Below are 143,657 nucleotides of genomic sequence, written 5' to 3' on the forward strand. Positions count from 1 at the left end.
GTAAATATTAACAACTCATCTCTTCCTGATTATTTTACTCTTATCTGTGCTCTTGAATTTACTTCCACTGCATCTGGATATTCCACTCTTTTTTCATTCATTTTTCTCTTTGCTTTTCAGTTTGGGAAGTTTCCTATTGACATATTTTCAAGCTCACTGATTTTCTTCCTTTGGCAGGTTCAGTCTACTGATGAGCCCACCAAAGGCATTCTTCATTTCTGTTACAGTATTTTTTTATTTCTAGCATTTCCTTTTGATTCTTTAGAATTTTCATCTCTTTGCTTACATTACCCTTTGTTCTTGAATGTTGTCCTCTTTTTCCATTAGTGTCCTTAACATATTAATAGTTATTTAAAAATCTCAGTCTGATAATTCCAAAATTTCTGCCATATGTGAGTCTGGTTCTGATGCTTGATTTGTCTTTTTTGAGATGGAGTCTCACTCTGTCACCCACGCTGGAGTGTAGGGGCACGATCTCAGCTCACTGCAACCTCCGCCTCCTGGGTTCAAGCAATTCTTTTGCCTCAGCCCCCTGAGTAGCTGGGATTACAGGTGCCCACCACCTTGCCTAGCAAATTTTTGTATTTTTAGTAGAGACGGGGTTTTGCCATGTTGGCCAGGCTGGTCTCAAACTCCTGACCTCAGGTGATCCGCCCACCTCAGCCTCCCAAAATACTGGGATTATAGGCGTAAGCCATTGCTCCTGGCTTGCTTTGTCTTTCTAGATTACATATATATATATATATACACACACACACACACGTGTGTGTATATATATGTATATGTGGGTATATAAATGTGTGTGTGTATATATATATTTTGTTTACATTTTAGCATGCCATATAATTAAGTTGGACATTATGTATTGGGTAAGGGTAAGGTTTTGTGTTTATATGGCTAGGAATTAGGTTGTGTTTACTGTTTGCTATGGCTGTAGGTGTTAGATGCTAAAATTTCCTCTGGTGTCCTTGTTTTTGCCTCCCTTGCTCTTCAACTTTCCTTAGAGACTCTTCCTGAAATAGGCTCTGGGCCTTGCAGTTTTTTCCATTGTAATCCCATTATTAAACAGGAACCCTATTAAAGTGGATGGGGGAAAGCATTCCGTAATTCTATTATTAGGTCTGTCTTTTATTGCACGTGTGACCTTCACAACTGTCTCATTTTTAGAGGAGGCTTCTGTTGGGTATATATCCCTTCTCCCACATTGGTTAGGCTCTGTTCAACAGTTTCCCTTGAAGGCAGGCCTTTGTTAAGGAGCATAGAATGTTCTGGGTGTATTTCAAAATGGCTAACTTCTCTCTCTCCCTGTTGGAAGCAAAACTCACAAAAATGTGGGGGACTCCTTAACACTGGGTCCCTAGGAGTTAAAAAAAAAATCTCAAGCTAGTCCATGTTCAGTCTCCAGCAATTAATCACTTGCCCTATAAGTATTTCTACCAGTTGCTGGTTCCAGTAGTAGTTTTTCCTCCAAGTAAGTCATGATTCTCTATTCCACCTATTTTAAGTCCAAATGTCTCTCCAGATTTTGGGGTGATGGTTTGCCCTGGGACCTCGATTCTCTGAAGGGTCTAAGAAGGGTTGTTAAGTTTCAGTTTGTTTGGCTTTTTCCTTCTTGTGAAAATGGGAGTGATGACTTCCAAGCTCTTTACCTGTCAGACTGAAAACTGGAACGCCCTATCTATTTTATCTGTCTGGAGAAAATACTATGTGATGGTATGTGCCTCTTTTCCCAATTTTATGATCAGTGATGTCATATGGGCATATTGAAATCAAGCATGGTGGGAGGATTTATATCACAAAAATTGGCAAATGGTACAAACAAAGCTTGATTTATTCATTTAGTTGATTGTCTGAAGTTAAGAAAGTGATAGAGAAAATGTTAATAATTCAGATTAAGTTTTAAAGCCTGTATCATGTCTGGCTGAGCATGGCTGCTTACGCCTGTAATCCCTGCATTTTGGGAGGCCAAGGTGGTTGGATTACCTGAGGCTAGGAATTCAAGACCACCCTGGGCAACATGGTGAAACTCCATCTCTACTAAAAACACAAAAATTGGCCGGGTGTGTTGGTATAGGCCTGTAATCCCAGCTACTCAGAAGGCTGAGACAGGAGAATCGCTTGAGTCTAGGAAGTGAGGTTGCAGGGAACCGAGATTGTGCCACTACACTGCAGCCTGGGTGACAGAGCAAGAGTCTGTCTCAGGAAAAAAAAAAAAAAAAAGTATATCATGTCTAAAGCCATTACATTGTTACATTGTTGCTAGCACAAAAATTTGACATATTGTTCCACTATTTAAAAGTTATTATCTAGTTGGGTGTGGTGGCATGTGCCTGTTGTCCTAGATATTTGGGAGGCTGAGGTTGGAGGACCACTTGAGCCCTAGGAGTTTGAATCCAGCCTGGGCAACATAGCAAGCTCCCATCTCTAAAAACAAAAAGAGGGGCACAAATTCTTAGGACCTTCTGAAGCTGTTTCACAGAAAAAATAAAAATTTAAAAATAATAAAAACAAAACCCTGGCCAGGCATGGTGGCTCACACCTGTAATCCCAGCACTTTGGGAGGCTGAGGCGGGTGGATCACCTAAGGTGGGGAGTTTGAGACCAGCCTGACCAACATGGATAAACCCTGTCTCTACTAAAAATACAAAATTAGCTGAGCATGGTGGCACATGCCTGTAATCCCAGCTACTCAGGAGTCTGAGGCAGGATAATCACTTGAACCCGGGAGGCGGAGGTTGCAGTGAGCCAAGATGGCACCATTGCACTCCAGCCTGGGCAACAAGAGCAAAACTCTGTCCAACAACAACAAAACAAACAAACAAACAAACCCAAAACGCCGTGAAATATGGTAGAATCCTATACCCAGAACAAGACTAGTCTCTAGTAAATAGGAGGAGTAGCCCTATAGGTATGGCTTATAAGAAATGGAGTAATATTTACATTTTGTAAAAAAGGAAAATTCCTCTAGTTTAAGATTTTGTCAATTGTTCTTTAAGGGTAATGTATGCCCTAAAGAGTGGCATACTTAACCAAGATAGCTAACTCAATATGGAGTCATTAATCCAACAGATTAAGTGGAGAACCAAGCACAGGTCAGAAAATTAGACAAGAGGAATCTGTAAGAAATGATCTTGGTTGTTGATATGGTTTGGTTCTGTGTCCCCACCCAAATCTCATCTTGAATTGTAACTCCCACAATTCCCACGTGTCGTGGGAGGAATCTGGTGGAAGGGGATTGAATTATGGGGCAGGTCTTTCCTGCACTGCTATCATGATAGTTAATGAATCTTATGAGATCTGATGGTTTTAAAAAAATGGGAGTTTGCCTGCACAAGCTCTCTCTTTGCCTGCCACCATCCATTTAAGATGTGACTTGCTCCTCCTTGCCTTCTGCCACGGTTGTGAGGCTTCCCACTCACGTGGAATTGTGAGTTCTCCATTAAACTTCTTTCCTTTGTAAATTGCCCAGCCTCGGGTGTGTCTTATCAGCAGTGTGAAAATGGACTAATACAGTCAATTGGTACCAGGAGTGGGGTGTTGCTGAAAAGATACCACAAAATGTGGAAGCAACTTTGGAACTGGGTAACAGGCAGAAGTTGGAACAGTTTAGAGGGCTCAGAAGAAGACAGGAAAATGTGGGAAACTTTCAGACTTCCTAGAGAATTGCTGAAAGGCTTTGACCAAAAGCCTGATAGTGATATAGACAATAAGGTCCAGGCTGAGGTGGTATCAGATGGATATGAGGAACTTGCTGGGAACTGGAGCAAAGGTGACTCTTGTTATATTTTAGCAAGCAGACTGGCAGCATTTTGCCCATCCTAGAGATTTGTGGAATTTTGAACTTTAGATAGCTGATTTAGGGTATCTGGCAGAAGAAATGTCTAACCAGCAAAGCATTCAAGAGGTGACTTGGGTGCTGTTAAAGGCATTCAGTTCTATAAGGGAAGCAGAACATAAATGTTTGAAAAATTTGCAGCCTGATGTGATAGAAAAGAAAAACCCATTTTCTGAGGAAATCTGCATAACTAAAGAGGAGCTGAATGTTAATACCCAAGACAATGGGGAAAATGTCTCCAGGGCATGTCAGAGGACTTCATGGCAGCCCCTCCCATCACAGGCCCAGAGGTCTAGGAGAAAATGGTTTTGTGGGCCAGGCCCAGGGTCCCCGTGTGTGCTGCATGCAGCCTAGGGAGTTGGTGCCCTGCATCCCAGCCATTCCAGCCATGGCTGAAAGGGGCCAACACAGAGCTTGGGCTGTGATTTCAGAGATGCAAGCCCCAAGCCTTGGCAGCTTCCACATGGTGTTGAGCCTGTGAGTGCACAGAAGTCAAGAACTGGTGTTTGGGAACCTCTGCCTAGATTTCAGAGGATGTATGGAAACACCTGGATGTCCAGGCAGAAGTTTGCTGCAGGTGCAGGGCACTCATGGAGAACCTCTGCTAGGGCAGTGTGGAAGGGAAATGTAGTGTTGGAGCCCCCACACAGAATCCCTACTGGGCCACTGCCTCATGGAACTGTGAGAAGAGGGCCATGGTCCTCCAGACCCCAGCATGGTAGCTCCATTAACAGCTTGCACCATTTACCTGGAAAAGCCACAGACAGTCAATACCAGCCTGGAAAGGGAGATGGGAGGGAGGCTGTACCCTGCAAAGCCACAGGGGTGGAGATGCCCAAGACCATGAGAACCCACCTCTTGGATCAGTGTGACCTGGATGTGAGACATGGAGTCAAAGGAGATCATCTTGGAGCTTTAAGATTTGACTGCCCTGCTGGATTTTGGACTTGCATGGGGCCTGTAGCCCCTTCGTTTTGGCCAATTTCTCCCATTTGGAATGGCTGTATTTACCCAATGCCTGTACCGCCATTGTATCTAGGAAGTAACTAACTTGCTTTTGATTTTACAGGCTAATAGTAGAAGGGACTTGCTTGTCTCAGATGAGACTTTGGACTGTGGACTTCTGAGTTAATGCTGAAATGAGTTGAGGCTTTGGGGGACTGTGGAGAAGGCATGACTGTATTTTGAAATGTGAGGACATGAGATTTGGGAGGGGCCGGGGCAGAATGATATGGTTTGGCACTGTGTCGCTACCCAAATCTCATCTTGAATTGTAACTCCCACAATTTCCACATATGGTAGGAGGAACCCGGTGGGAGGTGATTGAATTATGGGGCAGGTCTTTCCTGCACTGTTATCACGATAGTGAATGAGTCTCCTGAGATCTGACGGTTTTTTAAAAAATGGGAATTTGCCTGCACAAGCTCTCTCTTTGCCTGCCGTCATCCAGGTAAGATGTGACTTGCTCCTTGCCTTTTGCCATGATTGTGAGGCTTCCCCAGCCACATGGAACTGTGAGATCTCCATTAAACTTCTTTCCTTTGTAAATTGCCCAGTCTCGGGTATGTCTTTATCAGCAGCATGAAAATGGACTAACACAGCTGTTTAAAAGAAAACATACATGACTACATAACTGAAAAAGTGCTTATTCTACTAAAAAATCTATTTTATAAGTGCTTATTCTGTTAATAGTAAAGAGTCTGTGAGGGAAGAAGTTTGAAATCCTAAGTTATTTTCCCTTATAACCAGAAGTAAGTCATTTAAATCTTCCTGAACCTCAATTTCTCCAGGGTAAAATGGAGTTAGTACTAACTACAGGCAGTATATGGCAGAGGTGACCTGAAATGGAAACACTTCTGAAAATGAATGACAATCAAACATAGTAAGATCACCTATGCCTAGAAATGACAAAACCCAAAATATTATCAAAGCAAGACACAGGATTCTAATATTATCCAAATCTATCTAAAATTACCCAAATTTAATCAAGGTAAACTGAACGTGGTTCCAGAAAAGCAGGAAGTGAATGGGAATTGCGTGAATGGGAAGACCAACGGAATTAGATTTAAGATCTACGCTTATTAGTGGTGTAGTGAGGGCAAACTCCCAGAGCCTCAGTTTCTGTGTTGTGGGTGTTTTGCACATTTATCTGACAAAGATTTAGGGACTATTTACTACGGCCAGGACTTCACTAGGTAGGTGCCATACAAAAATGAAGGCATTGCTCTTGCCTTCAATTTCAATACAATGTAACAAATATTATAACATTAAGGGCTACTGAATATTTTCTAAGTATTGGGTACTATTATAAATACTTTTTACTCATTAAATCTTTACTCCCTTTCACAATCTAAAACATAGGTATTATCACAGAAAAGAGGCATAGAGAGGTTAACTATCTTGCCAGCACCAAACAGTTATCAGACGCTGGAGCTGGGATATATCCGGTTTTTTTTTTTTTTTTTTTTTGAGAAGGAGTCTTGCACTGTCGCCTAGGCTGGAGTGCAGTGGTGAGATTTAGGCTCACTGCAACCTTCGCCTCCCGGGTTCAAATCATTCTCCAGCCTCAGCCTCCCGAGTAGCTGGGATTACAGGCGTGCGCCACCACACTTGGCTAATTTTTGTATTTTCAGTAGAGACGAGGTTTCACCATGTTGGCCAGGCTGGTCTCCAACTCCGGACTTCAGGTGATCCGCCCGCCTTGGCCTCCCAAACTGCTGGGATTACAGGCGTGAGCCACCGCGCCGGCAAAGGAGCTGGGAAATATCTTGACAGAGGGCAGGAATTTGCTAATCTCTGCAAGTGAGGGGTAGTGGTGGAGGCTTTTCACACTCAAGGGGCAGTATTAGTTCACCCATTAGCAAACGTACTTAAAAATTACCTCTTTAGAGTTCCGCTGAATAAATTAAACAGTATATTTAAGTCAGTATTGTGCATGGGACATGTAAGCTCTTAATGTTATTAATTTCATTTTATTCCTTTAAGTTGGATCACTGCGGCGAAACGTGAGAATGTTTTCATGAATTTGGCTACACATTAAAGCGACCTCTCCAAATGGGTTGTCGTATTTTACATTGCTACCAACAATGTAACAGCCTTCTAGTTGCTTTATGTTCCCATATACGAAAGAGCCCCACCATTTGATTCTGTTTTTCAGTTTCTGACAGCCTCACCTACTTTCTCTTTCAAGTTCATCTGCCCCATTTTTATTTTATTTATTTTTTAGACGGAGTCTCGCTTTGTCACCCAGGCTGGAGGCTGGGGTGCAGTGGCGCGATCTCGGCTCACTGCGACCTCCGTCTCCCGGGTTCAAGCGATTCTCCTGCCTCAGCTTCCCGAGTAGCTGGGACTACAGGCGCACGCACCACGCCCGGCTAATTTTGTATTTTTAGTAGAGACCGGGGGTTCGCCATATTGACCAGGTGGTCTCGAACTCCTGACCTCGTGATCCGCCTGCTTCGGGCTCCCAAAGTGCTGAGATTACCGACGTGAACTACCGCGCGCGGTCCATCTGCCCCATTTTATATCACCACTGCAGTCACAAACTAAGTTCTCCTAAGAACCACCAAGCGGCGCGTGGGCGGGCGCCTCATACCACTACAATTGCGACCTCACAACCTAACCCCGGGCGCCAACGCTCAATCCGGTTCTCGCGGGAAGATTCATGCTTTTTAAGCGAGAACTTCTAAGCCCACGCCACCTCCCAAGGGTCACGTGACGCGCCTGCGTCCTCGCCTCAAGGTTTTTTTCTCGTCGCATATTGGCTGTTAACTCGGCTACGGGGTGTCGCGAGGTGCATTCCGGAAGTAGGTCCTTTGACTTTTGCTTTCTTTACGGAAGAGAGTCACAACCCGGCGGTCGACGCTTAGCGGAAGTTCGTCAAGTCGCAGTTGCCCCCGCACAGCGGATGTGGGTCGCCTCTTAGGTGACGCTGGGAAGTGTTTGCAGCCTCCGCCGCTGCCTTCTGGTTGAAGCATTATGGAGGGAGACAGGAAGAACAACAACAAACGGTGGTATTTCACTCGAGAACAGCTGGAAAATAGCCCATCCCGTCGATTTGGTGTGGACCCAGATAAAGAACTTTCTTATCGCCAGCAGGCGGCCAATCTGCTCCAGGACATGGGGCAGCGTCTTAACGTGTATCCTTGCGGCCTAGGCCTTCGGCCTTTGAGTTGGTCCCGCCATGCTCTGGCGTCTAGGTCTCAGGCTCTGGTGGGGGACGAAAGTGGGGAAGAAGGTGGGCAGAAGCTGGATGTCTAGTTGGGAGAGCCCACGATGGGGCGGGCTGAAACTCAGTTCGCGCTAGGGAAGCGAGGCGGAGTTGATTTCCCGCTCGCTCACCCGTGCCACCAACCTTGCTGGGCATTCGTATCCTTCCCGGCTTCGTGTTTTAACCAGCCCTTCCAACTCTCTCTTCATTGTGTTCTGATCGGCTCTAGTGACGTTAAGTTTCTCATTTTCCGCTGTGCCCTAGGGGTTTGGGTCTGGCAGAGGTTTCTCTGTTGAGGGCTGCTTCTGAAACCTAGTGTGTAAATTTCGAGAAATTCAGTACCTGAAAGTCTTATAAAGGGTGGTCTAGAATTAATGCCTCAGCCTTGGTCCAAAATCCATTCCTCATCTGCTAGCTGTTTAAGTGACCTGTCAAATTCTTGGTCGTCTTGTCTATAAAATGGGATGATACCTCTTGTGTTTGATTCTGTGTCCATCACAATGCTTTGCATTAAGATGCTCAATTAGTAGCTGCTGTTTTATAGAATTTCAGAGGAAAGATGTTAGTTTACGTTTGTAGGGGTTACCCACGAATCTAATGTTTTAAATCGTTTACAAAATACTGGGTCCTTAAGTTACTTAGAGTGGTGGTGTGTATTTCATTTTCTTTCTATTTCAAAAATGAGGTAACGGCCGGGTGCGGTGGCTCACACCTGTAATCTCTGCACTTCTGGGAGGCCGAGGCGGGTGGATCACCTGAGGTCAGGAGTTCGAGACCAGCCTGGCCAACATAATTAAACCCCTGTCTACTAAAAATACAAAAAATTACCCCGGCTTAGTGGCGGGCAGCTGTAATCCCAGCTAGTCAGGAGGCTGAGGCAGGAGAATCGCTTGAACCCGGGAGGCGGAGGTTGCAGTGAGCCGAGATCGCGCCACTACACTCCAGCTTGGGCAACAATAGTGAAACTCCGTCTCAGAAAAAAAAATTTAAAAAAAAAATGAGGTATCCTCTCCCACATATTTTTGTCAGGAAATACACTTATTTTGTGGTGGAGAAAACTTGTATAGTTTTAAAGTTCTTTCCACTCTGTGTGTGAAAATTTTCTTGGGTGCAGCTTCTATTTAAATGTGTGGCTGACAGTAATGTTTGTATCTTAAGGGTGTGTGCATCTCAAAATGGGTGTCTTTTTTATCGCCAGTTTGTTTCCTGCTGATGTCCAGATGTGTTTCCTAAGCATCCTATCAGTACGGAGTAAATCTTTTTGTTCGAAATTCTATTTCAGTGTATCCTTAAAACGCTTTCCTTTTTGTATGTGTGTTGTCATTAAGGTTGTCAGCCAGGCGCGGTGGCTCGCACCTGTAATACCAGCACTTTGGGAGGCCCAGGCGGGTCGATCACTTGAGGCCAGGAGTTCAAGACCAGCCTGGCCAAAATGGTGAAACCCCGTCCCTACTAAAAATACAAAAATTAGCCATGTTTGGTGGCAAGTGCCTATAATCTCAGCTACTGGGGAAGCTGAGGCAGGAGAATCGCTCGAATTTGGGAGGCAGAGGTTTCAGTGAGCCAAGATGGTACCAGTACACTCCAGCCTGGGCGACAGAGCGAGACTCTGCCCCCTCAAAAAAAGGCTGTTGTAATTTGGGACTGCATCATCTCTCTACCCCATATTGTCTGCTGAAGTTTTTAGAAGTAAGGCATTTACAAGTTTTTTCTTCTTCTTCAGTTAATGAATTATCAGATCATTTCAGATGTTTCCTGTCCCGTGGATCACCACATGAGAAGGCTTGGTTGCCAGAGAGAAGTGGAACTGAAAATAATTTAGGCCGGGTGTGGTGGCTCATGCCTGTAATCCCAGCACTTTGGGAGACTGAGGCGGGCGGATCACTTGAGGTCAGGAGTTCGACACCAGCCTGGCCAACAAGGTGAAACCCCATCTCTACTAAAAATACAAAAATTAGCCAGGCGTGGTGGCCCAGCCGGTAGTCCCAGCTACTTGGGAGGCTGAGGCAGGAGAATTGCTTGATCCCAGGAGGTGAAGGTTTCAGTGAGCTGAGGTTGTGCCACTGCACTCAGCCTGGGTGACAGAACGAGACTCTGTCTGAAAAAAAAAAAAAAGAAAGTAATTTAGTTGATGGAGTTTAGCAGGTGAGAGAGGTAGTGGAGACATACCTATGGGCCAGATCAGGGTGGGCGCTGTAAATCATATTAGATTATAGATACCTGCCACCATGCCTGGCTAATTTTTGTGTTTTTAGTCAAGGAGGGGTTTCGCCATGTTGCCCAAACTGGTCTCAAACTCCTGACCTCAGGTGATCCACCTGCCTCTGCCTCTACCCAAAGTCCTGGGATTACAGGTGTGAACCACCGTGCCCAGCCAGGCCTTATAAATTGGTTTTTTTTTTTTTTTGGAGATGGAGTTTTGTTCTTGTTGCCCAGGCTGGAGTGCAATGGCGTGATCTTGGCTCTCCGCAACCTCCGCCTCCCGTTTCAAGCGATTCTCCTGCCTCAACCTCCCGAGTAGCTGGGATTACAGGCATGCCCCACCACGCCCAGCTAATTTTCTATTTTTAGTAGAGACGGGGTTTCTCCGTGTTGGTCAGGCTGGTCTCGAACTCCTGACCTCAGGTGATCTGCACCCCCTTCGGCTTCCCAAAGTGTTGAGATTACAGGAGTGAGCCACCGCACCCGGCCGCCTTATATAGTTTTTTTAAAACTCTGTCTAGATCCATGCATCCTGATATGTTTGTTTATTCATTCAGTACATTTATATTAAATATTTGTTATGTGTAAGCCATTGTAATAAGTGTCAGTTGGTGATTAGTAATTTGGTGAAAGAAAACAGACATATTCTTTGATTTGGAGAGATAAGTATGATTTTCATTTAGTAGCATCTACTTGCTTGGCCATTTCATCCTTTTGGGAGGGAGATAGAGGTTATCTTTTCCAGAATTATACCTGCCTGTTTTTGGATCTTAACTTGAACTCTTCAGCTCGCAATTGACTATCAACACTGCTATAGTATACATGCATCGATTCTACATGATTCAGTCCTTCACACAGTTTCCTGGAAATGTAAGTATAATTTTTTTTTTCTTTTTATGGTGTAATCCTTTTGTGATTGATTCCAACTACCTATTCCATTTGTGGTTGGTCTTTGCTACTGAACTGTGACTTCAACTTTAGAATTTAGGGTTGATCAGTTTCATTATGCGCTCTGTTGCTGTTCTGAATCCAGCTTTTCATTTTTCCTGTTAAGTGCTTGTCTAGTGGATTTATAGTACATCCATGTCAATTCTCTAAAGTAGATTAGGCCGGGTGCAGTGGCTCACAACTGTAATCCCACACTTTGAGAGACGGAGATGGGAGGATCACTTGAGCCCAGGAGTTCAAAACCAGCCTGGGCAACATAATGAGACCTAATTTCTACAAAATATCAAAACAAAAACAAAAACCAAGTAGCTGGGTGTGGTGGTATGCATCTGTGGTCTCAGCTACTCCTCAGAGGCTGGCAAGAGGATTGCTTGAACTCAGGGAGTTGAGGATGCAGTGAGCCAAGATCGAGTCACTGCACTCCAGCCTGGGCATCAGAGTGAGACCCTGTCCCCAAAAAAACCCCCAAAAACAGATTATCAGACATCTAAAGTCAACATTTTGAGATTGGAGGAGTAACATTAAAGGGGAACTCATGTGTAATTTAGGTATAGCTTTATTTTTCTTGCTGGGGCAGGGAGACAGGCAGGGTCTTGCCCTGTTGTCCATGGTGGAGTGCAGTGGTTTGATTATAGTTCATTGCAGCCTTAACCTTCTGGTCTCAAGCAGTCCTCCTGCCTTAGCCTCCCAAGTGACTGGGACCACAGGCCTGCCACCATCCCTGGCAATTAAAAAAATTTTTTTGTGGAGATAGGGTCTCCCTATGTTGCCCAGCCTGGTCTCAAACTCCAGGGCTCAAGGGATCCTTCCGCCTCCACCTTCTAAAATGTTGGGATTACAGGCATAAGCCGCCATTTGTGGTGTTAATTTTGAAGTAGTTTATAAAATATGGTCACAGCAAAAGAAGTAAATGTAAGTTACTTAGATTTTCCAAAAGCCTTTGATAAAATTCCAGTCAGCAGTTGGAGGGGAAGGTACATTATGTAATAATAACTGGGAAAATGACTTTTAAGAACATGAAAAATAGGTTATGCGTGGTGTCTCATTCTTATGTATAATCACAGCACTTTGGGAGGTCCAAGTGGGAGGATTGATTGAGCCCAGGAGTTTGAGACCAGCCTGGGCAACATGGTAAGACCCCGTTTTTACAAAAAAAAGAAAAAGGTAAAAAAAATTTTTAAAAGAACATGAAGAATAAAATAATACTAATAAAGAAATTGTATTTTTTTGTACGGAATTATAAATAGTGATCTTTTCATTGTTGCTATTTGAAATGGTCCTATTTAACATTATTATAAATGACTTGGAAGTGAATGCATAGTGATATCCCAATTTTAGGAACGACTATATTTACTTAATAGAATGCTAGGGTAATAGGGATAAATTTGAGTACTTCATATGCATTGATTTTTTTTTTTTTTGAGATGGAGTTTCGCTCTTGTTGACCAGGATGGAGTGCAATGGCATGATCTCAGCTCATTGTAACATCCGCCTTGCAGATTCAAGCAGTCCTCTTTCCTCAGCCTCCCAAGTAGCTGGGATTACAGGCATGTGCCACCATACCTGGCTAATTTTTGTATTTTTAATAGAGACAAGGTTTCACCATGTTGGTCAGGCTGGTTTTCAACTCCTGACCTCAGGTGATCTGCCTGCCTCGGCCTCCCAAAGTGTTGGGGTTCCAGGTGTGAGCCACCGTACCGGCTATATAGTTTATATGGATTTGTGAGTCAAATATTTCACTCCTTTTTTTTTTTTTTTGAGACAGAGTCTTGCTCAGTCACCCAGGCTGGAGTGCAGTGGTGCGATCTCATCTCACTGCAAGCCCCGCCTCCCGGGTTCACGCCATTCTCCTGCCTCAGCCTCCTAAGTAGCTGGGACTACAGGCGCCCGCCATTACGCCCAGCTAATTTTTTTGTATTTTTAGTAGAGACGGGGTTTCACCGTGTTCGCCAGGATGGTCTCAATCTCCTGACCTCGTGATCCGCCCGTCTCGGCCTCCCAAGTGCTGGGATTACAGGCGTGAGCCACCGCGTCCGGCCGCTTTTTTTTTTAAGACAAAGTTATCCTGCTGGGTGCGGTGGCTTACACCTATAATCCCAGAACTTTGGGAGGCCGAGGCGGGCGGATCACCTGAGGTCGGGAGTTTGAGACCAGCCTGAGCAACATGGAGAAACCCCATCTCTGCTAAAACAAAAATTAGCCAGACATGGTGTCTCATGCCTGTAATCCCAGCTACTCAGGAGGCTGAGGCAATCACTTGAACTGGGGAGGCCGAGGTTGTGGTGAGCCGAGATTGCTATTGCACTCCAGCCTAGGCGACAAGAGCAAACCTCTGTCTCAAAAAGAAAAAGGTTATGCCTTTGAGGATGCTTATTTCATATCCTTAGAATGGTGGGTTTTCAGATTTTTTGTAATTTTTTTAATGCTGTAGAAAGAGAGTCTATGAAGCTGGACATAGCTCCTGAAATGTAAGAAACTGGCAGAAAAAGTATTGGGAGTAACTGCACAGGAAACTTTTTGGATTTGTGAACTAAGATTTTTGCTAATGATCCACCCTGGCTGGCCGCCTTCTGCCCTTAGCCCCTGTACCTCTAGTTATGTCCTGGAGCCGTGCTCTGGCTTTGATTGCAGGGAGTATACCCTTCTTATTAAGAGAGAGAGAAGCCTGTTAGCATTTAACGAGGCTATCTGATAACACCAGAGTAGAAGGTAGTGAGTAGTTACAAAGAAATTTGAAGAGGAAATTCCTAGCTGTTTTGCCAGTTCTGAAAGTTTTCTATACTTCCCTTTTATTATGATAAAGACTTGAAATCTGGGGTGAAGTAAATATTAAATCAAAAAAAGAAAATCTCAAATCATTTTGTCCACTCTTCATGTATAGGTTAATATATATTTTCCCCTGCTTTTATCTTTTATTTATTTATTTATTTATTTATTTATTTATTTATTTATTTATTTTTGAGACAGAGTCTTGCTCTGTCACCCAGGCTGGAGTGCAGTGGCGTTATCTCAGCTCACTGCAACCTCCACCTGCCAGGTTCAAGCGATTCTCCTGTCTCAACCTCCTAAGTAACTAGGACTACAGATACCCGCCACCACACCTGGCTAATTTTTGTATTTTTAGTAGACAGGGTTTCGCTCTGTTGGCCAGGCTTGTCTCAAACTGCTGACCTTGTAATCCGCCCGCCTCATCCTCCCAGAGTGCTGGGATTACAGATGTGAGCCACTGTGCCTAGCCTTGTATCTTAAATTATATATTTTTTTTTTTGAGACCCGGAGTCTTGCTCTTTCCCCCAGGCTGGATTGCAATGGCATGATCTCAGCTCACTGCAACTTCTGACTCCTGGGTTCAAGCAATTCTCCTGCCTCAGCCTCCCAAGTAGCTGGGATTACAGGCGCCCGCCCCCACACCCGGCTAATTTTTGTGTTTTTAGTAGAGACGGGGTTTCACCATCTTGGCCAGCGTGGTCTTGAATTCCTGACCTCATAATCCACCCGCCTCGGCTACCAAGTGCTGGAATTATAGCCATGAGCCACCGTGCCAGGCCGTATCTTTTTATTTCTTTTTTTTTTTTTTTTTTTTTTTGAGACGGGGTCTAGCTCTGTCCCCAGGCTGGAGTGCAGTGGCCCGATCTCGGCTCACTGCAAGCTCCACCTCCCGGGTTCACGTCATTCTCCTGCCTTGGCCTCCCGAATAGCTGGGACTACAGGCGCCTGCTACCATGCCTGGCTAATTTTTTTTGTATTTTTAGTAGAGATGGGGTTTCACCATGTTAGCCAGGATGGTCTTGATATCCTGACCTTGTGATCCTCCTGCCTCGGCCTCCCAAAGTGCTAGGATTACATGTGTTAAGCTTAACAAGGACAGAAATTCCCTTTTTTGTATATTCTCTAAAGCAACTTCAGTAAACTTATTGAATGAATGGATGATCTGGTAATTATCCAATATAGAGAGATTCTTTAAAACATTTTTTTTTTTTTTTTTGAGACGGAGTCTCACTCTGTTGCCCAGACTGGAGTGCAGTGGCGCAATCTCGGCTCACTGCAAGCTCTGCCCCCTGGGTTCACGCCATTCTCCTGCCTCAGCCTCCTGAGTGGCTGGGACTACAGGCGCCTGCCACTGCACCTGACTCATTTTTTGTATTTTTAGTAAAGACAGGGTTTCACCATATTAGCCAGGATGGTCTCGATCTCCTGACCTCATGATCCTCCCATCTCGGCCTCCCAAAGTGCTGGGATTATAGGCCTGAGCCACTGCCCCCAGCCTCAAACATTTTATATATATTTATTTTTTAGAGACAGGAGATCTCGCTCTGTTGCCCAGTCTGGTCTCAAATTCCTGGCCTCAAGCTGTCCTCCCACCTCAGTCTCCCAAAGTGCTAGGATTGCAGGCATGGGCCACTGCACCTGGCTAGTATAGGGATATTCTTTTGAATGTCATGACCTTTTTCAGAATCCATTGATTAATATGAAGTTGTGGATCCTTTTTAGAGGATTGATTTTAGGCACATTTTGGAATCAACAGATTCTAGATTTAATATCATCTTTTAACATGTTAATTCTAAATTTAGCTGTGATGAATCCAAATTTAAATGTGAGAGGACTTAATACATTAAGTGTGGTCTAATAATAAATGTGGCATTGATATGTTATATATCCTGTCAAGTTGTCAGGCATTTGTGTGTGTATGTGTGTGTGTGTGTTTCTTGTTACAAAGGTATAGGCTGGGTGTGGTGACTCAGGCCTGTAATCCTAGCACTTTGGGAGGCCGAGTTGGGTGGATCATTTGAGGTCAGGAGTCAAGACCATCCTGGCCAACATGGTGAAACCCCGTCTTTATTAAAAACGCAAAAATCAGCTGGGCATGGTGGCATACACCTGTAGTCCCAGCTACTCACTCGGAAGGCTGAGGCAGGAGAATCGCTTGAACCCGGGTGGTGAAGGTTGCAGTGAGCTGAGATCACATCATTGCACTCCAGCTTGGGCGACACAGTGAGACTCCATCTCAAAAAAAAAAAAAAAACAGAAAACCCCAAAAGTGGCCGGGCGCGGTGGCTCAAGCCTGTAATCCCAGCACTTTGGGAGGCCGAGGCGGGCGGATCACTAGGTCAGGAGATCGAGACCACAGTGAAACCCCGTCTCTACTAAAAATACAAAAAATTAGCCGGGCGCAGTGGCGGGCGCCTGTAGTCCCAGCTACTCAGGAGGCTGAGGCAGGAGAATGGCGGGAACCCGGGAGGCGGAGCTTGCAGTGAGCCGAGATTGCGCCACTGCACTCCAGCCTGGGCAACAGCGTGAGACTCCGTCTCAAAAAAAAAAAAACCCCAAAGTATTATAATAAATTCCCATGGTAAAAATTAAGACAGTACAGAAATATATGTGGAAAGTGAAAACTACTCTGTAATCCCACCCAGAGATAACCATTGATAAAGGTTTTGTATATAGTGGCCCAGATATTTTTCTGTGCACATAAACTAGCATTTATGTATTTCTATTAAAAAATCACATCTTGCTATGCTACTGTTGCACAGCTTGCCTTTATCATGTAACAGTGTGTATCGGACATCTTTCCATATTTCTCATTATTATTATTTTTTGGATTTCTTACTATTTTAAATTGCCAGATGGTATCTGTGTAGTTACTGTAGGTTATTTAAGCAGCTCTTTGTTGATAGCTATTTGGGTTGTTCTAGTTTATTATATTGTATGTTATGTTTCATGGGATAGTCTTGTGTGTATATATATAGTGCACTTATATAAGCATTTTAATATAAGTTCCTATAGGTGGAATTGCTGTGCCCCAAGTATATATAAAAATTTTTGTAGTGTCAGTTTGCCCTATGAAAGATTATACATTATACGTTGTTTCCAGCACTATAGGTGAGGGTCCTTTTCTTTCCACCCTAACAAACAACACATATTCATTACTTTAAGAAAAATTTATTGAATTCTTTTTTTTTTCTTTTTCTTTTTTTTTTTTGAGACAGAGTCTCCTCTGTTGCCCAGGAGTGCAGTGGTGCCATAATTGAGTTTAGTTTTATTTTGGTTTTATTAGTTTATGCCTACTAGGAACTTTTAGTTCCTAGTAGACTTAAAACCTTAGTATAGTCTTTGACTTGTCCTTTTCCCCTTTGTTCAGTTAGTTATAGTCCCCCCTCCCCAAGATAGGGTTTTACTCTGTCACCTAGGCCAGGCTGGAGTGCAGTGGTGCAATCGTATCTCACTGCAGCCTCCATCTGCTGGGCTCAAGTGATCCTCCTGCCTTACCAGGACTATAGTGCCACCAGGCCCAGTGAATTTTCCTTTTGATTTTTTGTAGAGATGAGGTCTTGCTATGTTGCTTAGGCTTGAGCTCAAGGGATCCTCCTGTCTTGGCCTCCCAAAGTGCTAGGATTACAGGCAAGAGTCTGCTCCCAGCCTATAAAGTCTTGCTAATTTTATAATGTTACCATTTTTTTTCCTCTCCTTATAAATATATACTTTTGTTTTGTTTTGTTTTTTTTGAGATGGAGTCTCGCTCTGTCACCCAGGCTGGAGTGTAGTGGTGTGACCTTGGCTCACTGCAAGCTCTGCTTCCCGGGTTCGTGCCATTCTCCTGCCTCAGCCTCCCAACTAGCTGGGACTACAGGCACCCGCCACCACGCCCGGCTAATTTTTTGTATTTTTAGTAGAGACAGGGTTTCACCATGTTAGCAAGGATGGTCTCGATCTCCTGACCTCGTGATCTGCCTGCCTTGGCCTCCTAAAGTGCTGGGATTACAGGTGTGAGCCACTGAGCCCAGCCTAAATATATACTTTTTAAATTATCATAAAATTGGAAGAGGACAGGAAATAAAGAGATAATCCTGTTAACATTTTAGAATATATCCCATTAGAATTTTTTCTTTGTGTGCAAATACATGTACATATATTTAGTGCAGCTCTATTAGCTTTACAAAGTGATGCCTGTGTTTCTTTTTTCCTTTGTTTCTACTGCTAGTGTCTACTCTAAACTTTTTTTTTTTTTTGAGATAGAGTCTTGCTGTGTGGCCCAGGTTGGAGTGCAATGGCATGATCTTGGCTCATTGCAACCTCTGCCTCCTGGGTTCAAGCTATTCTCCTGCCTCAGCCTCCCAAGTAGCTGGGACCACAGGCGTGCACCACCGCTCCTGGCTAATTTTTGTAATTTTAGTAGAGATGGGCTTTTACCATGTTGGCCAGCCTGTTCTTGAACTCCTGACCTCAGGTGATCTGCCCACCTCGGCCTCCCAAAGTGCTGGGATTACAGGCATCAGCCGCCATGCCCGGCCTACTCTAAACTTTTTAGAATCATTTTTTCTATATTTTAAAATAATTTTTAAAAAACAGAGACAGGGTCTCACTGTGTTACCCAGGCTGATCTCGAACTTTGAGCTCAAGTGATTCTCCTGCTTTGGCCTCCCAAAGTACTCTAAACTTTATGTCCTAATGCCTAAATTATTATTTAAGTTAACTTTCATTTTATTTTATTTATTTTTTTTTTTTGAGACGGAGTCTCGCTCTGTCGCCCAGGCTGGAGTGCAATGGCCGGATCTCAGCTCACTGCAAGCTCCGCCTCCCGGGTTCGGGCCATTCTCCTGTCTCAGCCTCCTGAGTAGCTGGAACTACAGGCGCCCGCCACCTCGCCCGGCTAGTTTTTTTGTATTTTTTAGTAGAGACGGGGTTTCACCGTGTTAGCCAGGATGGTCTCGATCTCCTGACCTAGTGATCCGCCCGTCTCGGCCTCCCAAAGTGCTGGGATTACAGGCTTGAGCCACCGCGCCCGGCCTCTCATTTTATTTTTTGAGACAGTATTGCTCTGTTGCCCAGGCTGGTGTACAATGGCATGATATTGGCTCACTTGAACCCCTGCCTCCTGGGTTCGGGCAGTTATTCTTCAGTAAGTGGGACTACCCTACTAGAAGACTCCCTAGTGGTGGTGTGTGTCACCATGCCTGGCTAATTTTTGTGTTTTTAGTAGAGATGGGGTTTCACCATGTTGGCCAGGCTGGTCTTGAATTCCTGACTTCAAGTGATCCGCCGCCTCAGCCTCCCAAAATGCTGGGATTACAGGCGTGAGCCACGACACGCAGCCTGAATTAACTTTTAATGTATCCCATCCTTTTCTCCTAGTTCTACCTACCACCAGATTACTCCTTCTAAATATTACTTTGTTTTAAAAATTTATTTTTATTAATTATCATATGTACATAATAGTTACATACATTTGTCATAAACGTTTTTTAAACTGTTTTTCAAAATCTTTAGTGTCACTCTTGTTAAGAATCTTGGCTGGGTGAGGTGACTCACACCTGTAATCCTAGGAGTTTGGGAGGCAGAGACAGGAGAATCACTTGAGCCCAGGAGTTTGAGCAGCCTGGACAATGTAGGGCGACCCCATCTCTATTAAAAATAAAAATAAATTTAACTGGGTGTGGTAGCGTGTGCCTGTGATCCCAGCTACTTCAAAGGCTGAGATGGGAATATATCAGCCTTCCACAGGTTGAGTGAAACTGTGATTATGACACCACTGCACTGCAGTTGGGTGACAGAGTGAGATGCTGTCTCAAAAAAAAAAAAAAAGAAAAAAAAATTTGTGTTCCACATCCGATTATCTAATTTATTTAACTCCTCAGTTTAGTGTTGAAAATGTGCTTTATTCCCCGATCAAAATATCTTTGTTCATACCCATTTTTCTCTGATCCTGTTTTGTTTATCCTAAAGTCTGAGGAATATATATGTAGTATGCTTCATATTCATCTGAAACAAATGTGAAGGAAATGAATCACTATGTTTACTTAAAACAATTCTTTTTAATGTGTGTGTGGAGATGGAGTCTCTCACTGTGTTGCCCAGGCTGGTCTCGGACTTCTGGGCTCAAGTGATCGCCCGCCTCTGCTTCCCAAAGTGCTGAGATTATAGACTTTGAACCACTGTACCTGGCCTAAAAAAATTGTTTTAAATTATTTTTGTCTCCTATGGTCTTGTCTGAAATGATTACTATGAGTTGAATTTGTGGAGAAAAACTTATTCTAGAAAAGTATGGCATAGATGACATCAGAGTTACAAATAAGTATTAGAATATCAGTTCTAGTCAGTAAAATGAAATATATGTTTAAATTCTGTAAAATTATTTATGTATTTCTTTGACTCCTGGTGAATTATAGCTCTTAACATTACCATCTTTGATTCATTGAAATATTCTTAATATTCAAGAAAAGTTCTACTTCCTGAAGTTTCCAAGATCACCAGGCTACATTTATGTCATATTGCTCTAATCTTTTATAAAGTTTGTTATCTACTTGTGTATTGACTTCAATTTTTCCCTCTTAATGCTTTTTATAAATAATGCCTTGCATATAATGCCATGCTTTGTATTTTTGAAAGATTTGATATGTATAAGTAATTGAGATGCAATTCACATACAATTAAATTCATTTGTTTAAATTATATAGTTCGGCCGGGCACGGTGGCTCAAGCCTGTAATCCCAGCACTTTGGGAGGCCGAGACGGGCGGATCACGAGGTCAGGAGATCGAGACCATCCTGGCTGACACCGTGAAACCCCATTTCTACTTTAAAAATACAAAAAAAAACTAGCCGGGCGAGGTGGCGGGCGCCTGTAGTCCCAGCTACTCGGGAGGCTGAGGCAGGAGAATGGCGTGAACCCGGGAGGCGGAGCTTGCAGTGAGCCCAGATCGCGCCACTGCACTCCAGCCTGGGCGGCAGAGCGAGACTCCGTCTCAAAAAAAAAAAAAAAAAAAAAAAAAAAAAAATTATATAGTTCACTGGTTTTTAGTATATGCACAAAATTGTGCAACTGTCAACACAATCTAATTCCAGAACATTTACATCACCCCTCACCTATTAGCAGTTATTCCTATACTCCCCTCTCCCCAGCTCCTGGCAACCACTAAACTTTTTCTCTATATGGATTTGTGTATTCTGGACGTTTCAGTTTACTCCTTAAAAGACGTATTGAGTGATTTGATACAAACTTAATAAAGAATCTCATTTTAAATAGAAAACTGTCTGTTTACATCTAGTAGCTTCTCCCATAGATAGCTTTTAATGAGAGTTTGTCAAATAATTGGTGTTTAGAAGTGACATGGATTAATGGGTAGGAGAGGGGAAGATGCTAGAAGCTGGGGGGAAAGGGTAAAGAGGTGACAAAGTCGAGGCAAGTACATAACTTGATTTGAGACTTAGCTCCTCTTTGGATCTATCTTGATCTATAAATGAATACATTGGTAATAAATATGATTTATTTTCTCTTCATTCAGTCTGTGGCTCCAGCAGCCTTGTTTCTAGCAGCTAAAGTGGAGGAGCAGCCCAAAAAATTGGAACATGTCATCAAAGTAGCACATACTTGTCTCCATCCTCAGGAATCCCTTCCTGATACTAGAAGTGAGGTAGGAGATTAATTACCCATCTGTTTTTCTTAATCTTTTTCTTTCTTTTTTTTTACCGTACTCCCAAGCATGCCAGGATCTTTATATATTTCGATGCAACTTAATTTTATAACTTTGATTTATTGAAGTTTGGATTGGGGTTATTAAAAGAACCTTTTAGTGTTTGTGTTTTCCTTAACAATAAAAATTCAGGCTGGGTATGGTGGTGGCTCACACCTGTAATCCTAGCACTTTGGGAGGGTAAGGTGGGAGAATCACTTTAGGCCAGAAGTTCAAGACCAGCCTGGACAACATAGCAAGACCCTGTCTCTATGGAAAAAAAAAAAAAAAAAAAAGCCAGATGTAGTGGCTCATGCCTGTAATCCCAACACTTTGGGAGGCTGAGGCAGGACAATTGCTTGAGTCCAGTTCAAGACCAGCTCTGGCAACAAAGTGAAACATCCTTTTTACAAAAAAAGAAAAAAAAAAAAACCTGGACATGCTGGCTCACATCTTTAGTCCCAGCTACTTGGGAGACTGAGGTGGGAGGGTTGCTTGAGCATGGGATGTTGAGGCTGCAGTGAGCCATGATCATACCACTGCAGGCAACAGTGCCAGGACCCTGTCTGAAAAACAAAACGAAACATAAATTTTATGGCAAAAGTTGTGTATTTGTTGCAGTAAAATTTGAAAATACAGAAAAATGAAGAAGAAAGTATCTCTCAGATAAATTCTAGACCAATGGTCCCAGACGTTTTTTGGCACCCGGGACTGGTTTCATGGGAGACAGTTTTTACATGGACAGAGAGAGGGTGGGATTGGAGATGGTTTTGGGATGATTCAAGCACATTACATTTATTGTTCATTTTATTTGTTATTATTATATTGTTATACATAATGAAATAATTATATAACTCACCATAATGTAGAATCAGTGGGAGCCCTGAGCGTCTCTCTCTCTTTTTTTTTTTTGAGACGGAGTCTCGCTTTTGTCACCAGGCTGGAGTGCAGTGGCGCGATCTTGGCTCACTGCAACCTCCGCCTCCCGGGTTTAAGTGATTCTGCTGCCTCAGCCTCCCGAGTAGGTGGGACTACAGGTGCACGCCACCACACCTAGCTTATTTTTGTATTTTTAGTAGAGACAGGGTTTCACCATGTTGGCAGGATGATCTTGATCTCTTGACCTTGTGATCTGCCTGCCTCAGCCTCCCAAAGTGCTGGAATTACAGGCGTGAGCCACTGCCCCTGGCCACCCTGAGCTTCCTTTCCTGCAACTAGATGGTCCCGCCTGGGGGTGATGGGAGACAGTGACAGATCATCAGGCATTAGATTCTCATAAAAAGCAGCAAATTAGATCCCTTGCGTGGGCAGTTCACCACAGGGTTCAAGCACTCCTATAAGAATCTAATGCCATGGCTGATCAGACAAGAGGCGGAGCTCAGGTTGGGCAATGTGAATGATGGGAAGCGGCTGTAAATACAGATGAAGCTTCACTCACTCGTCTGCCGCTCAACTCCTGCTGTGCGGCTTAGTTCATAACAGGCCATGGACCCCCTGTTAGAGAGACAACTGAAGCACAGGTATACTAATGAACCACTGTTATTTGTGGTTTCTTTTGTATAAATAGCTATGTGTGCATGTATTTTGTCTCTGGTTTTGTTTTTGTTTGCTTCCTATATCCCAAATATTTTCCCATCTGATGGATTCTCTACTTTTTAAAAATGTCTGGCTAGTATTTGATGACATATATGTGAATGTATGTAGTTTTAACCATTCTCCATGAAGAAGTCTAGACAATTTTAGCTTTTCATCACTATAAATGTTATGAAAAATATTCCTTTTTTTTTTTTTTTTGAGACAAGGTCTCGCTCTGTTGCCCTGGCTGGAGTCCAGTAATGTGATCATGGCTCATTGTGGCCTCGACCTCCCGGGCTCAGTGATCCCGCCGACCTCAGCTTCCTGAGTGGCTGGGACTAGGTGTGTGCCACCATGCCCAGCTAGTTTTTGTAGAGATGGGGTTTCACCATGTTGCCCAGGCTGTTCTCGACGTCCTGAGCTCAAGTAATCCACCCCGTTGGCCTCCCAAGTGCTGGGATTACAGGCGTGAGCCACTGCACCTGGCTGAAAAGTATTGTTATAAATTTTTGTTATGGATTCTTAAATTAGTAGTGTTACTAGTTATTTTTTTAACTTTTTTTTTTTTTTTTTTTTTTTTTCCCCGAGTTGGGAGTTTCGCTCTTGTTGCCCAGGCTGGAGTGCAGTGGCGTGATCTTGGCTCACCACAACCTCTTCTTCGCAGATTCAAGCGATTCTCCTGCCTCAGCCTCCCTAGTAGCTGGGATTACAGGCATGTGCTACCACGCCTGGCTAATTTTGTATTTTTAGTAGAGATGGGGTTTCTCCATGTTGGTCAGACTGGTCTTGAACTCCCGACCTCAGGTGATTCGCCCGCCCCAGCCTCCCAAAGTGCTGGGATTACAGGTGTGAGCCACTGCTCCTGGTCTATTTTTTTTAACTTAAAGAAAATTATAAAAATTACTTATGCTTATGATAAAAGAATTCAAACACTTAAGAAACATTTAAAGTTAAAGTTGGCCTTTTCTCCTAGGAAGATAGTGCCAATTACTGTTTGATATGTATTCTTTCAGATCTTTATCCTGCACATGTACACAGGGCTTTTTTTGTTTTCTTCCATCCTTTTTTGACTTTATTAAAGAAGGAAAAGGCTGGACATGGTGGCTCATGCCTGTAATCCCAGCGCATTGGGAGGCTGAGATGGGAGGATTGCTTGAGCCCAGGAGTTCAAGACCAGCTTGGGCAACATGGTAAAACCCCTTCTCTACCAAAAATACAGAAATTAGCTGGGCATGGTGGTGCATGACTGTGGTCCCAGTTACTCGGGAGGCTGAGGTGGGAGGATTGCTTGAGCCTGGGAGGCAGTGGTTGCAGTAAGCTGAGATGGCACCATTACACTCTAGCCTTGGTGACAGAGCCAAACTCTAAAAATAAAATAAGATGTAAATAAAATATATAAAATAAAATAGAAGGAAAACTCTCTCCTGCTTTTAGAAGCCAGTGATTGGGGAGTGATGATAAATTGAGAGGTCTGACACTTGTAAGCGATTGGAGAAAAATAATGTATTTGTGGTGAGACTACATTATTTAAGTCTCTTACAATGAATGTGCGGCTTGTGCTTTATGAAATAAATAAATGGAATTGTGTGTTTTCTTCTGATCATGTTGTAGAAAGATTTTTTGGGTGGCAGGGGAGATTTTTGTTTGTTTTTAGTAATAGTCCTTCCTAATAATGTTTGCATAGCAGTGTCTTCATTCGTTTTTCTGTTTAAGCCATACCAGTAGCTCTTGTGGAAAGAGTGATTGCTCTGGACTTTGTTTAGGTTTGAGACTAGTAAATGCCATTGGTCTATAGAATTGAGTTAACAAAATTAAACAAAAATAAAATAATCCACACTTTTTTCTTCTCGAAAGTGTATTTATGTAACTTCTCACCTGAGTTTGCAGTTCTTGTGAGTTGGTTAGGGAGATGTTTTCTCCTCTGTATGGAAAGGAGAAACTAGTATAGTTTTAAGTCCTTATTGACATATTCAAATCATAAAGTTATGAAAAGGGGGATCTTGATCCAGACCCCAAGAGAAGGTTCTTGGATTTCATGCAGGAAGGAGTTCAAGTTGCGTCACAGAGTGCAGTGAGAAGATAGTCGATTGAAAGCTATGCAGTTACAGAGTAGGGAGTCCTCAGAAAGCAGGAGAAGGAATGTTTCATCTTTGTTTTAAGCATTTCTTTTTTTTTTTTTTTTTTAATTAAATTTTAGTTTTTGAGACAAAATCGTACTCTTGTTGATCAGACTGGAGTACAGTGGCACGATGGTGGCTCAGTGTATCCTTGACCTGCCTGGGCTCAGTTGCTCCTCACACTTCAGCATGCCAAATAGTTGGGACTACAGGCACACACCACCATACCCCGCTAATTTTTCTATTTTTTTGTAGAGACAAGATTTTGCCATGTTGCCCAGACTGGTCTCTACTCATGGGTTCAAGCTACCAGCCTGCCTCAGCCTCTCAAAGTGCTGAGATTACAGGTGTGAGCCACTGTGCCCAGCCTCTTAAGCATTTCTTATATAGGCATCTTCTCTGTGTAAAAGCTAAGCTATGTCTACATGCAAGTGGGTTGACATTGTGACAAAATGTATTATTTTGTTGATTTAAAGAAAACGATCTTTGGCATTTTAGTGTGTAAGCACATCAAAGCATAACTATATTTAAAAAGCATATATTTTGTGCTTTCAAGATATCCGGACATTTTGTTGTTGTTGTAGTTTGTTCTTGCAGGCATTATTAAGCTACTTCCTTAGCTGCAAATGTCTTATGACCATGGGTCATGACTTGCAAGGAATGTGCCTTGGTAGTTGTAAGATGAAGGTGATTTTTAAAATGATGTTACCATGGCTATCCTGGGTTCCTGTTTCCTTAAGAGAAAGCGAACTGTAATTTAGGTCTTTTAACTACTGACCCAGGTCTCATTTTCTTAGAGCTCTAGACCAGTACTGTCCAATAGAAATATAGTGGGAGCCACATATTTAATTTAAAATTTTTAACTTTTCATTAAATTTCATTAAAATCCTAGTTTTTAAAAAAGAAAACTATATATATAATATACAATAAAATGATTATATATAAAGTATATATTTAACATATAAATGTATAATGCAATAGATATTTGACATAAATACATATATATAACCCAGTATGTCTAATACATGGGCATTTTAGCATATAATCAATGTTAAAAATTTATTAGTGGGTTATTTTACTTTTTTTTTTTTGAGAGACTCGTGTTGTGCAGGCTGGAGTGCAGTGGTGTGATCTCGGCTTATGGCAACCTCGGCCTCCCAGGTTCAAGTGATACTCGTGCCTCAGCTCCCAAAGTAGTTAGGACTATAGGTGTGCACCACCATGCCCAGCTAATTTTTTTTTTTTTTTAAGATGGAGTCTTGCTTTGTCACCCAGGCTGGAGTGCAGTGGCGCAATCTTGGCTCACTGCAACCTCCACCTTCTGGGTTCAAGTGATTCTTCTCCCTCAGTCTCCTGAGTAGCTGGGACTACAGGCATCTACCACCATGCCCGGCTAATTTTTTTTGTATTTTTAGTAGAGACGGGGTTTCACCATGTTGGTCAAGCTGGTCTTGAACTCCTGACCTCGTGATCTGCCCACCTTGGCCTCCCAAAGTGCTTGGATTACAGGTGTGAGCCACTGCGCCTGGCCTAATTTTTGTATTTTAGATAGAGACAGGGTCTCGCTATGTTGCCCAGACTGGTCTTGATCTCCTGGACTCAAGTGATCTGCCAACCTCGGCCTCCCAAAGGCTGGGATTATAGGCATGAGCCACCCTGCCCAGCTCTACTTTTTAAAATTTTTTAGATGGAGTTTCTCTCTTATTGCCTAGGCTGGAGTGCAATGGCGCAATTTTGGCTTACCACAACCTCCCCCTCCCAGGTTCAAGCGATTCGCCTGCCTCAGCCTCCCGAATAGCTGGGATTACAGGCATGCGCCACAATGCCTGGCTAATTTTTTGTATTTTTAGTTGAGATGGGGTCTCTCCATGTCGGTCAGGCTGGTCTTGAACTGCCGACCTGAGGTGATCCACCGGCCTCAGCCTCCCAAAGTGCTGGGATTATAGGCGTGAGCCACTGCGTCCAGCCAGCTCTGTTTTTTTTGAGACAGAATCTCATTTTGTTGCCCAGGATAGAGTGCAGTGGCAAGATTATAGCCTCCTGCAGCCTCATACACCTGGGCTCAGGTGATCATTTCACCTCAGCCTTCGAAGTAGCTAGGACTATAGCTGCATGTGACCACTCCCAGCTAATTTTTATTTTTTTGTAGAGATGGGGGTCTTACCATGTTGCCCGGGCTGGTCTTGAACTCTTGACGTTCAAAGAATCCTCCCACACTGGCCTCCCTAAGTGTTAGAATTCCAGATGTGAGCAACCATGCCTCGCTACTTCTTTTATTTTTTCTTTTTTTGAGATGGAGTCTCGCTCTGTCACCCAGGCTGGAGTGCAGTGGCATGATCTCAGCTCACTGCAACCTCTACCTCCCGGGTTTAGGCAATTCTCTGCCTCAGCCTCCTGAATAGCTGGGATTACTACCTGCATTCACTCTATGGAACAGGCCAAGGTTCACACCCAGCATCACGCCCAGCTAGTTTTTTTTTTAATTTTTATTTTTAGTAGAGACAGGGTTTCACCATATTGGCCAGGCTGGTCTTGAACTCCTAACCTCATGATATAGCCGCTTCAGCCTCCCTAAGTTCTGGGATTACAGGCATGAGCCACCGCACCTGGCCCATTCTTTATTTTTTAACTGTCTAAAAAATCCACTTTATTTTATGGTTATAGCACGTTTCAATTTAGACTAGCTACATTTCAAGTGATGAATGGCTACATGGGGCTAGTGGCTGTAGCTTTGTCTGGCAGAAATCTGAGCGAATTTTCTTATTACCTTTTCCTTTGAACTCTTCTGCTACTTTTTAGAAACCTAGCATGGACCCAAAGGGGAAGGTCTAATAGGAGTCAAATGTTTGATATCAATTAAATGCTTACAGTATTGTAGGAAGGTTCTGCAAATGTATTTTGGTGATGTTGAAAAATATATACTTTATGGCCTGGTGCGGTGGCTCACGCCTGTAATCCTAGCACTTTGGAAGGCTGAGGCGGTTGGATCACCTGAGGTCAGGGGTTCAAGACCAGCTTTGCCAATATGGTGAAACCCCGTCTCTACTAAGTATACAAAAATTAGCCGGGTGTGGTGGTGGGCGTCTGTAATCCCACCTACTCGGGAGACTGAGGCAGGAGAATTGCTTGAACCTGGGAGGCAGAGTTTGCAGTGAGCCGAGGTCATGCCACTGCACTCCAGCCTGAGCGGCAGAGTGAGACTTCCTCTCAAAAAAAAGGCTGGGTTCAGTGGCTCACGCCTGTAATCCCAGCACTTTGGGAGGCCAAGGTGGGCGGATCACCTGAGGTTGGGAGTTTGAGACCAGCCTGACCCACATGGAGAAACCCTGTCTCTACTAAAAATACAAAATTAGCCAGGCGTGGTGGTGCATGCCTGTAATCCCAGCTACTCGGGAGGCTGAGGCAGGAGAATTGCTTGAACCCGGGAGGTGGAGGTTGCGGTGAGCCAAGATTGTCCCATTGCACTCCAGCCTGGGCAACAAGAGCAAAACTCCAACTCCAATATTGTCCCATTGCACTCCAACCTGGGCAACAAGAGCGAAACTACAACTCCAAAAAAAAAAAAAAAAAAAAAGAAAAGAAAAAAATACATATTTTGAATTTTCTTATGTCTAAATCACAGAAACCATAAAACCTTAAATATTAGCCTGAAAATAAACCAAATATATGGTGCTTTTTCTGTAGCCATATCTAAAGTGTTATCTCTCAGCATACTACTTATTTATTTTATTTTATTTTTTATTTTATTTTATTTTTTTTTTTGAGACGGAGTCTCGCTCTGTTGCCCAGGCTGGAGTGCAGTGGCCGGATCTCAGCTCACTGCAAGCTCCGCCTCCCGGGTTCACGCCATTCTCCTGCCTCAGCCTCCCGAGCAGCTGGGACTACAGGCGCCCGCCACCTCGCCCGGCTAGTTTTTTTTTTTTGTATTTTTTTAGTAGAGACGGGGTTTCACTGGGTTAGCCAGGATGGTCTCGATCTCCTGACCTCGTGATCCGCCCGCCTCGGCCTCCCAAAGTGCTGGGATTACAGGCTTGAGCCACCGCGCCCGGCCACTACTTACTTATTTATTTTTTAAAGAAAATCTGTACTGAATGGGCATAAGGGATAAAAATTGTGTTTCACAAAAAAATTAGCCGGCCTAGTGGTGTGCTCCTGGAATCCCAGCTACTTGGGAGGCTGAGGCAGGGGAATTGCTTGACCCAGGGAGGTGGAGGTTGCAGTTAGCCAAGATCACGCCACTGCACTCTAGCCTGGGTGACAGAGGGAGACTGTCTCAGTAAATAAATAAATAAATAAAAGATTGTACTTCAGTTCTTAACTCTACCTACTAACTCCACCCATGCCTTTTATTGTTTTGGTTTCCCTGGAAGGGATTGTTAGAATTGTTTATACTTTATATATTGTGCCTTTGTAGGGGATAATTTCTGTCTTCTCACTTTTAGGCTTATTTGCAACAAGTTCAAGATCTGGTCATTTTAGAAAGCATAATTTTGCAGACTTTAGGTAAGCTTATCTTCCTTTGAAACTTTTTTTAAAATTATGCAATAAAATGATTTGATTTTAAATATTTGCTCAATAGGAAGAATATTTATTGGGAAAGTTCTCGTAGTGTCCCTCTGTTTCCAGATTATAGAGGTTGTAGAGCTGAGTTTAACTTTGGCCTGTTCCGTAGGGTGAATGCAGGTAATACAGCTGACCTTTGAAACAGCAGTCAGTGGGTTATTATTTTTTTCATTCTAGGGTTCATTATTTGCTTTTTAAGTTTTGGTGACTTTTACCCTGAAAAATTATGAAAACTATCTAAAGGATGTTTTTCCTTCCATGGATCGTTATGGGCTGTAACAACATTTGTTTTTAAAATGGTAACTAGTGTTTAGAACAGCAGAGTGAAAGTGGGGGGACTTAAGCTTTAGTGGTTGCATGGGCAACTCTGATGATACTGTGTTATTATCTGTTATTTTCATCACATAGGCTGCCTTTAAAAGTTTAGAAAATATGAAAATACAGATTTTGTTTTTCCTTGTTCTTTTGGGCTATCATTTTTCTCTTAGGTAGGGTAAGGTTTCATGAGTTGTATGTCAAAGTTATTGGTGTAGGTACAATTTTTTTTGCACATATATATACATGATGAGTTCTTCAAAGTTTATTTCTCAAGTTAATTCTAGTTAACTTTTTTCTTAAAATACCTTCAAGTTATATTTATTTCATGGGACAATGATATTTTTCTGGTGGAATAAATTTCTATTAATATTTTAATGTGGAAACCAGTAAGGTATAATTCACAATCAGTTATCCTTGTAGCATAATTTGTAAAATGTAAACTTCTTAATAGTTTTTTAACCAATTACTTTTTCTTTTAAGGCTTTGAACTAACAATTGATCACCCACATACTCATGTAGTAAAGTGCACTCAACTTGTTCGAGGTAAGGAATCCCAACTTATGAAGACTATCTCAAATTGTTTTCTCATTTAGAGGTTGTGGTTTGTGGCGGACAATACATAACAGTTCTGCTTTGGCCAAATTTAAAGGCCTACTTGGCTTAAATCACAATGAGTTGTTCTGATTTGATGTTTTTCTGTTGGGTTCTTACAAGTAATGTTTTTAGATGGTCTCTAGTTAAAGAGAGCTAACCTCTTGAGAATGTTTGTCAAAGTTGGGCAGGTTTTGAAGAGTTATTTAACAGCAATTTTAAGAAAGTCATGAGGAGTGGGTGATCTTATTTTAATTCTGGGGTTGATTAAAGGCCCCCTAGAGGATCATATAGAATTTATTTGGACTTTCGGTGATTTACAATCCCTTGAGAACTTTTCTTTTTAATTCTGATTTAACAATATTAGGTATAATTGAAAGAAACTCTCTTATTTAGTTTAAGTAGTATCAAGAATATCTGAACACTATTGTGCGTTTAAGTCCTTTTATGATTTTGTAGGCCAAACTGATAATTGGTCTTACTTTACATTTTACTAATATGTGTTTCATGTGAAAATCCCCAAATTTTCCCGAGTTCTTTATATTTGAAAGTATTTAAATGTTATATTGAACAAGGATAAGATTAGAGATGGATGTATGTTAATATTGAGAAGACTGTGTCCTAAAGAAGATAAAAATTTGCTTTGTCACCCAGAACGGTTTGTTTTGGAAGAAGTTAAATTTTTTCATTGTAATATATTACATTATTAGATGATTTGGGGATTAAATCACAGGCTACTTAATTAAAAACTTTTTTTTTTGAGAGGGAGTTTTGCTCTTGTTGCCCACGCTGGAGTGCAGTGGGACAATCGCAGCTCACTTCAACCTCTGCCTCCCGGGTTCAAGCAATTCTCCTGCCTCAGCCTCCCGAGTAACTGGGATTACAGGCATGTGCCACCACACCCGGCTAATTTTGTATTTTTAGTAGAGACGGGGTTTCTCCATGTTTGTCAGGCTGGTCGTAAACTCCCAACCTCAGGTGATCCACCCGCCTCAGCCTCTCAAAGTGCTGGGATTCCAGGTGTGAGCCACCGCGCCTGGCCTTAATTAAAAGCGTTCTTAACAGCAAAAGTCACTTTTCTGAAATATGTCAGTCTTCTAGGTTCTAATCTTCTTTCTAGATCATCTTAGTTCATCCTGTAGTTTAGTGTTTCTCAGTGAATCCTTACATCAGAATCTCTGGGTTACTTGTTAAAAAAATGCTTGCACCCTTCTCCAAACATTTAATGAAATTTTAGGGAGCGTGTCCAAGAATTGCATTTTAAACAAGTACCTCACATATGTGGTATGCAGAATAAAGCTTGAGTACCTAGATCTGGAAACAGCATAATTATTAATGTTAAAATAAGAAATCACTGATCTGTCTACTTTGGCAGAATGTAAACATCAGGTTTACAGGGACCATGTCTGCTGTCTCATTTGCCATTATATTCACAGTACCTTGCAAATACTAAATGCTTACTAAATATTTGTTGAGAATGAATGGAACTAATAAGTTTTTTCCTCCCCCACCCCTGACTTTTTTTTTTTTTCTTTAGCAAGCAAGGACTTAGCACAGACTTCTTACTTCATGGCAACCAACAGGTTTATATTTTAATTTTTTTCTCTTCTATTTTTGGTATAGGACTTTACTTGGGTTTGATACAGTGTGCTATAGACAATTCTCTGGTGAATATTGATTTTTCTGCACAGTTTTCATGTTGTACTTTAAATTTCCATGTTACTTTTTAATTTTCTAAAGTTATGTAATTATTTAGTACTGATTTTTTTGATAACCTACTCAATTCTGCATGATAGTGACTGAAAATCTAATTTGGAGGATTCTGCAATAATAATAATAATTTATATATATATATATATATTTCTTTTTTATTTTTTTTTGAGACGGAGTCTTGCTCAGGCTGGAGTGCAGTGCCGGGATCTCAGCTCACTGCAAGCTCCACCTCCCAGGTTCATGACATTCTCCTGCCTCAGTCTCCTGAGTAGCTGGGACTACAGGCGCCCGCCACCATGCCCGGCTAATTTTTGTGTTTTTAGTAGAGGTGGGGTTTTACTGTGTTAGCCAGGATGGTCTCGATTTCCTGACCTCGTGATCTGCCCACCTCAGCCTCCCAAAGTGCTGGGATTACAGGCGTGAGCCACTGCGCCCAGCCTATATATATATATGTGTGTGTGTGTGTGTGTGTGTGTATATATATATATATATATTTTTTTTTTTTTTTTTTTTTTTTTTCTTTTAAAGACAGAGTCTTACTCTGTCTGCCAGGCTGGACTGCAGTGGTGTGATCTTGGCTCACTGCAACCTCTGTCTCCCGGGTTCAAGTGATTCTCCGACCTCAGCCTCTTGAGTAAGCTGGAATTACAGGCTGGCACCACCATGCCTGGCTAATTTTTTTGTATTTTTAGTAGAGATGGGGTTTGGCTATGTTGGCTAGGCTGGTTTCAAACTCCTGGCCTCAAGTGATCCTGCCTGTCTTGACTTTCCAGAGTGCTGGGATTACAGGGGTAAGCCACTGCACCCGGCCAATAATTATATTTTAAAATGTTCCTTTTTCTTCCCCCTCTGTCAATCAACGGGCACTTATGGATGTAAAGCGTTTCAGTCCTTTTCCTTCTTCCCTTTTAAAGAAAAGTAAATGAGACTGTGGGCGCAGTGGCTCACACCTGTAATCCCAGCACATTGGGAGGCCAAAGCTGGTGAATCACTTGAGTCTAGGAGTTCGAGACCAGCCTGGCCAACATGGTGAAACCACATCTTTACTAAAAAATACAAAAATTAGCAGGGCGTGGTGGCACATGCATGTAGTACCAGCTACTTGGGAGGCTGAGGCACTAGAATTGCTTGAATCCAGGAGGCAGAGGTTGCTGTGAGCCGAGATTGCCCCACTGCACTGCAGCCTGGGTGACAGAGAGAGAGAGACTCTGTCTAAAAAAAAGTAACTGATTAGTACATAACTTATATTACCAAATGACTTGCCCAACATTGTTAGTTAATGGAAACCAAAGATATCCCTAATAACTGTCAGGGCTAAGAAGTTCATTTTTATAGCCTGTTATGAGAAAGTTTTGAAATAAACCAACGTATTTATACTTGAGAGAGTAGTTGTCTATTCATTATTTTAAATAGACCAGAACTATGATTGGTGAGAAACAAATTATTTTTAAGATATTTTCTTAAGTATTTGATTTATGGATTACACAGACCAAAAAGCTTACAATTTTCCTTAGGATCTGAGCTTAGTCTCAGGATAATAGGTAATAAATATTGACTTCTAGGCTTGAATACTGGCCCAGAAGTCAATGTTTTAAAGAACTTGAATTCCCAGCCTTTTTACTTTTTTCATTTTTTTTGGCTCTGGTCAATGTGTAGATTAAGTGATGTGTATTCAAGAGGTGAAAAATGATGTTACCTGAACAGGTGGGTTAATAGGAAATTATATTGAGTGCTAGATCAGAGCATTGCAGATTTCTTACCCTTCTTACTCTCCTGTGTATTTTTAAGCCTTTTTTTTTTTTTTTTTTTTTTTTAAATAATGGAGAGTTTTAGCTTTGGGTTGAGAATTGAGAGCTCATGACACTCTCTGTTTTCTTCCCTCTGATGTCAGCCTGCATTTGACCACATTTAGCCTGCAGTACACACCTCCTGTGGTGGCCTGTGTCTGCATTCATCTGGCTTGCAAGTGGTCCAATTGGGAGATCCCAGTCTCAACTGACGGGAAGCACTGGTGGGAGTATGTTGACGCCACTGTGACCTTGGAACTTTTAGATGGTAAGTTTTAGAGTAAGGGACCTTGAAAAGCACTTGCTGTTGATCTGTCACATAGCTGGCCAAAGGTGACTTGATTCAGATGAAAATAGTTAGTTAGTAGTTGAGGTTATTCTTGTTTCATTACTTCTGTTTCTCTCAGTCTTTCTTGAATGTTCTGTTTTATTTGTAGAACTGACACATGAGTTTCTACAGATTTTGGAGAAAACTCCCAACAGGCTCAAACGCATTTGGAATTGGAGGGTAAGAATCATTACTGTCAGCTTGTGGACAAAATCAATTTCTTTTGACTGCAACAGTGAATATACCAGTATTGAATATTGACCTTAGGTTTGGAATTTCCCTTTTTATAGTTACACAGTAATCATGACTTCCACTTCATACCTTGGATACTGTTGTAGAAGTCAGTGTCTCTATGGGATAGCAGGATTTGCTTTTCATTGTGTAACTCCTGTGATATGATCATTTGGGCAGTAACACTGGTTGAGTATTTTCTGTGTGGAAACTGGTAGGGAAAAAACATGGCTTCTCTGAGTCATGGCTTCTCTGGGTATTGGCTTCTGGTAGAGGCAAGATAGAGAATTACAAGGTTAGAGCTGGTATCATAATACCTACTTATAAAATGGATTTTAGAATTTTGTTTTTATATAGGTTGTAGTCTAAAGTTGTATATCAAATATTTGGCAAAGTCTTAGGAATAATGGAATCATTCCTTTTTTTGTTCAGATATAAAGCTTGTTTTCAGATGTTTCCATTATTTTCTCATAAATCCAGACAGATAAAGTTAATTTCATTCTCCTGAGTTGAGTGAGTGGCAGAGAGTGAGTTTGCCTCTTAGAAGCCTGAGATTAGAAGTAGGCTTGAGAGGCCGGGCATGGTGGCTCATGCCTATAGTCCCAGCACTTTGGTAGGCCAAGGCAGGCAGATCAACTGAGGTCAGGAGTTCGAGACCAGCCTGGCCAACATGGTGAAACCTCGTCTCTATTAAAAATACAAAAATTAGCCAGGCATGGTGATGCATGCCTGTAGTTCCAGCTACTTGGGAGGCTGAGACAGGAGAATTGCTTGAACTCGGGATGTTGAGGTTGCAGTGAGCCGAGATTGTGCCACTGCACTCCAGCCTGTGACAGAGTGAGACTGTCTCAAACAAACAAACAAACAAAAAACAACAGCAACAACAAAAAAGTAGGCTTGAGAGCACATAGCTCATCTTTTACTTTAGCATAAAACCTCACCAAAATTTCTAGAATTCAGTTATGGACTAACTATAATCATAAGCAGAAGGCATGGATGTTCATTATGAATTTTAGATAAGCATAGATTCTTTGTTGTTGTTACTTTGTAACATTTGGATAGATTGCTGTGATTCTTTTTTTTTTTTTTTTTTGAGACGGAGTCTCACTCTGTCGCCCAGGCTAGAGTGCAGTGGCCGGATCTCAGCTCACTGCAAGCTCTGCCTCCCGGGTTCACGCCATTCTCCTGCCTCAGCCTCCCGAGTAGCTGGGACTACAGGCGCCCGCCACCTCGCCCGGCTAGTTTTTTGTATTTTTTAGTAGAGACGGGGTTTCACCGTGTTAGCCAGGATGGTCTCGATCTCCTGACCTCGTGATCCGCCCGTCTCGGCCTCCCAAAGTGCTGGGATTACAGGCTTGAGCCACCGCGCCCGGCCGATTGCTGTGATTCTTAATTGAAGGTTTTAAAATCTTCTCTTGATGGTAATATTTATTGGATTTCATGTGAGGATAGCGTCCTGCCTGTGGCCTATCCAGAACTTCCAGTGTTGCTGCAAGTACAATCTACTCATCTCAATGTTTTTTTATTTAGTAAATTACCTAAGTAAAGAGATGCTATTTGCTTCATTCCAGGCATGCGAGGCTGCCAAGAAAACAAAAGCAGATGACCGAGGAACAGATGAAAAGACTTCAGAGCAGACAATCCTCAATATGATTTCTCAGAGCTCTTCAGACACAACCATTGCAGGTTTAATGAGCATGTCAACCTCTTCTACCACAAATGCAGTGCCTTCCCTCCCAGTCTCCGAAGAGTCATCCAGCAACTTAACCAGTGTGGAGATGTTGCCGGGCAAGCGTTGGCTGTCCTCTCAACCTTCTTTCAAACTAGAACCTACTCAGGGTCATCGGACTAGTGAGAATTTAGCACTTACAGGAGTTGATCATTCCTTACCACAGGATGGTTCAAATACATTTATTTCCCAGAAGCAGAGTAGTAAGAGTGTGCCGTCAGCTAAAGTGTCACTGAAAGAATACCGTGCAAAGCATGCAGAAGAGTTGGCTGCCCAGAAGAGGCAACTGGAGAATATGGAAGCCAATGTGAAGTCACAATATGCATATGCTGCCCAGAATCTCCTTTCTCATCATGATAGCCATTCTTCAGTCATTCTAAAAATGCCCATAGAGGGTTCAGAAAACCCTGAGCGGCCTTTTCTGGAAAAGGCTGACAAAACAGCTTTCAAAATGAGAATCCCAGTGGCAGGTGGAGATAAAGCTGCCTCTTCAAAACCAGAGGAGATAAAAATGCGCATAAAAGTCCATGCTGCAGCTGATAAGCACAATTCTGTAGAGGACAGTGTTACAAAGAGCCGAGAGTACAAAGAAAAGCACAAGACTCACCCATCTAATCATCATCATCATCATAATCATCACTCACACAAGCACTCTCATTCCCAACTTCCAGTTGGTACTGGGAACAAACGTCCAGGTGATCCAAAACATAGTAGCCAGACAAGCAACTTAGCACATAAAACCTATAGCTTGTCTAGTTCTTTTTCCTCTTCCAGTTCTACTCGTAAAAGGGGACCCTCTGAAGAGACTGGAGGGGCTGTGTTTGATCATCCAGCCAAGATTGCCAAGAGTACTAAATCCTCTTCCCTAAATTTCTCCTTCCCTTCACTTCCTACAATGGCTCAGATGCCTGGGCATAGCTCAGACACAAGCGGGCTTTCCTTTTCACAGCCCAGCTGTAAAACTCGAGTCCCTCATTCGAAACTGGATAAAGGGCCCACTGGGGCCAATGGTCACAACACGACCCAGACCATAGACTATCAAGATACTGTGAATATGCTTCACTCCCTGCTCAGTGCCCAGGGTGTTCAGCCCACTCAGCCCACTGCATTTGAATTTGTTCGTCCTTATAGTGAATATCTGAATCCTCGGGCTGGTGGAATCTCCTCAAGATCCGGCAATACAGACAAACCCCGGCCACCACCACCTCTGCCATCAGAACCTCCACCACCACTTCCACCTCTTCCTAAGTGAAAAAAGAAAAAGAAGAGGAGAAAAAAACTTCTTTAAAAAACCACGTACTTTTTCGTTTTTTTTTGAACTAAGAAAATTACTTATGAAATATGTCATCCTTCTTGGACTAGGGAATAAATTGATATTGAGACATAGGAGGGTGGTAGAAGGCGTTGGCTATTATATCTGCTGTCTCATGCATTTAACTATTTTCTTACAGTTTTTACTGGTATTAGGTGTTGAAGCTGTGAAGGATTAAGGACACTTTCTGAATTCTTGGCCTCTCCACCATCTAATTAGGTTGATTGGAGTTGATATCTTCCCTCTTCTTGCCAGAGCCGAAAAATGGAGGGTTTGTTGTATCAGACAATTGTGGATCCTTTTGGTGTTTAATATATCAGAAGAGAGGAAGTATTTAAACGTCAAAATCTTTTAATAGACTTAAAAAAAATAATTTAAAGAAAGTAAGTTATCTGTTTAGTTTTTTTATATGATCGGGAAGGGGATAGGGATTTTGCTGTGTGTATGTGATACATAGCAGTGACTCCTGGTGGGTGGGATTGGAGGGTGGGAATGTGTGAGGGTGGGTGGGAGGGTAGGTTTTTGGCTAGGAGTTCTGAAATAGGCTCAGGCCACTCCAAGTGTTCAGATTTTTAAGTGTGTATGTAAGTGTGGATATGTGTGTTCTTAAGTGTGTGTGTTTAAAAATCATGTTTTATCTTTCCCTCCCTGTTCCTTACCATTTTCATTTTCCAGCAGTCTACTAGAGAAAAACATGGTTGGCCTTGAGAACATAAAGGAAGAGGCATGTATTTGACATGGTTTTTTTCCCTTTCTTTATGTTATAATTGAGTAGTAGCCCTCTAATTTATAGTTTGGGCAAGTACAGCCAATACCCTGACTTTTAACTTCATTATGAGAACTTCCTTTTTACCCGCTTTTTTGTTTTTGTGCAAAACAGAGATGGGGTTGAGGAAGGAGGGTTGGTGAGCAAGGCCAGCTTCTGCCCTACAGAATTGGGTGTGTCTTTTTTTCAAGTGAGGCTTTGGGAAAGTATTCAAATGAGAGCAGTCTTAAGGTCTGTAAGAGATGGGGAATGTACTATGTATATCCTGCCTGTGAAAGCCTAAACCATATGGGAGAAGCTAGAGGATACTAAAAACAATGAAATTGTGATTTGGAAGTTTTAGAACATTGTTTTAAAAATTACATTATAAATGTAAGACATGCTTTTATCTGTATATCTGAAGGGAAACAGCTGCATCCTCAAGTTTTTGCAGCCTATATGACTTGAGTTTGGAGCTTGTGAATTTAACAGTACTGGTGCCATGAGAATGAGCAAAGCCTAGCCAATGGATACTATTATATTTAGATTGTTTATCTTTGGTAGCTTTAGATTCTTGATAGGTTCTTAAGATTTCTGAGTCCTTTATAAAAATAGGTCAAGAGTCCTGTTGTTATGGAGGCTTGATTATCCCAGATATTAGGAGTGAACATTTTTGATAAAGAAATCTTTCAGAAAATCTTGGCTAGAAAGAATTCTAAGTTAGCTGTCTAAGTACTAAAAACTACCTAGCCAGAGATCATTTAATGAGATATTCTTTGATCTTCATTGCATTTTTTTGCTCTGGAAAGGATGGTGCAATTTGAGTTTGTCTTTGTGATTTGATTGCAGCTTCCTTCATGCCAAGTATTTTTTAGGGAGAGGTTGAATTAGTTTTCATTTGGAAGTCATAGGGAGACAGGAGTTGTACTTGTGCTGCTACTTGCCAGGAACAGGTTAGGAAGAAAATTGTGGCTGTTGGAATTGATGATGTACTGGCCTAATATAGAAAGGAATTTGTAGGCAGGAGTAAACATTAACTGGCGGTGGGTTAGTGCCCTGCATCTTGCATATTTGAACTGTCTAGAGTTCCTGCCATTGCTGGGTATAAAATGAGGAGCTCTCTGTCGACCTGTAAATCATTAATATTTCTTGACTTGGAGTGTCACTTCACTTTATAGATGACATTTTCCTCTTTCCCCTTGATATTTTCTGTGTTGTGTTAGATAATTGGTAGATACATAGTTGTGGTTTAGTACATTTAGGGCTTCTATTTATTTAGATTTTGTTTGGTGGAGTCTGTTTCCAAAAGGGAATGTGCCGTTTAGTCTGCATCTGTATCTTTGTGGAATTGATGATCACTGGTTTGATTTTGAAAAATGTCTTTTCCAGCTTTTAGTTACTTTCATCAAATGTCACATATTTTCTAATCACATGCACTCCTTTACTACAGAGGCACATACTCATTTGGCCTCATAGCAGTTCTCCATGGCCATACTGTAGTAAAGTTCCTTAGAACTTTGTCAGGAGTGAACTAGAAAAAAGTGCTTACTAGGGCCTAAGAGTTGCTTTGTGCTGTGTAGTCTGGCCTTTGCACTAGTAGATCATTGCTGACATAGGTCAGTTTAGAGACCTTTCTGTGTTAATGCCTCCTGGTACTGTCTTAAGATACATACAATGTCTGTTTTTAGACCTATGCATATGTCATGAAGCTCCTTGTGGGCTCTGCATGAAGCTGCTGCTTTGTTTTTGGGTTAACAGATGTGCCTGTCAACTAGCATGTGTATTGTCCAAATTCCATAAACTTAAGTTTTTTAAGGGCTGTGTGGTTTCTGAGCTCTATGTGTCTTTCCTATCCTTATACCTTCAAAGGGTGAGAAATGAGATGTATACATCTGGTAAAGTTAGTCTGGTAAACGTGGCTTTTCGTTTCTTCATTTAACCTAGACTGTCAAAAATAAGTGATGGTGATAAGTAGGCCTGGAGCCTCAGCTTCTGTAAATCTCATTTCTAAAATTTTGCTAGACTCGTGTTGGCAAAAACAAATACCTGTGGATTGTCCTTAAGGCTTTTAATCAGATACCTGTGTTGCTGTTAGCTGAACTGTAGTGAAGCATCGATCTAAATTGGTCTTCTGAAGTATCAGTTATGCTTTTGAGTTTAGAAAATGCTTAGGTGTTAGTCTAGTCTTGCCATTCATGAATCAGTGTGTGTCCATATCAGACAGCCTCAACTTCTTTTTTCTTCCTTTTTAAAAATGATTTTAGTGTTTTGATTTAGTGTATATTACATAGTTCAGTATTAATGGCTTTACCAGTGTTGACAGAACAATTTTAAATCTCCAGTTGCAAACAGCAATGGATTAGGATATGGAAATAAAATCATGGTGACATCACTGCTGAGTTATCTTAAACCTCTGCTACTTAATTCTCCATATTGAAATGCATACTCCTCCACATACATGGCTTCTAGGTAAAGGCAATTGTAGAGGGGCCCTGTCTGTCCCAGTATGGTTGGATTTTAAACATATCTGTGTTTCCGTTATTTTGGGAACTGATTAATATTTACAATTTTTTTTGTTTGTGAGTTATTTTGATACTAATACTAGGAAAAGAGAGAATCTAGAACATCTTGAAGTTGGAATACAAATTTTATTCTTTTGGTCTTGGGAGAATTTAAGCAGTCTATGCAACTCATCAAATGATGAGAAATAGCCCTCCGAGGTTCCAGTAAGCTTTCAGTGACTTTGATACCTCCCCAAGTTTCTTGAGTTGCTGCTTGTTAACACCCAGCTTTTAACTGAGTGTTTGCTCCTGATGGTTTAGGAGATTTTCATATTGTATCACACTGTCAGGTTTTATTTTGTCTTTTTATCCCTCCGTGGATGTGAGTTTCAAACAAGCATAGTACAGTAATCCTGCCTGATCAAGAGTAGTCTGGAATGAGACTTATTTTTTGAGTGGGAGAGTTCTCCATTTTAATGTTTCTAAAGTTTTTCATATGAACTTGGCATTGGAAAAGGGAGGTAAAGAAAAAGGACGTTTACTAAAAGCAGTGTCTACTCTTCCCCTTTATGAGTGTGTATTCATGGCTAATAAAAAGAGGAGGACTTTCCGGTTTTGTGTTGCCATGTTAAGCATGGAGAGGGATGCTTGACAGCATGCTAATTGAAGCCAGAGCAAGTATGTCCTTCATCAGGTAATCAGGAACTCTTCAGCTGAAGCTGAGGAACTAACTGATTAGTTGTTGATTGATCATAATGTAATTGGTTACAAAGTGGAAGTGCTGGCTGGCTTAAGTACCCAAAGAAAAGAATGTAGCAGCCTAACTTAGTGTTACCATGTGTTTCTGAATTTGAAACTGACCTTTTTTCCCACCCTACTTCACACACCTAAAACTGTTTTCTTGTCAGACCAAAGAGCAAAAAGAAAAAAAAAAAGTAAAACACTTTACCAATCTATGTCACTCAGGTACAATTTTGTGGTGAGATTTTTGTCTGTTCTCTTTGTATTGCTCTTAAGAGTCCTTTCTCAGCATATTATTCTGCCATTGCCTCTGTCTTCCTTGGGGCACCTCAGCTCTGGATGCTACCCCTGGGATATCTACTGCTGTTATGTGAATGATAGGATGTAAATGACCATTATAGTAAGGGCTCTTTGTAAAAAATTCAAAAAATTTAAAAAGGATGTATACATTTTATAGTCTGGCTATCAGTTTGATATCTTGCTGTCAAGTATGTTTCTCAAGCTGTATTTATCCATCCCCTCAATAAATGTTAATGGTAAAACACTCATTTGATTGTTTATGTGTACTGTCCTCAAATTAGTCCTTAGTCTTTTTGTTTGTTTGTTTTTGAGACAGAGTCTAGCTCTGTCGCCCAGGCTAGAGAGTACAGTGGCGTGATCTCGGCTCACTGCAACCTCTGCTTCCCGAGTTCAAGCGATTCTCCTGCCTCAGCCTCCTGAGTTGCTGGAATTACAGGCGCCTACCACTACGCCCAGCTAATTTTTGTATTTTTAGTAGAGACGGGGTTTCACTGTGTTGGCCAGGCTGGTCTTGAACTCTTGACCTCAGGTGATCTGCCCACCTCGGCCTCCCAAAGTGCTGGGATTACAGGCGTGAGCCACTGCGCCCAGCCTAGTCCTTAGTTTATAACTGTAATTTTATTGATATGTTTACAATTTTGTTTCAGTTTTTATATTAGTATGTTTTCTTATTGTGCAAGATCCTGTGGGAATTGAGTCCATTGGAAAGACCCAAGATTTGTCGATCAGTAAACCCAGTAGTATGAAGTATGTTGTAGTCAAAGGGAAGAAAAAAACCCTCACTCTATATTGTTACACGAATACCTGGAAGAGTAACTTGTACACAAAAAAATTATAGCACTAACAGATGATGGCAGCATGTACGCATGTACTGCTTATCTTGCAAGCATTATCAACATGATTCATAATTGTATACATGGTTCTTTGAAAAGCCTGACATGTTAGTACAGACATAGCATTGTATCTGGAAGAAAATAAACTTTGAAGAAAAAACCATTCTTGGTAGTGCCTGGAAAAATTGATAGTGAATACTCATCCTGAGACATAATAAGACCACATTTACAAGGTAAGTCTTGTAAATTACACACTGAAAATAAAGAACTTTTATGCTAAAGTACTCCATACTTACTACACAAAGTTAGTAATAGATATAGTTTGAAAGCTTTAAAAGGAAAAAAATAAATAATTATACTTCTGAAAAGTCACTTGAGTCGTTTCTTCTCCAATTTTCTAAAATAAAGTAGCTAATTTTACAAACAGTATGTATACCTCTCCTGAAAAAACTATGAAATCAGAAATCTTTGCAGAATTTGCTGACAGTTTAGGAAGATGCCAACAGTTTAGGAATTCTGGTGTGGTTTGAAGCACTCCCCTGCTTTTCATTCATTCCTGTAGAAAATACTACCTACTTCCCAGCACTTTGGAGGCTGAGGTGGGAGGATTGCTTGAGGCCAGGAGTTCAAGACCAACCTGAGCAACAAAGTGAGACCTCATCTCTGCACACACAAATTAGCCAGGCACAGTAGTGTATAGTCCCAGCTACTAGGGAGGCTGAGGAGGGAAGATTGAGCCCAGCAGTTGAAGGCTGCAGTGTTTGAGCCCAGCAGTTGAAGGCTGCAGTGAGCCATGATTGCACCATTGCACTCCTGTGGGGCTATAGATCTATACCCAGTCTCGGGAAAAAAAGAAAAAAAAAAACTTCCTACTAACTGCTGTGGACTGTTTACTAATGGGAATATGGCAGTAAGCAGACATTCTGCCGTCAAAGAATTTACAAATAAGTAAAACAGTATGTCAGGTGGTGATAAGCCCTTAAAATTTTTTTTTCTTTTTGAAACAGTCTCACTGTCTCCCAGGCCAGAGTGCAGTGGCAAGATAACGGCTCACTGCATCCTTGACCTCCCTAGGCTCAAGTGATCCTCCCATCTCAGCCTCCGGAGTAACTAAGACTACAGGTGTGCACCACCACATCTGGCTATTTTTTTAAGAGATGGGGTCATCCAATGTTGCCCAGGCTGGTCTTGAACTCCTGAGCTTAAATGATCTGCCCACCTGGGCCTCCTTCACTCTTGTTGGGATTTTAGGTGTGAGCCACTACACCTGGCCATAATAAGCACTTTGGGACTAAAGCAGAAAATAGGACCTAGGGATGTGTGTGTGCATGTGTGTGTGTAGGTAAGTAGGGCTGTTGGAATTGGAAAAAAGGTGGCTAGGGAAGGCTTCATGACCAGAAGCCTCATGACCTTTAGAGAAGACCTGAAGGAGGTGACAGCAAGTCATGGGAATAACTAGGATAAGATCATTCCAGGAAATGTGAGGCATCAAAGGTTCTGAGGTGAGAATATGCTGATATGTTTGAGAAATAGCAAGGAAGCCAGTGTAGCTGGTATAGGAATGAGTAGGGAGGGGGTATTGGAGAGGGGAGAGTAGCAGGATATGAGGTTAGAGAGGCAATAGAAAGCCAAATACAATAGGACCTTGTATGAAGACTGAGTGAATGGAACAGACACTATTGGAAAGTTTTGAGAAGGGAAGTGACATCCAACTTAGGTTTTAAAATGTTCATTTGGGCTGCTGTGTTGAAAATAGATTATAGGAGTCAAGGGCAAGGAGCTCTCACAACAATTTAAGAGATGAGGGTGGCTTGGACAGGTTAGAAGTACCCAAGGTAATGAGAAGTGATACATCTTTTTTTTTTTTCTTTGAGATTTTGAGATGGAGTTTTGCTCTTGTTGCCCAGGCTGGAATGGAATGGCGCGATCTCGGCTCACTGCAACCTCTGCCTCCCAGATTCAAGCGATTCTCCTGCCTCAGCCTCCCAAGTAGCTGGGATTACAGGCATGCACCACCACACCCAGCTAATTTTGTATTTTTAGTAGACACAGGGTTTCACCATGTTGGCCAGGCTGATCCTGAGCTCCTGACCTCAGGTGATCCACTCGCCGCAGCCTCCCAAAGTACTGGGATTACAGGTGTGAGCCACCTCACTCGGCCGAGAAGTGATATATCTTGAAGATGGAGCTAATAGGATTTGCTATTAGATAGAAGAGAAAGAAGTCAAGGATAACTCCCAGTGTTTGTCCTGACCAATGGGAAGGTTGGGGTTGTCATATACTGAGGTAGAGATGACTACAGGAGTAGCGGGAGGTTGGCTTTAACATTAAATTTGAAATGCCAATTAGACATCCAAGTGGAGATGCCTACTGGACAGATGACTAGAGAGTCAAGTTCAAAGGAGGGGTCCAGGCTGGATATACACATTTGGGAGATATCAGCTTATGAATGGGATGAAACAGAGTGAGATAAGTAAAGGAGTAGTAGTAGAAAATAGAAATGTTCAGTGTTTAGAATTGGGGAAAAGAGAGAAACAAGAGACAGAGAGTGGGTGACTATGATGTAGATGGGAAACTAGGAAGAGTATGGAGATCTAGAAAGAGTATGGAGTTCTAAGGAGGAGGAGTGGCCAAGTGTGTTAAATATTGCAAAGTGGTCTAATAAGATGAGGCCTGAAAACTTCATTAGAATTAGCAAGGAGAGGGTCTTTGATAACTTTTTTTTTTGGGACAGTCTTGCTCTGTCACCTAGACTGGAGTGCAGTGGCACGATCTTGGCTCACTGCACCCTCTGCCTCCTGGGTTCAAGCGATTCTCCTGCTCAGCCTCCCAAGTAGCTGGGATTAAGGCACGTGCCACCACACCTGGCTAGTTTTTGTACTTTTAGCAGAGATGGGGTTTCACCATGTTGGCCAGGCTGGTCTTGAACTCCTGGCCTCAGGTGATCCACCCGCCTCGGACTCTCAAAGTGCTGTGATTATAGGCGTGAGCCACTGTGCCCAGCCGCTTTCATCTTTTTTTTTTTTTTTTTTCTCACTTTTCTCTAGGATTAGTCCCCCAAACTCGTTTCCTAATCCGTATTTATAAATAGCTTCTGGTCTACTTTCACCTCTTCAATAGCTACAAAGTGTTCGGTGAATTAAAAATAACCATCTACCTCCAGCCTGGGCCACAGAGGAGACTCCATCTCAAAAAGAAGAAGAAAAGCCATCTACTTTGTTAAACAGAACAAAGAATTTGCTGACATCTTGAGCTTTTAATATCTGCTCCCTCCTTTCACTTAGAAGTGGTTCTAGGCCGGGCGTGGTGGCTCACGCCTGTAATCCCAGCACTTTGGGAGCCCGAGGTGGGCAGATCACGAGGTCAGGAGTTCAAGACCAGCCTGACCAATATGGTGAAACCCCGTCTCCACTAAAAATATAAAAAAATTAGCCGAGCACGGTGGCGCACACCTGTTGTCCCAGTTACTGGGGGGAGGCTGAGGAAGAAGAATCACTTGAACCCGGGAGGCGGAGGTTGCAGCGAGCGGAGATTATGCCACTGCACCCCAGCCTGGGCGACAGAGCAAGACTCGGTCGCAAGAAAAAAAGAAAAAAAAAAAAAAAAAAAGGAAGTGGTTCTAAATAGTAATATTTTGTCTGTCTTGGACTTACAAGAAGGATTCTTTTTTCAACTAAGACCTTCAGTAAATTCATTAAAAGAAAGTCTTTGTTTCTTCCCCATCTATTCCTGTGTCTCTTCATATTGTTCACTACGGTAGTTTTAATGTTGCTTTTTGATATTACTACATTTGGTTGCAGATTCGGATTCCCAAGTTTTCTGTGACATGATTGCCTCTGGCTATTTTTTAATTATAGGGTGTTTGTAACAAAACATCTTTTTTGTACTCCTGAGGGTTGGTCTGTTTGCTTATGTATATAAATCATTGTTGTTAATATTATGTTTGTATTGCATCCATAATCCCAAACTATCCTAGAATGTTCACTCCAAGAGAGCAGGGTTATCTTCCTTGTTCTCTCCTGGCACTTAGGTGCTCAATAAATATTTGTTGAATGAATGAATTTCAGGCCTTCTGAGATCGAACTCCTGAGCTCAGGCGATCTTCCCACCTCAGCTTCTCGAAGTGCTGGGATTACAGGGGTGAACCATGACGCTCAGCCTGAGTGTTTTTCTTGAGGGCTGTAGAATCTTTATGCTCACTTCCACTGTGACTTATGCTCACTTGCTTATTAGGCATGGATAAAACATCTTTCTTAAACTGACAGCAGATAAGGGATGCTGGAAGGCAAAAAATGTCTAGAAGGGTTATGGGAAGAAAGCGAGGAATCATTTCTACAAGTGGCAGAGATGACAGAAAGATGCTTTGAAACTAAAAATCCTTAAAGGATGGTATGATTGGTATTGTGTCTGTCGTTATGATACCTGCATTATTTAGCATGGAATTTTAAAGACAGGGTACACAGTTATGAGAAGCAGCCCTAAACTAGAACAAATATTTCCTTATTCTCAGTCCAATGCTCTTTACTATATAAGCGGCAATAAGGGATGAAGGATGTTGAGTTCAAATTCGTCTTCTTTTCCCATTTACTAGCTATGTCCCATTCTGTTCCTCAGTCCTCTTATCTGTAAAATTGACATAATACTAACCTCTACCTCTTAGGGTTGCTTTGAAAAATTCAATGAATTTATATATGTAATTCCCAGAATCAGTAAACACCCAAAAAATGTTTCTCAGGGTTCTCGACACCAAATGTTCAGTACATGTATTGAACTGTTCACAAAAGAAAACTAAAGACGTTTTATGTGCAAACAGTGATCCTGGCCGGGCGCGGTGGCTCACGCCTGTAATTCCAGCACTTTGGGAGGCCGAGGCGGGCGGATCACCTGAGGTCGGGAGTTCGAGACCAGCCTGACCAACATGGAGAAACCCCGTCTCTACTAAAAAATACAAAATTAGCCGGACGTGGTGGCACATGCCTATAATCCCAGCCACTAGGGAGGCTGAGGCAGGAGAATCGCTTGAACCTGGGAGGCAGAGGTTGCAGTGAGCCGAGATTGTGCCATTGCACTCCAGCCTGGGCAAAAAGGGTGAAACTCCATCTCAAAAACAAAACAAAAACCAAAAAACAAAAACAGTGATCCTCCAGCCTCTGTCTATGTCTGATTTAAAAAAAAAATTTTTATTTTTTTCGAGACGGAGTTTCGCTCTTGTTGCCCACGCTGGAGTGCAATGGCGCGATCTCGGCTCACCGCAATCTCCGCCTCCCGGATTCAAGCGATTCTCCTGCCTCAGCCTCCCGAGTAGCTGGGATTACAGGCATGCACCACCACGCCCTGCTAATTTCGTATTTTTAGTAGAGACGGGGTTTCTCCATGTTGGTCAGGCTGGTCTCGAGCTCCCGACCTCCGGTGATCCGCCCGCCTCAGCCTCCCAAAGTGCTGGGATTACAGGCGTGAGCCACCGCGCCCGGCTTGTCTGATTTTATGCTAGCTGTGTACAGTGGTGAGGGAACAGCAGCCTAGGACCACAGACTGAGGGTTCAAAAGTAGCCGGAAAACGAGCCACGCTGCAAGTTGGAAAAATACGACTAGCTGGCAACCCGCCCCGCAGCCCGCTCTCCGCCCCCTTCCCCAGCTCACTCTCCTCGGGGCGGAGTTGCTGACAGTCATAGCCACCCCAACCGCGCATTTTCTCAGCGCTCCGCCCTTCCAGACACGATAGGTAGTGGGCCTCGGCCAATGGCGACACCCCGTCATAGGCGCGGTAGCCAATCAGTAGCCAGGAGTCCGAAAAGGAGCGAGGCCAATCTAGGAGCCGCGGCCGCCACCAGAGTAGGGCTAGCGGCGCGGCAGAGCGCGGCGCAGCGCGGCGCAGCGCCTGAGGTAAGATGGCGGCGTTCCTTGCTCTAAGCTCTTGCAGTTGGGCTGCTATTTCGCCCTTTTTGTCAACTCAGAGCTGCTGTTTCGCCTCAAAGCAGTGTCAGAGTCAGTCTTCTTCCTACAGGCTTCAAGGAGCCAGGATCTCTGGTGACCGGAGTAGGACAAAATGGCGCTCGCATGGACTTCCGAGGCCGGGCCCAGTCGTGTGCTCTGAGGCAGGCCGGGACAAAGGCGGCGTGCAGGGAGGCAGCGTGGCCGTCGCGTGGGCCTGGCGTTGTCGCTTCCCTTCATGCTGCAGCTGTGCGAGTCCTGAAGATACATTCAGCGTGGTGGGGTTCGGGGTGGGGCCGGGCATGGAGGGACAAGCTAAAGAGAGGGAAAGCCACAAATGCCTGTGGAGACCTGGGGAGGGCGGCGGGCAGTTAGGGAGCGTACCTTACGGGGCCGACTTCTGCCTCTCTTTTGGAAACTGCCCGCGCCATCTGTCCAGATACGGTGGAGCAGGAATTTTCGGGAAGGGTAAAGGCTTTCTGATTTTTATTTTGACCCCGCAGGTTTTGGTTATGAACAGGATTCGGATTCACGTCCTGCCAACCAATCGGGGGAGGATCACTCCAGTGCCCAGGTCTCAGGAACCTCTGTCTTGTGCATTCACTCATCGTCCATGCTCTCAGCCTCGTCTGGAGGGGCAGGAGTTTTGCATTAAGCATATCCTTGAAGACAAGAATGCACCCTTCAAGCAGTGTAGTTATATATCGACGAAGAATGGAAAAAGATGTCCCAGTGCTGCCCCAAAGCCAGAGAAGAAAGATGGGTATGTATGTATAGATATATATGTCGTTTGTCTTAAAGCGAGGGGGTGTGTGATATGATGTGGGCTTCAGCATAGCTGCCGCGTTTGAGATCACGTCCTTGTAAATTTGGGGTTATGGTTGTATCCTTGGAAAATTGAAAAAACGGTGAAGACTGGAAGGACCCTTGAATTGGATTACTTAGTTCACCTCTTTGGTTCTTTTCCCTTATCTGTAGTAAAATAAAGGCATATTCTAAATTACTTTTTTTTTTTTTTTTTTTTTTTTTTTTAAGAGAGATGGAGTCTTGCTGTTTTAACCAGGCTGGTCTCAAACTCCTGGCCTCAAGGTGTCCTCCCATCTCGGTCTCCCAGAGTGCTGGGATTACAGGCGTGAACCACCGTGCCCGACCCTAAAATTAATCTTTTTTTCTTTCTTTTTTTTTTTTTTTTTTTTGAGACAGAGTCTCCCTTTATTCCCCAGGCTGGACTGCGGTGGTGATCTCGGCTCACTGCAACCTCCACCTCCCAGGTTCAAGCGATTCTCCTGCCTCCCAAGTAGCTGGGACTTAAGGCGTGCGCCACCACGCCTGGCTAATTTTTGTACTTTTTAGTAGAGACGGGTTTTCACCATGTTGGCCAGGCTGATTTTGAACTCCTGACCTCAGGTGATCCATCCGCTTCGGCCCTCCAGAGTGTTGGGATTACTGGCGTGAGCCACGGCACCCAGCCCCTAAAATTATTCTTAATGGAGGGATGTGTGGCTCTATTTGGCTGTCCATGAATTTTGTTAAATAACATGCAAAGTTGTATATGTGTGAATTCTTCTGTAAGAGGGTTCATAGTTTTCATCATGTATGCAAAGGTATCTATGCAAAAACATAACCTGACTAGATAATTTTGTACATATCTTGTAGTTTTAAAATTGTGTCCCTGGCTGGTCGCAGTGGCTCATGCCTGTAGTCCCAGTACTTTGGGAGGCCACAGCAGGAGGATCACTTGAGGCCAGGAGTTGGAGACCAACCCGAGCAATATAGTGAGACCACGTCTCTACAAAAGATTAGAAAATTCGCTGGGCATAATGTCTTGGGCATGTAGTCCCAGCTTCTTGGGTGTATCAAGAGATGGGAGGATCACTTGAGCCTGCGAGTTCCAGACCAGACTTGGCAACATAGACTTTGTTTCTACAAAAAACTAAAAAAAATTTGCCGGTACAGTGGTGCATGCCTATAGTTCTAGCTATTTTGAAGCTGAGGCAGGAGGATCACTTGAACCAAGCAGTTTAAGGCTACAGTGAGCTATGATTGCATGACTGCACTTTAGTCTGGGCAACAGAGCAAGACCCAATCCCTTGCCTCAGCCTCCTAAAGTGCTGGGATTACAGGGGTGAACCGCTTCATCCGGCCTGTTACTTTCCTTTAATAAAAAGTCAATGAGTTGACCTTGGGCCAGTTAAATTCCTCTGACTTGCATTTTTAGAAATGAATGTAGTAATCATTTTAATTCCCTGAAAATGATTTAAAGATTAGGGACTATGAAAATTATTGAATGCTTTCAAGAAGGGACTTATAAAATATTAATGTTTTGTCTCTTTAGGGTGTCCTTCTGTGCTGAACATGTCCGTAGGAATGCCCTGGCACTTCATGCTCAAATGAAGAAGACCAACCCAGGGCCTATGGGTGAAACACTCCTGTGCCAGCTCAGCTCATATGCTAAGACAGAGCTGGGGTCTCAGACTCCAGAAAGTAGTCGCAGTGAAGCCAGCCGAATACTAGGTAAGGATCTTCTCTCCTGGAATGAAAAAGGAGGAAGAAAGTTAAGGGGGAACTGTTTTGGGTTAGCACAATGCCTTGAACTATTTGGCAATATTGTTAATTCATCAGGAATTTGTTGAGAATTCCGGGATTGCTTTGTTGTTTACCAATTCTTTTGAATTTGAAGTAGTGTTTGCCTAGGTTTACTCTCCTGAGTTGGTGACCATTTCTTTCATTGCTTTTTTAATGCTCAGCAGCTTTGTTAGGTAATTTCAGGAAACAATAATTTTAAGTTGATTTTTCTGTTTAAGAGGGCATGGTGTACTCATTTGTGTTGTAAGTAATCATACTGGGTTGTATTTTGTTAAAGCATTTTTATTTCCCAGTGCCTTTGTACAAAGTTTTTTTTTTTTTTTTTTTTTTTTTTTTTTTTTAAATTTCAAGGTTTGGGTTGATAAGTAATCTAGTTTTGTGTGGTGGAGTTACAGAGGTGGGAAGTCTTAATGGCTGCTCTCCCTTCCTTGCCTCAGATGAAGACAGCTGGAGTGATGGGGAGCAGGAACCCATTACTGTGGATCAGACATGGAGAGGTGACCCTGACAGTGAAGCTGATAGCATAGACAGTGATCAAGAAGATCCCTTAAAGTAAGTTGTAACTCCACACAAGGCATTTGAAATGTAGTTAGTATGTGGAATGTGGCGCTGCATGCTGTTAATAAATTAATAACCTAGGAGGGTTGAAGACAGCCATTTGTCAGCAGTAAGAGATTCTGTATATAAAAGTGGCATGGTTCGTTGTCATCTTGCTTCAAGGCAGGATGATTCTTTTTTAGAAGTCTTGTAATTTAGAAAAAGTTTGAACACCACATTCTACATATGAGAAAGTATAGGGGAGAAAACAGGAAATTTAGACATGGGAGTGTGGGAGGTGGATTGAGAAACGGTCACACCAGTTTAGAGAAGAGAAAATGGTTGTGAATGGGTACTTGGCCTAAAACTCAGAAATAATGTGATTGTAGTTGAATACTTCTGTAAAATGTCGTATTTATGGATTTACAAGTTTTTAAAAGTTTTATATTGTTTTAAATAGACAATTTTACATATTTATGGGGTACAGTGTGATGTTTGGATACTTGTAAACCTTGTGTCATGATCAAATCAGGGTAATTAGCATATTCATCACCTCAAACATTTAGTGTTTTTAGTGTGTGGATTTTTTTTAAAAAGAAGAAGGAAAAGGTATTCAAGAGTTTGGTTTTGTGCCTAAGAAAGAGAAACCGATTTAGAAACCCAAAAGTGATTATGTCTTAGTCAGTTTTATATCTTAGTAAGCTTCTGCTCTTTTCTTAACCCATCATCACCGTAGGAGTTATAGAAGCATAAAAACATTACCACTCTGAAGTCTCTTATTTCTGTGTCTCAAGGTCTGGGTTTAGTGTTTTAAAATTTTTGCCTGCTGACTTCTGTGTCTTAACACTTAGTACTGATAGTTTATGTAGAGGGACTGTAAATAGTGGAAGGGGTAATTTCTAGGTTGACTATTGGGCTTTTGTTCTTGGAATAGTATTTTCTTTTTTTTTTTTTTTTTTTTTTTTTTTTGAGACGGAGTCTCGCTGTGTCGCCCAGGCTGGAATGCAGTGGCCGGATCTCAGCTCACTGCAAGCTCTGCCTCCCGGGTTTTTACGCCATTCTCCTGCCTCAGCCTCCCGAGTAGCTGGGACTACAGGCGCCCGCCACCTCGCCCGGCTAGTTTTTTGTATTTTTTAGTAGAGACGGGGTTTCACCGTGTTAGCCAGGATGGTCTCGAACTCCTGACCTCGTGATCCGCCCGTCTCGGCCTCCCAAAGTGCTGGGATTACAGGCTTGAGCCACCGCGCCCGGCCGGAATAGTATTTTCTTCATTACTTTAGATTCTTTGGTTTATAAGAAGTCATTTAGGGTTACATTTTGTCCTGTCCAACTACTAACCAGGCCTGACCCTGCTTAGCTTCTGATATCAGAGGAGGTTGGGCATATTCAGGATAGTATGGCCATATATTAAGTTTTCTGAGTAGAATAATTTCATCCGTTTCTATTGAGTAATCTCACTGTGGTCAACTATTCAGGAAGTACTAGTTTAGAAAGCCCATCTAAGTAGTTTGAAAGGGAATGTCTGTTCTCTTGCAGGATTCTCTCACAAATAGTAACCTAAACCAACATATTCATTTTTTTTTTTTTTTTTTTTTGAGATGGAGCCTTGCACTGTCACCCAGGCTGGAGTGCAGTGGCACGATCTCAGCTCACTACAACTTCTGCCTTCCAGGTTCAAGTGATTCTCCTGCCTCAGCCTCCCAAGTAGCTGGAATTATAGGCACCCACCACCACACTCAGCTCATTTTTTGTAATTTTAGTAGAGATGGGGTTTCACATGTTGGCCAGGCTGGTCTTGAACCCCTGACCTCGTGATTCACCTGCCTCAGCCTCCCAAAGTGCTGGGATTACAGGCATGAGCCATCAGGCCCAGCTTCATTCCTTTTTTTTCCATTGTGGTTCTAGATGATCAAACTTGCTGCTTTGAAGAGATGTATGCTCTCTAGGGTTACAAAGGGAGTGTCATTTGGTGTGGTAAACACTCAGCTTAAGGTCGAGAAACTTGATTTTGTTGGTAATAATCTAGAGTGGATCAGTCTCTAGGAGGCACATCCATGCTGATTTAATGTGCAAGAGACTGCTGTATAAACCAAAATACCAGGTAATTTTATGAGAAATATAAATGTGGAAAGGACTAGGCAGTTGATGTCACTCTCTCCTAGAAGAAACATGTTCAGAAGAGAAAATAAAGCCCCAAATATGGCCAACTATTAGGCAACTAAGTATAAGGCTTTTGTTAATTTTCCCAATGAGATTATTTTTTAAAAATAATTTAGGCCCACTAAATTTATGCATTTTTAGGCGTGTAAATAGAGATGTTCAATGTTTTCTTATAATATGATTACATATTACTATCTTGTTATATTTAATAATATAGTAATTTAGTAGTATGTCCACTGAGTGAAATGCTTTTCATTAAGAATTTTCATCTTAGGGCACCGGTGTCTTTGTCATTCATAGTATCACTTTTTGAATCATCTAATAATTTAACCACATTTATCTTGAATTGCTTGTTACAGAAAAGACACCTTTTGTATTGTTTATGATGTTGCTAGAGACTTTATTCTAACTAGAATATTCTTGGCATAGATTTTTTAAACTTCCTGTTAGTATATATGTGATTTCTCTCAAAAGTAACCACTTACTTAATTGTTTTGTTAAAAGTAATCTTTAAAAGCTTGTTTATGGCCAGGCACAGTGACTTACGCATGTAATCCCGGCACTTTTTTTTTTTTTTTTTTGATATAAGAGTTTCACTCTTGTCGCCCAGGCTGGAGTGCAATGGTGCGTTCTCAGCTCACTGCAACCTCTGCCTCCCGGGTTCAAATTATTTTCCTGCCTCAGCCTCCTGAGTAGCTGGGATTTCAGGTGCCTGCCACTATGCCCAGCTGATTTTTGTGTTTTTTAGTAGAGACAGGGTTTCTCCATGTTGGCAGGCTGGTCTCGAACTCCTGACCTGAGGTGATCCGCCCACTTTGGGAGGTCGAGGTGGTAGGATTGCCTGAGCCCAGGAGTTCGAGATCAGCCTCGACAACATAGGGAGACCCCGTCTCTACAAAATATTTAAAAATTAGCCATACATGGTAGTGCACGTGGTCTGTAGTCTTAGCTACTCAAGAGGCTCAGGTGGGAGGATCACTTGAGCCTGGGAGGTCGAGGCTCTGTGATCGTGCCACTGCATTCCAGCCTGGGCAGCAGAGGGAGACCCTATCTCACGCACACAGAAAAAATAAATAAAAGCTTATCTACAACATCTAATACTTAGCGAAGTTTTATCCTAAAGGTAATTGTTAAGTCTTCATTTCCCTTTTTTAATAATAATTGTATCATATGACCTCTATAAACATCCAAAACTTGTTTGGCTGAAGGTTATTTCACATTATTGAATCTTCATCATTGTTTTCCAAATAAAGAAATTCGGAAAATGCCCTTTATAAGAGAGACTGTTTGGTAGAATGTAAGGTGAGACCCTGTTTTTTGAAGATGAATTTTAATAATAAAACCTTGACTTTCATTTGCACATACCAGAGCAAGGGGAATTAGTACATAATTTTAATGTCCAGCTCTGAAAGTCTGGCGCATTCATCTTTAAGTAAATGAGCCATCTGTTACATGAACCAGCAGGCATTCATTTAGTAGGTTGTTTACTGCCCCCACCAAATGATTTCTAATAGTAATGACTTCAGATTAATACATTTCAGTCGCAGGCTATTGGTTAAATTCTCTTCTGACAGGGTGCAGTGAAATTAATTTTTTAAAACAATTTTTATTTTTCTCATTTTCAGTATTCAAAAAGTGAATTTCATTTTAACAAACTCTACATTAAGTTAAGGCCTCAGTATTTTAGGTTAGAGACAGGTTAATGCAGGCATAACCCATTTTTCTGAAGATATAACTTAGTCACATTGTGAAACTGTTACGTATTTATTCTTGAGACGGATTCTTGCTCTGTTGCCAGGCTGGAGCACAGTGGCACGATCTCAGCTCACTGCAACCTCTGCCTCCTGGGTTCAAGCAATTCTTCTGCCTCAGCCTCCCTAGTAGCTGGGACTACAGGCACATGCCGCCACGCCCAGCTGATTTTTTTTTTTTTTTTTGTATTTTAGTAGAGACGGGATTTCACCATGTTTCCCAGGCTGGTCTCAAACTCCTGAGCTCAGGCAGTATGCCCGCCTCGGTCTCCCAAAGTGCTAGAATTACAGGCTTGAGCCACCACGCCCAGCCAACCGTTATGTATTTTTAAAGCCTTTTCACATTTTCTGATAGTCTGTTAGCTTTTGTCATTTCTGTTATTTGCTGGTTTAATTTATTTTTTATTTTATTTTATTTTTAATTTTTAATGTATTATTTTTATTTATTTAATTTGTTTATTTATCTTATTTATTTAATTTTTTAATTTTGGAGACAGAGTCTTGTTCTGTCGCCCAGGCTGGAGTGCAGCGATCTTGGCTCACTGTAATCTCCGCCTTCCAGGTTTAAGTGATTCTCATGCCTCAGCCTCCTGAGTAGCTGGGATTATAGGCGCTTGCCGCCATACCCGATTAATTTTTGTATTTTTAGTAGAGAGGGGGTTTCGCCCTCTTGGCCAGGCTGGTCTCGAACTCCTGACCTCAAGTGATCTACCCACCTTGGCCTCGTAAAGTGCTGGGATTACAGGCGTGAGCTTCCACTCCCGGCCCTTTGCTGGTTTTATTAACCATGTTTTGATTTTTCTTAATTTCTGTTCACTTTTACTTCAGAATATAGTTAAGTACCTCTTACACACAGGTAATATTGGCTCTTGTTTATATTTAGAAGAAATTTTGGCAGAAATTACTTGCTTTCAGTCCTAAGGTTAATTTTATATGTTTATTCTATGTTTTTCAGTGACTTAACAAGCTAGTTTTTAAAAATAAAGCATAGGCTGGTCACAGTGGCTCACACCTGTAATCCTAGCACTTTGGGAGGCCTTGTCAGGTGGATTGCCTGAACTCAGGAGGAGTTTGAGACCAGCCTGCGCAACATGGTGAAACCCCATCTCTACTAAAAATACAAAAAATAAAAAAATTAGCCGAGCGTGGCAGCACACGCCTGCAATCCCAACCAACTACTGCGGAGGCTGAGGCACGAGAGTTGCTTGAACCTGGGAGGTGGAGGTTGCAGTGAGCCAACATTGTGCCACTTCAGTGAAGCCTGGGAAACAGAGCAAGACTCTTTCTTAAAAAAAAAAATAAATAAAAGTAATAAAATATAATTTTAGACTTAAAATTAGTGTATGTGTTTTGCCTTTTCAATAAAATTTTTACTCAAAGTATGAAACTTAAGGTATGTAGCTTGTTCTTTGTATTTATGTAATGATCAGACAAGATGAATGAAACAAAATTTTTAAAATTCAAAGTTATTCTCTTATTTATTTATTTTTTGAGACATGGTCTTGCTCTGTCACCCAGGTTGGAGTGCAGTGGCGCGATTTCAGCTCACTGCAGCCTCCCACTCCCAAGCTCAAATGATTCTTTCACCTCAGCCTCCAGAGTATCTGGGATTACAGCTATACGCCACGGTGCCAAGCTAACTTTTATATTTTTTGTATTGTCAGGGTTTTACCATATTACAGCCCAGGCTGGTCTTGAACCCCCAGGCTCAAGCAATCTGCCTGCCTCAGCCTCCCAAAGTGCTATGATTACAGGCGTGAGCTACCACACCTGCCCTCATCTCTTAATTTTGGTTGCATAAATCAGAGCCAGGGAACAGTGTTCCACACATTAATCACTAGCATAATTTTTAGAAGTTTTTTTGTTTTTTTTTTTTTTTCCTTTTTTTGAGATGGAGTCTCACTGTCAACCAGGCAGGAATGCAGTGGCGCAATCCGAAAGTTCTTTTAGTTTATAATTGACAGCAAAGCTTAATCAAGTTGACATGGATACGTGCCAGATCTTTGGCAATTAAGGGTTAACCTAGGGTACTGAATTTTGAGAATATTGTCAAGAAAATTAGCTGAAGACAGTGTGTAGCCCATTTTGACTAGTTATTTGAGGGTCCATATGAGCTCCAATATAGGACTATATTTTTTAAAAAATCACAAGTTTTGGCCGTGCACAGTGGCTCATGCCTGTAATCCCAGCGCTTTGGAAGGCTGAGGCTGGAAGATCGATCTGAGGTCAGGAGTTAAGACCAGCCTGACCAACATGGAGAAACCCTGTCTCTACTTAAAATACAAAAATTAGCTGGGTGTGGTGGTAGGTGCCTGTAATGCCACCTACTTGGGAGGCTGAGACAGGAGAATTGCTTGAACCTGGGAAGCGGAGATTGCAGTGAGCTAAGGTTGTTTTTTTTTTTTTTTTTTTTTTTGAGACGGAGTCTCGCTCTGTCGCCCAGGCTGGAGTGCAGTGGCGCGATCTCGGCTCACTGCAAGCTCCGCCTCCCGGGTTCACGCCATTCTTCTGCCTCAGCCTCCCGAGTAGCTGGGACTACAGGCGCCCACAACCGTGCTCGGCTAATTTTTTGTATTTTTAGTAGAGACGGGGTTTCACCGTGGTCTCGATCTCCTGACCTTGTGATCCACCCACCTCGGCCTCCCAAAGTGCTGGGATTACAGGCGTGAGCCACCGCACCCGGCCAAGCTAAGGTTGTTGTGCCACTGCACTGCAGCCTGGGAGACACAGCAAGACTCTGTCTCAAAAAAAAAAAAATTATTTGATGTTGGTATCTTTAGTGTTTTAATTAAAATATATTGCCAGATGCAGTAGCTTATGCCTTTAATTCCAGCACTTTGTGAGGCTGAGGTGGGAGGTTCGCTTAAACCCAGGGGTTCAAGCCTGGACAACATGGTGTAATCCCATCTCTACAGAAAATACAAAAATTAGCCAAGTGGGGTGGTGCACACCTGTAATCCCAGCTACTTGGCAGGCTGACATGGGAGGATCGCTTGAGCCCAGCAAGCAGAGGTTGTAGTGAGCTGTGATCGATTGTACCACTGCACTCCACCCTGGATGACAAGAGTGAGACCCTATCTCGAAAAAAAAAAAAAAAATATGTGTGTGTGTGTGTGTGTATATATATATATATATATATATATGAGAATATGTATATGTGAGAGATACACGTTAATGAATTTAACACTTTAAAGCTGTCCTGACTGGTTAAGTGATTTCATATCAAAACATTAAGAATGTAGGTTAATAAAAGTTTAAAGTGTTCCACATGTTCACTTTCTTTTCAATGTAATGCAAATAGCTGGAAAAAAATAAGACATTTCTCCTTCCCCCATTTTGGGAAATCACAGATTAGTGTTCTTTCTTGGAGATTTTCTCTCTTGTTTTATTTAGGAACAACTTGAATGGTACGATGTTTTGTGAAAACATTACTATTAAGGTGATTATCTCACCACTTGTTAAATAACAAACTTAGTCTGACATCTCTACTACTCTTTTAAACTTGGGTTTTATTATTATTGTTTTCTTATGCTTTGCTGAATTCTGTTTTATTCCAGACATGCTGGTGTCTACACGGCAGAAGAAGTGGCCCTGATTATGCGTGAGAAGCTAATTCGTTTGCAGTCTTTGTATATTGATCAGTTTAAACGACTTCAGCATCTGCTCAAGGAGAAGAAGCGCCGGTACTTACATAATCGCAAAGTGGAACATGAAGCTCTAGGCAAGTTTTATGCCAGTTCCAATAAGCTGTTGTGGGTTTAACTTGTGAATTTGGTAGTACAGTCATGTGTCGCTTAATGACGGGGATACATACGTTGTTAGGCGATTTTTGTCATTCAAACTTCATAGAGTAACGCTAACATAGGTGGTATAGCCTACAATGTACCTAGGCTGCAAACCTGTACAAGCATGTTACTGTACTGAATACTGTGAGCAGTTGTAATAGTGGTATTTGTGTACCTAAACACATCTAAACATAGAAAAGGTACAGTTAAATTATGGCATAAAAGATTTTAAAAATGGGAACTTAGCATGAATGGAGCTTGTGGGACTGGAAGTTATTTTGGGCGAGTGAGTGGTGAGTCGTGAGTCAATGGGAAGGCCTAGCACATTATTATTTACTACTGTAGACGTTGTAAGTCCTGTACACTTAAGATGTACTAAATTTATAAAAAAATTTTTTTCTTCAATAATAAATTAACCTTAGCTTATTGTAACTTTTTTAGTTTATAAACTCTTTTTTTTTTTTTTTTTTAAATTGAGACAGATGCGGAGTCTTACTCTGTTGCCCAGGCTGGAGTGCAAGTGGTATGATCTCAGCTCACTGCAACCTCTGCCTCCTAGGTTCAAGCAATTCTCCCACCTCAGCCTCCCGAGTAGCTGGGATTACAGGCACATTCCACCATGCCCGGCTAATTTTTTTATTTTTAGTAGAGATTGGGTTTTGCCATGTTGGCCAGGCTAGTCTCAGAACTCCTGACCTCAAGTGATCCGCCTACCTTGGCCTCCCAGAGTGCTAGGATTACAGGCATGAGCCACCGCGCCTGGCCTATAAGCTTTTTTTTTTTTTTTTTTTTTTTTTTTTTTGAGACGGAGTCTTGCTCTGTCACCCAGGCTGGAGTGCAGTGGCCGGATCTCAGCTCACTGCAAGCTCCGCCTCCCGGGTTCACGCCATTCTCCTGCCTCAGCCTCCCGAGTAGCTGGGACTACAGGCGCCTGCCACCTCGCCCGGCTAATTTTTTGTATTTTTAGTAGAGACGGGGTTTCACTGTGTTAGCCAGGATGGTCTCGATCTCCTGACCTCGTGATCCGCCCGTCTCAGCCTCCCAAAGTGCTGGGATTACAGGCTTGAGCCACCTCGCCCGGCCGCTTTTTTTTTTTTTTTTGAAGAGACAGAATCTTGCTGTGTCACTCAGGCTGGAGTGCAGTAGCGTGGTCCTTACTCACTGCAGCCTTCAACTCCTGGACTCAAGCTATCCTGCCTCAGCCTCTTGAGTAGCTAGGACTACAGATGCACCAGCACACTCAGCTAATTTTTAAATTTTTGTAGAGACAGGGTCTCGCTATGTTGCCCAGGTTAGTCTTGAACTCCTGGGCTCAAGTGATCTTCCTACCTCGGTTTTCCAAAGTGCTGGGATTGATTACAGGCATGAACCACTGCACCTGGCCTTTATAAACTTAAAAATTTTTTTTAGAAAAACTTCTGGACTCTGTAATAACACTTAGCTTAAAACACAAACACACTGTATAGCTGTACGAAAATATTTTTTTATATCCCCATAAGCTTTTCTAGTTTAATTAAAAAAAAAAAAACCTTTTAAACTTTTGTTAAAAACTAAGATGCAAACACGTACATTAGCCTAGGCCTACACGGGCCTAGTGTCACTGTCTTTTGCTTCCACATCTTGTCCCAGCGAAAGGTCTTCAGGGACAGTCTCATGCAGCGAGCTGTCATCTCATGATAACAGCGTCTTCTGCAATACTTTCTGAGAGACCTGCCTGAGGCTGTTTTACATTTAAATTTTTTTTAAAAAAATAAATAGAGTGGAGTACATTCTAAGGATAAATACAGTAAATACATAAACCAGTAACATAGTTGTTTATTATCAAGTATTATGTACTGTGTATAATTATATGTGCTAGATTTTTTTTTGTGTGTGTGATGTAGTCTTACTGTGTCACGGGGCTGGAGTGCAGTGGTGTGATCTCAGCTCACTGCAACCTCCACTTCCTGGGTTCAAGCAATTCTCCTACCTCAGCCTTCCGAGTAACTGGGACTACAGGCTTATGCCACCACGCCCAGCTAATTTTTGTGTTTTTAATAGAGATGGGGTTTCACCATGTTGGCCAGGATAGTCTCAATCTCCTCATCTGGTGATCCACCCGCCTTGGGCTCCCAAAGTGCTGGGATTACAGGTGTGAGCCACCATGTCCAAACTGTGCTAGACTTTTATACAACTGGCAGTACAGTAGGTTTGGCTACCAGCATCACCACAAATGTGTGGGTTGAACTATGATGTCACTAGGCAATAAGAATTTTTCAGTTTTGTTATAATCTTATGGGACCACTGTAGTATATATAGTCCATGATTGATTAAAAAGTGGTTTATGTAGTACATGACTATAATTAGATTTATTTCTGTCTTGGTACCTGGGGTGGGGGCTAATTTGCTTTTGAAACTGCCTATCTTATGCCCAAAGATTTTCCTGTTTACTTGTTTACTTGGAGAAGTAAATTTGATGGATTGCTTGGCAAATAACATCTTGACTCTTGTAACTCTAGGCAGTAGTCTCCTGACTGGCCCAGAGGGACTTTTGGCCAAAGAACGAGAGAACTTAAAGCGATTAAAATGTCTGCGTCGATACCGCCAGCGCTATGGAGTGGAAGCCTTACTGCATAGGCAGTTGAAGGAACGGAGAATGCTGGCCACAGATGGTGCCGCCCAACAGGTAATTTGTGTGTATACCTTTAAGGTATATATGTTCACTTTATTTATTGTTTTTATGTTTTTGAGACGGAGTCTCGCACTGTCACCTGAACTGGAGTGCAGTGGTGCAATCTCGGCTCACCGCAACCTCTACCTCCCAGTTTCAAGCGATTCTCCTGCCTCAGCCTCCCGAGCAGCTGGGATTACAGGTGCCCACCACCACACGCCTGGCTAATTTTTTGTATTTTTAGTAGAGACAGGGTTTCACTATGTTGGCCAGGCTGGTCTCCTAATCCTTGATCTCGTGATCTACCCACCTTGGCCTCCCAAAGTGTTGGAATTGCAGACATGAGCCACTGTGCCTGGCCACGTTCGCTTTATTTACAAAGTTAGCGTAATTGTCAAAACATTATGTCCAGTTTTTTTTTTTTTTTTTTTTTTGAGACAGAGTTTCACTCTTGTTGCCCAGGCTGGAGTGCAGTGGCGAGATCTTGGCTCACCGCAGCATCCACCTCCCGGGTTCAAGTGATTCTGCTGCCTCAGCTTCCCGAGTAGCTGGGATTACAGGCAGGCGCCACCATGTCTGGCAATTTTGTATTTTTAGTAGATACGAGGTTTCTCCATGTTTGTCAGGCTGGTCTCGAATTCCCTATGTCCAGTCCTGGATCTGAAATCTGACTTTTTGCACTTGGGTTGTAGTAAAAGCACTTAGCTTGAAGTCAGGAGACATGGATTCTAGTCTTGAGTCCCCACTGACCAGCTCTGTGTCTGCACAGTTAACTTTTATGGGCCTCAGTATTCTCATTTGCATATTGAGTAGTTGGGAAGAGTTTCTAAGTCCTTTGGTTCAGATATTCTTCAGTTCAGAAATAAGCACAGGTTAAGCCTAAATTGCTTGGGAATCTTGTTTTAAAAGGTGGGAAGGTAGAGTAGGAGCAATTGAATGTAGGAAGTAAGGTTAATAGGAAGAAGGGTTAAGTGATCATTCTTAAATTTGTTTTTCAAACCCTTGGTCTCCGTTTCAGTAAGAGTAATTTTATTTGTTTCATTTGTTGAGATTCCACTTAAGGCTACAATTTCAAAGAGTTCTGTTGGTAAAAGACAAAATTTATCTTAATTAGGCTGTATCACACTTTTAGAATATGGAGAGGTGTATTTGGTATTAAGGTTGACTCCTTCTTTATACACTAGGTTTTAAAGTTTTTTGTCTTTTGCATAATATTGGTAAAACTGTTTTTGTTAAATGTTGAATTTTCTAGCCTTTAGGATGCGCTTTTCTTAATATAACTATTTTCATCATAGTTTTATGTTCTTTCGTGGGTGTATTTTATCTGTCTTTTTCCATTTTAGGCCCATACCACTCGTTCCAGTCAGAGGTGCTTGGCCTTTGTGGATGATGTTCGTTGTTCCAATCAGTCTCTTCCAATGACCAGACACTGCCTTACCCGTATCTTTTTACTCTGCCTGTTAAGGCTGTGATTTGCTAGTTTGAAGACTAGTGGGAATCTCTGCTACTTTGCTTAATTGAAGGATTTTGTTTTCCTTTGGCCCTGAATCAAGGCCAGCAGTTTGCTGAAGCTGTTGGTTTCAAGCAGGAGCCTAAAGAATTGTCTTTCTGTGGTCTGTTGGCCATTTCATAAGTTCGGAAATGTAATGGTCAATTCATTAGAAAGAAACATGAGTCATTTTTCATAGATGTGGGCTAATATTTATTTATAGTCTTAATACTTGGGTTCCAAAATATCTGTAAAATATTTATAATTATCTTAAGGTTTCTGATTTAACTTGCTTATTAGAATCGTAATACTGTTAAATCTAATTATAAACTTAAAAAATTTGTGTGGGTTTTCCACCCCAATTGAAAGGATGATTTTGCACTGTGAACTTCTAGTATTATCCTTTTGTGTGGTTAGGGCCCTCACTTCTATATTTTATTTTATTTTTTATTTTTTGGAGATGGAGTTTTGCTCTTGTCTCCCAGGCTGGAGTACAATGGCGTGATCTCGGCTCACTGCAACCTCTGCCTCACTGCAACTTCTGCCTCCCAAGTTCAAGTGATTCTCCTGCCTCAGTGTCCCGAGTAGCTGGGATTACAGACACGTGCCACCGCAACCAGCTGATTTTTGTATTATTAGTAGAGTTGGGGTTTCACCATGTTGGCCAGGCTGGTTTCGAACTCCTGACCTCAGTCAGTCCACCAGCCTTGGCTTCCCAAAATGCTGGGATTACAGCAGTGAGCCACTGTGTCCAGCTTTTATCTTTTTATTTTTGTTTTTTTGAGACAGGATTTTGCACTCTTACCCAGATTGGAGTGCAGTGGCTCAGTCCTAGCTCACTGCAGCCTTGAACTCCTAGGTCAAGCAATTCTCTCACCTCAGCCTTCTGAATAGCTAGGACTATGTATGTGTGCCACCATGCCTGGCTAATTATTTATTTTATTTTATTATTAATTATATTTTTTTGAGACAGAGTCTCACTCTGTTGCCCAGGCTGTAGTGCAGTGGTGTGATCTCGGCTCGCTGCAGCCTCCGCCTCCCAGGTTCAAGCAATTCTTGTGCGTCAGCCTCCTGAGTAGCTGGGATTACAGGTGTGTGCCACCGTGCCCAGCTGATTTTTGTATTTTTAGTAGAGATGGGGTTTCACCATGTTGGCCAGGTTGATCTCAAATTCTTGACCTCAAGTGATCTGCCTTCTTTGGCCTCCCAAAGTGTTGGGATTACAGGCGTGAGCCACTGCACCTGGCCTATTTTTTAAAAAAATTTTTTGTAGAGACAATTTTATGTTGCCCAGGCTGGGCTTAAGCAATCCTCCAGTCTTGTCCTCCCCAAATGCTGGGCTTACAGGCATAAGCCACTGTTCCTGGCCTTTAGAAACTTAAAAAAAAATACCTGACACTTTAAAAAATTAAAAAAAAAATTTTTTTTGAGACAGATTCTCAGTCTGTTTCCTTGGTTGGGGTGCAGTGGCATGATGATGGCTCACTGCCATGATCTGCTGGACTTAAGCAATCTTCCCACGAACTCATTCACCAGAGTAGCTGGGATTATGGGCATGTGCTACTATGTCCAGCTAATTTTGTTTAATTTTTGTAGAGGGGATGTGTCACTATGTTGCCCAGGCGGGTCTCGAACTTCTGAGCTCATGTGATCTTCCCGCCTCAGCCTCCCAAAGTGCTAGGATTACAGGTGTGAGCCACCATGCCCAGTCTCTTGACTCTTTTGTAATAACACTTAGTCACTGTGCCTGGCCTCTAACTTGCATACTTCAAATTAGAAGTTTACTATTTCCAAAAATGAGATGCTTTTTTTTCTTTTTTCAATTAATTTGCCTTTGAACCATCGTAAATGTCTCTTGATTCTGTTAAAGGACTACATTTGGCATTGGGCCTTCAAACCTTTTTGAGTTGTTGATTGATTTGTGAAAATGCTTGTTATTGACATTGAGAAAAATTTCACAGTAAAAGCACTTGTTAATTAAATAGGATTGCTGGATTTCATTTGCTTGGCAAGAAATGCCAAATATTTGGAAATTAAAACTTATTTTCTTTAATAGGAAGAGGAGAAGGAGAACCTCCTCTTAGTCTTTTGACAGGAAGCTGAGTTTTTATTTTGCTTATTAAATATTTTACTAATTTATTAATTACAACAGATGTCTGATAAGATATTATTGTTCTTAATATATAGAATGCTTGTGCAAAGTAATGAAAAACTCTAAAGATAAATACTTACATCCTGGACAACACAGTGAGACCTCATCTCTAAAGATAAAAAGGAAGAAAGAAAAATTATCTGGGCATGATGGCATGTATCTGTAGTTCTGGCTACTTGGGAGGATTTTTTGAGCCTAGGAGTTTGAAGCTGCAGTGAGTTAGGATCATGCCACTGCATTCTACCCTGGGTGACAGAGCAAGACCCTGTCTCTTAAAAAAAGAAAAAAAAGGCTGGGCGAGGTGACTCATGCCTGTAATTCCAGCACTTTGGGAGGCCGAGACGGGTGGATCACCGATGTCAGGAGTTCAAGACCAGCCTGGCCAAGATGGTGAAACCCCATCTCTACTAAAAATACAAAACAAAATTAGCCAGGCATGGTGACAGGTGCCTGTAATCCCAGCTACTTGGGAGGCTGAGGCAGAGAATTGCTTGAACCCAGGAGGCGGAGGTTGCAGTGAGTGGAGATCGCGCCACTGCACTCGTCTGGGCGACAGAGTGAGACTCTGTCTCAAAAAATAGGCTGGGTACAGTGGCTCACGCCTGTAATCCCAGCACTTTGGGAGGCTGAGGTGGGCAGATCATGAGGTCAGGAGGTCGAGACCATCCTGGCTAACATGGTGAAACCCCGCCTCTACGGAGAATACAAAAATTAGCCGGATGTGGTGGCGGGCGCCTGTAGTCCCAGCTACTCAGGAGGCTGAGGCAGGAGAATGACATGAACCCGGGAGGTGGAGCTTGCAGTGAGCTGAGATTTTGCGCCACTGCACTCCAGCCTGGGCGACAGAGTGAGACTGTGTTTCAAAAAAAAAATTTTGCCTAAAACATAATTGGGCAAATGCTATGGACAGATTTAAAAGAAGATAGAAAAGGCTAATAGGGCTGGGCAGAGTGGCTCTCACCTGTAATCCCAGCACTTTGGGAGGCTGAGGCGGGTGGATCACCTGAGGTCAGGGGTTTGAGACCAGCTTTGCCAATATGGTGAAACCCTGTCTCTACTAAATATACAAAAATTAGCTAGGCGTGGTGATGGGCGCCTGTAATTCCAGCTACTCGGGAGGCTGAGGCAGGGGAATCCCTTGAACCTGGGAGGCAGAAGTTGTGGTGAGCCGAGTTTGCGCCATTGCACTCCAGCCTGGGCGACAGAGCGAGACTCCGTCTCACGCAAAAAAACAAAAACAAAAAAAAACACTAATAGTTGACAAGTGTGTATCTTCACTATAAATACAGCTGGCCTTTGAACAATTCAGAGGGTTGGGGTGCTGACCCCCTACACAGTTGAAAATTTGTGTATAATTTTTGATTCCTCCAAAATTTAACTGCTGTTAGCCTTATGGCTTACTGTTGATCAGAAGCCTTAACAACATAGCTGCCTAAGACATATTTTATATGTCTTATATATTGTATTCTTAAAATAATCTAGGAAAAAGTGTTACTAAGAAAATCATAAGGAAGAGAAAATACATTTACTGTTTATTAAATGGAAGTGGATTATCATAGAGGTCCTTATTCTTGTGGTCTTTTTGTTAAATGGAGGGGGAAGTGTTATTGTCTGGGATGGCAGAGGCAGAAGAAAATGCACGTGGAAGTGGACCCATGCAATTCAAACTTGTGTTGTTCAAAGGTTAACTCTAAATAGGAAATAAAACAAGGAAAATTTAAAATCTATAAAATTGTTATTTGTACATATATTTGTTTTAAAATTAAAAATATGCAGTTTTTCAAAAATGAGTTGGTGAATTTCAAAAGTAGGTGAGAGTATGGTGAAATGGATGGACCTTTCTAAATATTGCTAGTGGGAATATAAATTGATATAAGCTTTTTGGAAAGCAATTTGACAATAATTCATATTTCCTCATATGAAGATTTTTACTTCTGGGAATTTATTTTAAGGAGATAATCAAATGCAGACCAATATTTTTACATGAAATATTCTTCCAACTTGAGACAGCCTTAACATTTTTAGAGCCGGAGAATAGGGAGATAAATTATGGCACAACATAGTGTGGAATATTTTCAGGCATTAAATATATTTAACAAAATTTGTGAATGACAGCAAAATGATAGTGACATTCCAGGATATGGAATTCTGTACTGTGTCTAAATTGCATGAAACCAAATACTGGGAGGGAACAATACAGAAATGTGATGGTTTGTGCATGGTGTGGTTATGAATGCCCTTTTTTCACTGTTCTTTTATTTTTTGGTTTTTTAAAGCGAGCTTGAATTACTTTTATAAGGGAAAAAACTCAGTTTACAGATACTAAGGACTATTTTAGATATTTCTTATACTGTACTCAAATAGCTTATTAAAATATAAATATAAAGCAAAATTGAAAATGTATTTGAAAAGAGAAGGGAAGTATTTTCTTTTCCTTTTATGCTCTTTCCTTTCCACTCCATAGTTGCCTAAGTCACTTACCCTTCCTTAAGTCCTTATCCCAGAGAAAGATGCGACTGCCATTGGTGACCTGTTAACTCTTTACTGTGGTCTAATGGAGACAGCACTCGACTGAAAGTGAAGGACCCAGACTCTAGTTGTAGGTTAACCATTCCCTTCTTTTTACCTCTTTTGCCCCATGTGAAAGGAAAGCGGGTGGAAGATGACGGGGGGAGTCCTTTTTAAGGATATTGTGGTATTAAATACATAAGAGACTTGTGAAAGTCCTTTGAATTCAAATGAAAAAAAGTTCTTGGCTGGTCATGATAGCTTACGCCTGTAATCCTAGCACTTTGGGAGGCTGAGGCAGGCGGATCACCTGAGGTCAGGAGTTCGAGACGAGCCTGGCCAACATGGCAAAACCCTGTCTCTACTAGAAGTATAAAAATTAGCTGGGTGCCTGTAATCCCAGCTACTTGGGAGTCTGCAGCAGGAGAATCTCGAACCCAGGAGGCAGAGGTTGCAGTGAGCCAAGATCGCGCCACTGCATTCTAGCCTGGGTGACAGAGCGAGACTTCTAAAAAAAGTTTGGTTGAAATATTTAATGGTAACATTTAAAATATTAATAATTTAAATAAGAGTGGGCTTCTTAAGCACATTAGATATTGCTTAGATTTTCTTAAGCGCATAGTGCAGATCTGATGATTCCCATTAGATTCATGTGTTTATTCATTTGATCATTCAATAAATACTCGTTTGCCTTGTACTATCTTCTGTTTCTTTAGAGTAGTGGTTTTCAGCTGGGGGCCATTTTTTTTTTTTTTTTTTTTTTTTTGAGACGGAGTCTCACGCTGTTGCCCAGGCTGGAGTGCAGTGGCGCGATCTCGGCTCACTGCAAGCTCCGCCTCCCGGGTTCCCGCCATTCTCCTGCCTCAGCCTCCTGAGTAGCTGGGACTACAGGCGCCCGCCACCGCGCCCGGCTAATTTTTTGTATTTTTAGTAGAGACGGGGTTTCACTGTGGTCTCGATCTCCTGACCTTGTGATCCGCCCGCCTCGGCCTCCCAAAGTGCTGGGATTACAGGCTTGAGCCACCGCGCCCGGCCATGGGGGCCATTTTGTTTTCCAGTTGGCAATGTGTGGAGAAATTTTTGGTTGTTATAATTCAGAGATGGAGGTGCTGCTGACAGCTAGTGGTTAGAGGCCAGGAATGCTGCTATACATCCTCGTCCAACAAAGATGTACCTGGCCCACAATGTTGGTAGTGCCACAGTTGTCACACCCTGCTTGAGAGTTTAGTTATTTCCAAGTATGCATTGAAAGAAATAGCTTTATTCTTTTTTTTTTTTTTTTTTTTTTTTTTTGAGACGGAGTCTCGCTCTGTCGCCCAGGCTGGAGTGCAGTGGCCGGATCTCAGCTCACTGCAAGCTCCGCCTCCCGGGTTCACGCCATTCTCCTGCCTCAGCCTCCTGAGTAGCTGGGACTACAGGCGCCCGCCACCTCGCCCGGCTAGTTTTTTGTATTTTTTAGTGGAGATGATGGGGTTTCACCATGTTAGCCCATGTTGGGATGGTCTTGATCTCCTGACCTCGTGATCCGCCCGTCTTGGCCTCCCAAAGTGCTGGGATTACAGGCTTGAGCCACCGCGCCCGGCCTAGAAATAGCTTTATTCAAGGAAGTTTATATGGTTTAAAAAATTACAAAGTATGTTAGATTTTTTTTTTAATTTAAAAAATTACCATAAAAGTTTTGAGTTGAAAATTATAATTCCATAATTCAGGTACTATCAGTTTATAGAAAAATTGTGTTTTCTGGTTAAAAATAAGTCAAATTTTAAAATAACATTTATTAATCTAGGAAAATAACCAGGTAGTTAAGATTTCAAGAAATGGTAGCACTTGCATAAAATGTGTTTTATAGAGTAACTTGAATTTTATTGTATCTAATCATCTCGATTTTGATTCATTCTACAGTGCTTCTTTGCTAACTTGGAAATATAGCCCTTCTACCTTTAACAAAAGTTGTTAATAGAGTCCTTGGAGTGTTTCTGGAATACTTTTTTTTTGTTTTTTTCAATGGGCCTTCATAAGCAACATTTTCTTCTTTAGGATCATAAAAGGATTCTTCTGTACTACCACACTCCCCTAAAAAAAAAAAAAGCGTGAATATTTAATTTCTTGTCAGAATATGATACCTAGTGACTTTTACTAGAGCTCTGTTTCCCCCTATTCCAGTGGTGCTTTAAATGAATTTATCATGTAATCATCTTTGGAAACAAGGTCCAAGAAATTGTTGCAAACTTTGCCGGTCTGCTAAGGGAGCAGACACATTGTATCTCCTGGAAGGGCTGTTTAGGGGCATTTTCAAGGCTATTTGCATTTGCCACTACATGTTTCTTCTGAATAGGTATGTGTTCCTGGGAGTGTTACTGCTACTTACTTAAGGGAGAATGGGATTAGTGTCTAGTTTAAATGACCAGGATCCTGAAAAGGAGGTTGGGGACAAGTTTTAAATTACTGGTAGAGCTAGAATTTGATGCTAGTAAATGACATTTATTTTGAGAAGTAACTTTAAAAATTGCTAACTGCATTTGATATTCTGTATCAAATGTAATTGTAATTTATCTTGTATAGTCCAGACCTTGAGTTTTATGTGGCAGACAATGTTATTTGTATTTTATGCTTTCGATAGATTGTGTTTTATTTCCCTTGACCATTTTTCTACAGATATTTGTCAGGATACGAATCAGGTTCTCTTCAAGTGCTGCCAGGGATCTGAAGAGGTACCCTGCAACAAACCTGTTCCTGTAAGCCTCTCTGAGGATCCCTGCTGCCCACTGCATTTCCAGTTGCCTCCTCAGATGTATAAGCCCGAGCAGGTACTGTCTGTGCCAGACGATCTGGAAGCCGGCCCCATGGATCTGTACTTGAGTGCTGCTGAGCTTCAGCCCACTGAGAGTTTACCTCTGGAGTTCAGTGATGTAAGTTAGAGAAGCTCTGCTCTGGGTCAGGCCCTTGAGACAAAGCCTTATTTATTAATGGTGAGAATAGGTTAGTCTTTGTGGTTAGGAAGATCGACAAAGTGATATATATGTATGGGTGTGTTTGTATGTTAGTGTATTCATTTGGAGAAATCTACCCTACCTAATTTTTTTTCCAGACTCTTTTCCCATACCTTTTTAGGGATACAATTTACATGCTATAAATTGCACTCTTTGAAAGTGTATAATTGAGTGATTTTTAGCATATTCACAAAGTTAATGCAATTATCACCACTATCTAATTTCAGAAGGTTTTCACTGTCTCCAAAAGAAACTCAGTACCTATTATGACACTCTTCATTTTTTTCTCCCCCCAGCCCCTGGCCACCACGAATCTACTTTTTGTCTCTAAATTTGCTTATTTGGGACATTTCATATCAATGTAATAGTATATGTATCCTTTTGTGTCTGGCTTGTTTCACTTAGCATAATGTTTTCTAATGTTTTCAAGGTTTACCCATACTATGGTATGTATCAATACTTCATTCCTTTTTGTGACTGAATTAATATTCCATTGTTTGGATATACCATCCTTTGAAAATCTATCAGTTGATGGATATATTTGTGCTGTTTCTACTTTCTGGCTGTTATGGAATATACTGTTAAGAACTTTTGACATAGGGTTTCTGTCGGCATGAACCACCATGCCCAGCTTAGGTATCATTTTTGTAATTTTTTTTTTTTTTTAAATTGGGGTCTTGCTCTGTTGCTCAGGCTGGAGTGCAGTGGCATGATCATGGCTCACTGCAGCCTCGAACTCCTGGGCTTAAGTGATCCTCCTGCCTCAGGCTCCCAAGTAGCTGGGACTATAGGTTTATGCCACCATGCCCAGCCAGTTTTTTATTTTTTGCATAGATGAGGTCTCCCTATGTTGCCTAGACTGGTAACTCCTGGGCTCAAGTGATCCTCTTACCTTGGCCTCCCAAAGTGCTGGGATTACAAGCGTGAATCACTGTGCCCGGCCACTATAACTTGGCTTTTTTTTTTTTTTTTTTTTTTTTTTTGAGACGGAGTTCCGCTCTGTCGCCCAGGCTGGAGTGCAGTGGCCAGATCTCAGCTCACTGCAAGCTCCGCCTCCCGGGTTCACGCCCGTTCTCCTGCCTCAGCCTCCCGAGTAGCTGGGACTACAGGCGCCCGCCACCTCGCCCGGCTAGTTTTTTGTATTTTTTAGTAGAGACGGGGTTTCACCGTGTTAGCCAGGATGGTCTCGATTTCCTGACCTCGTGATCCGCCCGTCTCGGCCTCCCAAAGTGCTGGGATTACAGGCTTGAGCCACCGCGCCCGGCCTGGCTTTCTTTTTAAAGACTGAATCTTGTTCTGTTGTTCAAGCTGGAGTGCAGTGGTGTGATCTCAGCTCACTGCAACCTCTGCCGCCAAGATTCAAGTGATTCTTGTGCTTCACCCTCTCGAGTAGCTGGGACTATGGGTGTGTGCCAGCAGGACTTGCTAATTTTTGTATTTTTTGTAGAGACAGGGTTTCGCCATGTTGGCCAGGCTGGTCTCTCAACTCCTGGCCTCAAGTGATCCGCCCACCTTGGCCTCCCGAAGTGCTGGGATTATAGGCATGATTCACCATTCCTGGCCTATAACTGTTAATGATAACTTTGGTGATTTTACTTGTGGGAAGACCAGGCATCAGATATTAATATGAGTAAAAACACAGCTGTTCATTCTGGATATTTGCTTGCTTTCTGTGCTTTGATGCAAGGGTGGTTGGCAAGTAGTAACTTAACACCTTAATCTTACTACTTTTGAGTTCCTTCTCTCTCATTCTTTATTGGTGGTTTTGGAGATAGTAACAAAACGTGGATTCTCTTATTTTATCTTTATTGATTTATGTGTTTTTTGAGATGGAATCTTGGTCTGTCGCCTAGACTGGAGTGCAGTGGCACGATCTTGGCTCACTGCAACCTTCACCTCCTGGGTTCAAGCAATTCTCCTGTTCCTGCCTCCCTAGTAGCTGGGATTACAGGTGTGTGCCACCATGTCTGCCTTATTTTTTTATTTTTCAGTAGAGATGGGATTTTGCCATGTTGGCCAGGCTGGTCTCGATCTCCTGACCTCAGGTGATCCACTCGCCTCAGCCTCCCCAAAGTGCTGGGATTACAGACATGAGACGCCGTGCCCGGCCGAAAACATGGATTCTCTTTATATCCTGATACTTCAGTTTTTAAAACACTCCTGTTTTAATAGGCATTTTTGCTGATTTTCTTATTTTAGGTTCCTTTTCCCAATTTATAATCTTATAAAAGACAACACTTTGTATATATGAGAAAAGCTTTTTCTGAAAACGTATCCATTCCATTATTATCTTGAGACTTGGATGTCTTTTGCTTCAGTATTTAAATAATTCCAAGCTAATTATTATTATTTTTTTTGACAGAGTCTGTCTCTGCTACCCAGGCTGGAGTGCAGTGGCGTGATCTCGGCTCACTGCAACCTCTGCCTCCTGGGTTCAAGTGATCCGGTCTAAGCCTTCCAAGTAGTTGGGATTACAGGCGCGCACCACCATGCCTGGCTAATTTTTTTTTTTTTTTTTTTTGAGACGGAGTCTCGCTCTGTCGCCCAGGCTGGAGTGCAGTGGCGCGATCTCGGCTCACTGCAAGCTCCGCCTCCCGGGTTCACGCCATTCTCCTGCCTCAGCCTCCCGAGTAGCTGGGACTACAGGCGCCCGCCACCTCGCCCGGCTAGTTTTTTGTATTTTTAGTAGAGACGGGGTTTCACCGTGGTCTCGATCTCCTGACCTTGTGATCCGCCCGCCTCGGCCTCCCAAAGTGCTGGGATTACAGGCGTGAGCCACCGCGCCCGGCTAATTTTTGTATTTTTAGTAGAGACAGGGTTTTGCCATGTTGGTCAGGCTGGTCTCAAACTCCGGGCCTCAAGTGATTCTCCCACCTTGGCCTCCTAAAGTGCTAGGATTATAGGCATGAGCCACCACACCCATTCCAAGCTAATTATTTATATAAGAATTGCACGTGGGCCAGGCGTGGTGACTCACGCTTGTAATACCAGCACTTTGGGAGTCCGAGGCAGGTGGATCACCTGAGGTCAGGAGTTTGAGACTAGCCTGGCAAACATGGTGAAACTCCCTCTACAAAAAATACAAAAATTAGCTGGATGTGGTGGCACACACCTGTAATCCCAGCTACTGGGGAGGCTGAGGCAGGAGAATTGCTTGAACCCGGGAGATGGAGGTTGCAGTGAGCCAAGATCTTGCCATTGCACTCCAGCCTGGGTAACAAGAGCGAAACTCTGTCTCACCACACACATATACACACAAAAATTGCACATGGTAAAAGAATGGGAGAAAACAGATTTATAGTCTTCATGGTGTGAGAACACTGGTTTCTGTGGGTACTACAGAAGTTTCCAACTCACCTGAAATGGATGGTAGGTTAGTGTATCCTATACCCTATGTTTCTGCTTAAATTGAGCAGCTTTATTTTATTGTTTTTTTTGAGACAGTCTTGCTCTGTCACCCAGGCTGTAGTGCAGCGGCGCAGTCTCGGCTCACTGCAACCTCTGCCTCCTGGGTTTAAGCAATTCTCCTGCCTCAGCCTGCTGAGTAGCTAGGACTACAGGTGCGTGCCACGATGCCTGGCTAATTTTTGTATTTTTAGTAGAGATGGGGTTTCACCATGTTGGCCAGGCTGGTAATTTTTTGTATTTTATTGGAGACGGGGTTTCACCATATTAGCCAGGATGGTTTCTTTTTTTTTTTTTTTTTTTTTTTTTAATTTTTATTTTATTTTATTTTTTTTGAGACGGAGTCTTGCTCTGTCGCCCAGGCTGGAGTGTAGTGGCCGGATCTCAGCTCACTGCAAGCTCCGCCTCCCGGGTTCGGGCCATTTTCCTGTCTCAGCCTCCTGAGTAGCTGGGACTACAGGCGCCCGCCACCTCGCCCGGCTAGTTTTTTGTATTTTTTTAGTAGAGACGGGGTTTCACCGTGTTAGCCAGGATGGTCTCGATCTCCTGACCTAGTGATCCACCCGTCTCGGCCTCCCAAAGTGCTGGGATTACAGGCTTGAGCCACCGCGCCTGGCCAGGATGGTTTCTTGACCTCGTGATCCTCCCGCCTCGGCCTCCCAAAGTGTTGGGATTACAGGCCTGAGCCACCGTGCCCGGCCTGAGCAACTTTAAGTAGATTTTTAAATTACATAAATTCTTTAATGTGAAGATGTTGTGATTCTCATTTTTGGTGATTAGCACACCAAAAAATGAGAAAGGATTGCAAATTCTTAGATTTATTTAAAAGCGTAGAACTAAGCTTCTCGTGAAGCTAGATGAATAGAAACATAGAGCGTCTATAAACTGGATTAGGTATAGAGGGGTACAAACCTCCTGGATATTTTTAACTCTTAGGAAAGAGGAGTTTAGCACCAGACTCTTGAAAAGCAGTGGCATGAAAGTTAGTTTGATATATTGTTTGAGCCTTTGTAATGCCTTAGGCCCTGAATCAAGACCAATGGTTTGCTGTAGCTGTTGGTTTCAAACAGGAGCTAAGATTGATGTCTTCCTTGTGGTCTGTTGGCTATTCAGTATTCCAGTGCGAAGTGCCAATTCAGTTGGAAGAAACATAGTCTAGAATGTAATGTCGTTTTTATTTTTAACAAAGCAAAACTGTGTTAGCCTTAAGAACCAGGGAGTTGGCTGGACGTGGTGGCTCATGCCTGTAATCCCAGCACTTTGGGAGGCTGAGGCGGGTGGATCACTGGATCAGGAGATTGAAGGCCATCCTGGCTAACACGGTGAAACCCTGTCTCTACTAAAAATACAAAAAATTAGCTGGGCGGCCGGGCGCGGTGGCTCAAGCCTGTAATCCCAGCACTTTGGGAGGCCGAGACGGGCGGATCACGAGGTCGGGAGATCGAGACCATCCTGGCTAACACAATGAAACCCCGTCTCTACTAAAAATACAAAAAAAAATTAGCCGGGCGAGGTGGCGGGCGCCTGTAGTCCCAGCTACTCGGGAGGCTGAGGCAGGAGAATGGCGTAAACCCGGGAGGCGGAGCTTGCAGTGAGCCGAGAGAGCGCCACTGCACTCCAGCCTGGGCGACAGAGCGAGACTCCGTCTCAAAAAAAAAAAAAAAAAAAAAAAAAAAATAGCTGGGCATGGTGGCACATGCCAGTAGTCCCAGCTACTCGAGAGGGCTGAGGCAGGAGAATCGCTTGAACCCAGGAGGCGGAGGTTGCAGTGAGCTGAGATCACGTTGCTGCACTCCAGCCTGGGTGACAGAGCGAGACTCTGTCTCAAAAAACAAAAAAACAAGAAAAAAAAACAGGTTGTTGCTCTGTGGGGATAGGGACTTAACCAAAATAGTATTTCCTAGCCATTCAGAGGAACTGTGAGTTTTCTGTCATCCTTCCTTTCTTCCTACCTTCTCCCTTTCCCCTGTTGGGGCTTGTTTGCTTGTTTCGTGGCTGTTAGGATGTTAATCAGGCAATCTTGTATTGTCCAGCAGTATTTAATTTTAATATAGCATTGTTCATATTTAAATTAATCACTGGTGAACTTGCATGTTGATTACAGGTAGCCTCAGAGAGAATATGCTTTTTTAAAAAATATTTTTTTAATTGTAGTAAAACATACATAACAAAATTTTACTCTTTTAACCTATGTATGTATGTGTGTATGTAGGTGGGTAACTAGAGATGGGGTCTTGCTGTATCACCCAGGCTGGTCTTGAATTCCTGGCCTCAAGTGATCCTCCCACTTCGGCTTCCCAAAGTGTTGGGATCACAGGCATGAGCCACTGTACCTGGCCATTTTTAAGTGTACAAGTCAGTGGTGGTACGAACATTTACCATGTTATACAGCTATCAATGTTTTCTGTTTCAGAACTTTTTCATCAATCCAAACAGAAACTTTGTATTTTTTAAACAGTAACTCTCTCCTTTCCCTTTCCCCTGTTCCCTACTATTCTCCGTTCCTACTTCGTGTTTCTATGAATTTTCCTGGACATTTTTTTTCTTTCCGAGACAGGGTCTGACTCTGCCACCCAGGTTGGAGTGCAGAGGCTCAATCTCGGCTCACTGCAGCCACTGTGTTCCGGGCTCAAGGGATCTTCCCACCTCAGCAGCCTCTGGAGTAGCTGGGACTACAGGTGTGTGCTGCTGCGCCTGGCTGATTTTTGCAGTTTTTGTAGAGACAGGATTTCACCATGTTGCCCAGGCTGGTCTTGAACTCCTGGGCTCAAGCGATCTGCCTACCTCGGCCTCCCAAAGTGCTGGGATTACAGGTGTGGCCAGAATTGTGTTTTTTAATCCACTATATTGGTCTATGTTTTACACTTGGCAGCAAAAGCTCTCAGTGCTCTTGGATCTTGTTTCATTTGTTGGACGTTCTGGTAAAATTTTTTTTTGATCAAAGGTAAGCTAGGGTTGAGGGAGACAGCAGAGTATTGCTTTAAAGTTTGCTGAAAAACATACCACCTTTATTATTGTTTCCCTTGGTATTGCTGATGGGCTTTTCTCTCTTGTTTTCTAGGACTTGGATGTTGTGGGTGATGGTATGCAGTGTCCTCCTTCACCTTTGCTTTTTGATCCTTCACTAACCCTTGAAGATCATTTAGTCAAAGAAATTGCTGAAGACCCAGTGGATATTTTGGCAAGTGAAGAACAATCCCACCTGTTTCCCGCATGTAGAGACCTGGCCAGGCAGAGGGTTCCCTGCTGGATAGCATGTACTCCTGGAGGGGAGTGGGGTGTCATCACTGGTATAAAGATGCTCCACATGTCTCTCGCTCATTGAATACCATATAAGCAAAGCACTTTTAAAAATGCCCTACTTTGCTCCTGTATACCCTTGTTGCTGTAGTTCTCCAGATAGACTCTTAGAACACCTAATGGCCCCTGATCCTCATATCCCAGAGTAGGACATAATTTTATTTATTTAAATAAAAGCTTGAGATAAGGAATCTAGGTAAACTGTACCTTCTGAGGGAGAGTTCAGCACTGAAATTGTTCTCATTATAGAATGACCAGTAAAGTAGTGTGATTTGAGTTCTGTCTGTGAGCCTTGGGTAGAATTCCAGTGGCCCTGACTGAAAACCAGCAGTTGTACTGTAGCTGTTGGTTTCAAGTAGAGGCCTAAAGGACTGTCTTCCTATGGTCTGTTGGCTGTTCTGGGACCTCAGCAGGGAATGGCTGTTTCATTTGGAAGAAACAACCTACAGCTCTCCAACCCATTGGAAGAGGCTCAGGAGTAGGCTCTTCCAAGGGACAGGGATAGCTAATATAGGGAGGAGCATCTGTCCAGAATTAATTAATTTCTGTTGTATTTTTCTTATTGCTAGTATAAATGGCCACTGATAAGTCAGATTCATACTTCAGACCACAGTGAATGAATTTCTAACTGAAGTGCCTTTATTTCTTTTAACAGGGCCAGATGCAGATGGCTGGAGATGGGTGCAGATCCCAGGGATCTCGAAATTCTGAGAAAGCCTCTGCACCATTGTCTCAGAGTGGATTGGCTACTGCAAATGGGAAGCCAGAACCCACTTCTATTAGTTGATAGTTTGGGGAACCATTTTACTTTGGTGGATTTAAATTTCTCATTCTTCAAAGAAATATTTCTGATCATCTCTCGCAAAACACAGGCAACCCATACTATCTTGTTTTTCTTCTGGATTGAGTATTATAGTCAAAAGTAAAGCCAAATTTTGAGGACATGGACCAATACTTCTTAAAAGTTGTGGGTTTCTTCCCACTCAGGGCAAGGAAGAGAGATAATCCCTATCAAAGCTTCTGGGATTATTTGGTACTATACCTAAAAGGAAAGTGACATCTTTGTAATGGGATTTCCAAAGTCATGGATAGAAATCCACTTAAGTAGCTAGGTGGGAGCTGTCTTTGTGAGTAGTGTCTTTTAGATACTGATGGCCCTAATATCTGGTTATCTCTATCTAAAGACCTGCAGTTTAACTTTTCTTCACCTCTACTTAATTGGGCAATCTTTAACCTGTTTCCGTGGTGAACTCTGGCTTTTATCCTCTGAGAAAACAGCCCACAGGACTGGGTCCTCCTTATCCATCTTGCTTTTAACCTATGTAAATTTCTGTGGTTGCTATCTTATGTAAAATATAGTACAAATTTATTGTATATAGTTTCTATTAAATGTTAAAGAAAATGTTATGAAAATATCAGACAGTCACCTGAATTGAATGCATGTTTTGTTTGAGAATATAGTCTCCCTTTCGCGGTTTTAGGGATCTGTCTCTGATGGGAAAGGGAAGTTGGGGCAGATAATACTTCCATCCCAGGAAAAAATAAATCTTCAGTAGCTCATTTTGGTTTTGCTTTTAAGGAAGAAGTAAATGAAAAGGGGCAGGACTTATTAAAGCCAATCAGTTCCAAATATCTTCTTTCTACCCTTCCACTCTGTGTCCCCTACTCCCACTCCCATTTCTCACGATTAATGCCAATGTCATCTCTGCTAGGTGTGGTGGCTTACACCTGTAATCCCAGCACTTTGGGAGGCTGAGATAGGTGGATCACTTGAGCTCAGTACTTCCAGACCAGTCTGGGCAACATGGTGAGACCCTGTGTCTATATTTTCAAATTTTAAATAATTATTTAAAAAAACAATAATGCTCATGCCATCTCAAAATTCTCTAATGGTAGGAATATACTTAAAACATAAGAGAAATTGGGCCTGATGCTGGATCACTAAGATAGTAAGGTATTGTCAAGATTGTTTTGACACTGAATCTTAAGAGCAGGGTTAAAATAGAAGTTCAGTTGGGGTTGAGGTACCTACACTAGAAATTGTCTATTTCTGTACTGCATTATGACAAGGAGGGCAAACAATTACTTTCTCTAAGAACTGAAATGGGCACAGAATGGCTTACAGTTACACCATCATCTTAACTTTAATCATTTACATTCAGAGAATGGTCAGAAGTAACTCATAAAAGGTCCATCAGATGAACCCCTAGGGAGATTGCCTTTACTAGGTCTTCCAGTGATACTGTTTTTAAGTTTGTAGTTCCCACTGCTTTTTTGATTCCCTAGTTTAGTACTTTTTTTTTTTTTTTTTTTTTTTTTTGAGACAGAGTCTGGCTCTGTCGCCTAGGCGGGAGTGCAGTGGCTCAATCTTGGCTCACGGCAACCTCCATCTCCTACATTCAAATGATCCTCCTGCCTCAGCCTCCTGAGTAGCTGGGATTACAGGCATGCGCCACCGTGCCTGGTTAAATTTTGTATTTTTAGTAGAGATGGGGTTTTGCTATGTTGGCTGGGCTGGTCTCGAACTCCTCACCTCAGGTGATCTGCCTGCCTCAGCCTCCCAAAGTGCTAGAATTATAGGTGTGAGCCACCATGCCCAGCCTAGTGTAGTGCATTTTATACTTTATCCACAAAGACAAACTTTTTTTTTTTTTTTTTTTGAGACGGAGTCTCGCTCTGTCGCCCAGGCTGGAGTGCAGTGGCCGGATCTCAGCTCACTGCAAGCTCCGCCTCCCTGGTTCACGCCATTCTCCTGCCTCAGCCTCCCGAGTAGCTGGGACTACAGGCGCCCGCCACCTCGCCCGGCTAGTTTTTTGTATTTTTTAGTAGAGACGGGGTTTCACCGTGTTAGCCAGGATAGTCTCGATCTCCTGACCTCGTGATCCGCCCGTCTCGGCCTCCCAAAGTGCTGGGATTACAGGCTTGAGCCACCGCGCCCGGCCAAGACAAACATTTTATTTATGTGTTTGTTTATATTTGAGATGGGATCTCACTATGTCACCTGGCCTGGAGAACAGTGTCATGATTATAGTTCATTACGGTCTTGAACTGGGCTCAAGCCATTCCCCTGCCTCTCAGCCTCTTAAATCTGGGACTTGTATGCCATCATGCCTAGCTAAGACAAATGTTACTTACACGGCTATGAGCTTGAACATGACTGCTCAGATATCCTCTTCCTGGTTAAAAAAATGTAATTTACAGACCACTAGCATATATATCACCCAGCATGATTGCTAAAAAGTAAATTAATAGGCCCATCAACACTTTCTGGGCAATGAGGGCCGGGGAATCTACTCTTAGAACCTCAGAAATTCTGATAGCTACGCATGCTTGCAGACTCAGCTGTGGTAAGTTTTGGGAAGGCTATGTTTGGCTACCATTCTCCAAGGTTCTGGCTCTCATTAGGTGCAGAGAAAACAGGAAGATGGGGTAGGAGGGGCCTCAGGCTGCACCATATTACTGAGAAAGTTTTGGCCTTGGTAATGGAGTCTTTAAACAAAGGTCTGTTAGAAGAAATGGCTTAATACCCTTGCTGTGCTCAGTCACTAGCAGCAACCTGAGGGAAGTGTGATATCTTGGTCAATCCAAAGGTGAGGATGCTGGAGGCTCTCAGTTAACTGCACTCTTGAAATCTGGGCAGCATACCTCCATGGCTACAGCTTTTTGTCAGACAGATCCACTTCTCCCGTGCATGTTCATGATTCCTGGGGGCCTTTTAAAGGAGAAACTTAGGGATACAAATTAGAACCCTCATAGCTACAGTTTGTCTTGGGGCTGCAACTGGTAATCATCTCCCCTCTCTACTATACATTCTAAATTCCCTCAGTTATTACGATGGTAGGTCTTGGTTTGCCTGGTGGTATGAACCTACCTTCTTTCCTGGAAAGTCTTGAGCCTTTGGTAATCATACCCTTCTCAGGCCAGGGTTGCTGCACGTGTTAATTTAGTTACAGTTGTGTGAGGGAGTACCAACTGTATAGGCAGAATAATCATCCCAAAGATGTCCACATCCTAATCCCTGGGATCTGTGAATATGCTATTGTAAAATGGCAAAAAGAACTTTAGACGTGGTCAAGGTTAAGGGTTTTGAGATGGAGAATAGCCTGGATTATCTGGGTGGGCCCAATATAATCATGAATCTTTAAAAGCAGAGAACCTTTCCCAGCTGTGATGAGAAGCTATAGTGTGAGAAGGTTTCAATGACCTGTTTGTTCTGGATGTGTGCAAAGACTGGGGAGAGGTCTCTAGTTGTTAAGGATGACCCCTCTACCAAAACTGACAGCCAGCAAGGAACTGTCTTAGAAAACCTGCCTGCTTCACTCCTTTATGCTTCATGTGTGACTCCTGGTTTAGGCCCTCATCCTTTCTCTTGAGAAAGGCAGTCGTCTCCTAGTTGGTCTCTCAGCCTCAAGTCTTATACTCTTTCAATCCATACTGCAGCCAGAATGATCTTAAAAACTTTATCCTGTTTCTTCTTTTTTTTTTTTTTTGAGATGGAGTCTTGCTCTGTCGCCCAGGCTGGAGTGCAGTGGCCGGATCTCAGCTCACTGCAAGCTCCGCCTCCCGGGTTCACGCCATTCTCCTGCCTCAGCCTCCCGAGTAGCTGGGACTACAGGCGCCCGCCAACTCGCCCGGCTAGTTTTTTGTATTTTTTAGTAGAGACGGGGTTTCACCGTGTTAGCCAGGATGGTCTCGATCTTCTGACCTCGTGATCCACCCGTCTCGGCCTCCCAAAGTGCTGGGATTACAGGCTTGAGCCACCGCGCCCGGCCTATCCTGTCTCTTCACTGCTTATGGCAACCCCCTAGCCTTCAGTTACACCTCATTGTTGTCAGGAAAAAAAACAACCAGCTGCTTTAACATGGCATTTAAGACTTCATAATCTGATCTTATTTATCTATAGACAGTCATCTTGAAATGTTCTTTCTCTTACAGGCTATTCTCCAGCCATTCTTGGATTTATTTGAAAAGGAAACATTGAAATGTAGCCAAGTACATGGGGTTTGAATTCAGAAGGACCTGGATTGAATCCTGGTTTTGCCACTTTGAGAACTTTGTGACTTTAAGATAATCACTATCTCTCTGAACTTCAGTTTTCTCGACTGTGTAAATAGGGTGACACTGACCTAGAAGTGTTGTGAGATAAAGTGGAAAACACAGAATTAGAAGCTCTCAGAAACATGTAAACCCTCAGAAAATGGTAACTTATTATTTTAAAAGTGTAAGTTCTCTTCAGCTCAGGCATCACTTCATCCAAGTTTTTCAATGATTAGTTAATGCTGACATTGAATAAATACAAGCAAAATAGCAAATCCAGCCATGTCTATAGGTTCATTCATTTGTAAGGGAAAAGTACAAATCTGTATTCAAGATAGTAACTCAGTCTTCATGTTTACAGTTAAATATTTAATCTGACTTACAAGTAGCAGTGCTTGTACTGCTTGTATTATTTTGCCTTGCTCCCCTCTCAGCGAAGTTGTAAGATTCATCCTGTTTGTCTACATCAAGATGTTTTCATTTATTTTCATTACTATATATAGAAATTTCCTACTTTTTTTTTTTTTTTAATTGAGACAGAGTCTCGCTGTGTCGCCAGGCTGGAGTGCAATGGTGCAATCTTGGCTCACTGCAACGTCCGCCTCCTGGGTTCAAGTGATTCCCCTGCCTCAGCCTCCCGAGTAGCTGGGATTTACTACACTATTATTATTCTACTATGGATAGAATTTTACTACATGACTCCATCACTATTCACTGTAATGTTGAGAGATAATTGTTTCCAGTTTTGGATATTTCAAAAATTAGTCATTAATATTTTTGTATATTAAGGGCCGGGCACAGTGGCTTACACCTATAATCCCAGTGCTTTGAGAAGCTGAGGTGGGAAGATTGCTTGAGTCTAGGAGTTCCAGATTAGCTCAGGCAACATAGTGAGACCCTGTCTCTATAAAAATAAGAAATAAGCTGGACATGGTGGTGTGTGCCTGTAGTCCCAGCTACTTAGGAGATGAGGGGATCTCTTGAGCCCAGGAGTTTGAGGTTACAATGAGCTGTGATCTTACACTCCAGCTTGGGTGATAGCAACACCCTGTCTCTTTAAAAAAAAAAAAACCGAACATGTATATAGCTGTTGCACATGTACCTACATATCTCTGTGGTATGCCCAGCAGTGTAATTTGGGTCACAGAGTAGACGTATTTATGGCTTTACTAGATAATGTAAAGCTAGTTCTCCATAGTGGTTTAACCAATTTATTTTATTTTTTGAGGTGGGGAATCTTGCTTCTAGGCTGACCTGGAACTCCTGGGCGCAAGTGATCCTTCTGCCTCAACCTCCCAAGAAGCTGGGAATACAGCTTCTTGTGTGCCTTGATGCCCAGTTGGAGTTTGTTTTTGTGTATAAGGGAGGTAGCGATCCAATTCTTTTTTTTCCATGTGACTGTCATGTGGGTTTTCTCTGCTCCCATGCCGTGCCAGTTTTGTCAAATGGTCTGATTTGGGGCTCTGTTGGGTTCCATTGGTCTGTTTTTGTATCTCTGTTAACATTACACTGTTAGAATTACTTTTGTTTTATAATAAGTAATGATTTCTGTCTGGTATAGCAGATTATCCTACGTGGTTCTTTTAGAGGAATGTTGCGCTGGTTTTTACACTGTTTGCTGGGGCTAGAACTCTGCAAATCACATTTCTCCTTTGCCAGCTGGCTGGCCTGTAGGGACTACTAAAGGCAGGTTCTAGGGCTAGAAGAGACATTTTCCTTTTTCTTTTTTTTCTCTTCAAGATGGGTCCCACTTTGTTGCCCAGGCTGGAGTGCAGTGGTGTCATCTCGGCATCACTACAACCTCTGCCTCCCAGGTTCAAGCTACTGTCCTGCCTCAGCCTCCCGAGTAGCTGGGATTACGGTGTCTGCCATCACACCCAGCTAATTTTTGTCATTTTAGTAGAGAATGGGTTTCACCATGTTGGCTAGGCTGGTCTTGAATTCCTGGCCTCAAGTGATCCACCCGCCTTGACCTCCCAAAGTGCTGGGATTACAGGCGTGAGCCACTGCACCTGGCCTGGGACACTTTTCTTCTCTTTGCTTTCTGTCTCTGTCAACATTCTCTCAGTAACAACTCCTCATTCTGACAATATCACTTGGTTCCAGTTTGCAGTTTTTTTCTGCACTCCCATAACCACCCTCATTGTGCCTCTTCAGATGTACAGTACTGGCCAACCAGCATTCCCTTCTCAGGTCAGAGTCCCACATGTGTGGGGTCTCCTTCCAGCTCCTCTTCTGAGATCCTGAGGTACCTTTAGCAGCGGAGCAGCAACCGTTTCTCAAAATTTGAGTCTCAGGTCTGCAGGGCCCTTTCTTTCAAACTTTTCCTTTTGTTTCCCCTGCCCTAGGGTGGTAGCTGCTTCCTTTAGTTAATCTGTGATACTGCAGTGTTCCTTTTGTAATTTTTCAGATCTCTAATACAGTATAGCAATTCTTTATATTAAATAAACATTTTATATAGCTGTGTTTCAACACATTAGCGATTAAAGAAGAAAAATAATCTCAATAGATGCAGGGTTTTAAAAATAATATTTAATAACCATATGTGATTTTTTTTTTAACTTAGAGAAGCTAGGAGTAGAAAAGGTTTGTTAGCTTGATAGTATTTACAAAAAATACTCCAGCAAGTTTTTTTGACATTCTCTTCGAAATTAGGATTAAGAGAAGTTTGCCCACTATTACATTTCTATTTAGTATTGTTCTGGAGGTCCAAGCCAGAATCTTCTGTCTCCCTCTGAGATTCCGATTAAATCTGTGCTAAAAATCTTCTCACTCTATACCTCTTGCATTGAAAGTTTTCATCAAAAAGATAAAAAATTGCCTTCTTGGATGGTTTCTTCTGACATCAACTCATGGCCATCCATTTTCTTCCTGTATGTATAATTTTGAAGCAAATCTCAGATGTATCATTTAATCTGTAAATATTTTGTTATGTATCTTTAAAAGATACACAAATATCATACTTTTAAAAATTAGCAATAGTTCTTTAATATCAAGTATTGAGTCAGTTTTCCAATTTCTAGTTGTCATATTTTTGTGTGTATATATGTAAGTATGTATGTAGGTTGATGATTTAAGTTATAATTCAAATGAAGTTCACACAGTATGGTGACTTGATGATAATGTCTTATAAGTTTCTTTTAATCTATAGGTTACTCTCTTTCTCCTAATTTTGTTTTGGAGAAAATGGGTGGTTGTTCCTGTGTAGTTTTCATAGTCTGGATTTAGCAGATTGCATCTCCGTACTGTAGTTTAACATGTTATTCTGTTGGTGTTTCCTGCAAGTTGGCAGTTGGGTCGAGAGGTGTGGTCTTCATAGGTGGTGGTGTCTTCTATCAGGAGGCATGTAATGTCTGGTTGTCTCTTTTTTTGCTGGTAGCAACCTTTTGATGCTCATTGCTGAGATCTATTGATTAATTAGGTGTTGTAAAATGGTGATATTGTGAATTTCTTTCTTTTTCATCTATTATTTGGAAAACTGAAGAAGTTTCTCTTTATCTATTATTTGGACACCCAGTGGTATAGTTTGCATAGGAAAAGCAGGATAAATACTTGTCTTACTCTGTTCAGGCTGCTGTAACAAAATGATATAAACTAGGTGGTTTACAAACAGCAGAAGTTTATTTCTCACAGTTCTTAAGACTGGGAAATCCAAGATCAAGGCGTTAGCAGATTTGGTGTCTGGCAAGGGGGTCTACTTTCTTAAGGCAGCATCTTCTTCTTTTTTTTTTTTGTGACAGTGTCTTGCACCGTTGCCCAGGCTGGAGTGTAGTGGTACGATCTCTGCTCACTGCAACCTCCGCCTCCTGGGTTCAACGATTCTCCTGCCTCAGCGTCCCAAGTAGCTGGGATTACAGGCACCCGCCACCATGTCTGGCTAATTTTTAGTAGAGACGGGGTTTCACTGTGTTGACCAGGCCAGTCTTGAACTCCTGACCTCATGATCCACCTGCCTCAGCCTTCCACAGTGCTGGGATTATAGGCTTGAGCCACCGAGCCTCGCCAGCAGCATCTTCTTACTCTGTCCTCACATGGTGGAAGAGGCTAGTTAGCTAGCTCTCTGGGGTCTCTATAATGGCAACTAATCCCATTCATGAGGGCAAAGCCTTCATGACTAATCACCTCAAACGCCCCACCTCTTAGTACTGTCGCCTTGTGGGTTAGGATTTCAACATAAGAATTTTGGGTGCTTGCTTTGGCAGCACATGTACTGAAATTGGAATGATAAAGAGAAGATTAGCAAACAAATTAATTTTTAAAAAGATTAAGGAATTTCTGGGGTCACAAACATTCAAACCATAATAATACTTAACTCTTTTTCTTTATTTACTATTTTTCAAAATAATGAATTGGGTCATTAGCAACCTTCAAAAGTAATCAGAGTTTTTTTTTTTTTTTTTTTTTTTTTTTTTTGAGACGGAGTCTCGCTCTGCCGCCCAGGCTGGAGTGCAGTGGCCGGATCTCAGCTCACTGCAAGCTCTGCCTCCCGGGTTCACGCCATTCTCCTGCCTCAGCCTCCCGAGTAGTTGGGACTACAGGCGCCTGCCACCGCACCCGGCTAGTCAGAGTTTTAAAAATTATAATGAAAGGCCAGGCGCGATGACTCACGCCTGTAATCCCAGCACTTTGGGAGGTTGAGGTGGGCAGATTACCTGAGGTTAGGAGTTCGAGACCAGCCTGGCCAGTATGGTGAAACCCCATCTCTACTAAAAATACAAAAATTAGCTGGGCATGGTGGTGTATGCCTGTAATCCTAGCTACTTGGGAGTCTGAAGCAGGAGAATCGCTTGAACCTGGGAAGCGGAGGTTGCAGTGAACTGAGATCATGCCATTACACTCCAACCTGGGTGTCGCAGCAAGACTTAGCTGCAGCAAGACTTAGTCTCAAAAAAAAAAAAAAATTATAATGAGGAACTTAGGGATTTAAGCATATTTGATTTTTAGTCTCTTACAGTTAAAAAATCCTGGCTGGGCATGGTGGCTCATGCCTATAATCCTAGCACTTCGGGAGGCTGAGGCGGGTGGATCACCTGAGGTCAGGAGTTTGAGACGCCTGGCCAACGTGGTGAAACCCCGTCTCTACTAAAAATACGAAAATTAGCTGGATGTGCTGGCACGCGCCTGTAGTCCCAGTTACTTGGGAAGCTGAGGCAGGAGAATTGCTTGAACCCAGGAGGCGGAAGTTACAGTGAGCCGAGATTACACCATTGCACTCCAGCCTGGGTGACAAGAGCGAAACTCCATCTCAAAACAAAAAACCAAAAAACCAAAAAACTTACGGGTACCTACGTTGTCCTATTTTTTGCCCAAGGAGATGTTCTTCAGTTGGCTTCTGAGTCCTTTTGATGTGGCCTCAGTAGGCTTTGCTATTTATATGTCAATATGTTTTAGGCTTGTTCATTTCCTACTCCAAAGCCAGAATCACCCATTTCTACAAGGAGTTGTGGTTTCCTTTTTTTATTTGAGATGGAGTCTCGCTTTCTTCCCCAGGCTGGAGTGCGGTGGTGTGCTCTTGGCTCACTGCAAGCTCTGCCTCCTGGGTTCATGCCATTCTCCTGCCTCAGCCTCCCAAGTTGCTGCGACTACAGGCGCCCGCCACCCCACCTGGCAAATTTTTTGTATTTTTAGTAGAGACTGAGTTTCACTGTGTTAGCCAGGATAGTCTCAATCTCCTGACCTTGTGATCCACCTGCCTCAGCCTCCCAAAGGGCTGGGATTACAGGCGTGAGCCACCATGCCCAGCCAAGAGCTCTGGTTTCTTTTTAATAGGAAATGATGGTTTACAATCTCAGTGCTAGGGATGTCCATTGCAGATATAATCGTCATTGTTTCTACACTTTTTCAGTGAACAGAGATAGATATAATGCCTCATAATTTCATAATGACACTTCACATTCAGAAGTAGGGACCTTAACATAACCTCTTCTGTCTTATATCTTTACATCATTTTTTTCATGCTGACCATCTCCATTCTCAAGAACAGTAGGATGATGGAATTAAAATATAACCTCAGTACTCATTTGTTTTAAAGAATAACTTCTATCCCTTGTGTTTATAGTCTGTTCTCTCCCTTACCTTGTAGGTAACCATTTATATAAATTTTATGATTTATTCTTCTATTTACAAAAATATAAGCCTATAGATTTTCATTATCTCAAACATTTTACCTAGTAACAGTTTGTACTCCTTTGTTTTAGAATGCTCATCCCCTTACCTTTCACTTGTTGATAGGTCATCTCTATGATATTCTTTTGATTTGTTGATGACAGGCATGGAGGGAATTCCCACATGCGAACTTGTGGAGCAAAATGTCTTAGGATGCCCAGGTGACAAGAAACAGGTAGGGAAGTGACTTTGGCAAGAGGCTCTGAATGAGGTATAAGGTTGCAGTGTCAGGCTTCTTCCCTTATTACCCTTGAATGTCATGGTAATAGCAAAAGGGTGGAAATGATGTAATGGGAATGTTGTTTTATGCAACCAGTGTCTTAAAAAATGGATCCTTTGGGGCCAGGTGTGGTGGCTCACACTTGTAATCCCAGCACTTTGGAATGCCAAGGCAGGCAGATCACTTGAGGTCAAGAGTTTGAGACCAGCCTGGCTAACATAGTGAAACCTTGTCTCTACTAATAATACAAAAATTAGCTGGGTGTGGTGGTGTGCACCTGTAATCCCAGCTACTTGGGAGGCTTAGGCATGATAATTGCTTAAACCTGGGAGTCAGAGGTTGCAGTGAGCCAAGCTCATGCCACTGCAATCCAGCCTGGGTGACAGAGCCAGACTCCATCTCAAAAAAAAAAAAAAAAAAAAAAAAAAAAAAAAAAAAGGGCGGCAGTAGGGGGCACTTTGGACCGTGTCCTATTTTTCATGGTGTCCAGCAGCTATTATACACCAATATACTATCCTGAGATTTTGTGAGCCAGAATTGTCTGACTTTTAGCTGCATTACTCCAGGAAACCAAAAGGTTATGCTAGGGCTATCAAAAATACACAAACTGGCTGTGGATTTTTGGGTGTGGAGGCTCACACCTATAATCACAGCACTGTGGGAGGCCAGAGTATCACTTGAGGCCAGGAGTTCAGGACCAGGTTGGGCATCATAGAGAGACCCCCATCTCTTAAAACAAAAAAAAGAAAAAAAAATTAACCTGGTATGGTGGTGTGCACCTGTAGTGCTAGCTACTCAAGAGGCCGAGGTGGGAGGATTGCCTGAGCCCAGAAGTTTTGAGGTTGCAGTGAGCCATGCATGATCATGCCACTATACTCCAGCCTGGGCCACAGAGCGAGGCCCTGCCTCTTAAAAAAGAAAAAAACACACAAACCAAAACAAAATGTTAATATCAATAAATGTTTCAGTCAAATCTTGGCCTAGGGCTGTTTTATATTTTTAAAGTAACTTTGCATGTGTTTTGTACAAGTCTTAGTGTGGAGTAACTCATTTTGCTTTTCCACATGCTACCTAAAGCATATAGTCATGCACCACATAACATTGTGGTCACGGATGGACTACATATGTGATGGTGGTGCCATAAGATTATAATATGGTATTTTTACTGTACCTTTTCTATGTTTTGCTATGTTTACATACACAAATACTTACCATTGTGTTACAGTTGCCTATAGTATTCAGTAGAGTCACATGCTGTACAAATTTGTAAATTAGGAGCAATATGCTATACCATAGATTGTAGGTGGGTGGTAGGCTATACCATCTAGGTTTGTATAGGTGTACTCCATGATGTTTGCACAATGATGAAATTGCCTAATGATATATGTCTTAAGAAGGTATCCCTGTTAAGCGTATATCCTATTCATGACTTTTCTTTCTTTAGTCCACCACTTGCTTCTCACTTGCCTTGTATTTGAGCATTTATTGACATGTAGATGAACCTGATATGAATGAATGTATTAAGCTAGTAGTGTTCTAAGTATGCTAGGTATTATTGCCTATGGTGTGCCAGAACTGTGATGGCATTGGTCTTATCCTTAGTAAATAATGAATTCCTGGTAGCTATATATTGCCAATGCTCATAAATATTTGTTGAGTTAAATTTTTAGCACTATTAGCTTGTTGTCACTGTCTTTTCACCTGCAGAAAAAATGCTGGACACAAAGCTGAAGAATGGTGCAACCGTCAGTTTAACTATAGTCTGGGGAAAAGTCTGCCTTCAGACCAGGATCTGTCTGTCCCCTCTGGCCCAAGTCTGCGTAGGCCACCATGGCTGCAGTGAGTAGTTATGACCACAAGAGGGGACTAGGGAGACAGTGCCCATCTTGTCAATATTGAGGGGACCTCTAAGGTTGGGGAAATCTCTCCACACTGAGGGAGACAGTGGGGGGAAGATGAGAAGCAGGGGAAGTGAAGTGAGAGTAGAAAGGGGAGATGAGAGGGAAGGAAAGCAAAGAGGTGGAAAGGTGGAGGAGAAACAACCTGTGATGGATGAGGCACGGTAAAAGGGCAGGGGTTACTCCTCACCCAGCTCAGTTGGGCCCCAATAACCTGCTGAAGAAGGAAAAGTGACAAAAAGAAGACTGGAGAATAATCACATACCTTTCCAAGAACCTATTTTCTATCTTGCCCTGCTCCCAGTCCCTAGTCATTTATCAGTGACACATCGTCTATTGTTAGGGGTGTCTGTAGCCTTTAGATCTGCTCAAAAAAGCATCATGAAGTACAGAAACTCAGGTTCCCTCTAGATGACACAGACTGTGAAGCAGCCTTCTGCTCCAGGTTCTCCTGGCTAACATGTCTGGCTCTTGTTCTCCAGACTAATTCTGTTCAGCAGAATTTCAGTGGTGGGGTTTTGAGCTGCTGGAAGCAGCATCCCAAGGTCCCTGACACCAATCAAATTTTACCAATGCATTTCTCTAACCATTTCTTTCCAAGTCTACAACCATCCTAATCTATGACATTGAATTTTCTCATCTGAAAGGCTACAGTAGCACTCCGTTATATCCTTATAGCCACACCTACCCCTCTTATCTGTTTTTTACACTGCTGCCAGAGTGATCTTTGGAAAATGCAAGTCTTATATTACTCCTTTGCTTAAAAACCCTTCAGTAACTCCCCCTTGAACTTAGGGTGAAGATCAAACTCCTTGCTATGGGCTATGATGGCCACGCAATCTTTCTGCAGCCTACCTCTCCAGCCTCATCTCTCATGACTTGTTTATGTACCACAAATGTGGAAAGCTTTGCTTTAGAGCTTTTGCACATACCTTCTTCCCTCTGCCTGTTTCCTCCAACTTATCTTTGACACTTATTCCTGGTTAACTTCTACTTATCCTACAGGTTTCATCTTAAAATTCATTTTCTCAGGGAAGCGTCCTCTGACCCCTGACATGGATGTGCTCTCTGTCCTTTGTCTTCATAGTACCCTCACGTTTGTAATATGTGAGTATTTGTAAAATTATTTGTTTAATGTTTGTTTCCCCTTTTAGACTCTAGAACTGTAATAAGGGACTTACTGTTTTACTCCCTGCTGTATCCCTTCTCCTATGTAGTACCTGGTATATATATTTGCATTGAATAATTAGTGGAAAAACCTACTAAAAGTGGTACCATGATCAGCCCGGGTGAGCCACTTAGCAGCAGGAACCTGTATGGGAGAGAGTGTTCTCACTCCTGGAGGGACTCAGGTAAAAGTTGGGATGGGCTTACCATGAAATGTAAAGCAGTGGAGGAAGTGGGAGGACCGACTGCTATGAGAATGCCTTCCTTCCTGTGTCTCACCCTTTGTCACAGCTATTTAGGACTCCTTTCTGGTTGTTCGACTCCTTATTTTGCCCTCATTCAAAAACTGTAGGGTATTTTTCTTCCTGTTGAGTTATTGTTTCTAGAATTCACTGGACATATAAACTTCATATCCTTTGGGATTGGTTCTAGACTATAGATTGCCAGAACTGAAAGAGTCACTACTGCTATTACTGGTATGTGTAAGTATCAGCTTACATTTAGTGCTTGCCTGTGCCAGGCATTATTATATAATAATCTCCATTTTACAGATGAGGCAGTCAAGTCGTAAGAGACTAATGAATTTTCCCAAGGAATTTTATATATAATCTGGTCCAACCCTCTTATGTAAAAGTGAGGAAATTGAGGCCTAGAAATATTAACGACTTACCAGTAACACCAAGTGTATTAGTTTCCCAAGGCTTCCATAACAAACAGCAAACTGGATGGCTTAAAACAACAGAAATTTGTCTCAGTTCTGGAGACTAGATGGCTGAAAGTATTGGCAGGGCCATGTTTTCTGAAAACTGTAGGAAAGAAAAAATCCTTCTTTGCCTATTCCTAGCTTCTGGTGGTTTGTGGGCTGTTTTTGATATTCCTTGGCTTGAAGCTTCATAACTTCAATTTCTGTCTTCATTGTCACAAGGAGTTATCTTTGTTTGTCTGTCTTCACATGGCCATCTTTTTTTTTTTTTTTTTTTTTTTTTTTTTTTTTTTTTTTTTTTTTTTTTTTTTTTGAGACGGAGTCTCGCTCTGTCGCCCAGGCTGGAGTGCAGTGGCCGGATCTCAGCTCACTGCAAGCTCTGCCTCCCGGGTTCATGCCATTCTCCTGCCTCAGCCTCCCGAGTAGCTGGGACTACAGGCGTCCGCCACATCGCCCGGCTAGTTTTTTGTATTTTTTTTTAGTAGAGACGGGGTTTCACCGTGTTAGCCAGGATGGTCTCGATCTCCTGACCTCGTGATCCACCCGTCTCGGCCTCCCAAAGTGCTGGGATTACAGGCTTGAGCCACCACGCCCGGCCTCACGTGGCCATCTTATAAGGACACTAGTTATATTGGATTAGGGGCCCACCCTACTTCAGTATGACTACATCTTAACTAATTAAAAATGGCAAAAACCATAATTACTTTTGCGCCAACCTAATACATCTGTAATGACACTATTTCCAGAAGGTCGTATTCTTGAGATACTGGGGGTTAGGACTTCAACATATCATTCTTTGGGGGACACAATTCAACTCATAGCACTAAGTAAGTAATGGAAGAGCTGGCATAAGAATCCAAATAGATTTGTCAATGAGATAATTTTTACATTGTGCCCCATATGAGTTCATATTCTTGTAATGTATTTATTCCTCATTCATTGGATATAACTCAAAGTTTTAGTCAAACCTCTTTTTAGCCATAGAGCAATTTTGAGATTTATATTTTATTGTCTTATTTGTGGTTGACTGTTATCAATTTTATTTTTTAACAGCTTTATTGAGTCATAATTGTCAAACAGTAAATTGCACCTATTTAAAGTGTACAACTTGATAAATTTTGGCACATATATACACTTATGAAACCATCGCCACAATAAAGATAGTAAAGATATCCATCACTCCAAAACTTTCCTTGAGTTCCTCTCTCCCATTCCTATTCCTCATCCCAAAGTAATCACTACTCTGCTTTTTGTCACTGTAGATTAGTTTACATCTTCTGAGTTTTATATAAATGGAATTATATCATATGTATTTTTTTTTTGGTCTTGTCTCAGTCTAGTGTGCTGCTATATAACAAAATACCTTTAGGGTAATTTATTTATTTATTTATTTGAGATGGAGTCTCACTCTGTCACCCAGGCTGGAGTGCAATGTCATGATCTCGGCTCACTGCTACCTCCGCCTGCCAGGTTCAAGCAATTCTCCTGCCTCAGTCTCCTGAGTAGCTGGGACCACAGGCATGCGCCACCATGCCCAGCTAATTTTTTGTATTTTTAATAGAGACAAGGTTTCACCATGCTGGCCAGGCTGGTCTCGAACTCCTGATCTCATGATATGCCCACCTCAGACTCCCAAAGTGCTGGGATTACAGGCGTGAGCCACCGTGCCCAGCCAGATAGGGTAATTTATAAATAAAAGAAATTATTTGTCACAGTTCTGGAGACTGGGAAGTCCAAGATCAAGATGATGGCAGGTTCAATGTCTGTTGAGGGCTGCTCTCTGCTTCCAAGTTGGTGCCTTTTTGTTGCATCCGCACACAGCAGAAGGTGGAAGGGCAAGAGGGGACTAATGCTGTGTCCTCACATGGAAGAGAAGGAAGGCCCAGACAGCTCTCTCAAGCCTCTTTTATAAAGGCACTAAGTGCTTTATGAGGGTGGAGCCCTCAAGACTTAATCACTTCCCCAAAGGCCCTCCTCTTAGTAATATCACATTAGATATTAGGTTCCAACATGTAAATTTTTTTTTTTTTTTTTTGAGACGGAGTCTCGCTCTGTCGCCCAGGCTGGAGTGCAGTGGCGCAATCTCGGCTCACTGCAAGCTCCGCCTCCCGGGTTCACGCCATTCTCCTGCCTCAGCCTCCCGAGTAGCTGGGACTACAGGCGCCCGCCCCTGCGCCCGGCTAATTTTTTCTATTTTTGGTAGAGACGGGGTTTCACCATGGTCTCGATCTCCTGACCTTGTGATCCGCCCACCTCGGCCTCCCAAAGTGCTGGGATTACAGGCGTGAGCCACCACGCCCGGCCCCAACATGTGAATTTTGGAGGGACACATGTATGGTCAGCCTTTTTAAATTTTTAACAATTCTAATGGGTGTGGTTATATTCCATTGTAGTTTTAATTAGCTCTTCCCTAATGATTAATGAATTGTGCAGCTTTTCATCAGATACTTATTTGCCATCCATGTATCTTTCGTGAATTTTCTATTCAAAGCTCACCTACTCTTGGCCATAGTCATCAGCAAAGGAATCAAGGATTTTCTTTTTTTCCCCTTTAACTGTGAGGTCTGTGTTGCTGGAACAAAAATTTCTGAAAATGAGAACAACAAGCCTAATCTTTCCTAATCTCCTTCCCTCTTCTTTTTCTTTTTCTTTTCCTTTTGAGACAGAGTCTCACTCTGTTGCCCAGGCTGGAGAGCAGTGGTGCGATATCGGCTCACTGCAAACTCCGCCTCCTGGGTTCACGCCATTCTCCTGCCTCAGCCTCCCGAGTAGCTGGGACTATAGGCACTCATCACCACGCCCGGCTAATTTTTTTGTATTTTTGGTACAGATGGGATTTCACTTTGTTAGCCAGGATGGTCTCAATCTCCTGACCTCGTGATCTGCCTGCTTCTGCTTCCCAAAGTTCTGGGATTACAGGCGTGAGCTACCGTGCCTGGCATCTCCTTCCTCATAAAGAAAGTTTATTGGTTTTCAATAAAATAATACAGTGGAAGATCAAAGCATTACTTTTGTATGGAATGGCAGTATTTCCTGTCCAGAGAACTGCTGCTTCTACTGGTGGCCACTGTGCCCTGGGGTGGTCTCTACTGTGGGGCAAAATGATTGCTTGCTTTTCTTCTAGTGTAGCCCCCTTCCCTCTGCTGCTTGCTCCTTTGGATGCAGCATTAAAAAACGGTAGGTCAAGTTTTTAGGACGTGTGTGAATTTAGCAGCTCTGAGGCAAACTGCTTCAAAGTCCAATTTACATCCAGATTTGGGGATGATCAAAAAAGTCCACTGTTTACTACTGCTTTTTGTTTTGTTTTTTTAAATGGGCAGAAAAGTTCATGTCTGGCTGACTAGAATCATAGACGTGTGTATGTTTCTTGCTCTTCTAATACCACAGAGAGCTTTGAGATAAGTAAAAGATAACAAAAGCAGCCATAGGTAGCCAGCCTAGGTATTTTCAGTATTTACTGAAAATACCATCCTCTCCTTACATCAGTACAGTGCCACCTTTGTCCTGTCAGGTGATCATATTTGTGAAAGTCACCATTCTGTTCCACTGATTTGTTCACCTGTCTTTTCACCAGTACTATGCTATCTTAATTACCATAGCTTTGTAATGGATCTTGATATTTGAAAGTGTGACATGTCTGGTTTTTTCTTCACAAAAGCTGCCTTAGCCACTCTTTTTTTATTTTTTGAGATGGAGTCTTGCTCTGTCTCCCAGGCTGGAATGCAGTGGCATGATCTCAGTTCACTGTAACCTCCGCCTCCCAGGTTCAAGCCATTCTCCTGCCTCAGCCTCCTGAGTAGCTGGGATTACAGGTATGCGCCACCATGCCTGGCTAATGTTTTGTATTTTTAGTAGAGATGGGGTTTCACCATGTTGGTCAGGTTGGTCTCGAACTCCTGATCTTGTGATCTGCCTGCCTTGGCTTCCCAAAGTGCTGAGATTACAGGTGTGAGCCACCGTGCCTGGCCCTTTTTTTTTTTTTGAGACAATCTCACTCCATCATCCAGGCTGGAGTGCAGTGGAGCAATCTCAACTCTCTGCAGTCTCTGCCTCCTGGGTTTAAAATGCTTCCACCTCCCGAGTAACTGGGATTACAGGCATGCACCACCACGCTTGGCTAATTTTCGTATTTTTAGTAGAGACAGGGTTTCACCATGTTGTCCAGGCTGGTCTCGAGCTCCTGGCCTCAAGTAATCCGCCTGCCTCAGCCTCCCAAAGTGCTGGGATTATAGGCTTGAGCCACCGTGCCAGTCCTAGTTGATTTTTAAAAGACTAAAAAGAACAATGTTGTGCTTCTAGGACTGAATGAAAACACTCCACATCCAAAGCTCTGTTAAAAGAAGTGTCCCAAACAAAGAAATTAACTTTTCTTTCTTTCTTTTTTTTTTTTTTGAGACGAAGTTTCGCTCTTATCACCCAGGCTGGAGTGCAATGGCATGATCTCAGCTCACTGCAACCTCCGCCTCCTGGGTCCAAGCAATTCTCCTGCCTCAGCCTCCCAAGTAGCTGGGATTGTAGGCGCCCGCCACTACGGCTAATTTTTTGTATTTTAGTAGAGATGGGGTTTCACCATATTGGCCAGGCTGGTCTCAAACTCTTGATCTTGGGTGATCTACCCGCCTCGGCCTCCTGAAGTGCTGGGATTACAGGCATGAGCCACTGTGCCCAGCCTTAACTTATTTCTTAAGTGCAGAGTAAACATCTACAAAAAAATATGTATGCACTCTCAACTTTGATGATTTTATGTAGGGAGCAGAAAGGAGTTGCATTAGATTTTGATTAAGGATCTGTTTATATTAGTTACTGGTTGGGTTATTCTGGGTGGGAACTTTAGATTCCCTCCCTGGGTTTGTAAGGGGACAAAGGATAGGACCTTACCTAAATCCCCTTTCTAGGCAACTAACCTTAAAGTAAGAGATCAGTAAACATATTTTAACCAAATGTAATGCAAATCACCAAAGGAGGTACAGAATCTGCATCCACACAATGAAGAATCTTGCTAATTAAGTGGGGGTTAGGGTTCGTGCTGGGAGAGTAAAGAGGACTCTCCGGAGAAGTACAGGAGTGAAGAAGAGTATTTGTCAGTGTCTGCTATGTCATAAGCCACCCAAAATCTCAGTGGCTTACAACAGCATTTATTTTTCTTGCTCCTGGGTCTGGTGGATTGCTGATGGGTTGGGGTGGGGAGGAGACTACTTCAGGAGCCAGGATTTGGGTTGGGATCAGGTCTGTTCCAAATGTTTCATTCTGGGATATAGGTAGATGGCGAGTGCAGCTCTCTTCTGGCAATCACAGGAGCACAAGAGGCCAAATGACACCAGGCAAGCACATTTTTCATTTCAACTTATGTCATATCTGCTAACATTTCATTGGCTAAAGCAGGTTGCATGGCCAAGTTCAACCTTGATATAGTGGGGAAATAATACTCTGTCCTATGTGTGGTCTGGAAGATCACATGACATAGGAGGTAAGGAATTGGGAATAATAATTCATTCTACCCAAGGAGGGGAGAGAATTATTTTATTTTATTTTATTATTATTTTTATAAGACAGCGTCTCGGCCGGGCGCGGTGGCTCAAGCCTGTAATCCCAGCACTTTGGGAGGCCGAGACGGGCGGATCACGAGGCCAGGAAATCGAGAGACTATCCCGGCTAACACGGTGAAACCCCGTCTCTACTAAAAAATACAAAAAAACTAGCCGGGCGAGGTGGCGGGTGCCTGTAGTCCCAGCTACTCGGGAGGCTGAGGCAGGAGAACGGCGTAAACCCGGGAGGCGGAGCTTGCAGTGAGCTGAGATCCGGCCACTGCACTCCAGCCTGGGTGACAGAGCAAGACTCCGTCTCAAAAAAAAAAAAAAAAAAAAGACAGCGTCTCACTCTGTTGCCCAAGCTGGAGTGCAGTGGTGTGATCTTGGCTCACTGCAGCCTCCGCCTCCTGGGTTCCAGCAATTCTCCTGCCTCAGCCTCCTGAGTAGCTGAGATTACAGGCCCACAGCACCATGCCTGGTTAATTTTTGTGTTTTTAGTAGAGATGGGGTTTTGCCATGTTGGCCAGGCTGGTCTCGAACTCCTGATCTCTGGTGACCCTCCCACCTTGGCCTCCTAAAGTGCTGGGATTACAGGCGTGAGCCACTGTGCCCGGTCTGGACAGGATTACTGGATAGTTGTGAGAGCCCACCTTGCTGCTTCCTGGAATGTGGAGGTACAGAGAACTTCCTCTAGGAGATTTGGGAGATAATTAGTCCTAGTATAGAGCTGTGTAACACTAATGCTACAGTACAAGCCGGCCTCTCTTTATTTCTTCTTCAGTTTATTTTCCTGTTCTTTCACTCCTTCCTTCTCCTGGTTGGGAACCCTCAGCTGGGACTTAACCACGTGTGTTGCCAGCAAGACAAGGAAAGTATTTGAGCCAGCAGATGTAGCAGCAGCAGTGACAGCAACAGCAGCAGAAATGATGAAATCCAGTCAGAGAGCCAGCTACCTGGAAGGAGGCAGCTGCAGGAGCAGCAAGGCAGTGATAGTGCCAATTGGGAAATGATTTCTGTAATACAGAGGGTATGGCAAGGGTCAAATAAGATCTAGTGTCTGAAAGTGCTTTGTAAACTGTTAAAAGACAATGAATCAGGAGATTAAATGAGAATCTCTTCATTTTAGTTTCAGCTGATTCTTAAATAGATAGATGCCACATTCCAAAGTAAAACATAAAGTGGCCAGGCACAGTGGCTCATGTCTGTAATCTCAGCATTTTGGGAGGCCAAGGTGGGTGGATCGCTTGAGGTCAGGAGTTTGAGACCAGGCTGGCCAACATGGTTGAAACCCCATCTCTACTAAAAATACAAAAATTAGCCAGGTGCGATGATGTGTGCCTATAATCCCAGCTACACGGACGTCTGAGGCAGGAGAATTTCTTGAGCCTGGGAGGTAGAGGTTGCAGTGAGCTGATATCGCGCCACTGCACTCTAGCCTGGGTGACAGAGAGCAAGACTCCATCTAAAAATAAATAAATAAAATAAAACAAAATAAAAGATATTTTAATAGAGTGGTGGATATGCAAGATAGAAAGAACCTGGGTTTCTGAATGTCTTTGTGGTATAAAGGAGCCTGTCTACCCATCTTAGACTCTTGTGAGAGACAAATAAATGTCTAGCACCATATCTTTGGGACTTTCTTACAGCAGTTTAGTTATTTCCCTAACCTAATCACCCTGACCTTCTGCCAATCTTTCCCTGTCTCTAAATCAAACCGCTCCCACAATTTCCTCCTGTTTCATCTTGAGCTCTCCTTCTGCTGATGGAAAATAAAATTAACCTTCTCCACTAAATGAATTTTATAAGAGCTGGCATTTTGAGAACTAGCATCTAGAATGCCATATTCAGCTGTCAATTTTAGCCCAATCTGGATGACCCTCAGGAATTTCTCAGGCAATAATTTTCCTTAATCATCTTTCCAGAGGAGATACAGGAAACTTCAGTGGTGGGCTTGGAGAGAATGGGATTTCCAGCTGTTTATATCATGTAGGAAAGGCTCCATCTTGACCCATTCTGCTTGACACAGGTGAACTTGAGTAACTTTTATTTTGGAGGCAGAGATGGGGGAAGATTCAGAACTTCAAAGAATCTTGAGGAATTGCCCCATCTTCTGGGCTACCTTCTCCAGGAGCCATGTTCAAAGACATCTCACAGCGTACAGCTGGTCAGGTATTTAGACAAATCTTTGGCTTTGTAGTGTTTTACCCAGGCCACCTTAAGGATAGAGAAATAAAGTATAGATTGCAGGCAGGGGCAGAAGTCTGGGACCCAGCTGAGGGAAAGTTGGGCTTGTGGGCTGGAGCCAATTTATGCTGTTGGAGAGTCCCAGGTGAAGAGGACACATGTGGGTGCTGCCATGATGCCTGGGATGAATGCATCACATGATTACTCTGCCTCATTTTCTCATCGGGGGAACATTTTCAACCCTCTCCCAAAGCCCATGGCAAATCCTACAGCACAGATGCCACTAACATCAGTAGCCCAGATATTATCTGCCTCTCTCCCACCAAACCCCACTGGCAGAACAGCTGCTCTCTGCCCTTCACATTCCTCTTACCAGGCAGATACCACTTTAGGATCTTTCACAGTCCTCTTGGCACTTTGTCATCACCAATGTTATCATCAATAAACTCTGAAAGGAAAAGTGGATGAGTGGGGAGGGAAATCTTTCTTTCTCTATTTTGAATTATTGATCATTTTTAGAGGGGAATTCCCAGAGGAAACTGAACCCTGAGATTCAGAAATACTTTCTCTCTGGAGTCTCTCTCTGGGTTTGCCTTCCATTTTGCCTGGGTTTTCTTGTTTTTGCTTAGACTCCTTTTCAGAGCACTGGTCCTTCCAGAAGGCATCTAGGACATGATGGACTAGGGAGAGCTTTTGTTTTCAGGAAGCTGCTCAGGATGTCTGGAGTGTTGGTATGTGGGATGATGTGTGTACCAGGAGCAGAAAACATGTCTTGAAGGGTGGGAACCCATGAATGAGGAAGATGAAAAGGAGATTGGGAATCAGGGGGCTTAGCCAGGGGCCAGTGTGTCTTCCTTCTTTTTGTCAGGATGATCTCTGTGGGATCTTATTTCAGTGTGAGGACTGTTTATTCCCCATACTCAGCTTTCCCAGCACAGGCTGAGAGTCGGGTGATAGGGAGCAGTACATTCAGTTTTGCACCTATTTTACCTGCTCCCACTTCATCCAGCCCTCAGAGGGACAGAGTCCTTACTGCTGCACATTACGTTGCAGGCATTTTCTGACGAATGCTTGTGGTCTTTGCATCACAAGTTGTTCAGCTGCCGTCGTCACTACTGCCATCAGCAGTTTTTTTTCCATTAAAGGCCTGGGTGTTCAAGTTACTCTCACACTGAACCAAGCAGAGCCTTGTGTCAGAGAGAGCAAAAGGTATGGAGAGAAAAGGGAGAGTGCTCCATGATGAGAGGTCGCTCAATAGGCCACAGGAAAGATGAGACATAACTTGTGCTGCACTAGTGCTACCAGAAATGAAAACCAATTTTTAAGACTGAGTTGAGGCCAGGTGCAGTGGCTCACGCCTGTAATCCCAGCACTTTGGGAGGCCGAGGCGGACAGATCACCTGAGGTCAGGAGTTCGAGACCAGCCTGGCCAACATGGTGAAACCCCATTTCTACTAAAAATACAAAAAATTAGCCGGGGGTGGTGGCGGGTGCCTGTAATCCCAGCTACTCTGGAGGGTGAGGCAGGAGAATGGCTTGAACTCGAGAGGCAGAGGTTGCAGTGAGCCGGATCGTGCCATTGCACTCCAGCCTGGGCAACAAGAGTGAAACTCCATCTCAAAAAAAAAAAAAAAAAAGAAAAGAAAAGAAAAAAAATACTGAGTTGAAAAAACTATGAGATCCTCAATGTCAGAGGTCATTTATAATTCATATGCACTCCCAGTCCTAAACAATAATTAACCCATGGAAAATATACAACAATTTATTAAATGCTTTTATTAATAAATTTAGAATTTTATTCCAAATAAAATAATAATTATAGTAAATTTATTAATTTAGAATTTTATTCCAAATCCAAAATTATTTGGAATCATTTTATGGAATTAAAATGGGAAGGCCCTGTAATCAATCAATCAATCAGTCAGTCACAGTCTGTTTCCCAATCAACATTTCCACCTCATCTCCTAGCCAAATACTCACTTGTATATATTCGCTTTTGTTCTATATCCCAAGGTACATGCAAGAGAAAAGGTGAAAAGGTAGTGGACGAAAATCCTCAGAAGGCAGCACAGAAAAACCATCCTTGGGGTTGATGAGAAAGAGTAGGTTTGGCATGGAGAAAAATGAAGAAAGATATTCAAGGGAAGTTGAAATAGTTTCACGTCTTCTAACCGATAAGATGGATGGCTGAGATTCTCAATCCCTCTTGTTACCCTCATCATCACTTCCCCTTCCTTCTTGCAATCCCAATCCAACTCTCTTGTGGCACTAGTAGAACAACCCTGAGAAAAACTTAGCTGATGTTCACTTGATTTAGAACTTTTCTGATCAAATAAGAATTTAGTAGGTTTCTTATCTATTGCACTTCTAGAAACAGTATGCCATAGGTCTGTGTGAGTCAAGCTATTCTGACTGCTGATTTGACTCTGCTGTCCATTGTGGTGACCAGGTACACCTTGCCTTTGGAGGTTGAGTGCTGCCAATTGGCCTCTGCCACCTCAGGATGCAGTTACTCCCATTGAATTTAGGTTTCCCAATTCAGTGACTGCAGTCCTCACTGTAAGGTCTGGGCTACAGAGAAGAGAGATTACAGAGCTCTTCAAGGATGCCAGGGCTTCCCTATTTCTTAGTCATAGTGAAAAGTGTGTCTTCTGGGCCCTGTCATGTGGGTGAGTAGGTCTTAAGTAACAAATCCACTGTAACATTTCAATATCCTTAAGCCTTTGAATCCTTTCTCTACATTAAATCAAGGCAGATCCAGCATTTCTAATTCACTTACTGTGTCCCACCTTTTGGTTCATGTTTCAGTCAACCAACTAAGCAAACTGTTACAATCCTTCCTAGTTCCCCAAGCTGCAACATTAAATGCAGAATTTCTGCTTTAGTGAGCCTATATCAATACATTTGGCTTTATTCAACTTTATGTTCCTTCCATCATTATCCCATAACTTCAATATCTATTTCCATGCATGTTCACTGGATTTCTGTCTGTATAAATTAGAAAACCCAAGTAATTCTTTTGGAGTGTAGTGCATGTCCTCATGGGTCACACTTTGTGCCTCACCTTTAGAGGCCTGCAGGGACTTGGGTCTAGCTATAGTTTTAGAACCAAAGAGGAGTGATGGGTATGGATTCTGAGGAGAATCGGCATTGTCTGGCATGGGAACTGCCCCAGGGGAGGCAATTATAGTTTCTTTAGGCAATGTGGGGTTAATTCCCTCAGACAGGGACAGAGGCTGCTGTTGCTGGGGTTGGGGAAGCTGCTACAAATGGGGATTTATTTAGAATTTTATTCTAAATAAAGGCCAATTCCAATTGGAAAATACAGTTACCTCATTTTGTTAGACATCCACTTGCAATCCCACAGTCTCCATCTTTTTATTGCAATGGTCTCTAGTCCATCAGACTTTGAAGAAGGGGCTACGCTGAAATCAATCCAGGAAGAAGTCAAAAGCTGTCCTGTCCTTCTCAGTGAGTGTGTCCTGGGATGAGCTGTTCCCTGAGCCTATGCAGAGCCGCCTTCACCTCTTGGTTCTTGAGGTTGTGGATGATGGAGTTGACATGGGCGTGAACACTGTATAGAGGACAGAGAAGACCTTTAGAAGCAAGGGGGACAAGTGTGCTATTGGGGCCACATAAACCACAATGAGGATGCCATAAAATACCCCAACTATGGTGAGGTGGGAGGAACAGGTGAAGAAGGCTTTTTGCCTCCCATGGCCTGAAGGTATTTGCAGTACAGCCCTCAATGAAGGCATAAGATGTCACAATCAGTAGGAAGGCGGCCAGTGTCAGGAAGACTGAGATGCTGACTTCAGCTCCTTACATGACTCCCACATTCCCACAGAATGGCCTGACTACTGGAGCAAACTCACCGAAATAGTGGTCAATCTCCCTGCTGCCAGGACAGAGGTGCTGCCAGGGCCATAGTGAAGGCAGAGGAGAAGAAGCCACTGAACCAAGTACCAGCGGCCAGGCAGTGACAAAACCAGGTGCTCATCAGGGCAGGACAGTGAAGGGGGCAGCAGATGGCCAAGTCACATAGGACATGGCAGAGAGCAGGAGGCACTCAGCTGCAGCAAGTGAGGAAAACACATAGAACTGAGCCAGACAGCTGACTAGTGAGATGACTTCCCTCCCCTCCAGGAAACTCTGCAACAGCCACAGTATGATGTTGGAGGTACAGCCAATCTCCAGCAGGGAGAAGTGGCAGAGGAAGAAGTACATTGGTGGGTGGAGTGTCCGACTAGAGGCCACGGCCAGCATGATGCGGGCATTGCCCCTGACTGTCACCACATAGATGGCCGGGAAGAGAGTGAAGGGAAGGAAGCTCAGGTATTGCAACTCCCCGAAGCCCACTAGGATCAGCCAGGTGGTCTGGTTCCCACTGTCGCCACTGGACTGCTTTTTCTTCCAGCTCTGGGTCCAAGAGAAGAGAGAAAGGTAGTTAATATTAACCAAGATACTATTATGGCCACACTCCATGCTTGGCTTATCCATTTATTCATCACAGCACGCATTGGAGACAGGCCTTATTGTCTCCCAGATGTGGAAGAGAAACTAAGACCTGTTTATTCAAGTCAATTATTCAAGGTCATTATGATGGAGTCATGATGTGAACCCAGGTTTGCCTGACTCTAAGACTCCCGAATGGTCTACTGTTCTACAGTGCTTTCCCAACCTGCTCCACCCACCTCTTTTTTTTTTTTTTTGAGATAGGGTCTCACCCAGGCTGGAGTGTAGTGGTGTGATCACAGCTCGACTTCCTGGGCTCAAGCCATCCTCCCACGTCAGCCTCCCAAGTAGCTGGGACTAGGAGCACATGCCACCCTGCCTGGCTACTTAAAAAAAAATAATAGAAATGAGGTCTCCCGGCTGGGCGCGGTGGCTCAAGCCTGTAATCCCAGCACTTTGGGAGGCCGAGACGGGCGGCTCACGAGGTCAGGAGATCGAGACCATCCTGGCTAACACGGTGAAACCCCGTCTCTACTAAAAAATACAAAAACCTAGCGGGGAGAGGTGGCAGGCGCCTGTAGTCCCAGCTACTCGGGAGGCTGAGGCAGGAGAATGGCGTAAACCCGGGAGGCGGAGCTTGCAGTGAGCTGAGATCTGGCCACTGCACTCCAGCCTGGGTGACAGAGCGAGACCCCGTCTCAAAAAAAAAAAAAAAAAAAAAAAAAGAAATGAGGTCTCCCTATATTGTCCAGGTTGGTCTCAAATTTCTGGGCTCAAGCAATCCTCCCAAAGTTCTAGGATTATAAGCGTGAGCCACTGCACCTGGCCCCAAACCCTCTTTAAGTGATAGAAATGTCAAAATTAGAGAGCAGCATAACGTTCTTCCAATCAGCAGGGAACTATTTATCTGGAGGTCCCGGCTGGGCACCAACAGGAGGACCACAGCTTGTGAGCTGTGGAAGGGTGGGAGCCGTGCCCATTGCCTCCAGGAGAGTTGGTCTTACTCTGAAGTCATGCACGTTCCTGAGGCTGCCACTCATCTCAGACTATTTTTTCTTTCCAAGAAAATGAGACTTGGAAATCCAGATGCGCAATCTGTATCATCTATTCAGGAAGATATGCGACACAGAAAGATCTGAATTAACCCAGATCTCACTCCCCTGGGAAACCACTCTTTCTCCTTGGACAGGTGGCCTGGTGACTTTTGGTAAAGCCATTTCCATACTTTGCCCAGTCTCTGATCAGTTTGTTGGAAACTGGAAACACTCTATATTTCTTGGTTCTCCTGCCTTATATTTTCCATACAGGTCAAATGCTCAGTTTATCTTAACTAACCGTGGGTTCTTTAGAAACCGCTCTTCTGGTATAGATTTTCTTCTCTCAGTTATTGCAGCACTACCTTTCCACTAAACGCAGAGGAGGACCTTGTGGAATGAATAAATAAATGAATATATGAATTAGTTGCGATAATTTTCCAACAGCAAAGTGCCATGAAAAAATTGCAGCATCTGACAGTTAATGCTAGAGTCAGACAAAGAGACATTTAAATGACTACTAAAAGAGAGGAGGAATCATTGGGTCATCCCCTATAGTTGAGGGAATATTGGAAGCTTGAGATGGAATCATAAATAAGAATGGATATGGAAGTCAAAAATATGTGTGTGTGTAGGAGGAAGAAACCAGAAAACACAATGTGATAGAGAGTTTTCTCACTTTTGAAATTAAGAAAGATGACATCTCACATTAGCTGATGGCAGTGAGAACAGGGTTTTTCTGTTCCTGGCCTGATCCTACCTTTTCCTTTGGCTTTGGGCTTACATCATGCAGGCTCACATTCAGTCATATGGGAATACAGACACAGAACAAACCGAGTGCTTTCATATGTATTTGAACATATTCTGTCTTCTGTATACTAATGATTTCTTAAGAAGCCAAGGAATGACTTGAATTGAGAGTGAAATAGGACTGACTCTGGGTTTAGCAGAGAGAGGGAGCAAAGGAAGAAACTAGTTAAACTAACCAAATCAAACAACCAGTCAACTGACCCAAAACTTTTGAAGTCTACACTCTGAGACAATGCTTATGATTATAAAGTTAGAAGCACTGCCTTTGCCAACCAGTGAATTTGACCTTGGTCCCTGGTAAAATTCTTAAATAGATGCTTTATAGAATAGTTGGAAGTCCCATAAGGGATCACCAGGATCTTTGTAATACTGAACCTAATGTAAAACCTCATATAATATCTTTTATTGACAGTATTAATAATTTAACAATCAGGAGAAAGGAGCAGAGAAAGGGCATATTAATCTCTGTAAAGCTTCATAAAAAGATGATGACTGTGGCTTAGAGATAATGCTTTTGGTTTGGCTACCATACACCAAAATTATTCATTAATGACTAAAAATCTGGAGAAATCTGTCTAGTGAAAAGGAGAAGGTGTTGTAGATCTTATTTTCACCACCTAATTTAGTAATGACTTCAATAGACATAGTAAGCATGCATGGCTCATCAAACTTCAGATGATATGAAACAAAGAGGGAAAATCAATATTATAGGTGACAATTATAATTCAAAATAATCTTGCCTTTTGGAATGCCAAACTAAAAACAAGATGGAATTTAACAGAGGCACATATAAAATCTGCATGTAGATTTTAACAACCAGTTACACAAGTATAGGGAAGGGTAAGACCCAACTTAGTAGCCATTTATGTGAAAATAATTTGGGCTTTTTGTTGACTATCATGAATTTTTTTTTTTTTCTTTTTGAGAAGGAGTCTGGCTCTGTTGCCCAGGCTGGAGTGCAGTGGTATGATTTCAGCTCACTGCAACCTCCACCTCCTGGGTTCAAGCCTTAGCCTCAGCCTCCCAAGTAGCTGGGACTACAGGTGTCCACCACCACACCTGGCTAATTTTTTGTATTTTCAGTAGAGATGGAGTTTCACCATGTTAGCCAGGATGGTCTCGATCTCCTGACCTCGTCATCTGCCTGCCTCGGGCTCCCAGAGTGCTGGGATTACAGGCGTGAGCCACCATGCCTGGTCCGACTATCATGAATTAGGGCTTGAAAACTGAAATACAAGGAATATATGAATAATGTAGAGAATCTGGAAAAGACAAAATGAATGGAAGAGTATGATAACTTTTAAAATATTTGAGAGACTCTCATAAAGAAGAGGGATTATATTTAATCTACAGAACAAGGACTAAGGGTGTGGTGGTGCTGGAAAACCCATGACTACTCATCTGTGCTGCCTTCCTAGAGGTGATTCTTTTTTTTTTTTTTTTTTTTTTTTTTGAGACAGAGTCTCGCTCTGTCGCCCGGGCTGGAGTGCAGTGGCCGGATCTCAGCTCACTGCAAGCTCCGCCTCCCGGGTTCACGCCATTCTCCTGCCTCAGCCTCCCGAGTAGCTGGGACTACAGGCGCCCACCACCGCGCCCGGCTAATTTTTTGTATTTTTTAGTAGAGACGGGGTTTCACCGTGTTAACCAGGATGGTCTCGATCTCCTGACCTCGTGATCCGCCCGTCTCGGCCTCCCAAAGTGCTGGGATTACAGGCTTGAGCCACCGCGCCCGGCCTAGAGGTGATTCTTAAGGGGCTAACTATTGTTATTTACTGCATTTTTTGGGGGGTATGAAAATAAGATGAGGCTCGGGGGACAGGGTCAGTGCGGGTGAAATGGAATTTCTTCCTAGAGCCTCCAGAAGTTTGTTGGCAAATATGGGCCTCATCCACAGGAACCTCCCAGAGCAAACATAAGACATTTAAAAAATATGATGAGCTCTCTTCCATATATTTAGGTTGGGTCTGTGGTGGTCCTCTCTGTAGGCAGAGAGCAGTGTTGACCCAGATGAACTCCAGATACTCAGGCTCAGTGGAAATGGGGGTGGACCTGCTTTGGGCCTGGAGTCACCTTCTCTCCTGGATGTCTTTACACCTAGACTAAATTCTTCTGCCAGCTGACAGCTCTGTGGACTTTCTGCTTCTCTTCTGTGAAGTCTCCACATGTTATTGACTCCCTACACCCTAGGGTGCTCACAGAAGACAGTTGTCCCTATTCCGTATGTGCTGCTATGGATGCAACTGCCTTTTCTAGAGGAGGAGAGCACCCCTCCCTTGTAGGGGCTGGAGAAGAGCCTCCTTGGAGAGGAGATGTAGTTTGGAGCCAACTGGAGCAGCTGCATCTATCTTTTGGTTCCAGGGAAATGTTCAGGTCTACAAGGGACCCCATCCATGTGTTTCATTCAAACCTAATGACCTCCCCCTTATGAGCAGGGAAATACTGGCAAGACATAAGAATAACCATAATAGCCAAATGCAGTGGCTCATGCCTATAATTCCAGCACTTTGGGAGGCTGAAGAGGGAGGATCACCTGAGCCAAAAAGTTCAAGACCAGCCTGGGAAACATAGTAAAACCCCATCTGTACAAAAAAAAAAAAAAAAAAAAATTGGCCAGGCATGGTGGCACATGCCTGTAGTCCTAGCTACTCTGGAGCCTGTGGTGGGAGCATCGCTTGAGCCCAGGAGGTTGAGGATACAGTGAGCCATAATTGCACCACTTCACTCCAGCCTGGGTGACAAAAAAGAAAATAGGCACGATGAAAGCCAGCATTTATGGAATACTTTATAATTCATAAAGCAAGTATTAACTGATTAACTGATTTAATAAATATTCAGTTCTCAGAATGAACCTCAAGGTGAAATGTATATTACAACTTGTTCTTGCAGCATTGGGATGAGCTATCAAGAGTATTGAGAGGTGAAGCCAGCTGGACTTCTGGGTCGTGTGGGGACTTGGAGAACTTTTCTGTTTTACAAGAGGATTGTAAAATGTACCAATCAGCGCTCGGTAGTTAGGACTGTAAAACCCGCCAATCAGCACTCTGTGGCTAGCCAGAGGTTTGTAAAATGTGCCAGTCAGCGCTATGTAAAAACGCACCAATCAGTGCTCTGTCTAGCTAAAGGATTGTAAATGCACCAATCAGCACTCTGTGTCTAGCTAAAGGATTGTATACGCACCAATTAGCACTCTGTAAAATGGACCAATCAGCAGGACATGGGTGGGGTCAAATAAGGGAATAAAAGCTGGCCACCTCAGCCAGCAGCAGCAACCTGCTTGGGTCCTCTTCCACGCTACCGAAGCTTTGTTCTTTCACTCTTCACAATAAATCTTGCTGCTGCTCACTCTGTGGGTCCGCACCATCTTTAAGAGCTGTAACACTCCCTGCAAAGGTCTGCGGCTTCATTTTTGAAGTCAGAGATACCATGAACCCACTAGAAGGAAGAAACTCGAGACACATCTGAAGGAAGAAACTCTGGACATACCAGCTTTAAGAGCTGTAACACTCACCGCGAAGGTCTGCGGCTTCATTCTTGAGGTCAGCAAGACCAAGAACCCACTGGAAGGAACCAACTCCAGACGCAGTGTGACCTCTAAGGGCTAAATCAACAGGCTTTCTACCCTGGCCTGGGTTAGGACCCTGGGGTCCTGCTTTGATCTCTTAGCAGGGAGGAGGCAAGAGGAAACTGACAGATAACTCTGTAGGTATTCTGTCCTGTTTAGTTTGATAGTTTAACATCACAGATTAACATAAAACCAGGTTGGATCCCTTCAAGATAATGGAGACAGACAGTAAAATGCAGCTGAATGACAAATGTAAATAGGAAATCCCACTGTGGTAGTATAGCACCAAATTTCTTCCATAGCAAGCAGAGAGCAGATGTGGGCCAGGAGGAGGACAGCACAGGCTCTGGGCTAGGGCTGAGATTTTGTAGGAACAGACTGGCATGGCACTTCCTGGAAAAACTGAACAAGTGCGTGACATTGGCAGAAGAGAAGCAGAGTGGAGAGTCTTAGGTGAAGAAAAAGTGACTCAGTCTCAAGTAAAGTCTCAATAAAGCTTATAATACCTCAATATGAGCAGTAAAACTTCCTAGTGAGCCCTTCAGGATAAACTAGTTTCAAAATGTACTTGTAGATAACTACATAAACTAGTATTCTCAATAAGGCTCTTAGCTAAATCCAGTAAGATGTTGGACGATATGTAATAAAAATAAAGTTTCGCTTTGAAATAACTGGTCATCCTAAGCCATCTTTCATGAAGATAATTGGAAAACCAAACCAACTGTCTTTCAAGACTAATCTTAGATCATGATAAAAAACATATGTCAACAATACATACACATTATAATAACTGCTATTAAAAATTTATTTCTAGTTTTTTATATGCACTTTTTACATAGCTATAATTATTATCATATGTACAATTTGAATCATGATGTTTCACGTAACATTTTATTATAAGCATGTTATATATCCCACATTTAAAATAACAATATTCATTATGTGGCTGTAGCACAATTTGCCTAACCATTTTTTTCATGGAATCTTTGGGTTGGGAGGAACTGTAACTATGTATAGGCCAACGTTTCACTAAGAGGGGAGGTTATTTATTCTCTTTGTATGTATTTCAACTGAAAAGAAGACAGTATCTTTTTAGGTTATTTCAGTGTTTCAACAAGTCAAAAATTTTAAAACATTTATTTAACAATATTTTTGAGCAATGAATCATGATTGCATACATTTATGGGATACACTGTGATGATATATGTATAAATGTGGCAGGATGAAATCAAGCTAACATATCCATCACCTCACTTACCTATCTTTTTTTATGGTGAGACATTTGAAATTTACGCCCCGTTTTGAAATAAATAACACATTATTATTGACCATATTCACTCCACTGTTGCAATAGATCCCAAGAACTAGTCTTCCTACCTGAAACTTTGTACCCTTTGATCAACAACTCCCCATTCCCTCCTCTCCACTCCGCTCCCCAAACTCTGGTAGCCATCCTTCTAGTTTCTACTTCTATGAGATCAACTTTATTAGATTTTACATATAAGTGAGATCATGAAGTATTTGTCTTTTTGTGCCCAGCTTATTTCACTTAGCATAATGTCCTACAGATTCATCCATATTGTTGCAAATGATAGGATGTCCCCCCTTTTAGGGCTGAATAGTATTTCATTGTGTATTTTTGTTACATTTTCTTTATCCATTCACCCATTGATGGACACTTAGGTTGTTTTCATATCTTGACTATTGTGAATAATGTCACAATGAACAGGAGGGTGCAGCTATTCCTTTGACATATTTGTTTCAGTTCCTTCGGATATATATCCAGAAGTGGGATTAATAGGTTGTATGGTAATTCTATTTTTAGTTTTTTGAGGAACCTCCATATCATTTTTCATAATGGGTGTACTAATTTACATTCCCACCATCAATGTATAAGAGTTCCCTTTTCTCCACATCCTCTCCAACACTTGTTATCTTTCGTCTTTTTGATAAAAGTCATTCTAACAGGTATGAAGCAATATCGCATTGTGGTTTTATTTGCATTTCCCTAATAATTAGTAATGCTGAACAGTTTTTCATGTATTTATTGGTCATTTATATGACTTTGAGAAATGTCTGTTCAGGTCCTTTGCCCATTTTTTAATTGGGTTAACTTATAAATAAATCTTTTGGAGCTCCACACGTTAGGCATTATTGGATGATCAAGACATAGGATCTGCCTGCAGATTAACAGGTACAGGATGGAATATGTGACAACTGCTACAAAAGAGCTGCATAGTTTATTGAGACGGGATTAAGGGAAGTTAATGGAGAGAGTGGAATATGCACTAGAATTTAAAACAGTAAAGGTTTTAGAAAGTTAAAAATGAGGGTAAGGGTCTTCAGCTTGCACCCATGAAGGAGTGACTGGTACCAGTCTAGTCCTCCTGATGTAAACAACTACAAAATGGACAACATATAAAATATCTGTTTTCAGCTATTGGAAAACATATAGCACAGAACCTTAATCCCTTAGAGAAGGGAAGTAGTTGAGGTGAGCCCTACCATCACATTAGTTATTCTGTCTTGACACACTTTCTAGACCTGGAATCCAGGAAGGCCTAAGCTGAGGAGACAGAGATCAGAGTTTTGAGAGGCAGAGACTGTTTAAATTTGTAGGCCAGAAGAGGAGTGAGGTATAGTGAGAAAGAATTTCAGAAACATATGTAGGAATCTCATGAGACTTTGGCTGAATATTACTAGGAGCTGTAAGTTAAGTAACCACTAGAACTCATACAGAATGGGAGATGTTAGAGCTCCAACCATTCAGGTTGGAGAGATATCATTGAAAACTGGGGGCATTCAGCAGATACCTCAGAAAGGCCACACCTTAGGTATAGGTATAAATCAGTCCAAGAATAAAAGCTAATCTAACCTATTCTAACAAAACTTAAAAACAAAGCTTGAAAACATTAAACTGAACCTTAAGTATCTTAACTCTCTACTAGAACAAGGGCAAGCAGATCACGAGGCCAGGAGTTCGAGACCAGCCTGACCAACATGGTGAAACCCCCTTTCTAGTAAAAATACAAAAATTAGCTGGGGGTGGTGGCATGCGCCTGTAATCCCAGCTACTCAGGAGGCTGAGGCAGGAGAATGGCTTGAACCTGGGAGGTGGAGGTTGCAGTGAGCCGAGATCGTGCCACTGCACTCCAGCCTGAGTGACAGAGACTCCATCTCAAAAAAACCAAAAACAACAACAACAACAACAAAAAAAACAAAATCCAGACACCCAACAACAGAATATCCATAATGTCCAGCATCTAATAGAACAATTAGTAGAAATACAAAGAAGCAGATACATGTGACCACTAACCAGAGAAAAATGATAAAAGGCATCAGCAAGATGGCAGAAAAAAAAATGCCAGACCCTCTTTCCTCCATGAAAACATGAACTTAACAATATATAAACCTGTTTGAAAAATCCAGAAACCAGTTAATAGGTTCTTGCCCCTCAGTCGAGTGTGAAGGCAACTCCATCAAAACTTAGCAGGAAAATTTATGGCATTCGCTCACCAGAGCACTTCCCTCTGGCACCGCACGACATAATCTGGAGGAAACCTCCAACTCTTGACTTCTTCCTGGGAAGGGAAAGGAGTGAAATGTACATCTAACATTTTGACTTTTGAAGGTGCTGCTGAGGGAGCTGCCCAAATTTAAGCACTGACAGGAACAGGGCTCAGGTTGGGGCTGACCAGTGACAGACTGGATTAAAAAAAATATGGCACATATACACCATGGAATACTATGCAGCCATAAAAAAGGATGAATTCGTGTCCTTTGTAGGGACATGGATGTGGCTGGAAACCATCATTCTCAGCAAACTATCACAAGAACAGAAAACCAAACACCGCATGTTCTCACTCATAGGTGGGATTTGAACAATGAGATCACTTGGACACAGGAAGGGGAACATCACACACTGGGGCCTATTGTGGGGAGGAGGGGAGGGATAGCATTAGGAGATATACCTAATGTAAATGACGAGTTAATGGGTGCAGCACACCAACATGGCACATGTATACATATGTAACAAACCTGCACGTTGTGCACATGTACCCTACAACTTAAAGTATAATAATAATAATAATAATAATAATAATAAAAAAAACAAAAACAAAAAAACAAAGGTGATCAACGTGGTATGGTCCAGCAACAGAGTCTGCAGTACCACAGACAAACACTAGGTGGAACTCCAGTACCGCAGCTTTCTACAGCACCCGAGAAGCGGCAATATTGCAGCCAGCCAGGAGAGCTCCTGAGTAGAAACTGGCAAACATCTACAATTAGGTTGACTATGGTGAAGCAAATTTTCATATCCATCATCTCATGCAGTTACTCATGGTTTTTGTTTTTGTGACAAGAGCAGCGAAAATACACTCATTTAGCTTGAATCCCACATAGAGTACAATTTTATTACCTATAATCCTCGTGTTGTATGCACATTTGATCTCTAGACTCATTCATCCTACATATCTGCCACTTTGCATTCTCTGACATACATCTCCTCATTTCCTCCTCACCCCTGCCCGTGGCAACCAGCGTTTTGTTCTATAAGAAATGGACTTTAAATATAAATATAAACATGAGAATATGTCATGAAAATAGTTGTACTTGTCAAGAAGGTGATTAAAGTAAAACAACAACAACAACAACAGCAAAGAAAGCTGTAGTGGTTGTATTAATGTAAGACAAAATAGAGTTCCAAACAAGAAATTTTCTAGGAATAAATAAGGATTTGTATAATGATAATGAGTTAAATTCATCAAGAAGGTAGAACAATCTGAAATGTGTGTGGACTCAATAACGGAACTTCAAAATGAAGTGAATGAGGGAAAAACTGATAGAGCTGAAATGACTACAATTGGATATTTCAACATTTTTCTCAACCATTTATTCAACGAGTAGTCAAAAAATAGTATGTATGTAGAAAACTTACAGAACACTGTCAACCAACTTGATGTGATTGACATTTATAGTATACTTCATGAATAATAGCAAGAAAGACTTTCTCACCAAAATAAACCATATGCTGGGCTATAAAACAAGACTCAATAAATTTCAAAGAATTAAGATAAAGCTGAATATTTTCTATTACCACAAGGGGAGTAAATTAGAAATAAGCAACAATAAAATACCTAGAATTTAAGCAACATACTTTTATTATTATTATTATTTTTAAGATGGAGACTTGCTCTGTCACCAGGTTGCAGTGCAGTGGCGCGATCTTGGCTCACTGTAACCTCTGCCTCCCAGGTTCAAGCGATTCTCCTGCCTCAGCCTCCCGAGTAGCTGGGACTACAGGCTCCTGCCACCATGCCCGGCTAATTTTTTGTATTTTAGTAGAGATGGGGTTTCACCATGTTGGCCAGACTGGTCTCAAACTCCTGACCTCGTGATCCACCCACCTTGGCCTCCCAAAGTGCTGGGATTGTAGGTGTGAGCCACCACGCCCAGCCTATTATAATGATTTTTTTAAGAAACAGAGTCTCACTGTGTTGCGCAGGCTGGAGTGCAGTGGTGTGATCATAGCTTACTGTAACCTCAAACTCCTGGACTCAAATAATCCTCCCGTCTCAGCCTCCTGAGTGGCTGGGACTAGAGGCATGTGCCGCTATACCTGGCTAATTTAATTTAATTTTTTTTAATAGAGATGAGATCTTGCTATATTGCCCAGGCTGGTCTCAAACCCCTGGCCCCAAACAATTCTCCTGCCTTGGCCTCCCAAAGTGCTGGGATTACAGGCCTCGCATACAACATATGTTTAAATAACCCATGGGTAAAGGAAGAAATCACAAGGGAAATTAGAAAATATTTTGAACTAAATGATAATAATTTCATATCAAAAATTGTGAAATGCAGCTAAATCAGTGCTTGGAAGAAATTTTATGTCTTTAAATGCTATGTTAGAAAGATAAATATTTAAAACCAATAATTTAAGCTTCCACTTTAACAAGGTAGATCAAGAAGAGCAAGGTGAACTCAGAGTAAATAGAACAAAGAAAATAATAAAGAATGGAAATCAATGAATATAAAGGAGAAAAGCCAATAAAACAAAAATTAGTTTTTAAAAATTTGAGACAGGGTATTGTTCCATCATTCAGGCTGGATTGCAGTGATGTAATCATGGCTCACTGAAGCCTCAACCTCTTGGGCTCAGGTGATCCTCCCATCTCAACCTCCCAGGTAGCTAGAACTACAGGTATACACCACCATGCCTGGCTAAATTTTTTGATTTTTTGTAGAGTCAGAGTTTCACCATGTTGCCCAGGATTGGTCTTGGACTCTTAGGCTCAAGTGGTCTGGCCTTCCAAATTGCTGAGATTACAGGCAAAAAATTAGATCTTTGAAAAAAATCAATAAAATTGATAAATTATCAACTAAATTGACTAAAAAAAACCCAGACAAACACAAATTATCAATATCAAAAAACAAAAGAAGAGGTATCACTACAAACCCTACAGATATTAGAAGAATTTAAAAGCAATACTATGAATAGTATGCCAATACATTTGAAAATTTAAATAAAAATTTAAAATTACTTGAAAGATGCTAATGACCAGAATGACATAAGAATTAATACAAATCTGAATAACCTTATATCTATAAAAGAAATTAAACTCATAATTGCTGTAGTTTGGTAGACTCAGCCATTCCAGTCTGCTGGTTTTGGAGAACATAAAGTCTGGATGAGGAAAGACCCCCCACAAAGCAACACAGCCACCTTGCCAGACTGTGGTCAGACTGCTTCCTTAAGCAGGACCCCAATTCATTCTTCTTCACTGGGTGGAACCTCTCTGCAGGGGCTTCAGCCACTCCAGCCAGGGTTCTACAGAAAAAGCTCTGATCTCTCCCTGGGATAGAGCACTGAGGGGAGGCACAGCTGCTGTCTTTGTGGTTTGGTTGACTCAGTCTATTCCAGCCTGCCAGCTTTGGAGAATACAAACAGTCTGGACAAGGAAGGGTTCCTCCCAGTGCAGCACACCTGCTCTACCAAAAGGCAGTCAGATTGCTTATTTAAGTGGGTCCCTGATCCCATTCCTCCTGACTGGGTGAGACCTCCCAACAGGGGTCTCCAGACCCCTCCTACCAGCATGTTTGGGCCAGCAACAGGTCAGTGACCCACCTGGGATGAAGTTTCCAGAGGAAGGAGCTGGCTGCCATCTTTGCTGTTTCACAGCCTTCACTGGTGATACCTCCAAGTACTGGAAAAAACAAGGCAACTAGGGTCTGGAGTGGACCCCCAGCAAACCACAGAAGCCCTGCATTAGAGTAGCTTGACTGTTAAGAGAAAAACAAACAAACAAACAAACAGAAAACAACAGCAGCAACATCAACAAAAAAGACCCTACAAGAAGTCCGTTCGAAGGTTAGCATCCTCAAAGATCGAAGGTTGATAAGCCTATAAAGATGAGAAAGAATCAATGCAAAAAAGCTGAAAGCTCAAAAAGCCAGAGGGCCTCTTCTCTTCCAAATGACTGCAATACTTCTCCAGCAAGGACACAAAACTGGGCTCAGGCTGAGATGGCTGAATTGACAGAAGCAGGCTTCAGATGATGGGTAATAATGAACCTCACTGAACTAAAAGAGCATGTTCTAACCCAACGCAAAGAAGCTAAGAATCACGATAAAACAATATAGGAGGCTGGGCGTGGTGGCTCATGCCTATAATCCCAGGACTTTGGGAGCCTGAGGCAGGCAGATCATGAGGTCAGGAGTTTGAGACCAGACTGGCCAACATGGTGAAAACTGTCTGTACCAAAAATACAAAAAAATTAGCTGGGCATAGTGGTATGTGCCTGTAATCCCAGCTAATCGGGAGGCTGAGGCAGGAGAATCACTGAACAGGGAGGCAGAAGTTGCAGTGAGCTGAGATCAGGCCACTGCACTCCAGCCTGGGTGACAGAGCAAGACTCCGCCTCGACAAAATACAAAACAAAATAATATAGGTGCTAATAGCCAGAATAGCCAGTTTAGAGAGGAACATAACAGACCTGATGGAGTTGAAAACACAACATGAAAATGTCACAATGCATCACAAGTATCAATAGCAGAATAGATCAAGTGGAGAAAAGAATCTCAGAGCTTCAAGACTATCTTGTTGAAATAAAACAGGCAGACAAGAACAGTAACAATCTCAGAGCTTGAAGACTATCTTCCTGAACTAAGACAGGCAAAAAAGAATGAAAAGGAATGAACAAAACCTCAGAGAAATATGGTACTGTTTAAAAAGACTGAATCTATGACTGATTGGGGTACCTGAAAGAAATGGGGAGAATGGAGCCAAGTTGGAAAACATACTACAGAATATCATCCAGGAGAACTTCTACAACATAGCAAGACAGGCCAACATTCCAATTCAGGAAATACAGAAAACCCCAGGGAGATACTCCACGAGAAGATCAACCCCAAGACACATAATCCTCAGAGTGTCCAAGGTCCACATGAAAGAAAAAAATGTTAAGGGCAGCCAGAAAGAAAGGCTAGGTCACCTTCAAAGGAAAATCCATCAGACTAACAGCAAACCTCTCAGTGGAAACCCTACAAGCCAGAAGAGATTGAGGATCAATATTCAACATTCTTAAAGAAAAGAATTTCCAACCCAGAATTTTGTATCCAGCCAAACTGAGCTTCATATGCAAAGGAGAAATAAGCCCTTTTCAGAGAAGCAAATGCTTAGGGAATTTGTCACCACCAGGCCTGCCTTGCAAGAGCTCCTGAAGGAAGCACTAAATGTGGAAAGGAAAACCATTACCAGCCACTACAAAAATACAGTGAAGTACACAGACCGGTGACACTATGAAGCAGCCACATAAACAAGGTCCGCAAAATAACCAGCTAGCATCATGGTGACAGGATCAAATTCACACATAATGATACTAACCTTAAATGCTAATGGGCTACATGCCCCGATTAAAAGACACAGAATGGCAAATTGGATGAAGAGATAAGACCCACTGGTATGTTGTCTTCAAGAGACACATCTCATGTGCAAAGACACACAAAATAAAGGGATGGAGGAAAGTTTATCAAGCAAATGGAAAGCAGAAAAAAGCAGGGATTGCAATCCTAGTTTCTAACAAAGCAAACTTTAAACCAACAAAAATAAAAAAAGACAAAGAAGGGCATTATGTAATGGTAAAGGGTTCAATTCAACAAGAAGAGCTAACTATCACAAACATATGTGCACCCAATGTAGGAGCACCTAGATTCCTAAAGCAGGTTCTTAGAGACCTACAAAGAGACTAAGACTCCCACACAATAATAGTGGGAGATGTTAACACCGCTCTGGCAATATTAGACAGGTCATTGAGAAAGAAAATTAACAAATATACTCAGGACATGAACTCAGCTCTGGATCAAGTGGACCTGACAGATATCTACAGAACACTCAACCCCAGAACAACAGAATATACATTCTTCTCATTGCCACACAGCACTTGCTCTGAAATTGATCACATAATTGGAAGTAAAACACTCCTCAGCAAATGCAAAAGAACTGAAATAATAACAGTCTCTAAGACCACAGTGCAATCAAGTTAGAACTCAAGATTAAGAAATCCACTCAAAATTACACAACTACATGGAAATTGAACAACCTGCTCCTGAATGACTCTTGGGTAAATAATGAAATTAAGGTAGAAATCAAGAAGTTATTTGAAACTAATCAGAACAAAGAGACAATGTACCACAATCTCTGGGACACAGCTAAAGCAGTGTTCAGAGGGAAATTTATAGCACTAAATGCCCACATCGAAAAGCTATAAAAACATCAAATTAACAACCTAACATGTCAGCAAAAAGAACTAGAGAACCAAAAGTAAACAAACCCCAAAACTAGTGGAAGACAAGAAATAACCAAGATAAGAGCTGAACTGAAGGATGAGAGCTGAACTGACACAAAAAATATCCATTAAAACATCAATGAATCCAGGAGCTTGTTTTTTGAAAAAAATTATTAAAATAGATACACTGCTAGCTAGACTAATATGGAAGAAAAGACAGACGATTCAAATAAACACAATCAGAAGTGATAAGGGCGATATCAGCACTGACCCCACAGAAATACAAACAACCATCAGAGAATACTATAATCACTACTATGCATATAAACTTGAAAATCTAGGCTGCTTGCAGTGGCTCATGCCTGTACTCCCAGCACTCTGGGTGGCTGAGGTGGGTGGATCACCTGAGGTCAGGAGTTCGAGACCCCCTGGCCAACATGGTGAAACTCCATCTTTACTGAAAATACAAAAATTAGCCAGGTGTGGTGGCACATGCCTATAGTCCCAGCTACTAGGGAGGCCGAGGCAGGAGGATCACTTGAACCCAGGAAGTGGAAGCTGCAGTGAGCTGAGATCACACCACTGCACACCAGTGTGGGTGACAGAGCAAGACCCTGTCTCAAAAACAAACAAACAAACAAACAAACAAAAAATCTAGAAGAAATGGATAAATTTCTGGACATGTACACTCTCCTGAGACTGAACTAGGAAGAAATTGAATCTGTGAATACACCAATAAAGAGTTTAAAAATTGAGGTGGTGATAAGTAGCCTACCAACTGGAAAAAAAAAAAAAAAAAAAAAAAAAAAAAGCCCAGGACCAGATAAATTCACAGCTGAATTCTACCAGAGGTTTGAAAAGGAGCTGGTACCATTTCTATTGAAATTATTGCAAAAAATTGAAAAGGAGGGACTCCTCCCTTACTTATTTGATGAGGCCAGCATCATCCTGATACCAAAACATGGCAGAGATACAACAAAAAAACAAAACCCCAGGCCAATATCCTTGATGAATATTGATGCACAAGTCTTCAGTAAAATACTGACAAACTGAATCCAGCAACACATCAAAAAGCTTGTTCATCATGATCAAGTTGGCTTCATCCCTGGGATGCAAGTTTGGTTTGACATATACAAATAAATAAATGTAATTCTTTGCATAAATGGAACTAAAGACAAAAACCACATGATTATCTCAATACATGCAGAAAAGGCCTTTGATAAAATTCAACATCCTTTCACATTAAAAACTCTTAGTGAAGTAGGTATTGAAGGAGCATACCTCAAAATAATAAGAACCATCTATGACAAACCCACAGCTAACACCATACTGAATAGGCAAAAGCCAGAAGCATTCCCCTTGAAAACTGACACAAGGATACCCTCTCTCACCACTTCTATTTAACATAGTATTGGAACTTCTGGCCAGGGCAATCAGGCAAGAGAAAGAAATAAAGAGTATTCAAAATAGGAAGAGAGGAAGTCAACTTATGTTTGTTTGCAGATGACATGATCTTATATACAGAAAACCCCATTGTCTCAGCACAGAAGCTTCTTAAGCTGATAAGCAGCTTCAGCAAAGTCTCAGGATACAAAATCAATGTGCAAAAATTACTAGCATTCCTATACACCAAAAACAGGCAAGCAGAGAGCCATATTATGAATGAACTCCCATTCACAATTGTTACAAAAAGAATAAAACACCTAGGAATACAGCCAACGAGGGAGGTGAAGGACCTCTTCAAGAAGAACTACAAACCACTGCTCAAAGAAATAAGAGAGGACACAAACAAATGGAGAAACATTCTGTGCTTATGGATAGGAAGCATAAATATTGTGAAAATGTCCATACTGCCCAAAGTAATTTATAGATTCAATGCTGTTCCAACTAAGCTACCATTGAGATTCTTCATAGAATTAGAAGAAACTATTTTAAAATTCATATGGAACCCCAAAAGAGACTAAATAGCCAAGACAATTCTAAGCAAAAAGGAGGCATCACACTACCCAACCTCAAACTATACTACAAGGCTACAGTAAATAAAACAGCATGGTACAGACACATAAACCAATGAAACAGAATAGAGAACTCAGAAATACAAACGCACACCTAAAACCATCTGATCTTTGACAAACCTGAGAAAAACAAGCAATGGGGAAAGGATTCCCTATTTAATAAATGGTGCTAGGAGAGCTGGCTAGCCATATGACAAAAATTGAAACTGGGTCCATTCCTTATACCATATGCAAAAAATTAACTCAAGATGGATTAAAGACTTAAAAGTAAAACCCAAAACTATAAAAACCCTAGAAGAACATCTAGGCCATATCATTCTGGACATAGGCATGGGCAAAGATTTCATGATGAAGAAGACAAAAGCAACTGTAACAAAAGCAAAAATTGACAAATGGAATCTAATTAAACTAAAGAGCTTCTGCACAGCAAAAGAAACTGTCATTAGAGTGAACAGACAACTTACAGAATGGGAGAAAATTTTTGCAATCTCTCTATCTGACAAAGAACTAATACCAAGAGTCTACAGGGAACTTAAATTTACAAAACAAAACCAAAACCAAAAACAAACCAAAAAAACAACCCAATTAAAAAGTGGGCAAAGGACATGAACAGACACTTCTCAAAAGAAGACACACATGTGGCCAACAAACATAAAAAAAAAAAAAAGCTCAACATCACTGATCACTAGAGAAATGCAAATCAAAACCACAATGAGATGTCATCAAACACCAGGCAGAAAGCCTATTACTAAAAAGTACCAAAAAAAAAAAAAAAAAAAAAAAATTTCTGGCGAGATTGCAGAGAAAAAGGAACACTTTTACACTGTTGGGGGCAGTGTCAATTAGCTCAATCTTTGTGGAAGACACTGTGGCAATTCTTCAAAGACCTAGAGACAGAAATACCATTTGAACTAGCAATCCCATTACTGGGTATATACCCAAAGAAATATAAATCATTCTATTATACAGACACATGCACATGTATGTTCATAGCAGCACTATTCAAAGTAGCAAAGTAATGGAATCAACCTAAATCCCATTAATAATAGACTGGATAAAGAAAATGTGGTACATATACACCATGGAATACTATGCAGCCATAAAAAAAGAACAAAATCATGTCCTTTGCAGGGACATGGATGGAAAGACATTGTCCTCAGCAAACTAATGCAGGAACAGAAAACCAAACACCAACTGATCTCACTTATAAGTGGGAGGTGAATGATGAGAACACGTGGACACATGGTGGGGAACAACACACACTGGGGCCTCTCAGGGGGTGAGGTAGGGGGTGGGAGAGCATCAGGAGTAATAGCTAATGTATGCTGGGCTTAAGACCTGGTTGATGGAATGACCTGTGCAACAAATCAGCATGGCATGTGTTTACCTATGTAACAAACCTGCACATCCTGCACATGTACCCCTGAACTTAAAATGACAGTTGAACAAAAAACACTTATATATTAAAAGAAAAGAAATTAAATTCACAATTAAAAAGCTTCCCACTGTGAAAACTACAGACACAGATAGCTTCACTGGTAAATTGTATCAGATTTTAAGGAAGAAATAATACTGATCCCATAGAAAATCTCAGAAACTGGAGTAGGACAGAATATTCTTTAACTTGTTTTGTGAGACCAGAATAATCCTAATACCAAAACCTTACAAAGACATAAAAAGAGAAAAATTACAGATTAATATACTTCACAAACACAGACACAAAAATTCTTAACACAATTTTAACAAATTAATTCCTGTAATGTAAAAACATGCTCATATACCATGATCAAGTGTGGTGTATTTCAGGAATGCAAAATTGTTTTAACATTTAAAAAATTGTTAATGTTATTTAGCACATGAAAGAGCAGAGGATAAAACTCATAAATGCAGACAAAACATTTGAAAATTTGAAAACCCACTTATAATAAAAACTCTGACTACATTACTGTCTTTATTTGCAAGTGACATGATCATGTATATAGAAAATACTAAGGAAGCTACAAATACATACCAGAACTAGGTGAGTTTTTAATGTTGCAGAATATAAGGTAAATATACAAAAATTAACTTTATGTCTATTAACTAGCAAAATAACTGTACAATAAAATTTAAAGTTATTTAAAATAGCATAAAATCATATGGATAAATATAACAAAATGTGGGTAAGAGTTATACATTGGAAATGACAAAACATTGACATTAAAGAAGGCCTACCTTGTCTAAAGTGAATTGATGCAGGAATAGAAAAGCAAATACCACATGTTCTCACTTATAAGTGGGAGCTAAACATTGGGTACTCATGGACATAAAGACAACAGTGGAAACTGAGGACTACTAGAGGGGAAAGGAAGAAAAGGGGACACGAGTTGAAAAACTAACTATTGGGTACTATGCTCAGTACCTGGGTGATGGGATTGTTTATACCCCAAACCTTAATATCATGCAATACACCCAAGTAACAAATCTGCACATGTACCCCCTTAATATAAAATAAAGTTGAAAAAAAAGAAGGCTTAAATAAATGGAGAAACATATCATGTTCATGGATTGGAAGACTCAATATTGTTAAGTCTATCTTCCAGAAATAGATTTATATATTTAACATAACCTAAAATAAAAAAATTCATTGGGCTTTTTTTGGGTACAAATTAGCAAGAGGATCCTAAAACTTACATGGAAATCAAAGTGTCTTGTATAACTAGAAATATTTTGAAAAAGAAAACGAAGTTGGATAACTACGGTATTAGATTTCTAGACTTTTTCTCAGGCTATATGACATGGTTTGGATCTATGTCCCCACCAAATCTCATGTGAAATTGAAATCCTCAGTGTTGAAGGTGGGGCCTGGTGGGAGTTGATTGGATCATGGTGGTGGTTTCTCATGGTTTAATGCCATCCCCCCTTGGTGCTGTCATAGTGAGTGAGTCCTCATGAGATCTGGTCATTTAAACCTCCTCCCTCTCTCTCTTCCTTCTGTTCCAGCAATGTGAAGTGTTCACTCCCCCTTTGCCTTCTGCCATGTTTATAGGTTTCCTGAGGCCTTTCCAGAAGTTGAGAAGATGCCAGCATCATGCTTCCTGTACAGTCAGTGGAACTGTAAGCCAATTAAACCTCTTCTCTTTATAAATTACCCATTCTTAGGTATTTCTTCATAGCAATGTGAGAATGAACTAATATAGAAAATTAGTACTGAGAAGTGGGGCATTGCTGTGAAGATACCTGAAAATGTGGAAGTGACTTTGGAACTAGTTAATGGGCAGAGGTTGGAAGAGTGTGGAGGGCTCAGAAGAAGACAGAAAGATGATTGAAATTTGAAACTCCCTAAAGACTGGTTAAATGATTGTGACCCAATGCTGAGAGTGATATGGACAATAAAGTTCAGGCTGATGAGGTCTCAGATGGAGATGAGGAACTTATTGGGAACTGGAGCAAAGGTCACTTTTGTTATGTGTTAACAAATAACCTGGCAGCATTGTGCCCCTGCTCTAAGGATCTGTGAAACTTTGAACCTGAGTGATGATCTAGGGTATCTGGCAGAAGAAAATTCTAAGCAGCAAAGCACTCAAGATTTGGTCTGGCTGGTTCTAACAACCTATGCTCATGTGTGTGAGCAAGGAAATGACCTGAAACTGGAACTTGTATTTAAAAGGGAAGCAGAGTGTTAAAGTCTGGAAAATTTGCTGCCTGGCCATGTGGTAGAAAAGAAAAGCCCACTTTCTGGGGAAGAATTTGCATAACTGAAAGGAAGGCAAATGTTGATAGCCAAGAAAATGGGGAAAAGTCCTTGAAGGCATTTCAGAGACCTTTGCAGCAGCCCCTCCCATCACAGGTTTGGAGGCCTAAAGGAGAAGAATGGTTTCACGGGCCAGGTCCAGGGCCCCACTGCCCTGTACAACCTTGGGATACTGCTCCCTCCATCCCAGCACTCCAGCTCCAGCTATGGCTCAAAGGGACCCAGGTACAGCTCAGGCTGCTGCTTCAAAGGGGGCAAGCTGTAACCCTTGGCAACTCCCATATGATGTTAAGCCTGCAGGTGCACAGAGTGCAAGTTGAGGCTTGGGAGCCTCAGCCTATATTGCAGAGGATGTATGGAAAAGCCTGGATATCCAGGCAGAAGCCTGCTGCATGGGTAGAGCCTTCATAGAGAACCTTTACTAGGGCAGTGCAGAGGGGAAATTGTCAGGTTGAAGTTCCCACACAGAGTCTCCACTGGGACACTGCCTATTGGAGCTGTGAGAAGAGGGCCACCATACTCCAGACCCCAGAATGGTAGATCCACTGGCAGCTTGCACCCTCAGCCTGGAAGAGCCATAGGCACTCAATGCCAGCCCATGAGAGGAGATGTGGGGGCTAACCCCTGCAAAGTCACAGGGCAGAGCTGCTCAAGGCCTTGGGAGCCCACCCTTTTTACCAGTGTGCCCTGGATGTGAGACATGGAGTCAAAAGACAATATTTTGGAGCTTTAATATTTAATGACTGCCCTGCTGGGTTTCAGACTTGCGTGGGGCCTATAGCCCCTTTCTTTTGGTTGATTTCTCCCTTTTGAAAAGGGAGTACTTACTCAATGCCTGTATCCCCATTGTATCTTGGAAGTAACTAACTTATTTTTTATTTTACAGGACTATAGGGGGAAAAGACTTACCTTGTCTCAGATAGACTTTGGAGTTAACGCTGGAATGAGTTAAGATTTTAGCAGACTGCTGAGAAGGGATGATTGTATTTTACAGCATGAGAAGAACATGAAATTTGGAGGGGCCAGGGGGAGAATTATATGGTATGGATCTGGGTCCCCACAAAATCTCATGTCGAGTTGTAATCCTCAGTGTTGAAGGTGGGGTCTAGTGGGAGGTGACTGGATCATGTGGGCAATTTCTCATGGTTTAACACTCTGCCCCTTGGTGCTGTCTTAGAGAATTTTTATGAGATCTGGTCATTTAACAGTGTGTAGTACCTCCTTCCTCTCTCTCTTCCTTCTGCTCTGGCCATGTGAAATACTTGCTTCCCCTTTGCCTTCTGCCATGTTTGTAGGTTACCTGAGGCTTCCCCAGAAGTCGAGCAGATGCCAGCATCATGCTTCCTGTGGAACTGTGAAGTCTGTGGAAATGTAGAAGTGTGAAGTTTGTGTAACTGTGAGCCAATTAAACTTCTTTTCTTTATAAATTACCTAGTCTTAGGTATTTCTTTATAGCAGTGCAAGAACAGACTAATAAACTATATTAATCAAAATATTGACCAGGCATGATGGCTCATGCCTGTAATCCTAGCACTTTGGGAAGCTGAGTTGGGCAGATTGCGTAAGCTCAGGAGTTCAAGACCAGCCTGGGCAGCATGGTGAAACCCTGTCTTTACAAAAAATAAAAAAATTGGCTGGGCATGGTGGGGTGCACGTGTAGTCCCAGCTACTTGGGAGGCTGAGGTGGGAGGATTGCTCGATCCTGGGATTTTTTTTGTATTTTTAGTAGAGATGAGGTTTCACCATGTTGGCCAGGCTGTGGTGAACCCCTGACCTCAGGTGATTCCACCTGCCTCGGCTTCCCAAAGTGCTGGGATTACAGGTGTGAACCACCATGCCCGACCAATTTTGTATCTTTAGTAGAGACGTGGTTTCACCATGTTGGTCAGGCTGGTCTTGAACTCCTGACCTCAGGTGATCTGCCTGTCTTGGCCTCCCAAAGTGCTGGTATTATAGGCATGAGCCACTGCGCCTGGCCAAATTGTTCTATTTTAAAGACACATGCATATGTATGTTCATTGCAGCACTCTTTGCAATAGTGAAAACACAGAATCAACCTAAATGCCCATCAATGACAGACTGGATAAAGAAAATGTGGTATGTATTCATCATGGAATACTATGCAGCCATAAAAAAGAATGAGATCATGTCTTTTGCAGGAACATGGATGGAGCTGGAGGCCATTATCCTTAGCAAACTATTACTCAGGGTTCTCTAGTGAGACAGAACTAATGGAATATCTATATCAATATATCTATATCTATATCTATATCGGGGAGCTTATTAAGTATTAACTTACACAATCACCCATAATAGGCCATCTGCAGGCTGAGGAGCAAAGAGAGCCTGTCTGAGTTCCAAAAGGGAAGCACCTGGAGTCTGATGTTTAAGGGCAGGGAGCCTCCAGCACAGGAAAAAGATGTAGGCTGTAAGGCTGGGCCAGTTTCTCTTTTCACATTTTTTTCTGCCTGCTTATATTCTAGTGGCACTGGCAGCTGATTAGATTGTGCCCACCCAGATTGAGGGTGTGTCTGCCTTTCCCAGCCCACTGACTCACATGTTAATCTCCTTTGGCAACACCCTCGCAGACACAGACCTGGGATCAATACTTTGTATCCTTCAATCCAATCAAGTAGACAGTTAGTATTAACCATCACACAAACTAACACTTGTACAGAAAACCAAATATACATGCTCTCACTTATAAGAGGAAGCTAAATAATGAGAACACATGGACACATAGAAGGGAACGACACACACTGAAATAATCTGTATAACAAACCCCCCAGACACAAGATTACCTATGTAACAAATCTGCACATGTACCCCTCAACTTAAAAGTTAAAAAACAAAACAAAACAAGCAAACAAATAAAAAAAAGATCAGAGGCCACCCTGTGCAGGAGAGAATGCAGTGACTGCTAAGAAATATGAAAGAATTTTTTGGAGAGATGGAAATGTTTCATATCATGATTATGGTGTTATAAGGATGTACATATTTATTAAAATTTGTCAAATTGGACACTTAAAGTAGGTACAATGTAATTACATGCAAACTTTCTCTCAATAACAGTGTAAAATATATGTGGTACAGTCATCCTGGATTGAGGAAAGCTTGAACTGTCAGAGCCCCCATGATTGTTAACTAAGAAGTGGCAAGAACTTCTTCAAGAGTAGGAACCCATGTTATTGTCTCCAGAGGTGCTCACTAAGGGCAAATGCTCAGAGACTCTTGACTTTTGTAATGTTCTGCCCTGTTTCCAACCTTTTTGAATTCTAACGTGTTATTACTTGTCATTCATCCCTACCTCTCTTTTGGGTTTTGATCTCTCTTTCTTACCTATTTCTCACCCAACCTGTGGGTCCTGGTACCGATTCTCCAATGCTTGCCCCATCCTTTGGAGGCTGCTCTTGCTTTCCAGCTACTGGCCTGATAATCTCTTTTCCATAAATTCTGACATATATCCATCACAGTTTGAGTCCTCTTAATACAAGTCTTCACCTGTACCCCCATCTAGCTTCAAAGATTAGGCTTTTTTCTTGACTGGAGTCAGAAAAAACTTCCTCTAAAGTTGTGTTTTCAGAAGTTTTTCCTTTGTTCCAGGTGCTGTCTCCACCATCTCCATCTCTAACTTAGGTCCTGATTCACCTCTCGGATGGTTCTAGCCTGGAATTTCCAGGCTACTTGCCTCATTTGGACTTGAGGGTGGGTCCACCTTTCTATAGGCATTATGGGAAGGTTGAGATGGGTAAGAACTTTCATGTTAATACTTTTTTATTATTCACAACACTGCCCATGTAAGACTGGATGAATATTTCCAATATTCTTCCTTTTTTTTTTTTTTTTTGAGATGGAGTCTCGCTCTGTCGCCCAGGCTGGAGTGCAGTGGCTGCATCTCAGCTCACTGCAAGCTCCACCTCCCGGGTTTATGTCACTCTCCTGCCTCAGCCTCCCGAGTAGCTGGGACTACAGGTGCCCGCCACCATGCCTGGCTAGTTTTTTGTATTTTTTTAGTAGAGACGGGGTTTCACCATGTTAGCCAGGATGGTCTCAATCTCCTGACCTCGTGATCTGCCTGTCTCAGCCTCCCAAAGTGCTGGGATTACAGGCTTGAGCCACCGCGTCCAATATTCTTTCTAAAGGGCTGGTGTAATCCAAGAAAGTTATAGGAGAAAAACATGTAAAACTGACACTCTACATGGTCTTTATAAGAATTTAAGAAGGCCTTTAACATTGAAGTTAAAATCCTTGTTAGAAAAAAGCGCTTGGTGCCACAAAGGAAACCAACATGCAGGCAGAAAATTCCTCAGCAAGGCAAATTTACTTCTGCAGAAGGGTGCGGCTTGTGCCAGTCACAATTGCAAGAGCACACTGAGTGGGGTGGGGCACGGGTTTTTATCCCTAATGTACTCGGTGCCCTACTGCTGTGTTCTTTCCCCATTGGCTGGGGTTGAACTGCGCAATCTAAGCTAACTTGATTGCCTAATGATTGAAATTGAATACAGCTAACTAGGCAGGAAGGGGGAGGCTATCTGTTATGGTGTAAGGCATGTCTGGGCGTGTCAGGGCACGGCAAGGACGGGAAGAGTTGTTTACAGCATGAGTAACTAGCAACAAGGAGGTAAAAGGAAGTCAGTCTTAAAAACAAAGGACAAGGGGCTAGGGCCTTTTGAAGAGGAATTTATCGTTTTTGACAATTTCCTCCTCTTGATTTTATAGTTTTTTGTCTTCAAAATGTCCCAGCTCTGTTATTCTTCTTCGACATCTAAAAGGAAGAGTTTATCGGAATAGGGCCGGGGAGAACTAAGGGAAGTTTTGGTGAGGGCTGTTTCTGTAAGTCTTTGCACTAAACCACAAATACAGGGTATGATACAGCATCCTACAAGAATGAGCACGCCTATAACAATTGCAAGGGAGGTGAATATTGAGGTCATAATTCCTTTCCATTTCCCAAACCATTTTTCCATGAGGCTTGTAAAGGGGTTATTGATTCCAGAATTTTTGGCTAATTCATTTGATAGGGAGGTAAGGCCTTGTAGGGCTTTTTTAAAATTGTTCTTTTGGGGGCTGTGTTATTAGGAATAAAAGTGCAGCATTGAACTCCAATCGTAACACAGATTCTGCCTTTCTCTGCTAACATCATATCAAGGGTTATCCTATTTTCCCAAGCCATCTGGCTGTTGGAGCCTAATTGTTCAGCTATTCCTTTGATGGCATCTCTTGTATAATTGACAAATCTCTACTGATTATAGTTGATGTAATTTATTCAATCTACATTTTCATTTATAGTTGACCACCAGAACAATGCTGACTCAAACCTTGCAGTTATTTGGTTTCAGGCCTTAAATTCATTTGGCACTCCTTGCAGAACTCCAATAGCATCTATATATACATGACAGTCAAAAGACCTGTGGGGGCGCTTCTTTTTTTCTGATTTTCTTATTGTGTTGACAAGATGCTAGGGTGAAAGGGATGGCCAACTCGACTAGAGCGCAAGTGCCACTACAGTTATTGGGCAGAGTACCCAATAGTGGTCCATCGCAGTACCACCATGTCTGTTTAGGGATGAACGAGGGCAGACTGATGGGTAAGCTCTTGGAAGGGCTTAGTTTCACTGCACCCAGCTGGGTCTCTGGGGGACATTAAATTCTTCCCTTGTCTTGCAAGACACGAGGTGAAATTAACATCAGAAGTGAGAGGCCAGATGGTCCTCGGAAGATGATTTGCAGGGCCTTTGGCTTCTGGGAATAGCAGTGAGAGAGTCTTGCATGACTCATCACCCCAGGCAGTGGGGTTTTGAAAGAGAGCTACCATACAGCTCATGCATGCCCAGTCCGTGAGAGGACCACCCAAGTGGAAAGGGGATAGTTTGGGTCTCTGGCTTGCCTGTCATACAAGTGTAACGGTTGTTTTTGTTTAGCATGTGAACAGAATATTTAATCCATTCCAGCCAAGCATTTGCATCTTGATATCCTGTTTCAGTTGCTATAGTTTGTTTTAAATCTTTAACCTCTACAATAGCTACTTTGGTTTTATCATTGGGTATATAATGAAAAAAGATTTGGTCAGAGGAGAATTTAGGAGAGGGAGAAGGGGTGCAGGAGGTGGGGAAGCAATGAAGCATATTTCAAAGGATCCTATGGGGTCGTTCCCTGAGACTTCTGCTCCTATACCATATAAATAGCTTAATGAAGGGAAAGAACTCTGGGGAGCAGAGATGGTAATCTGTACAGGATTACACTGGTTCAGCTGACAACTGGGAGGAGTAACTCCTTTAGCAAAATAAATATATAGTTTTAGGAAACTGCAAGTACTAGTTGGGGTGGTCCATCCTTGCTCTTTAGTATTCCATAGAACATTGGACCAGCTTTGGCAGAGAAGCTCTGCCCTGGGAGGACAAGACTCCCAGTTCATACTGGAATCTTCATCAAAATTTTCCCAAACTAGCTTATCCCTGTTAACAAATACCCAATCTGAGGAGAGCCAGGAAGGACAGAGATACTTTTCTGAGGTGGAGAGTTGCCTTTGACTTGACAAATCTCCACAAGGCAAGTGTGAAAGGTAATAGTTAGGGTGAGCTTGACTAGGTTACATTAATAATGAGGGACTAACAACAGAGAGGGGTAGGAAAGAAACACAGAATAAGAGGGTTAAACCCGCTTTAGCCTTCCTACCGATAATAGTGTAAGGGTTGGGAATAATAGGATGTGTAATTTGGACTATCTGATTCACAGCTTGAAGGTCTTGCAGTAACCAGTATGACCCTTCTGGCTTCTTTACTGGCAGTATTGGAGTGTTACAGGAGGACATGCAAGGTTCGAGAAGCCTGTCATGGAGAAGACCTTCAATTACAGGTTTTAAATTTATCCTGGCTTCTAAGGGAATAGGTATTGTTTTCTCTTTACTACTTCACCAGGGGTTTTTAATTTAACATGAATCAGAGGGATTTGTAACTTTCCTTGATTCCTGTCTTTTGACCATACTTCTGGGTGAATGTGTTCCTCATCTGTGGTGGTAAGTAAGTTTAGGGAGGGGATACATTTTCCATGATTAACTTGGAGACCTAAGCCCAACTCTAGCATTAAATCTCTTCATAATGGATTTGTCCTTGCTTCTAGAATTAACAGAAATTTAGTATTAGCTGATCGGTTTTTATATTTGAGTTTTGCCTCCTCTAAAATTTTGCTTTAAATCCTTCCCCTTTTATCCCTGAGATAAAAAGTTCTTCTTGTGAATGAGTTATACTGGATGGAATGTAGCAAACTGAGGAGTGAACTGCTCCTGAATCGATTAAAAAGGTAATAAGCTCGGGTTTAGGTCTCACCTCTAAATTTATCAAGGGCTCTTGTTGGGACTTGAGATAAAAAAGATAGAGACCCTGACTTCCCTAGTCTTCACTGAAAGCCATAAGTGGGATGCCTTTCTCTTCTTTTTCCCATTCGGGACATTGTCTTTTAAAGTGACCAATCTTGCCCAGCCTCCAGTTTTCTATTTTTTTTGTTGGTGACAAAATAGAGCCTTAACATTCCTTGTCCAAGGGGGTCTTCTGATTCTAGGCCAGCGTATTTTCTCATTTGCTCCTTGAGCCTTTCTAAGAATTCTATCGGTCCTTCATCTTTTCCCTGTTGTATATTAAAGGCGTTGGTAAGATTTTGGGCATGGGGTACTGATTCTCAAATCCCTTTTATTATTACCTCTCTAAGGTCTTTCATATTTCCTCAATGGGCTATATTGTTGTTATCCCATTGAAGATCTTGGGCTAGGAATTTTTGTTCAGCTGCTGAGACGTTTGGACCGGGAGGGTGTTCATATTCCCAAATGGTCATAGTGGCCCTGTGTATCATGCTGCTTTCTTCTCTTGAGAATAGGATACCTAAGATAGACATTAACTCAGCCCAAGTACATACCTGGGATCCTAAAAACTGATCAATTTGACTGACCACTCCATGGGGGTCATCCAAGAGCAGCTTAAGATCTTTTTTCAGGTTTCAGATCTCTGAACTAGTTAATGGAGCATTTACAAAGCCAATGCCTCCTCCTCCAAGGGGTACTTCCCTTAAGGGAATGAGAGTTGGAGCAGACTCCTTGGGGGCACTGAGGAAAGGGAAATTTTGGATATCCTTTTTGCACTGCTCTATCTCACACTGAAGTCCTCTGAAGGGATGGCACTCAGGATTATAGAAGGGAGGAATAACATGAGCAGGGGAAGGGTCTGGGACAGCAGCTGCTTGAGGGAGAGGAAAGTTAGGGGGATTTGGTTGGGGAAGATGGTCTAGTGGGTCCCAAGGCATAGGTTGCTCAGGGGTAAGAGTTTCAGCTTCCTTAGGGGAAACATTCTCTGACTTGTGTCTATCTTTTACAGCTTTTAGTGGGTAGAGAAGGACAGGTCCCTGTCACCAGCACAAGGCATAGTCTATCTCTTCTTGGGAGACTGGACTATTAAAAGTTGACAGATCCAGTCTTCATTGGATCCAGATTTTGGCCAGAAAAATGGGGGTTTAAGGATAGGTTCCCTGGTCCAAATGAAACAGCAGTATTTTATCATTTGTTGTTTTTTTCTTGTGTTTTGTCCTTTCATTATTCTTCCAATATTCTAACATTAAGCCTAGGGGACTATCAGAATTATAAAAATATATTACATTTTTAAAAATTATAAAAAGTATTATTTTTATAATCTTTCTTATCTTTTGTCTTACTTGGTATATTTCCCATCCTGAAGGAGGTTTCTTTCCGAGTCTGTGGGGCTCAACCTCACTTACTAGAGATTTCTTGCACCCTTTTCCTTAGAGGCTCAACCCCCATTACTGGAGATTTCTTGCACTTTTTCTCTATAGGCTCAACCCCCACATTGGAGATTTCTTGCACTCTTCAGCTTTTGCTTTGTCCTTCTCTGGCCACTTTCCTCGCAGGAATTTTCAGGTTCCTCTTAGTATTGGTGGGTCAGTATAAACCCACAACAGGCAAACCACTATAAGCCATATGAGGAGACCATGGAACTGCAGATCTGGATTCCAGACTCACTTCGCACTCAGTTGTGCGTCTCATTCACACACTTTCAACCTCAAGGATGTCCCGACCACCAAGGAAATAATTCACTGCTCCCACAGCTTTTCTTACCTTGGTCTGTGCACATCTGTCTGGTCACCGTAGTATCTGTAGGCCTTTTCCTTCTGTGTTGCTGAGAGTCTGTGTTTATTCGTCACACCAGGTGGGTCTCAATCCCTAGCCCCTGAGGCCACTGTAACAAGGCAGCAGGGTGCATCTCCTCATGAGAGGGGACTGGAGACCCTTCCCCAGAGGAGAATGTGAATCCCAGATGGGCCCCCAAATTCTCAGGCCACTTAATGGAGGATAGCCACACCTCCAGAAAGCTCTTTTTGACTGCAACTCTCTCCATGCCTAGAGATAATCATTACTTCCTTACATTTCTTTACAAGGTACCACTTAACTGTGCATCCATAAAAACATAATTTGTTTTTCTTGCTTTTAAACTTAACTAGAATCTTTCTGTAGGCTTTCTTTTTTGGCTTGGGTTATTTTATTCAATATTATGTGTTTAAGATACATCAGTGACCTGTGTAGCTGCACATTGTTCATTTTGGTGCTGTATTCTATTGTAGGACTTGTACCAAAATTTATCTATTATACTCTTAATGGACATTTGTTAATATTAATGGGTTAATAGGTTAATAGGTTTGGGGATTATCAGCAATGCATCTATTAACAGTTTTTTTTTTTGTTTTTTGTTTTTTATAATTATCCTAGGGCATATGCATGAGTTTCTTTAGTGTTTATATGTGGGAGTGGAATTGCTGAGTCCTAGGACTTGCATATCTTCATATTTGCCAAAATGTTTTCTAAAGTGGTTGCACCATTTTCACTCCTACCAGCAGTTTATGAAAGTCCTCATTATGTTAGTTTTATCAGACTTTACAACTTTTGGCTGATCTTATGGATGCATAGTGGTAACACACTGAGGTTTTAATTTACATATCCCTGATTACTAATGTAGTTGAATTCCCTCTCATATTTTCTTTTTTTTTTTTTTTTGAGACGGAGTCTTGCTCTGTCACCCAGGCTGGAGTGCAGTGGCCGGATCTCAGCTCACTGCAAGCTCCGCCTCCCGGGTTTACGCCATTCTCCTACCTCAGCCTCCTGAGTAGCTGGGACTACAGGCGCCCGCCAACCCGCCCAGCTAGTTTTTTTTTTTTTTTTGCATTTTTTAGTAGAGACGGGGTTTCACTGTGTTAGCCAGGATGGTCTTGATCTCCTGACCTTGTGATCCGCCCGTCTCGGCCTCCCAAAGTGCTGGGATTACAGGCTTGAGCCACCGCACCCGGCCCCCTCTCATATTTTCATTGCCACTTGAATTTATTCCTTGTGAAATTTTGGTTCAAGCTTTTGACCATTTTTATGGAGCTTTCAGTAAGGATTCACATGAGTTCTTCATATATTCTGGATACCAAGTATACAAATTCTTAGTCATTATATGTGTTACAAATGTCTCTTTTCACTTTGTGGCTTGCTCTTCTTTAGTACCTTTTATAGAACAAAATTAATAGTTTAATGTGATTACTTTATTTTTATTTTTCTTTATGGCTAGTGGTTCCTTTGATGGTGTTTTAAAAAAATCTTTGCTTATTCTGACATAATAAAGGTATCTTTCTATATTTTAACCTTTTTTTTTTTTTTTTTTTTTTGAGATGGAGTCTTGTTCTGTCACCCAGGCTGGAGTGTAGTTGTGTGATCTTGGCTCACTGCAACCTTCGCCTCCCAGGTTCATGTGATTCTCTCGCCTCAACCTCCCTAGTAGCTGGGATTACAGGTGCACACTGCCAGACTTGGCTAATTTTTTGTATTTTTAGTAGAGATAGGGTTTTATTATGCTGTCAAGACTGATCTCGAACTCCTGACCTTATGATCTGCCTGCCACAGCCTCCCAAAGTGCTGGGATTATAGACGTGAGCCACCATGACTAGCTAAATTTTTTTTTTTTTTTTTTGAGACAGAGTCTTACCCTGTCACCTGGGCTGGAGTGCGGTGGCATGATCTCAGCTGACTTCAACCTCCACTTTCCAGGTTGATCAAGTGATTCTCCTGCCTCATCCTCCCAAGTAGCTGGGACTACGGGCACCTGCCACCACGCCTGGCTAATTTTTGTATTTTTAGTAGAGACAGGTTTTTACCATATTGGTCAGGTTGGTCTCAAACTCCTGACCTTGTGATCTGCCCTCCTTGGCCTTCCAAAGTGCCCCAATTTTTTAAAATCTTTTTTTTTCTTTATTTCTTGTTGAGACAGAGTCTTGCTCTGTTGCCCAGGCTGGCATGCAGTGGTACAATCTCTGCTCACTGTAGTCTCAACCTCCCAGGCTCAAATGATCCTCCCACAACAGCCTCTCAAGTACCTGGGACTACGGGGGTGTGCCACCATACCTGGCTAATTTTTAAATTTTTTGTAGACATGGGGTTTTGCCATGTTGTCCAGGCTGGTCTCGAACTCCAGCTAACTAACTAAAGTGATCTTCCTGCTTCAGCCTCCCAAGATGGTGAGACTATAGGTGTGAGCTATTGTGCCCAGACTCATCTAAACAGTATATTTTGCTTTCTGTTTAGTTCTGTAATCTATTTGGAATTGATTTATGTGGATGTTGTGAGGTAGGGATTACATTTTTTTGTTTCCCATAAGATTTTTGTATTTTCCAGAATTATTTATTAAAAAGTCTACTCTTTCTCCACTGTTCTTCATTGTCATTTTTATCATAACTCAAGGGTCTAAATACATGTTAGGTCTCTTTCTGGTTATCCTACGTTATTCCATTGGTCTGTTATTAGTCCATATTTGCATCATTAACATGTTTTAATTAACATTTCTTTATATTAAGTCGATATTTGATAGAGCAAGAATTCTTACTTTGTTCTTCAATGATGTTCTTGGCTAATGCATTTGTTTAATTTTATAAATACTTTGTCATATTTCATTTAAAAACTGTTGGGATTTTTTTTTGCTGGGCAAAGTGGCTCACGTCTGTAATCCCAGCACTTTGGGAGGCCAAGGCAGGCGGATCACAAGGTTGGGAGTTGGAGACCAGCCTGACCAATATGGTGAAACCCTGTCTCTACTAAAAATATAAAAATTAGCCAGGCATGGTGGCGTGCGTCTGTAATCCCAGCTACTCAGGAGGCTGAGGCAGGACAATTGCTTGAACCTGGGGAGCGGAGGTTGCAGTGAGCTAAGATTACACCACTGCACTCCAGCCTGGGCGACAGAGTGAGACTCTGTCAGACAGACACACACACACACACACACACACACACACACACACACACACACACACACAAAACTGTTGGGATTTTAATTGCAATTTCTTTGAATCTGTAGCTCAGTTTGAGGGTAATTTGCATCTTTACAATGTTAACTCTTCCAAAACAGTAGTATAATATCTATTTCATTATTTGAGTCTCATTTTATATCTTTCAAAAGGGTTTCATAGAAGTCTTATACATCTTTTTATTATATTTAAAGCAGTACTTAAAAATTTTGACAACATAGTAATTGGTAACCCTTTAAAATTAAAAAAACTTTTTAATTGATGGCGTGTAGAAATAAAATGAATTTTAAAAAAAATTTTATGTAATTTGAACTTTATTGTGATGTATTTCATATAAGCAAAAGAATATATGAAAACATATGTACAATTTAAAATATAATAACATGGATATCCACCATTGAACTCAGCATATACTGTTTTTTCTTTTTAAGACAGACTGTTTGCTTTCTCTCCCACCCTGGAGTGCAGTAGCATGATCTCAGCACACTGCAACCTCCACCTCCAGAGTAATATATATATGTATTTTTTCTGTGACAGGGTTTCCCCATGTTGGCCAGGCTGATCTCGAACTCCTGGCCTCAAGTGACCTGCCTGCCTCAGCCTCCCAAAGGGCTGAGATTATAGGCATGAGCCACCATGCCCAGCCTAAATCAGCATATACTTTTAAAAGTCCCCTGATGACTCCAAAATTGAAATAAAATGAATTTTTATGTTTCTATTCTATCAAGCCACTTTGCTTATTAATTCCAATAGGTTATCTGTAGATTACTGGAGATTTTTTGTATACAATAACCTATGAATAAAGTCAATTTTGTTTTTTCCTTTTTAGTCTGCATAGTGTTTATCTTTTTCTTGTCTAACGTTATTGGCTAAGAGCTATGGCATAATGTTGCTAGAATTCGACCTAGCAATCATCTTTGTGTTATTCATGATTTCAAAGGCAAAGATTCCAATATTTTATCAGTATGTAGGATGTTTGCTCTAGGTTTTTGTAGATACTTTTTCAGGTTGAAGAAGTTTCATTTTATTCCTAGTTTATTAATAGTTTCTTAAAAAAATAATAAATGGATGTTGAATTTTATCCAACGCTTTTCCTATAACTATCTGGGTATTCATATAGTTTCTATCCTTTTTCTGTTAATGCATTAAATTTTAATGATTTATTTTTCCCATTTTGGGAAAAAAAAACTTTTCCCACTCTCTTACAGTCACTCAACAGAACATTTCGGACACCAGATTTTACGGTGAACACCAACTGGGTGTCCTTTAACTTACCTCAATTTTATTTATTTATTTATTTTTTAAAATTTGAGACAGAGTCTCACTTTGTTCACTTTGTTGCCCAGGTTGGAGTGCAGTGGTATGATCTCAGCTTGCTGCAGCCTCTGCCTCTTGGGTTCAAACAATTCTCCTGCCTCAGCCTCTCAAGTAGCTGGGACAACAGGCATGCACTACCATACCTGGCTAAATTTTTATATTTTTAGCAGAGACAGGGTTTCGTCATGCTGGCCAGGCTGGTCTTGAACTCCTGACCTAAGTGATCTATCTGCTCCGGCCTCCCAAAGTGCTGGGATTACAGGCATGAGCCACCGCATGCAGCCTCTAAGTTACCTCAGTTCTGACGTGCTCTACCCGGAGGTGGCATCAGGTCCCACTGGTTGAGGGTCCAGTCCCATGAGGCTCCCTGTCTCCTTCAGATGCTAATCACATGTAATAGGTTGTCATCTATACTTCTGACTGTTGCTAAGAGAACAGGCTTGTTTTCTGACATGCATAGAAGCCAATACTATAACAACAGCTTTTGAGAAAAGAATGGCTTTATTGCGAGGCCAACCAGCAAAGAGATAGGAAGTGCAACTCAAATTTGTCTCCTTGATTTGGGGTCTGGGGCAAGTCCTAAGTGGTTGGAGGGCAAAGGAAAGTATTAGGAATGTTGGCTTGGCAGGGTCTAATTGGAGGGCTTCAAATTTGACCATTTATGATAAGGTATGTTTAGGTGGATTTTAGATCTAGATATTCCTGGCCAACAGACCCCTCACTTCTGAAAGGGTTCCAGTATTCAAGTTCTGGTAATGTTCTGGTGTTCTTGGTTCCGTGGGGAGGAAACATTGGTTCTGAGTGTTGTTAGATGTCAAAGCTTTTCTATTGCATATGCCCGGACTACATGATTCACAGTTTTGGCTGTTATACATACAAGGCAACTTGACATTCTGTTATCAATAAAGTAGGGCCAGTTTGGATGGTCCTGGGGTTACATGACCAACCATATATTGGGGGCTCCCACAATCCCCTCCTAGTTTTTTATTAATTTGCTAGAGCAGCTCAGAACTCAGGGAAACACTTTACTTTCATTTGGCCATTTATTACAAAGGATATTTTAAAGGATACAAATGAACAGCCAGATGAAGAGATACACAGGTTGAGTCATGGAAGGGTCCCAAGTGCAGGAGCTTCTCTCCAGTGGAGTTGGGGGGTGCCACTCACTCAGCAAGTGGATGTGTTCTTGTTGTTGACAAAAAGAGTCAAACTCTGTACAATTTTTTTTTTTTTTTTTTTTTTTTGAGACGGAGTCTCGCTGTGTCGCCCAGGCTGGAGTGCAGTGGCCGGATCTCAGCTCACTGCAAGCTCTGCCTCCCGGGTTTTTACGCCATTCTCCTGCCTCAGCCTCCCGAGTAGCCGGGACTACAGGCGCCCTCCACCTCGCCCGGCTAGTTTTTTGTATTTTTTAGTAGAGACGGGGTTTCACTGTGTTAGCCAGGATGGTCTCGAACTCCTGACCTCGTGATCCGCCCGTCTCGGCCTCCCAAAGTGCTGGGATTACAGGCTTGAGCCACCGCGCCCAGCCAACTCTGTACAATATTTTAAGAGATTTATTCTGAGCCGAATATGAGTGACCATGGCCTGTGACACAACCCTCAGGGAGTCCTGAGAACATGTACCCAAAGTGGTCAGGGTACAGCTTGGTTTTATATATTTTAGGGAGACATGAGACATCAGTCAAATACATTTAAGAAATACATTGGTTTCGTTCAGAAAAGTAGGACAACTCAAAGTGCAGGGTGGAGGGGGCTTCCAGGCCATAGGTAAGTTTAAACATTTTCTGATTGACAATTGGTTGAGTTTATCTGAAGACCTGGGATCAAAGGAAATGTTCAGGTTAAGATAAATGATTGTGGAGACCAAGTTTTATTGTACAGAGGAAGCTCTCAGATAGGTGACTTCAGAGAGAGCAGGTTGTAAAATGTTTCTTATGGAACTTAAAAGGGTGCCTGGCTCTTAGCTGATTATCTCCTGGATCTGAAAAGGAAGGAAGAAAAACAAAGGGGAAAGAGGATTCTCTATAGAATGTGGATTTTTCCCACAATAAACTTTGCAGGGCAATTTCAAGGTATGGCAAGGAAATATATTTTGGGGTTAAATATTTGTTCCTTGTCTCATAATGTTATGCCAGAGTCAGATTGAAAAGTAAGTCACAATATATAGGGTCAAATAAAACCCATCTGATGAGAATTTATGGTTTGTAGGACATGATTCCCTAGACCCCTTAGGTAGAAATTTGGGCAAGATAAAAAATCAGAGCTTAGTCCTCATTGTTCACCAACCTGGAATCTCTGAATATTTCCTTTTGGGTTTTATGGAGGCTTCATTATCTTTGTTATACAGGCATAACTGTATATTATGATGTAATCATTCATGACTACTAATGAAGCCTCTGTACAAACATTGGTGATCAACTCAATCTTCAGCTCCTCTCCCCTCCCTGGAGGTTGGGGGGTGAGGTTGAAAGTCCCAATTCTCTAATTATGCCTTGTTTGCATACAAAAGATACACTTATAACTCCATAGATTCCAAAGATTTTAGGAGCTGTGAGCCAGCAACTAGAGACTGAGACCAAAAAATAAAATAAGAGACTGAGACCAAATATATATTTATTCCTTATTTTACCACAATACCACACCCGTGTTTAATAAACATTGCATTTCTGGAGCAAATCCAGTGTTATCATTATATGTTACTCTTTTCATTTATTGATGAATTTGGTTTGTTAGTTTTAAATTTAGGACTTTTGTAATAATGTTCACAAATGAGATGGACCTGTGATTTCCATTTTTTCTTATAGTCTTTGAAATGTCCTGAGATCATGGTATCATTGCTAGGCTAATCTCATAAAAAGGGTTGGAAAATCAACCTTTTTCTTTTTTTATTGTATATTTTATATAATACTAAAACTATTCATTTCTTAATTACTTGATATAATAGAATTTACTGGAATTTATTTTGAAGAAGGATTTTAATTACTAGCTGAATTTATTTAATGTTTATAAGACTATTCTGGTTTCTTTCTTTCTTTTTTTTGAGATGGAGTCTCACTCTGTTGCCCAGGCTGGACGGAGTGCAATGGCACAATCTTGGCTTACTTCAAACTCCACCTCCCAGGTTCAAGTGATTCCCCTGCCCCAGTCTCCTGAGTAGCTAGGATTACAGATGCAAGCCACGATGCCTGCCTAATTTTTGTATTTTTAGTAGAGACAGGGTTTCACTATGTTGGCCAGGCTGGTCTCAAACCCCTGACCTCAGGTGATCTGCCTGCCTTGGTCTTCCAAAGTGCTGGGATTACAGGTACATGTCACTGTGCCTGGCCCTGGTTTCTTTTTAACTTTTAAGTTCAGGGCTACATGTGCAGGTTTGTTGTATAGGTAAACTTGTGTCATGGAATTTGTTGTACATCTTATTTCCCCACCCAGATATTAAGCCTAGTAAT

At 42.1% G+C, this 143,657-nt stretch overlaps 2 protein-coding genes, 3 non-coding genes and 1 pseudogene across 10 annotated transcripts; 5 read left to right on the forward strand and 1 right to left on the reverse strand.

Annotated features, from left to right (window-relative positions):
• The first annotated feature begins 7,674 nt into the window (after positions 1 to 7,674).
• LOC105492903 (cyclin T1) lies at positions 7,675 to 47,087 on the forward strand. 3 transcript variants are annotated; one of them, XM_071071790.1, is made up of 9 exons: positions 7,675 to 7,974; positions 11,036 to 11,117; positions 21,475 to 21,603; positions 29,777 to 29,837; positions 30,696 to 30,758; positions 32,344 to 32,389; positions 34,411 to 34,574; positions 34,744 to 34,814; positions 36,437 to 47,087. In XM_071071790.1, the coding sequence occupies exons 1-9, from the start codon at positions 7,814 to 7,816 to the stop codon at positions 37,844 to 37,846; spliced, it is 2,187 nt and encodes a 728-aa protein (XP_070927891.1). In that variant the 5' UTR covers positions 7,675 to 7,813; the 3' UTR covers positions 37,847 to 47,087. The 3 variants fall into 3 exon arrangements, 2 of the variants coding, with proteins under 2 accessions (XP_070927891.1, XP_070927892.1); XR_011609183.1 differs by lacking the exon at positions 34,411 to 34,574 and having other exon boundaries at positions 7,676 to 7,974; positions 36,437 to 36,573; XM_071071791.1 differs by lacking the exons at positions 32,344 to 32,389; positions 34,411 to 34,574.
• A 1,723-nt stretch (positions 47,088 to 48,810) lies between these two features.
• On the forward strand, positions 48,811 to 79,696 carry LOC105492904 (KAT8 regulatory NSL complex subunit 2). 4 transcript variants are annotated; one of them, XM_071071793.1, is made up of 11 exons: positions 48,895 to 48,909; positions 49,031 to 49,206; positions 49,461 to 49,720; positions 51,293 to 51,471; positions 51,981 to 52,095; positions 59,549 to 59,716; positions 62,279 to 62,441; positions 63,770 to 63,866; positions 71,231 to 71,484; positions 78,032 to 78,151; positions 78,926 to 79,696. In XM_071071793.1, exons 2-11 carry the CDS (start codon positions 49,084 to 49,086, stop codon positions 79,055 to 79,057), a joined length of 1,611 nt encoding a protein of 536 aa, XP_070927894.1. In that variant the 5' UTR covers positions 48,895 to 48,909; positions 49,031 to 49,083; the 3' UTR covers positions 79,058 to 79,696. The 4 variants fall into 4 exon arrangements, with proteins under 4 accessions (XP_070927893.1, XP_070927894.1, XP_070927896.1 ...); XM_071071792.1 differs by lacking the exon at positions 49,031 to 49,206 and having other exon boundaries at positions 48,811 to 48,909; XM_071071795.1 differs by lacking the exons at positions 48,895 to 48,909; positions 49,031 to 49,206 and adding an exon at positions 49,215 to 49,235.
• LOC112428671 (small nucleolar RNA SNORA2/SNORA34 family) lies at positions 63,964 to 64,100 on the forward strand. The gene has a single exon (XR_003020728.1). It is a non-coding gene; the product is annotated as a small nucleolar RNA SNORA2/SNORA34 family (small nucleolar RNA).
• Positions 75,990 to 76,124, forward strand: LOC112428672 (small nucleolar RNA SNORA2/SNORA34 family). The gene has a single exon (XR_003020729.1). It is a non-coding gene; the product is annotated as a small nucleolar RNA SNORA2/SNORA34 family (small nucleolar RNA).
• Positions 78,578 to 78,714, forward strand: LOC112428673 (small nucleolar RNA SNORA2/SNORA34 family). Its single transcript, XR_003020730.1, has one exon. It is a non-coding gene; the product is annotated as a small nucleolar RNA SNORA2/SNORA34 family (small nucleolar RNA).
• A 24,674-nt stretch (positions 79,697 to 104,370) lies between the features above and the next one.
• LOC139356485 (olfactory receptor 11A1-like) lies at positions 104,371 to 105,657 on the reverse strand (annotated as a pseudogene).
• Between the last annotated feature and the right edge of the window lie 38,000 nt (positions 105,658 to 143,657).

Source organism: Macaca nemestrina, chromosome 10 (assembly GCF_043159975.1).
Source record: "Macaca nemestrina isolate mMacNem1 chromosome 10, mMacNem.hap1, whole genome shotgun sequence".
In the NCBI taxonomy this organism is placed as follows: domain Eukaryota; kingdom Metazoa; phylum Chordata; class Mammalia; order Primates; family Cercopithecidae; genus Macaca; species Macaca nemestrina.

What these genes read in the sequence shown, in the direction of transcription:
- LOC105492903 (XM_071071790.1), top strand. Translation starts at nt 7,814, where the DNA reads ATGGAGGGAGACAGGAAGAACAACAACAAACGGTGGTATTTCACTCGA. An exon ending in GACCTTGGAACTTTTAGATG is followed by an intron (nt 34,575 to 34,743) that starts GTAAGTTTTAGA and finishes TTTTATTTGTAG; the next exon opens with AACTGACACATGAGTTTCTA. An exon ending in AACGCATTTGGAATTGGAGG is followed by an intron (nt 34,815 to 36,436) that starts GTAAGAATCATT and finishes GCTTCATTCCAG; the next exon opens with GCATGCGAGGCTGCCAAGAA.
- LOC105492904 (XM_071071793.1), top strand. Translation starts at nt 49,084, where the DNA reads ATGGACTTCCGAGGCCGGGCCCAGTCGTGTGCTCTGAGGCAGGCCGGG. An exon ending in CAGATGGTGCCGCCCAACAG is followed by an intron (nt 62,442 to 63,769) that starts GTAATTTGTGTG and finishes TTTCCATTTTAG; the next exon opens with GCCCATACCACTCGTTCCAG. An exon ending in AAGACCCAGTGGATATTTTG is followed by an intron (nt 78,152 to 78,925) that starts GCAAGTGAAGAA and finishes TTCTTTTAACAG; the next exon opens with GGCCAGATGCAGATGGCTGG.